General features: G+C 38.2%; 1 protein-coding gene across 1 annotated transcript; it reads left to right on the forward strand.

The window, feature by feature from the left end:
• Nucleotides 1-4772: 4772 nt before the first annotated feature.
• KLF8 (KLF transcription factor 8) lies at nt 4773-100571 on the forward strand. Its single transcript, XM_037031073.1, has 6 exons — nt 4773-5335; nt 71059-71132; nt 79357-79921; nt 83201-83303; nt 84033-84172; nt 97946-100571. The coding sequence occupies exons 2-6, from the start codon at nt 71061-71063 to the stop codon at nt 98125-98127; spliced, it is 1062 nt and encodes a 353-aa protein (XP_036886968.1). The 5' UTR covers nt 4773-5335; nt 71059-71060; the 3' UTR covers nt 98128-100571.
• The last annotated feature ends 43608 nt before the right edge of the window (nt 100572-144179 follow it).

Below are 144179 nucleotides of genomic sequence, written 5' to 3' on the forward strand. Positions count from 1 at the left end.
CCATGGGGTCCTAGAACGTACACAAACCCACCCACCTGTGAATTAGCACCTAAAAGGGCACAATACACTTGTGGGAATCAAGGGAAGGTATGGAAAGTGGGACAAGAGGCGAGCAACCAGTAATGTTCCTTCTCTGACCCCTCCCCCACAGACAGTGCCACAACTCAGGTTGCCCCACTCTAGTGAATACCTAAGGCTCCACTCCTTATCACACAACAGGTGCATGGGGACAAAGAACTATGGCCCAAATGAAAGAATGAACCAACTGTGGTTCAGTTGGTTGGATGTCAAAACTCCAGAAAAAGAACTAAGCAATGAGGAGATAGACAACGCATCTGATGCAGAGTTCAAAGCACTGGTAATCAGGATGCTTATAGAATCAACTGAGCTTGGTAACAAAGTGAAGGAAGAAATGAAGGCTACACAAGGCAAAATAAAGGAAAATATGCAGGGAACCAACAGTGAAAGGAAAGAAACCAGAACTCAAATCAATGATGTGGAGCAAAAGGAAGAAATAAATATCCAAATGGAATAGAATGAAGAAAAAGAATTCAAAATAATGAGGAGAGGCTTAGGAATCTATGGGACAACTTCAAGTGCTACAACATCTCAATCATAAGGGTGCCAAAAGAAGAGGGAAAACCAAAAATTGAAAACTTATTTGAACAAATAACAAAGGAAAACTTCCCCGATCTGGCAAAGAAAATAGTCTTCCAGGAAGTCCAGGAAGCCCAGAGAGTCTCAAAGAAGTTGGACCCAAGGAAGCACATACCAAAGTACACCATAATTACATCACCCAAGATCAAAGATAAGGAAAGAATCTTAAAAGCAGCAAGAGAAATAAATGGTGTGTACAAAATAGACAGGAGGAGGTTAAAAATAGTATAGGGAATAGAAATGCCAACGATCTTATATGTACAGCCCATGAACATGAACTAAGCAGGGAGGGGGGTGAATATGGGTGGGGAGTGCAGTGTAGAGGGGAATAAAGGGGGGAAATCCATTTTCCCCCAACTGTAACAGCATAATCAATAAAATATATTTTTAAAAAAAGATAATGGGATAGCCCTAATCAGTGTGGTTCAGTTGGTTGGATGTCATCCTGCAAAGTGAAAGGTGGCTGGTTCAATTCCTGGTCAGGACACATGCCTGAGTTGTGGGTTCAGTCCCTGGTTGGGCTGCATACAAGAAGCAATCAACCAACGTTTCTCTTCTCACATCGATATTTCTCTCCCAACCTTTCTCCCTCCTTTATCCCCTTTCTGAAAATAAACAAAATAAAAATCTAAAAGAAAAATAAACTAAAAGATAATGGGATATCTGCCCTGGCTGGTGTGGCTCAGTGGATTGAGCACAGGCCTGTGAACCACACGATCATGGTTTGATTCCCAGTCAGGGCACATGCTTGGGTTGCAGGCCAGTTCCCAGCAGGGGACTCATGAGAGGCAACTATACATTGATGTTTCTCTCCTTCTTTCCTTCCCTTCCCCTCTAAAATAAATAAAATCTTTAAAAAAAGATAATGGGATATCTCAGTGTTAAGGGAAATATTGACTCAGAAAGAGTAGGAATAAGGTCAGCTCTGGGTTCAAGAGCAATTTGTGGATCTTCTCTCAAGCCGAAGAGAGAAATTGTCCCAGCTGGGTCAGGGATCTTCCTCTGGAATGTTATTATGGCCAATGGAGAAGGTTCGAATAGCACAGATATCAGACATAGACATTTCAGAATAACCCATGGTTTCAAACCACTTCCAAAGAAGGTAAATCCTTGCTAATTGGACATCTATTACATCCTATGTGAAATCTACTGAAATCTAATTGAGAGGAATGCAATTAAGGGATTGAATCTACTTTTCCCAGAAAATTAATATTCCAAGCCTGTCATAGAAACTTTCTGACTTAGCCCTGACTGGTGTGGCTCAGTGTGTTGGTTGTTGTCTCACAAACTGAAAGGTTACCCGATTTGATTTCTGGTCAGGACACACGCCTGGGTTGTGGGCCAGGTCCCTGGTTGGGGGTGTGCAAGAGACAGCTGATGTTTCCCTCCTCTTTTTCCCAGTTTTACCCTCTCTCCAAAAATAAATAAACAAATTCTTAAAAGTAAAGAACTTTCTGACACCACTAAGCTAAACAAAGGGAAATTACAGAGAATTTCTGAGGTAGAAGGAAACTTTCACAACCATTAGTTCGAATTCATTGTTTGATGAAAAATACGAGGCTCTTGCATATAGTCTTACATATAGTCACACAGCAAATAAGTCGGTTATAGGAAACTTCTGACCTTTACTTCTGTGAGACCTTTCTTTGCCTATGCTCCACAGTGCTTAGCACTGTAGTGAGAACACAACCATGGTATCTTTCAAACCACCTCAGGATATCATGCTTATGTATAGGTAGCAACCTAGCAAGAGGTATCTGTCATCCATGACCAGAAGTCTGGAAAATTTGGCCAAGTGAGCATGTTTTATGATCAGGTCTATAACTGAGTTAGGACACACAATAGATAAACAGTCAAGGATATGTCAATCATAGCTTAAGATAAGCCTAGAAGACAGGATTCTTATCCTAAGTTTTCTCTCTTGAGGATAAATGGCCCCAGGTCTTTCCATTGGAAAGGGGGAGTGACTGCCTCATGTGACTTGTATCAAGGTCATTGCTTACAGAATTGCTCAAACTACCCTTTAGTTTTATGTAATAAATGTCCCTAAGTACAGCTGCATCCCTTCATCTTTAACCAATTAACATCCAGCAAACTGGGGTGCTTGCCCTTCCCAATATTATGACTGACCAGAAGGTTACAAAGTAGTGGGAAAGTATATATATCTGGAGCTATTCTAACCTGTGTTCAAATCTCAGCTTTACCATTTCCTAAGGATGTGATTTTTGGCAAGTCAGTCTATCTTTTTAGGTTTTTGTTTTCTCACCTGTAAAATGAGGATAATTAATAACTATGTCATGGGGAGGTAGTGAGAATAAAATTAGTTAATACATTCTTGGGGGCATGGGAGAGCATATATAGCTATTCTGACTTCAAAGTAAGAAACACATCTAGAGACAAAGAGGCCCTCAAGAACTATGCTCCCTAGTACTGACTCGACAAAACTAAGGACACTTAAGCCAACCACCAGCAATCAACTGCAAACCCTAAAAAACAAAATAAAAGTATACTGCCACTGCTGCAAATACCATTGCTAACTCAGCTCACAGGGAAGGTATCCAGATGGATGTTATAAGGCAGGATAGGGAAAGTGGTTCATAACAGGTGCGTCTCTTTTGTTGTCTTCATTTTTTTATTTGCATGTTGTTTTAAAAAGTGATAACACCGAGCAACATCCCAGAAGATATCACCTTCCATCATTCTTTCAACAAATATTGAGTTCCTACTATATGGCAGCCATTGTTCAGTATGCTGAGTTTAGAGCAGAGAACAAACAGATTAAGTCCCTGCCCTTAGTAAGCTTACAGTCTAGTGGGAGAGATACTTTACCAAAGAAGCAAACACACATATGAGGTTGTTTTAGATTGTACTTAGTGCTATAATAAAAACAAAATGGACCCTGACTGGTGTGGCTCAGTGGATTGAGTGCCAGCCTGCAAACCAAAGGTTCGCCTGTTCGATTCCCAGTCAGGGCATATGCCTGGGTTGTGGGCCAGGTCCTTAGTTGGGGGCATGCAAGGGGCATCTGATCAGTGTGTCTCTCATACACTGATGCTTCTCTTCCTCTCTTTCCCCCTCTCTCTAAAAATAAATAAATAACATATTTAAAAAATCAAAATGAGATAAGGTCACAGACAGTGCCTGGGACATGGGAGTTACTTTAATCTGGCTGGTCAAGGAAAGCTTTCCTGATATCTAAATGATCTTGGAGCCTGCCATGAGTAGAACCAGACAAATAAAAAGAAATGCAAAGTCCTTGAGGTTAGACAGATCTTAGCACATTGAATAAAAAAGAGATCAGTGTGGCTAGTAGAGAGTGAACAAGGTTTCTTTTTTTTCATTCTTGAACAAAATTTTTATAAATCAAGTCAAAGGGGTAGACAGGGGCAGGGTCTAAAGGTGGTGGCTGGGGCCAGGGTGGTGTTAGTGGAAATGGTGAGAATTGGTCAGATTCTGGACATATTTTTCTGATAGAGTCAACAGGATTTCTTGAAGAAATGGATGTGAAGTATGAGAGAAAAAAAGGGAGTCAAGGATTGCTCAATGATTTTTCCCCCTGAGCAACCAGGTGTTGCTATTAACTGGAATGGAGAATGCTATTACATATGATTTCTGATGGATCATTTTGGAGTTCCACTAATTGTGGATGGGACTTCAAGGTCCTTTTCTGCTTACTTAAGGTGTGGGGTGGTGGTGTAGGACTATTATTTTGGGTGAGTTAGAGGCATGAAGCACATTTCTGGGAACCCCCACCTTCTTCCCCCCTATTCTGGTCCGAAACGTGGAGGCTTAAATACAGATGAGAGTTACGTGGAAACTTAAATACAGATGAGAGTTAGAGAAGACTGAGTATACCGGGTCAGGCCAAACTGACAGGCCTCAGAGACAGAAGATCTGCTATAGCCACTTCAGTCCAAAAACTGTAGGGAAGTGGGCGGCGCCAGACAGGACGCTGCAGAAACTTTCTTGGCTATCTGGCAGCCTAGGGAACCACTTTCTCCCAGAAACAAAGTAAAGAAAGGAGATGGAGTTGGGTATGGCGTGGCCTGGCCGGCCCGGAAGGACTTTGGGTGGAGCGGACTGTGAAAGCTTTGGGGCAGAGGGGGAGGGGAAGCTTCCAGGAGCAACTAACCTCAGCTTCCTAAACTCAGCAGAAAGGTCGGAGGCATTGTTGGAAAGGCCAGGAACCCTATGATTCTGTCTGCCCGCCAAAGACGAACGAAAACCCAAGTTGTGCGATGCAGCTTTAAAGGGGCTGGTGATTGACAGAATGTGTAGCAGTGGATGGGGTGGAGCCGCTGGGTGGGGTCTGGGACCGGCAGCTGGGAGAAACCAAAAGGAAGAAAAAAGAAAACCATTGCCCCTGATATCGCTAATGCAGGGCGGAGAAAGCTAGCCAGAAGGGGAGGAAAAGGGCGGGGGGGCGTTTAGACCTCACCTCCACTCCTACCCACGGTCAACTCTATCAAAGCCTTCTGTCTCCTTTGGAGATAATTAAAATCGAGTATACACCGGCCCTCGTCGGTGCCCATTCCCTCTAACTCTCCACTGAAGTAGGTTTGTAGTACGAGGGAGTGAGGACCCCGAGTCCGTCAGCTCAACCCCAGCCCCGCCCCGTCCGTTGGCCCTGGCCCCAGGCTGGGTGGAGAGGATGCCTTCGGAGGCGCAGAATGCGAAAGTAAGTCTCTTTCATTTTGCCTACCCACCTCCTTCCCTCTCCTTTACCCCCCTCACTGGGGTCTCCACTGGGCAGCAAAGGAGCCACCTTATAGAAGGAGACTCTTTCAAGGAAGATCCGGAGGGTGGAGCAGGGTGGGGTAAGAAAGGGAGGGAAGGGGAGGAGGGGTGGCGCTAGGGGAGCTGCCATCCACGGAATATGCGCGCTCAGAGTTTTGATGTTTGTGTGGTTTGAGACTTGATTTCCCCTCAGGTCATTAGAACCTCGACTTACCCGCTCCAGGCATTCTTTCTTTTTGTCACTCTCCAGCATCCTTATCAGGTTGCTTAAAGCCCCTAGCTGTGAGTTGGGAGGGCTCCATCTTGCCTGGCTTCTTAAAGGGACAGTGCTCTAGTTCAATTGAGGGAAATCTGTACTGGAAATTAAATTTCGAGAAGGACAACGGTGACTTGCCTTACTATGACACTATGAGTGTTGGGGGAATTTGTATGGAGAGGACATCTTTTTCTCCCTCATACCAGCCTCCAAATTTGGTTCTAATATCTAGTTGATTCTTAGAATGTGCACCTTAAGTTGCACATTAGTTAACTGCAGTCAGTTAGCAGTTTTAGCTGAATGGAAAAATGTTTGTTTCCTAAGAGGTGCCATAACAGTGCAGATGATTTGAAAAAATTCATTCATTCTACAAATACTTGTTTGTGTGCTAATTTATTTGAAAGCCACTTTGCCTGTGGCTGATCCCACTGCTGAGCAGTGTCTATTAATATGTCAAGGCCGTGCACAGTGGTGTCACTGACTCCTTTCTTAACAGATCGATGACCAAGGTTTCTTCTTAGACTATAGGGATGAATGTTGAATTTGATTAGAGTATTTACCAAGCATCCATCACATCAAAGTTTCGATGGTTTCTGTTCATTGCCTGTCCTTTAGTACCAGGCATCCCTGTGCCCAATTCCAAGTGGCTGGGCGATAGATCCAGCTGAAAGAGGTAAGAGCTCAAGTCAAAATGGAATACAAAAGTAAAAGAGCAGTATGCTTCAATAAGGAAGCCAAGGCCACGTTGGATGATCTGCTATTCCCATGTCCATGTCCAGTCAGGAAGATTGTGTTGGGGAGGAGGGTTTCATCAGTTCCCTTCTGATGTTAAATGAAAGAACTGGTGTGGTGGAGACGTGTTAGAAGGCCTCAGATGGACCAGTGACATCTCTTTCATGTTTGTCTCTTTCATCTCTCTGTTCAGGGAGGGTGGCAGGACTGGGTGGAGTCTAGTGATATCCCACAGGTTAAAGAGATGAAAATGTGTTGTTCGAGGCTTTGGGCTAGTATTTCACTCCGAAAGTTTCTGTTCCATCATTAGAATGCCACAGCTCCCCGTGTTCTGCAATTTACTAGTTCAGCTGTCACAGAACCCCTCCCTTCTTTAATGTGTTGGGTTTCATTGCATCCCCAGTGCCAATTCTCATCAAGAGCATATGTTAGTTCTAGGTTCCTAGGCAACATTTAACTAAAGCACCTTCCTCCATCCCCTCCTCAATTGGTTTTCCAAACCTCAAAGCAACCTTATCTTGAACGGCCATATCATTGAGTCCACTAGATTCAGATAAAGAAGAAAGCTTCAAAAAAAAAGAAAAGAAAAAGAAGAAAGCTTCACTTAGGGTTATTTCTCCCTAAAGTCACTGACCTATGGAGTCCTAAAAAAAGAAACATTAATTCAGCTGGAACTCTTCTGATTACTTTCGTCAGTGGGAATACAATCTTGTTGCAAAGCCAAGTCCAAGAACCACGTGTACATGTCAAACCCACTGAACTCACTATCCATAGCCTTGCATGGAGGGTGGGAAAGAATTGATATGTTGGTACCATAGCCAGCCTCCTGCAGTTAGTATGCATGGAATATGTTAGAAACAGCTATGATTCCATTCCATTTATGATTCCATTTGATTGTCCCTTTGTGTTCATGTTGGTTTGTTTTCCTTTAGGAGAGTTTCTAGTTGTAGGATATGGAAACTAGGCAGTTCTTAGCTGTCATAAAATTCCATCCTGAAATATGGTTATTTTCTTCTTAGGACAATGAAAGGTTTGTGAACCCACTAACAAGTACCACAGACAAGTAGTAGAAATTCTTTTCCAAGGGCTTTGAGTGGCTTCCCTAGAGAAATTTAAATTGTTTGCTGTTATTTGTTCTATTTCCTGGGGTTGTGGAGAATTTTTATCTACTTGTAGGCAAAAAGATTTCATGAGGGTAAGTGTAAAAAAAGATAACATGTGCTCTCTCTCTTTCTGTAATAGAGAGTTGAAGTAGAAGTAGTTTTGACTCCCAGGTTCTCTTCTCAAATGTTTGTATCTGATGGACTAGGCTGTTTTTGCCTAGACCAGAACAGCTTGCCCAAAAATTTACTTTGGTTTCAGTTCCTTCCTAGTTGTTGCTTAGCCTTCAAGGGTAAGGAGTTGTGATAAACAAAGGTATCAAAACAAAAGTACATTGTGTTATGATATTTATTAATTAATTCATTCAACAAATACTTAGAATCTTCTATGTGCCATCACTGCACAGACTGGAATTTTAGCAATGAACAAAAAAAGCCTCCTGCCCTTTTGGAGATTGTGTTCTAATAATGGTGTGTTGGTGGAGCAAAAAGCCAATAAACAATAAAGGTATTTGTTAGGTGGGGATAGGTGGGAGAAAAAATGTAAGGCACTTGAGATTGGGGAGATATATTTAATATAGGGCAGTTGAAGAAAATTTCTCTGACATAGTAGTATTTAAAAATATGTCTGAATGAAGTGAGAGAGCCAGCAGTGAGAATAACTGAGGGGATGGTGTTCTAGACACAGGAAATAGATTGTGCAAAGGCTTGGTATGTGCAAGGAATGGCAAGAAGGCCATTATTATTGGAGCGGAGAGGAAGAGATTGATAGGACATGTGGTCTGAGGGACAGAGAGGGCCTGATCATAAAGGACCTTATAAAGATTTTGGTTTTTATTCTGAGTAAGATAGGAAGCCATTTTTAATGAAAACAATTAACAATTATTTTACTAAAATTTTACTCTAGTAAGGAGGATGAATCTTCAGTTGTTCATTTTAACACAACAATGTAGTTTATATTTTTATGCTTTGGATAGCATGTTCTATTAAAGAAAAAGCTTAGTAAGCTTATTGCTGAAGTTATGTCAACTAATGCAATTTAATTTCATATTCACCATTATTTTATAACATAATTATCTGAAAAAGACTTCAAAAACATTTGAAACTACTTAAATATAAAAGTCTTTTCAGTGCACTTTAATAAAAAATTACAATAAATTTTAAAATATATATTTTATTTATTCCTTTATTTTTAGAGAGAGGGGAAGGGAGGGAGAAAGAGAGGGAGAGAAACATCAATGTGTGGTTGCCTCTCACATGCCCCCACTGGGGACCTGGCCTGCAACCCAGGCATGTGCCCTGACTGGGAATTGAACCTGTGACCCTTTGGTTCACAGCCCATGGTCATTCCACTGAGCTACACCAGCCAGGGCCACAATAAATTTCTTAGCACCAAAAGAATGTTTAACCTCATAAAGAAAACGTCACAACATTTTGTAGCACTGTTTTGTTCTATCATGAAATTGTGGAAAAATTTTCCCTTGGAACTTTGTTTTTTAACTTTGAGTCTTGTTGGCACACATGATTTCTTCTAAGCTACTCACTATCCTACTCCCCGAGTTCTTCCCCATGGGGAACTATGTTTCAGGTATCATTTAATCCTCACAAGAATCATGTAATGTAGGCACTATTACCATCTCTATTTTATAGAAAGGAAACCAAGCCACAGAAAAGTAAACCACCCTACCCAAGGTTACACAGCTAGTTAGTGGAAGAGTATCCATTCTCTCCTATACCTTCTGAGAAGTTGTCCCATCAGATTCCTTCTTTCCTGTCTTCAATTTCTTTTTCTTTGGTTCTCTCGCCCATCCAACTATCCCTACCTAATATAGTTAATATTTACTGAAGACCTACTCTGTACCAAGCCCACTATTGAGCACCTAACATGTATCAATTCATATAATACAACAATCCTATCCAGTAAATACTATTATTTCCTCCATTTTTCATTTAAGGAAATTGGGACACAGAAAAATCAAGTAACTTGCCCAAGTTTGCACAGCTAGTAAGTGGCAGACTGAGTTTTAAGCCCAAGTCTACAAAGCCTATACCTTAACTATTATGCTATATTGACTATTCTTCAGCTTGCAGACAATTTCTTTCCTTGGTCTAAATCATTCTTTCTTTAACAACACTCACTCAAATTACCATCCTGTTGTGGTTTTTTTTTTTTTTTTTTTTTTGCAGTTTCCATTGAAATTGTTACTGAAGCCACTTTTGCAAAGTTACCTAAATAATCTCATAAATGTTACGTCCAGTGCTCACTCTTTAGGTTTTTAACATGCTTGATGTTCTACTACATTTGAGGCTGCTGTACAAGGGGGTCCCCCCAAAATCGTGTATTTATTACATGTTTAAACTTCAGTAAGCTTCAAAGTACTCTCCATTTGATGCCATACACCTATTGAGATGTTTGTTTCCACTGCTCAAAACAGTTGTTGAACTCGTCAATTTTGATGCCTTCTAGTGCTTCTGCCATTTTTTTTTTTTTTGTTTTCCGTGTTCCACATGGGCAAAATGTTGCCCTTTAAGGACTGTCTTCGTGGGAGGGAGAGTCATGTGCGGTGACAAGGGGTGAATAAGGAGGGTGTGGCATGGGAGTTATGCCATTTTTGGTCAAAAAATACCTGAACACTTCGCTCATTGTGGGCAGGTGCGCATATATATCACCCATCATGAAATGAGCAAACGTGTTGAAAGAGTCTTCAAAAAAAAAAAAAGTGCACTGAAACCATCCAACCCAGGGCTTTGTGTTCTGGCAGTTTTTTGATTACTGCTTCTATTTCACCAGCTGTTATCAGTCTGTTCAGGCTTTCTGCTGCTTCTTAGTTCAGTTTTGGAAGATTATATGTTTCTGGAAATTTTTCCATTTCACCTAGGTTATCAAATTTCTTGGCATATAATCATTCATAGTAATTTCTTATAATCCTTTGTATTTCTGTGGTATCAGTTGTAATCTCTTTTTTCATTTCTGATTTTATTTATTTGGGCTCTCTCTCTTTTTATCTTGATGAGTCTGGTTAAAGGCTTGTCAATTTTGTTTATCTTTTCAAAGAGCCAGCTCCTGGATTTATTGATCCTTTGAATTGTTCTTTAGGTCTCTATGTCATTTCATTCTGCTCTGATCTTGATTATTTCCTTCCTTCTGCTCACTGTGGGCTTTGTTTATTGTTCCTCCAGTTCTTGTATTTGTAGGCTTAGGTTGTTTGTTTGAAATATTTCTATCTTTTATAGGTAGGCGTCTATTGCTATTAACTTCCCTCTCAGGATTTCCTTCTGTGTGTCCCATAGGTTTTAAACTGTTGTGTGTTGATTTTTATTTATTTCCAGAAGCTTTTTGATTTCTTCCTTGATCTCATTGTTCACCCATTCATTACTTAATAGCATGTTATTCAATCTCCATGTGTTTGAGTGTTTTTGAGTTTTTTTCTTGTTCCAGGTTGGTTTCTAGTTCCAGGCCTTTGTGGTCTGAGAAGATGCTTGATATGATTTCAATTTTATTGAATTTGTTGAGGCTTGTTTTGTGTCCTATCATGTGGTCTATCTTTGAAAATGTTCCATGTGCTTTTGAAAAGAATGTATATTTTGCTTCTTTGGGATGAAAGGTTCTATATATATCAGTGAAGTGCATTTGATCTAGGGCATTGCTCAATTCCTCAATATACTTGTTGATATTTTGTTTAGAAGATTTATCCATTTTTACAGTGGGGTGTTAAAAATCTCCTAGTGTAAGTGTGTTGCTGTTTATATCTTTCTGGAAGTCCTCTAAGATTTTCCTTATATATTTGGGTGTTCCTATGTTGGGTGCATATATGTTTATAATATTTATGTCTTCTTGATAAATTCTTCCCTTGAGTATTATGAAGTGACCTCCTGTGTCTCTCTTTATGGCCTTTGTTTTGAAGTCTATTTTTGTCAGATATAAGTATTGCTACCCCAGATTTTTTTTCCCTGTCTGTTTGCTCGGAATATTTTTTCTATACCTTCACTCTCAGTGTGTGTAGGTCTTTTGTTCTGAGGTGGGCCTCTTGTAGGCAGCATATATGTGGGTCATGTTTTGTCATCAATTCAGCTACCCTATGTCTTTTGATTAGAGCACTTAATCTGTTTATATTTAAAGTTCTTATTGATAGGTACTTACTCACTGCCCTTTGACTCCCTTTTACCTTTGTTCCTTGCTCTCTGTTTTTCTTCCTCTTCATCAAGCAGTCTCTTTAGCATATCTTGCGGAGCTGGTTTGGTGGAGCTGTATTCATTGAGCCTTCTTTTGTCTGGGAAGCTGCTTATTTCACCTTCCATTGAGAGCCTTGCTAGATAGAGTAGTCTTGGTTGCAGGCCTTTGTTTTTCATTACTTGCAATATTTTTTGCCATTCCCTTCTGGCTTGTAATGTTTCTGTTGGGGAGCCAGCTGCTAGCCTTATTGGGACTCCCTCGTATATTACTTCCTGTTTCTCCCTTGCTGCCTTTAAGATTCTCTCTTTGTCTTTAAATATTTCCATTTTAATTATGATGTGTCTTGCAGTGGGCCTCCTTGGGTTCCTCTTGATTGGGACCCTCTCTGCTTCCTAGACTTGTGTGGCTTTTTCTCTCATGAAATTAGGGAAGTTTTCCATCATTATTTTTTCAAACGGGTTTTCTATTCCTTGATTCTCTTCTTTTCCTTCAGGTATCCCTGTTATACAGATATTATTCCCTTTCATGTTGTCCTTAATTTCCCTTAACTCTTCTCTTTCTGAATCTTTTCTCCTTTTCTTGCTGTTATGGGGATTTTTTTTCTAACTTGTCTTCCAGTTTGCTGATTTGTTCCTCTGCTTCATCGAGCTTGGTTTTGATTCCTTCTACTGTGTTCTTCAATTCAGAAATTGTATTCTTCTTTTCCTCTTGGCCCTTGTTGATTGTTGCTATATCCCTTTTTATGCTGATATAGTTTGTAGTAAGTTCCTTGTAGTTTCCCTGTAGTTTTTGGTAATCTCACTGAGCTCATTGAGCTTCCACTGTTTTGAACTCATTATCTGATAGTTGACCTGCCTATATTTCACTTGGCACTCTATCTGGAGATTTCACCTTTCCTTTTGATTGGGGGTGTTTCTTTGTCTTCCTATTTTGGGGAAAACTCTTCTTGTTTGCTTCTGCTTCTTAATTTGATCTTCTTTGACTCCCTGTCTTTGTGGTGTGAACTTCTGTGGTAGGAAGCCTGTGAGAATCAGTGGTGCAGTCTCCTTGATCTCCTGAACCTGATGCTCCTGGGATGGCCTTTATGGCCTTTATGTTGGTTCTCTGGATGTAACTGGGTTTTGATTGTTGTTGGGTCATTCTTTGGTGGGTCCTTCCCTCCAGCTGGTTGACCGAGGGTCACTCTGCCCACCAGGTCTTGTGTGCTGTTGTGCAGGTGCTGCCAGAACAAAGCCACACAGCCCAGCAGACAAACCCACACCTGCAAATATCACTACCTCCCACGATCCCACTATCAACAGCAAATGAGCCTGTATTAATAAGGGTGTCAAGAGATTAAGACTTATAAAAAAGGAGAGTGGATATGAGATGAGCACCTGAAAGAAAAATGATTTTGATAGAGTAGAGGGAGGAGCACTAGTAAGAGTTGGAACAGTGGTAAGAGAGAAGGTAAAATTTACCTTATGAATAAAAAAGGCGATGAAGAATATGGAATGGAGTATGAGAAGGGAAGCATATAGCATTATGTTTAAACAGGAATTAAAATAATGTAAAATAAAATAAAGTGAGAGAGAGAAAGAAAAAGAAGAAAAAATAGTAAATAATTAATAAAAATATAGGAGCCACAGTGAAGAGAAAGATCCATCAGAGTGCCATCAACAAGTGAGCTAAAATTAGTATAAGTGGTATGGGAATAAGAGGGAAAAAGAAACAAATTCTAAGAGGTGTTTAGAAGATGGTAAGTGATTTTGAAATGATAGAGGTAGATGGAATACTGAGTGAGGAACAAGAACCAGGCTAAGTGAGGAAAAAATTAAAATTTGGGCTGTAAGGAAAAATAAAAAAGAAAAAAAAGGAGAATAAAGGAAAATAAAAGGGCAGGATCAAAGAGAAATAGAAGAAAGACAAAAAAGGAAAAACTGGCTAAGATGGCAAAATTAAAATTTGAGACAAAAAAGAGTAGAAGAGGAGAGCAGGAGAATTTGATATTTGAAATACAGAATTAGTGAAGCTCTAGAGATAAAATGGAAAAAACAATGCAACAACAGCTACTCTACCCACAACCAACTAGCAAAGATTGTTAAAGGTATAGAGAGAATGCAGATATTTTAAGAGCAGGGAAAAAGGATATGAGAAGACCCTTGACAAGAAAATTGGTTTTGTGTGTCTGGATGGGGGAGAAATAGTAAGAATGTGGAATGAAAACAAGTGTTTTCAAGGAGAGAAGGTCAAACAGTGTAAATTAAAATACACTATAGTATAAAATTTAGTGACTTAATATGTACAAACTTGTTGGACAAGAAATGAATGTTAAAAAGCTATGCAGGAAACAAAACACCACAAATCACCAAGAATCCCATAGTGGCTTTGTACTCGGTGGTCTCTGGTAGTTACCATGGTTTTTTTTTTTTTCTTTCTGAATCTGCCTCTGGTGATGTCAGGTGTTGATCCCAACTGACCTTATGCAGCCAGTTCTATACTTCTAAGGATCTGCGGTTCCTGGTTATCTGTTTTAATTGTTATCTGTTCTCTCAGAACTCGGTGGCCCGGTTTAAGCACCCCTAGGGCGAGGCCGAATCCCTCTTGGGGTTGGGCTATTGTTTCCCCTCAGGCTGCTGCTCAGAGGGGAGTGTTCTGCCTGAGCAGGATGGTTGCTGCAATAGGGGTTGGCTCAGCACCAGGATCCTGGTGGCAGCTCTCTTAGTTCTCTCCTCAAGGCTTTAGTCCCCAGTCTCTCAAGTCCACTCTGCCAAACTCTTTGCCAGGGATCTACTGTCCCTGGTTCTCTCCTTAGATTGTTAATCTGGTCCCTAAACCCGCATCAGTCAGGCTTAAATACCACAGGGCCAGGGCAGAGTCCCTCCTGGGGTTGGGACTATTGTTTCCCCTTAGGCTACTGCTGCTCAGAGGGGAGTGGTCTGCTTAAGCAAGACCTGTGCTTCGGTCAGCCCGTCAGTCCGTCAGTCCGGGAGAAGTCTCAGAGAAGTCTCAGCTCCGTGATTCTGGTGTCTACTCTCTCCGCTCTCTCCCGAAAGCTTCCATCCCCTGTCTCTCCTCAAGCATCAGCAGCCCTTCTGCCCTCGCCTTTGCCAAAGCCCACGGTAAGTGGCTAAAAATGATAATTTGTGTGTTGGCTCTTTAAATGACTCTTTGCATCTCCAGCCTTCTGTCTCTGGCAGAGAGAAACCCTGCCGCTTTTCACTGCTGGTTGTTATCCGTGTACTTTTTGGACTCTGGTGCTCTAGGTTGGGGATCCTGGCTTAGGATTTAGACTCCACATTTCTCAGGGGGATCCAACCGGACACTTAATTATACCTCCAGCACTGCTGCCCGTGGGTGCCCAGCCAGTTCTCTCAAGTCTCTACCGCATTCCTTACTAGACAGGTTGTGCCAAAGCGTGTTTTTCTGTCTGTACGAAGTTATCGGCTTTTCTCTGGCTATTCCTCAGTTGTTTGTCCAGGGTAGTTTCTCCATAACTGAGTTGTAATTCCAGATTGGCCCTGGGAGGCGGTCAGTGTGACTTCCATTTAATTCTCTACCATTTTCCTTCTTTCTGAAACACCAGTTCAAAAGAACCTATGCACCCCAATGTCATAGCAGCGTACTTTACAATAGCCAAGTATTGGGGGCAACCTAGGTGCTCATTAATAAATGAGTAGATAAAAAATGGGGTACATTTGCACAATGGAATACTATGCAGAAGAAAGAAAGGAGCTCCTACTCTTCAAGACAGGATGGACAGAACTGTAGAGCATTATACAAAGTGAAATAAGCTGGGTGGTGAGGGACAAATACCATATGGTCTCACTGATAAGTAGAACATAATCAACAAAACAAACAAGCAAGCAAAATAGAACCAGAGACATGGAAATAAAGAACAAACTGACAGTGCCCAGAGGAGGGGAGGGGGATAATAGGGGATAGAAGGTGAGGGTCAAATCAAGGAACATGCATAAAGGACCAATGGACACAGACAATGAGTGGGGGGTAGGACTGAATGTGGGAGGCGAGGGTGAGTAGGGCAGGGGGAAAGTAATGGGGGGGAAATGGGGACAACTGTAATTGAACAATAACTAAAAAAAGGGAAAAAATTCACTGAAGCCAAGTGCAGCTTCTCACAACAATGCCAGCTAGTACATTGATACAGATGGGTTCCTAGAACACTCACTTATCTGGGGAAGCCTGTATTACAAGGGTTAATTCTTGTAATACAGAAGTTAATTCTTGTATTTTTGGGGTCCCGCCTCATACATTCTTTCCTTCTTGTTTTCTTTGACAATTTCTTGGGTTACCACCGATCTGGGGCTGCTCTTTTCATTCTCTTCTCTTGTCACTCTATAATCCTAATTTGGACTATCTCACCTCTTTAAGAGTTTCAACTGGCATTTAAGTGCCTGTATGACAAATATGCATCTCCAAGCTTAATGTTTTTCCTGAGCCTGGGTCCACCCATTCATCTGTTATTTGCACATCTTAACTTTTCCTGTTACACTTAGTATGTCTAAGACTGAATTCATCATTAAGCCCTGCACTCCCATTTTTATCCCTGATCAACAATCACATAACCAACCAAACAATAAAGCCTAGAGTCATCTATGATTCTTCCTTCTTCTACCCTTCTAGATTTTGCTTCTTCAATCATTTTATTGTCTCCATCCCTACTTGCAGTATCTTAGCTTAATTATTCATCATATCTGATGTAGCCTATTAATATAGCTCCTTTCTTTTACTGTTGTTTTATCTGCCTCCAATCTCTATGACCTTTACTATGGGCTGAATTATGTCCTTCAAATATGTTAGTCTTAATTCCTGGTACCACAGAAGGTGATTGTATGTAGGGATAGAGTATTTATGGAGGTATTCAAGTTTATATGGGGTCATTAGACAAGGCCCTAACTCAATATGACTGTTATGTATCCTTATAAAAAGGAGAAATGTGGACACAAAGACAGATTCACATGGAGGGAAGATGACATGAAGAGATAGAGGGAAAAGATAGCCATCTGCAACCTGAGGAGGAAGGCCTAGAGCAGAGCCTTCCCTCATAGCCTTCAGAAGGAACTAACCTTGTGGACACCTTGATTTTAGACTTCTATCCTCCAAAGCTGTGAAACAGTAAATTTCTGTTGTTTTAAGCCATCCAGTTTTTAGTATTTATGGCACCATGAGCAGACTAATATAGAGTCTAAACTAGTCTACATATTAGGATATTTCTAAAATACATTTTTCTTTTTTAAAATTTATTTAATTATTTTTCAAGTACAGTTTTCTGTCTATTACTCTCATCCCATCCCACTCCCTGTGCTCCCCGCTCCCTCCCATTCCCACCCTTTTCAGTTGTTGTCCATGTGTTCTTTATATTTGTTCCCCTAAATCCCTCCCCTTTTTCCCCTGAAATTCCCTCTCCTATTTCCCCTGAAATTCCCTCCCCTCTCCCCTTTGGTCACTGTCCCCCTGTTCTCTATTTCAGTGTCTTTGATTATATTTTGCTTGTTTGTTTTGTTGTTTAGCTTCCTGTTAAAGGTGAGATCTTATGGTATTTGTCCTTCAACACCTGGCTTATTTCACTCAGCATAATGCTCTTGAGTTCCATCCATGCTGTTGGGAAGAGTAGAAGATCCTTCTTTCTTTCTGTTGCGTAGTATTCCATCATGTAAATGTACCACTTATAAATGGAACCTAATCAATAAAACAAACAAGCAAGCAAAATATAACCAGAGACACTGAAATTAAGAACAACTGACAGCCATAGCTGGTGCAGCTTGGTGGATTGAGCACGGGCCTGCAAACCAAAAGGCTGCACTTGTGGTTTGATTCCCAGTCGGGGCACATGCCTGGGTTGCAGTCCAGGTCCCCAGTGGGGGTCTCATGAGAGGCAACCACACGTTGATGTTCCTCTCTTTTTCCTTCCCTTCCCTCCTCTCTCAAAATAAATAAATAAAATCTTGAAAAACAACCTCCAAATTGTTTTTTAAAAAAGAACAAACTGACAGTAACAACAGAAGAGGTGAGAGGGGATATTGGGGGGATTAGGGAGAAGGGTTGTTAAGGTAAATGTATAAAGGACACAAGGTCAAAGCCAAAGTGGGTAGGACTTAGAGGGTGGAAGGAAAATGGAGACAGCTGTACTTGAATAACAATTAAAAAAAGATTAAAAAGTATAGTACTAGGCCCTGGCTAGTGTGGCTCAGTGGATTGAGCTCTGGCCTACAAACCATAGAGTAACCAGTTCGATTCCCAATCAGGGAACATGCCTTGGTTGCAGATCGAATCCCCAGTGGTGGATGCTCAAGAAGCAACCACACATTAATATTTCTCTTTCTTCCTCTCTTCCCCTCTCTAAAAATAAATAAATAAAATCTTTTAAAAATAGTAATAGGTAAAAGATTTAAGAAGTTAAGGAAGCAGCAGGTAAGGCAGAAAGCTTGCTGAGGTCACAATTCAAGGACCCCCACAAACTACATTCAGGCCACAGATATACTTTATATTGAATCATTTCAAACTTTGGTTTCATTATAAGTGTATAAAAGATGGACTATTTTACATAAAATAAAGCTTTGCAACTTTCTTGAAAAACCTGAAATATTTTGTGTCACAGGGCCTGTACTGCTGTATGATAACTGTCACCAGGAACTGAGCAGCAGCTGTCCTTTTAGACATCTTATTTATTTATTTCTCTTTTAGTTGCAAAAGACAAGCCAAGTGGAGATAGTTTAAGCACAAGAGGAATGTTACTGGATCTAGGGAATGAACTAGGTTTTAGAAATGGGAAGTTGTTGGGAACCCAGGCTGGTTTTTTTCCCCCTATGTCCCATATCTGCTTCCCTCTGCTTATCAGCTTGTTTTTTCTCTCTCAGCAGATTAGATCATAGAGTGAGCAAGAGATACCTCCTTTATCTCCTGAGTTCCTAGGTTACAGTTCAGCCACATAGAAAGGTATTTGCTGGCTCTCTTAATACCAATTACCAAGTCACAGGGAATGGGCACTGATCTACTTGGCTTGAGTCAGTTGCCTAGATAAACCAACTTTGGCTAGGAGGCTAGGGTTACGTAATATAAACTAGGGACACACATTTGTAAATCAGATAAATGTTATAAGGGGATCATTATGTGTGCAGCAGACATTACCAAATGTATTCCCTGTACCAAGCATTGTTTTGGTTCTGCTCACTTTGTGGTAACTTCTTGCGTTCTCTTGGAGCTCTTTCAAGCTAATATAGGCTTTTCTAATCTTGCTAGGTTTAGTCTTGTTATTTTGGGAGTGTGTAAGTTTCAGTACACCCCACTGTTCCTATTTCAAAACAATTTGAAGCCCAAATTGCCAGAATACCCTACCCTGGCTTTCTTTTAGCATGTTGAATCTCACAGGGCTTCCTTCCTCCAGCAACTTAAAATCACCTTATTGGTCATTATAATGACCTATAGGCTACTGAATAAGGCCCAGTGAGTGCATTCTTAAAGAGTTAACAACCCTATATGAAAAGAGGGAGAGAGGTCTAAAGGGGAGCAGCTAATGGTGATGTACCCAGGACTGAAGAATTATCAAAAGTTTCATTCATAAGTGTAATGCACAGGCTTTAGAATTGGACAAGATGAAAGGGATTTAATGTGTTTTTGTTCCTTGGATCCCTCTGACTCAAAGGAGATTTCCAGGTTTTGTGGTTCCCAGCTGAGGCTTTGGGCACTTCTTTTTTCAATAATTTTTTTTGGTAACTTCAAAGTTCTCTTCCTGATATGCCTTACAAAAGTAGCAGTCGATATTGAAGGATTCCACTCTCAGCCCAGAGCTTTGGGGTGCAGGGATTGCTAGTCCTAGAGGGTGTTGAGAGGAAAGCTTCTCCCACTCCTCATAGTACTAAAGTAAGCTGTCCTGGCTGAAACTATCCTCTCAAGATCATGGGATGGATTCCTTCCAAAGGAATTCAATCTCTTTCTCAGTTCTGCAACCTCTCCTGGCATTTGCTTTGCCTTTTATAAACAGAATAGAATTATCCTGACTTCCTCAAGCTAAGACTTACTTATTGCCAGGGTAATATTCTACACTCTTGAGTGCGAAGAGGGAAGAACTCAGAGCCAAAGCCAGCAAACTTCCTAGAAAGAGAAATTTCACTTAGGACTTTTGAAATCTGAGCAAACATTGGTTTGCTTTCCCTTTCCTCTTTGTTGATGTTAAAGTTGCAATAAAGTATGAGTCTATTATTGTGAATCATCTCTCTACTTCCTCCAGCTCCTTTACTTGGCTGGTTAAGACAGTATTTACTGCAGATGACAATAAAAGTTAACATGCATTGCACAACTGCTATGCGTAAGACACTGTTCTAAATTATTTTTTCATTCACCTTAGTTTTTATTTATTTTTTCTTTTTAAAAATATTTTATTGTTTATGCTATTACAATTGTTCCACTTTTTCCCCTTTGCTCCCCTCCATCCAGCCTACCCCACTTCCACAGTCAGTCCTCCCACTATTGCCCATTGCCATGGGTCCTTCATATATATTCCTTGACTAATCCCTTCATCTTCTTCCAGTCAATCCCCACCTCTCTGCTCTCCTCATACTGCTGTCAGTCAGTTCAGTGGTTCTATGCCTCTGGTTGTATTTTGCTCATTAGTTTATTTTGTTCATTAGATTCCTCTTATAAGTGAGATCATATGGTATTTGTCTTTTACTGCCTGGCTTATTTCACTTAGCACAATAGTCTCTAATTCAGTCCATGCTGTTGCAAAAGGTCAGAATTCCTTCTTTTTTTCTGCTACGTAGTATTCCATTGTATGAATGTACCACAGTTTTTAATCCACTCATCTACTGATGGAAACTTAGGCTTAGTGTTTCCAAATCTTGGTTATTGTAAATAGCGCTATGAGCATTGAGGAGCATAGATTCTTTTGATTTGGGGTTTCAGGATTCTTAGGGTATATTCCCAGAAGTTCCACTGCTGGGTCCAAAGGCAGTTCCATTTTTAGTTTTTTGAGGAAGTTCTATACTGTTTTACACAGTGGCTGCACCAGTCTGCATTTCTATCAACAATGTACTAGGGTTCCCTTTTCTCCACATCCTTGCCAGCACTTGTTTTTTTACTTAATAGCCATTTTGGCAGGTGTCAGATGATTGATATCTCATTGTGGTTTTAATTTGCATCTCTCTGGTAGCTAGTGATATTAAGCATCCCTTTATATGTCTTGAGCCCTCTGTATGTCTTCCTTTGAAGAAGTGTCTATTTGGGTCCTTTGCCCATTCTTTACATTGGATTGTCTGTCTTCCTGGTGTTGAGTTGTATGAGCTCTTTATATATTTTGGAGATTAAACCCCTGTCCGATGTATCATTAGCCATACCACCCTGAATGTGCCCAATCTCATCTGTTCTAAATTCTTGACAACACCTATCTGGTAAAATTGTTATGATGATTCTATAACACATAAAAGTACCCAGCATATGTTGTTCAGTCAGTAAATGGTAGTATTCATATATTCATTGTCTTCTCTCTTATTCCTTCTCCTTTAAAAGTACTTGGATTGGGCTTACTGTAAACACATGCTTTCCAATCCCTGAGGGAATATACTGGCTGCTTCATCATCTTTTCTTTCGTCCAACCACACAGTAACAGTTCCAAGACTTTTCAAAAATATTTTCAAGCCCCCACTCATACCTACCCCTAACTCTGGCCTCCTTAATTTGCTGATAAAATTACACAAATCCTCTCATTTCCCTCCATTTCACCTAAGTCAGTACAGCTCTATCTTCAATGCCTATAAATTAACTGCCTATCTGCTCACAATACAGATTTTGACCCAGAAGGTCTGGGGCAGGACCTGAGGAGATTCTATATTTCTAACACATTTCTGGGTGATGCACATAATGGCGGGTTGATAACATTTTGTGTAGCATGGATCTAAAGAAGATCAAAGTTCCTTAATCCTCCCCCTTTTTTTAGAGATGAAGAGATTGAGGCTTAAAATGTTAAGTGGTTTTCTCAGGGTCATACAGCTAGTAAGTGGTCAAATATAGACTTGAACGCAACTCCTGATTCTTATGCTGTACCTATACCTTACACTTGTGCAATTGTTTCTTAAAGCAATTCCTTGATGTTGACTTGCTTTTTCCTCTTCACCTCAGCCTGTGAGCATCTCCTGGTAGCTTTATTTTTAATCCGCATATAGCTTTGCTTTGCTGAATTATTACTGTAGTTACTTTAAAGTTTTCTTGAAAATAGTTTTATTTTGGCTGGAAATGTCCCATAACTAGTGCATGCAAGCTTTGTGGAGCTCTGAAGTAACAGATTCCAGTGTTCATAGTTTTTATTAGTCCAAAGGGAGGAATGAGAGTGACTCAGATATTCAAGGGTGGTGTTCACAGTTGTTGGAGAATGAGAAATAAAGCATGTTAAGATATGTTCCTACTTCTGGGCCTGAAGCACACCAGCTATATCTGAAAAGGGGTGAGGTCCTTCTCCAGTGGGAGGAGGGGACAATGTAAACTTACTGGCTAGATAAAGTAGGGAATTCAAGGCTTTTCACAGAGAAATTGTTCAAACCCTGTCTTGCCAGACCGTAGAACTCTGCAGGGTGATGAGATTACTTGATAGCCAGAGACTCTATGATAGTTGAGAACTTTCGGGAGTAGCCTCTTAAGCATCCCTTAACTGGAATCTACCCAGTTCAAAGGTCTTTCTTTGCAGCTGTACAATGGATTTAATGGTAGCCACAAACAGTTAAGGGTTAGTAATGCCTAATGGTACCTTAAACTTTCTTCAAAGCTTCCTCTGGCTATGCTGTTTTTCAAGGTGGATTTGGAAGGGTGTGTTAAATTTGTCCTGATTTGATTCAAAATAAAGTCAGGAAATGTAATCATCATAAACTGAGCAGGCTTGAACACAGAATAATTTGGGGGAACTCAAATTTGTATTTTAAATGCTATTACTTAGGCACCCTTCTGCCAGTCAGAAACAGTACACCCTTATCTTAAAAAAAGTACTCAAGTAAAACAGCCACTTCTTGAATATTCAAGAGGCAGAAGGGAACTGGTTTCTGAGTGCCTGGCACTATGTTAACTTAGTATAAATATCATTTTGCTCAATCTTATTAATATTATGTGCTATGAAATATTTGATTCTCCTCTTTCTTCTTTTCTTTTTGAAAAAAATTTTTTTCCATTACAGTTTATATTCAATATTATTTTGTATTCATTTCAGTTGTACAGAATGGTGGTCAGACAGTCATATACTTTACAAAGTGATCCCTCTGATATTTCAAGTACATACTTGGCACCCTACACAGTTATTACAATAGTATTGACTATATTCCCTATGCTGTACTTTACATCCCTGTGATTTTTTTGAAACCACCAATTTGTATTTCTTAATCCCTTCACATTTTTAAAGTATGTAATCTTTATTATATTTTTTCATTACCATTTAGTCCCTTATACACCTCTACCCCCAGCAGTCACCACCCTATTGTCCATGTCCATGAGTCTTTTTTCTTTTTCACTCAATCCTTCCACCCCCTAACTCTCCCTGCAACTAGCTGTCATCTGTTATCCATCTATGGGTCTGTCTCTGTTTTGCTTGTTAGTTCAGTATGTTCATTAGATTCCACATATGAGTGAAATCATATGGTATTTGCCTTTCTCTGACTGGCTTATTTCACTTAGCATAATGTTTTCCAGGCCCATCCATACTGTTGCAAAGGCTAAAATTTTCTTCTTTATTATGGCTGAATAGAATTCCATTGTGTAAATGTCCCATAGTTGTTTTATCCACTTATGTATTTTTGAACACTTGGGCTGCTTCCATATCTTGGCAATTGTAAATAACGCTGCTATGAACATAGGGGTGTTTATATTCTTTTGAATTAGTGTTTTGGTCCCTTTGGACATATCCCAGAAGTAGGATTGCTGGGTCAAAAAGCAGAACCATTTTTAAAAATTTTTATTTAATTATTTTTCAAGTACAGTTTTCTGTCTACTATTTTTAATTTCTTGAGGTATATCCATACTCCTTTCCACAATGGCTGCACCAGTCTGCCTTTCCACCAACAGTACAAAAAGTTCCCTTTTCCCCACATCCTCACCAGTGCTTGCTTGTTGATTTATTGATGATAGCCATTCTGACAGGTGTGAGATGGTGTCTCATTGTGGTCTCATTTTTTTTGCACTTCTCTGATCATTAGTGACACTGAGCATCTTTTCATGTGTCTATTAACCACCTGAATGTCCTCTTGGGAGAAGTGTCTATTCATTTCTTTGCCCATTTTTTAATTGGGTTGTTTGTTTTTTGTGTGTTGTGTTTTGTAAGAACTTTACAAATTTTGGATATTAACCCCTTATCAGATGTATCAGTGAATGTGTTTTCCCATTCTGTAAATTGTCTTTTATTTTGTTGACAATTTCCTTTGTTGTGCAAAAACTTTTTAGTTTGATGAAATCCCATTTCTTTATTTTTTCTTTTGTTTTCCTTGCCCGGGGAGATACATCCAATGAAAATTTTCTATGAGTAAAGTCTCAGATTTTGCTGCCTATGTTTTCTTCTAGGGTTTTTATGGTTTCTGATCTGGCATTTAAGTCTTTGATCTATTTTGAATTTATTCTTATGTGTAGTGTAAGAAGGTCATCCAGTTTCATTTTTCTGCATGTATCCATCCAATTTTCCCAACACCATTTATTGAATAAACTGTCTTTAGCACATTATATGTGCTTGCTTCCTTGTCGAACATTAGTTGACTGTAAAGGTGTGGGTTTATTTCTGGTTTCTCTATTCTGTTCCATTGATCAATGTGTCTGTTTTTATGCCAGTAACATGCTGTTTTGATTACTGTGGCCTTGTAGTATAGTTTGATATTAGGTAGCACGATTCCTCCAACTTTGTTCTTTTTCAGGATTACTGTTGCTATACGGGCTTTTTTACTAGTTCTCTGACATATATTATCAGAATCTTGATAAGAATTGCACTGAATCTATAGATTGCCTTGAGTAGTATGGACATTTTAATTTGTTAATTTGTCCTATCCATGAACGTGGTATGTGCTTCCACTTACTTGTATGTTCTTCAATTTCTTTCTTCAGTGTTTTATAATTTTCCAAATACAGGTTGCTTACATCCTTGGTTAGGTTTATTCCCAGGTATTTTATTCTTTTCGAAGCCATTGTGAATGAGATTATTTTCTTAATTTACCTTTCTGTTAGATTGTTATTGGCATATAAAAATGCAACTAATTACTGGTATTAATTTTGTATCCTGCTATTTTGCTGAATTCATCTATCTGTTCTAGCAATTTCTTGGTGGAATTTTTAGGGTTCTCTATGTACAGTATCTTGTCATCTGAAAGTAAAGACAGTTTACTTCTGCCTTTCCAATTTGGATGCCTTTTATTTCTTCCTCTTGTCTGTATGGCTAGGACTTCCAGTATTATGTTGAATGAGAGAAGTGAAAGCAGACTTCTCTGCCTTGTACCCGATCTTAAGAGGAAAGTTTGTAGTTTTTACCCATTGAGTATGATGTTGGCAGTGGGTTTGTCATATATGACCTTTATTATGTTTAGGTATGTTCCCTCTATTCCTATTTTGCTGAGGGTTTTTATCATAAATGGGTGCTAGATTTTATCAAAAGCTTTTTCTGCATCTATTGGTATAATCATGTGGTTTTCATACTTCATTTTGTTTATGTGGTGAATCACATTTATTGATTTGTGAATGTTGTACCACTTTTGCATTTCCCAAATAAATCCCACTTGATCACGGAGTATGATCTTTTTGATGCATTGCTGTATGGATTTGCTAATATTTTGTTGATATTTTAGCATTTATGTTCAGGGATATTGGCCTATAATTTTCTTTCTTTGTAGTGTCTTTATCTGGTTTCGTAATTAGGATAGTGCTGGCCTCATAAAATGAGTCTGGAAGCCTTCCTTCCTCTTGAATTATATGAGATGGTTTGAGAAGAAGTGTTACTTCTCAGAATGTTTTGTTAAATTCACCTGTGCAGCCATCTGGTCCAGGGCTTTTTTTGTTGGGAGTTTTTGGATTACTGCTTCAGTTTCATTAGGTGCAATCTGTCCATTCGGATTCTCTGAGTCTTCCTACTTTAGTTTTGGAAGAGTGTATGTTTCTAGGAATTTATCCATTTCATCCATGTTGTCCAGTTTGTTGGCATATAATTGTTGATAATATTTTCTTACCATCTTTTGTATTTCTTTGGTGTCAGTTGTTATTTCTCCTCTTTCATTTCTGATTTTATTTATCTGGTTCCTTTCTCTTTTTCCCTTCATGAGTCTGGCTCAAAGTTTGTCAAACTGGTTTATCTTTTCAAAGAACCAGATTGTGCATTCATTAATCTTTTGTATCATTTTTAGACTCTATTTCATTAATTTTTGCTTCGATATTAATTATTTCCTTCTTTTTACTCATATTGGGCTTTGTTTGTTGTACTTTTCAAGTTCTTTTAAGTGTGAGGTTAGATGGTTCATTTGAGCTTTTTCTTGGTTTTTTTTGAGATAGGCTTGTAATGCTATGAATTTCCCTCTTAGGATTGCTTTCCCAGTGTCTCACAGATTTTGGATTGCTGTGTCCTCATTTTCATTTGTTTCAAGGTATGTTTTGATTTCGTCCTTGATCTTGCTGTTCACCTCGATCATGTTATCATTGCTTAATAACATGTTATGTAGCTTCCATGTCTTTGCCTGTTTTTCATTGTTCTTCTTGTGGTTGATTTCTAGTTTCATAGCATTGTAATCAGAGAAGATGCTTGATGTGATTTCAGTCTTCTTAAATTTATTGAGACTTGTTTTGTGTCCTAACGCATGGTTTATCCTAGAAAACATTCCATGTGCCCTTGAAAAGTATGTATATTCTCTTGCTTTGGGTTGAAATGCTCTGAAGATATCAATTAAATCCATTTGATCTAGTGTGTTGTTTAAGGGAGCTGTCTCCTTGCTGATTTTCTGCCTGGAAGATCTATCCATTGTAGTCAATGGGGTGTTAAAATCCCCAACTATTACTGTATTTCTACCAGTCTCTCCCTTTATGTCCATCAAGATTTGCTTTACATATTTAGGTGCTCCTGTGTTTGGTACGTAAATGTTTACTAGGGTTACCTCCTCTTGTTGGATTGTTCCCTTTATTATTATGTAGTGTCCTTCTTTGCCTCTTCTATAGCCTTGATTTTAAAGTCTATTTTGTCAGATATAAGTACTGTTACCCCAGCTTTTTTCTTTTCCATTTGCATGAAATATCTTTTTCCAACCTCTTACTTTTAGTCTGCGTGTATCTTTCAATCTGATATGGATCTCTTGGAGGCAATACTTATATGGGTCTTGTTTTCTTTTCCATTCAGCTACCTTCTGTCTTTTGGCTGGAGCATTTAAGACATTTACATTTAAGGTGATTATTGGTTGATACATATGTAGTGCCATTTTATTGTTAGACTATTTTCATCTGTTTTTTCCCCCTTTCTCTTGTTTTCCTTCTTTTTAAAGTAAGCCCTTTAACATTTGTTGTAGTATTGGTTTGGTGTTAACAAATTCCTTTATCTTTTTCTTGTCTTAGAAGCTCTTTATTTCTCCTTTGATTTTAAATGATAGCCTTGCTGATTAAAGTAGCCTTGGTTGTAGGTCTTTGCTTTATATCACCTTGAATATTTCACACTACTCTTTTGTGGCCTGAAATATTTCTCTGATGTATAATCAGATGACAGTCTAATTGGTGCTCTCTTGTAGGTAACTACCAGGTTTTTTCTTGTGGCTGTTAGGATTCTCTACTTGTCTGTAAATGTTGTCATTTTAATTATGATGTGTCTCTGTGTAGGCCTCTTTGGGTCCCACTTGTTTTGGACTTTGAGCTTTTTGAACTTGTGTGACTTTTTCCTTCACCAGATTAGGGACGTTTTTGGTTATTATTTCTTCAAATAGATTCTCAATCCCTTGCTCACTTTCTTCTCCTTCTGGTATTCCCATGATGTGGATGTTGTTATGCTTCATGTTGTCCAAAATGTTTCCTAAACTCTCCTCATTTTTAAAAAAGATTTTATTTAGCTTTAGAGAGAGGAAGGGAGGGAGAACGAGAGGGAGAGAAACATCAATGTGTGGTTACCTCTTGTGTGACTCCTACCGGGGACCTGGTCTGCAATCCAGACATGTGCCCTGTCTGGGAATTGAACCTGTGATCCTTTGATTTGCAGGACCATGCTCAATCCACAGCCAGGGCTCTCCTCATTTTTTAAAATTCTTTTTTCTTTTTGCTGCTCAGCCTGATTGTTTTTTTCTACTTTGTCTTCGAAAACACTGATTTGATCTTTTGCTTCATCTAGCCTGCTTCTTCCTTCCAGTGCATTATTTACCTCAGATATTGCATTCTTTATTTCTGACTGATCCTTTTTTATGGTTTTGATGTCTTTTTTATGCTGTTGAGTATTTTTATAATAATTATTCTAAGTTACCTGCTAAATTGCCTGCTTCCATTTCATCTAGTTCTTCTGGTAAATTGTCTTGTTCTCTCATTTGGGGCCTATTTCTTTGTCTTCCCCTTTTGGCTGCTTCTTTGTATTTCTACCTTAGATGTTAAACTAATCAGCTGTTAATCTGATCAGTTGTTAATTTAATCTGTGTTCTGCAGTCAGGTTTGAGCACCACAGGGTAGGGCAGAGTAATTCCTGTGGGCGGGGCTATTGCTTCCCCTCAGGCTGATGCCATTCAGAGAGGAGTGCTCTGCCTGAGAGAGATGTCTCTTGCAGTGTGGGAGATGACTCAGCACTTGGATCCTGCCAGCTTGTTCCCTCAGTTCTCTTCCCAGAGCCACCAACCCCAGATTCCCCTCAATCATCTCTAGTCCACTCTGTCCTCCCTTTGCTGGAGTGCAGGGGAAGTGGCTGCAAACAAAATTCTGTGCTTTGGCCCTTTAAGAGGCTCTCTGTGTCTCCAGTAACCTCTCCTTTGCTGACAAAACCCCTGCTGCTTTTCACAGCTGTATGTTAATCTGGGTTTATTTCCCCGCTCTGGTGCTGTAGGCTGGGGAGCCAAGCTTGGAGTTTAGACCCCACACTTCTCCAGGGGAACCCCTTGGGCTGTCAGCTGCTGCTGTGGGAGCCCAGCCAGCCCTCTTGGGCCTCCTCCACACTCCCTACCAATCACATTGTGCTGAAGTATTTTCTACTCTCTGTGGTTGTAAGGCTAGTGTTCAGTTGGTTATTTAAGATGATTTCTCTAGAATTTAGTTGTAATTCCAGATTGGTCCTAGGAGGAGGTTAGGGTAGCTTTCACTTACTCCTCCATCTTGGATCTCCCCCTCTTAAAAAAAAGATTTTATTCATTTTTAGACAGAGGGGAAGAGAAGAAGAAAAAGAGAGAGAGAGAAACATCAATTTGTGGTTGCTTCTCACATACCCCCTGTTGGGGACCTGGCCTGCAACTCAGGTATGTGCCCTGACTTGAAATGGAATCAGTGAACCTTTGGTTTGCAGGCCAGTGCTCAATCCATTAAGCCACACCAGCCAGGGCTTCCTCTTTTTTTTCTTACCAATAAAATTTAGAATCAGATAATTTAACTAAATAACTTACATTCACACATCTAGCAAATGGCATCTGGAATCTGATCTCAGATCTAAAACCAGATCCCTTTTCCTTAAGTACCACATCATACTGCTTTTTAAAAAATGTATTTGAGAGGGAGAGGGAGAGAGAGAGAAAGAGAAGGAGAGACATTCATGTGTTGTTCCAGTTATTTAATGCATTCATTAGTTGATTCTAGTATGTGCCCTGACCTGAGATTGAACCCACAACTTTGGCATATCAAAGATGTTCTTACCACCTGAGTTACCCAGCCAGAGCCATGCTGCTTTCAAGTACCTAAATTAGGAAAGTGACAGACGGAAATGTCACAGGCCTATTTTATAAATATGTTTCTGTTATTTACTCTTCCACCTTCTCTTTGCCTTACCTCAAATGGGAATAATACCATTGAAGTAACAGAAGTCCTGAAATGAAAGTAGCTAAGTAATGGACATTGTTTATACCACTCAGGACTTTCACAGCACTATATTCAACAGCCTAAGGATGTCTTAACCATGTATTCCCCTTCATGCCTAGCACATAGAAGGAGACCAGAAAATATTTGTTGAAAGAATGAGTGAATAAATTATATTGGAGGGAATTATCTATCTATTTTGAGACTTTCTGACAGATTACACATCCCTTCACATGTTTCTGGTCAATTGTATGGAGATTGTATAAAAGTTCTTTTATTTTAGTTTTGATTTTAAACAATATTTTATTTTTAAATTATATGACATACAGTATTATATTAGTTTCAAGCATATAACCTGGTTATTGGACATTATATATCTTACTAAGTGATCACCCTGATAAATATGGTACCTATTTGACACCATACATAGTTATCACAATATTATTGACTATATTTCCTATGCTATACTTTACATCCCCATGGCTGTTCCGTAACTACCAATTTGTACTTATTAATTCCTTCACCTTTTTCACACATCCCCCCAACCCCTGTCCTATGGTTCATCCAGTTCCCCAAACCTCCTCCCCTCTGGCAACCACCAGTTCTCTTTCTGTGTCTATGAGTCTGTTTCCATTTTTTTTATTGTTCTGGAAAAGTCCTTTTAGAGAGGTTCTATTTTTATGTGTCTAATGTTTAAACTCTCAAATTGTCTTCTGTGGCACTTAGGTGAATGTCTTCTGGCCAGGCTAAAGTAACTCTTGCCTTATAGGACAAGGCAAACAGAACAGGACATTGAGATTAGACTTCGGCAAACATTATGGTTTACTGAGTCAGTTTAACCAATCATATCCTGTATAGTTTATCAATGAAACAACCTAGGCCGCTTTCCCAGAGCACAAGGACAGTTGTTACAAATGCAGACCTCTTCAGGACATTACTAATTTTTGACCTTGGTAAGCCTTTGTTTTTCACTTTGAGTTTGTGGGCAGTGTTCAAATGGAATGGGGAGACACTTTAAAAATAGTTATTCTGGTTATTCAACTTGAGTGGAAAGTGTTCTGTTGATAAGAATTGGGAAAGGGTAGGTTTCTGGTGCATTTATGTAGTTTGGACCTCAGAGTAGAAAGTAAGTTTATCTTTTGATGTTTTCTGTATACTTTCCCACACAAATGCTGCAGGATCTATATGTTTAAGATGTATATGGCAAGCTTAACCTTCTTTCCAGAAAGTAAGTAATGTTTGAACAGTATAATTACATGCCAACTATTATAATAAAATGACTGCCTCTGAACCTTGGGTTATCAATGCTTTATTTATTTAAACAAACAAACAAAATAGAAGCAGACACATAGATACAGAGAACAGACTGAAAACTGTCACAGGGGAGGGAGTTGGGGGCTCATGAAGTAGCTGATAGGATTCAACAAAAAAATAAAAACCTAGAAACACACAACAGTATGTTAATTATGAGAGGGAAACAGGGCTGGGGGCAGGTAGAAGAGTGTAAAGGGGGAATAAGTGCAGATGGAAGGAGACTTGGTTTTGGGTAGCAAACACACAATATAATATACAGATGGTGTATTATAGAATTGTACACTTGAAACCTATATATAAGGTTTGTCCAGAAGGTATCCAGCCATGTAATGTGAAAAAAGAGACATTGGAAGAAGATACAAGATACAAGAAGCATTGTACATAGGACAATAAAAGCCTCAGTCCCCTTCAAGGTAGGCACATTGTATTTTTTCCAGTCACCAGTTCTCCCAATCACCATCAACTGCCTCACTGTATTTTCCTCAGTCTCATCGACGGTCTGAAATCTCTTCCTTTTCAAAGGTGATTTGAGTTTTGGAAAAAGTTGAAGTTACAGGGAACCACATCTGGGCTGTAGGGGGCCTGAGTCATCTGGGTAATTTGATGTTTGGCAAAAAAACTCTGCATGAGACGTGATGTATGAGTGGGTGCATTGTCATGATGAAGCTCCAATCACCATTTTTCCCATAGCTATGTCCTTCTGAATCATCTGAATAATTTTCCTATAGGAATACTGAAGCTTAATGCAAAATCTGATGCAGATTCATTGCTCTACTCGCTCAGTCATTTTTAATGCAATGGCCACACAGTACACATGCTCACTCAACAGTGTCTACTGCCCTCACTGACTAGTACAGTGAAGCTGTCATTGTGCACATGAGGAAATTTTAGGGTAGATAATTGCAGTATGTGCAGTTAGAGGGTAAATTAGAGCATCAGGAGAAGCAATATAATGTAGCAATGAGGAACAAAATCACTGGAGTAAGAGACAAACCTGGGTTCAGGTCCTACTTCTGCTACTTTCTGTGCATGACCGCAAGCAAGTTGTTTAATCTTTCAAAATCTCAGTCTACTCATCTCTAAAGGAAGGATGACAATATTGTCCCTAACTCAGTGAGGATGTTGTGAGGATTGTGTTAATGCATAAAGCTCTTAGCACAGTAACACTAATAGTTATTTTTGATCCTCCAGGTGGCTAAGCCCTCTGGGAAATTTTTACAAATTCTGTAAGGCCTACCCCCAAGTTTTTCCTAATCCCTTTGTAGTACTTTGTACCTCTCTTATGACAATCTATTTTTTTGCCTTACGGTTATAAATATACTTTGCCTCATCCCTCTTACTAGACTGAAAATATTTTGAGGGTAAAGATGATATATAAATCCTCCCACAAAGACTAACGGAGTGCCCTGCTGTGATATGGTAGGCACTCAGTATATGTAAAGCTAATTGAACTGATTTATATTCAAAATATACTTACAAAGAAGTACCTGCACTTGGTGTCATCTTGTAACTCTGCTATTGGCCTTTACCTCATATCTTTCCAAAGATCCTGCATATGTCTAACATTGATTTTTAAGGATTATTTGCCACAGATGTAAGGAAGGACCTTTTCTGTAATACTCACAGCAGGTAATAAGGACCACAATGGCAACATTCACTGTCAGGTTAATTAAAGAAATATTTATTGAGGATGCTATATGTAAGATTGTGCTAGATCTATGGGGGTATGCATAGCTCCAGGGAGAGAAGAGTGGGGGTGGGTGGGTCAAGATACATAAATTCTGACTATTCTATGGTCTGAATGTTTGTGACCTTCCCAAATTCATGTTAAAATACTAACCCTCAAAGATAGTGGCATTAGTCAGTGGGACCTTTGGGAGGTACTTTTGTCATTTAGGTGGAAACTTCAATAATTGGATTAGAGATCCCATCACATAGTAGGTGCTCAAAAAAAAAGCTGTTGAACAGAAAAAAAAAAAAGAATGGGATTAGTGCTTTACAAGAGAGGCTCCAAAGAGATCTTTAGCCCTGTCACCATGTGAGGACACAGGGATAAGGTATCAACTATAACCTGGAAGAGGGCCCTTGCCTGACTATGCTGCCACCTTAATCTTGGACTTCTCAGCTTCTAGAACTGTGAGAAATAAATTTCTGTTGTTTATAAGCTATCCAGTTTCATGATATTTTGTTATAGCAGCCAAACAAAGACACAATAGAAGAAATTATATACAAGATCTGGGGGCAAATAATACCCTCTTTCATTACAAAATCATAAGCATGTAATTCTGTAACAACAATATCAGATATAAGCACATAATATGATGTTTTAGGTGAAATGTTCAAATTAAGACTATAAATGATTACATCCATATTATTAACTTACCAACCACATTCAAGCAAGCCTTACTTGTACTGGACCCTGTATATATAAAATTTTTTGGCTAGCAACCAAGGCTTCAAAAAGTTCCTGGTCCGAGTAGCTAATGAGTGGTGTGTATGATGTGGCTTTGGAGAGGTAAAGATTTCCTAAGGATCTTAATAGATTTTGTAAAAGAAAATTACAACAGTGATTCTCAATCTTGGCTGTATTTTGGGAACTTGGCAGCAGAATTTACAAAATAAGTGATATTTGGGTCTTCTGGTGTGTTTTTTGGGCACTGACATTGTTTTAAGTCTCCCAGGGCGATTCAAATGTGCAGCCAAGGTAGAAAATCATGGCTTCAGGGTCATTTTTCTGAGCAAGCCCAAAATGGTTTAGTTCAGGCCAGTACTTCTGGCTTAGTAAGATAAAAATTAGTCTATTCCAAGGACATTCCACAGTATTATTTGGTAATCTATTTCTTGGAGAGAAAAATACTCTTTAATAACAGAATTGTTATCATGACTGGAAGGGATTAATTCAATCAATTATTTATTTAAGAAACATTGAAAAAACTATTAATTTCCTATTGCTGCTTTAACTAATTACCACAAACTTGGCTTAAAACACAAACCTATTATCTTATAGTTCTGGAAGTCAGAAGTCTAAAATCAGGGTGTTGGCAGGGCGGCATTTTTTCTGGAGTCTCTAGTGGTTAATTCATTTCATTGCCTTTTCCAGCTTCTAGAGGCTGATCATATTCTTGGCTCATAGGCCTATTTTTCTCCTTCTGTTATCACATCTTTTCTGGCTCTTGTCTTTCTCTAATAAGGGCTCTTGATCATGTAGGATGTACCTAGATAATCCAGGATAATCTCCCCATCTCATGATTCTTGATTTAGTTACATTGGAAAAGTTCCTTTGGCCACATAAGGTAACATTCACAGGTTCCAGGGATTAGGATGCGAGCTTCTTTGGAGGATCCTCATTCAGCCTACTATAGGGACTAATGATTACAATGTTACTGTGACTGCAAATATTTACTTATGTTCCCTAAGCCACATGACAAACACTTAATGCTGTTTCTTTTTTAAAGTATATTTTATATTGACTATGTTATTACAATTATCCCAATTTTTCCCTCTTTGCCAGCCTCTGCCCAGTATCTACCTTCCCTCCAGCAGTCCCCCTGCCCCTGTAGTTCATGTCCATGAGTCGTGCATGTAAATTCCTTGGGCTTCTCCATTTCTTACAGTATTCTTAACATCACCCTGTTTATTTTGTACTACCAATTATGCTTTTTAATCCCAGCACTTTTCCCCCTGTCCCCCCCCCCTTCTGCCTCCTAGCTGATAACCCTCTAAGTGATCTCCATATATATGATTCTGTTACTGTTCTGGTTGTTTGCTTAGTTTGTTTTTTTTTAATACTTTTTATTTTATTTTATTTTTTTATTTAATTCTTATTCAAGTACAGTTTTCTGTTTTATATTCCCTGCCCTGCCCCCCAGTGCTCCCCACCTCCCTCCCATTTCTGCCCCCCACCTTAATTATTGTCCATGTGTCCTTTATACTTGTTCATGTGAGTCCCTCCCCTTTTCCCCTATGATTCTCTCCCCTCTCCTCTCTGGACCCTGTCAGCCTGTTCTGTATTTGAGTGTCATTGGTCATATTTTGCTTGCTTGTTTGTTTTGTTGTTTAGATTCCTGTTAAAGGTGAGATCATATGGTATTTGTCTTTCACCGCCTGGCTTATTTCGCTCAACATAATGTTCTCCAGTTCCATCCATGATGTTGCAAAGGGTAGTAGTTCCTTCTTCCTTTCTGCAGCATAGAATTCCATTGTGTAAATGTACCATAGCTTTTTGATCCAGTCATTGACTGATGGGCATCTAGGTTGCTTCCAACTCTTGGCTATCGTAAATTGTGCTGCTATGTTTTTTTTTAGATTCAGTTGTTGATAGTTGTGAATCCATTGCCTTTTTAATGTTTACAGTTTTCATCTTCTTTTTCTTATATGATTCCCTTTAACATTTCATATAATAAGGGCCTGGTGATGATGAACTCCTTTAATTGTACCTTGTGTGTAAAGCACTTTATCTGCCCTTCCATTCTAAATGACACCTTTGCTGGTTAGTATAATCTCAGTTCTAAGTCCTTGCCTTTCATGACTTTGAATGTTTCTTGCCAGCTCCTTCTTGCCTGCAAAGTTTCTTTTGAGAAATCAGCTGTTAGTCTTATAGGTGCTCCTTTGTAGGTAACTTTCTGATTTTCTCTTGATGTTTTTAAGATTCCCTCTTTATCTTTAATCTTAGGTAACTTAATCATGATGTGTCTTGGTGTGTTTCTCCTTGGGTCCAATTTCTTTGGGACTCTGAGTTTCTGGCATCCTTATGATCCAGACGTTGGCATTTTTAGAGATGTCTAAGAGTCTTCTTATACTCTCCTCTTTTTTTTTTGGAATTCTTGTTTCTTCATTCTATTCTGATTGAGTGTTTATTTCTTTTTGTTCCAAATCATTGATTTGAATCCTGTCTTCCTTTCCTTCACCTTTGGTTCCCTGGATTTGTCTTTATTTCACTTAGTATAGCCTTCATTTCTTCCTTTATGCTTTTGCCGTTCAGTGAGTTCTTTGAGCATCCTGATGACCAGTGTTTTGAACTCTGCATCTGATAGGATGGCTATCTCTGTTTCACTTAGTTCTTTTTGGGGGGGTTGTTCTGTTCTTTCATTTGGCCCATATTTCTTTTCTCACCAACTTGGCAGCCTCCCTATGTTTGTTTCCATATATTAGGTAGAGTTTCTTTGACTCTGTGTGTTGGTAGTGTGGCCTAATGTAGTGGGCCATAGCACCATTGCCATTTTTCCTAGTCTTTTCAAAGAAGTAGGTCTTTGTTGGACTAATTTTTTGTGTAGTCTTTTTGTTCTCTATTTCATTCAGTTCTGCTCTAATTTTTATTATTTTCTTCTGCTGACTTTGGGCTACTTTTATTCTTTCTTTCTAGTTATTTAAGATGTAGTATTATCCTGTTTACTTGAGATTTTTCTTGTTTCTTGAAATAGTTCTGTAATGATATAAACTTCCCTCTTATTACTGCTTTCTCCATATCCCAGGAGTTTTGATATGCCATATTGTCATTCTCATTGCTCTCTCTATATCTTTGATCTCACCCTTTATTTCTTCTTTGATCCACCCCTTTTTAGTAGTGTGTTGTGTAATCTGCACATATTTGTGAGTTTAACCTCCTTTTTGTGCTTGATTTTAAGTTTCAAAGCATTGTCATCAGAGAATATGCTTGCTATGATTTCAGTCCTCTTAAATTTATAGGGGCTAGTTTTGTGACCTAACATATGATCTATCCTTGAAAATGTTTTATGTGCACTGAAGAAGAATGTATAATATGTTCTTGGACAAACAGCTCTGTAAATTTCAATTATGTCCATCTGGTCTAATGTGTCATTAAAGTATAAACTGTAGGGTTTTCTATGTACACTATCATGTTGTCTGCAAATAATGAGTTTTCTTTTTCCAATTTATATGCCTTTTTCTTTCTTCTTCTTGTGTGATTGCTGTGGCTAGGACCTCCAGTACTAGGTTCTTCCAGTACTATATTGAAGAAGAGTAGTAAAAGAGGACACACTGCCCTGGCTGGTGTAGCTCAGTGGACTGAGCACAGGCCTGCAAACCACAGGATCACGGTTCGATTCTCAGTCAGGGCACATGCCTGGGTTGCAGGCCAGTTCCCAGCAGGGGACTCACGAGAGGCAACCATACATTGATATTTCTCTCCTTCTCTCCTTCCCTTCCCCTCCAAAGATAAATAAATAAATTTTTTTTAAAAAAGAGGACATCCTTGCTTATCTTCTTTTTTTCTTAAGGAAAACACTTTTAGTTTTTGCCCATTTAGTATGATATTGGCAGTAGGTTTTTTATATATGGTGTTTACTATGTTGCAGTATGCTCCTTTTATTCACACTTTTGAATGTTTTTATCATAAATTAAAAATGGAACTACTTTTTGATCCAGAGATCCCACTTCTGGGAATATATCCTTAGAAATCTAAGATACCAATTTGAAAGAATAAATGTATCTGTATGTTCATTTCAGCATTATTTACAATTGCCAAGATCTGGAAACAGCCCAAATCCCCATCAGTAGATGAGTGGGTAAAAAAGCTGTGATACCTTTATACAGTGGAATACTACTCAGTCATAAAAAAGAAAGCTTTTTTTTTTGTAACAGCATGGATAGTCTTGGAGGGTATTATGCTAAGTGTAATAAGCCATGTGATCTCACTTATATGAGGAATGTCATGAATAAAATATTCTTATGAACAAAATAGAAACAGAGGCATGGATACATGGAACAGGCTGACAGCTGTCAGAGAGGAATGAGATTGGTCGGCTGAATGAAAGAATGTGAAGGGTTTAACCAAAAATATACATACATAACATATAGACACAGACAACAGTATGGTGATAGCCAGAGGGAAAGAGGGGATTAAGTGGAGGTGGACCAAGCGGGGGTAGAATGGGGACAGAAAGAGACTTTGTCTGGGGCAATGGGTACACGAAGTAGTGTACAGATGATGTTTTGTTGAGCTGTACACTTGAAACATGTATGTTTTGCAAACCAATGTCACCCAGATAAATTCAATTATATACTGTAAAGAGTAAAATGGCAATAAATATGTAGCCATAAATAATTACTTTAAATGTAATGGATTAAATGCTCCAATCAAAAGATGTAGGCTGCATCTACAGGGTAGCTGAATGAATAACAAAACAAGAATCATACGTATGCTGTCTACAGGTCATGTTCTTCACAATGAAAGATACACACAGGCTGTAAGTAATGGGATGGAAAAAAGATATTTCATTAAAAAATTTGATCCTTAGCTGTCATTAAAGCTAGAGTCCAGAAATATTTAGATGGGGAGCAATGCTGGAGTTGCCTGCTGACCTCCAGCCTCTCCTTGATATCCTCAGCTTCTCCCATTCACAATGCAGTCTCCCTTATCCACCCAATTTAAACCAGGTGATAGCTTGAGACTGAACACTGAAAAGCATTAGGGGTTAAGCACTCATACACTCTGGCATGCACTTTGTTATAAGAATGGGATATTAACTCTGAGGGTGGTTGCTTGGATTAAATAAGGATAATATTGGGCTTCTTACAGTGCACTATTAATGTTAACCTATTATTATTATTATTATTATTATTTATTCTTTCCAATTGTGTTCTTCGGATCTACCTTTGTCTTCATTCACCTTTTTCATCACTAGACTTTCAGCCCCTACCCAAGGCAAAGTGGGCATCTCAGTATTATAGTGAGGAACAAATAAGGTAATTAATGTCCATAAAGTGCTTAGCAGAGTAGGTACTCAGGATATGGTAGCCATTGTTATTAGCTGCTTCTATAAAAAGGAATTTTAAAAATTAACTATAGAAAGCATTCCTTGTTCTGAAGATTAAGAGAAAGTACTTCCCATGGATCAATCAGTTGTTGGTTTTGAACACCTAGAGTAATAACAGGCTAGCAGTGTCTATGTTCCCCTTATCTTAATGAGAAAAATCCAGACATTTAGTCCCCCAAGTCCTCAAAATAGCAGCATCAGTATCACCTGGGAACTTGCTAGAAATTAAAGTTCTTGGGCCCCACCCGTGATTTATTGAATCACGAACCCAGAGGGTAGGTTAGGGCCCTGTAGTCTGTGTTTTAACAAGACTTGAGAGATTGTAATGGACATTCAAGTGTGAGAACCATGGTATACTGGTGATGTCACAAAATCTTGATTCTATGAGGTAATGTTTCATAAATAATGTGCATTTCTCAAACTATAAAATGGGAACAATAAGACTGGTTGAAATTGTCAGGACTAATTTTAAAGGAAATTCTAAATGCAAAAATAATTCCACAGCAAATGACCTTTTTGGTGGTCGCTGTAGAATAGTGCCTCCTGCTTCATTCCTACTGTGGCATTAAGTGAGGCTTCCCTGTTCTCATTCTAGCACAATGTAGCCAAGGATACATGTGAACATGCAAAAAGTATTGTTATTTGACAGAAGTTGTGGAAGTATAAAATAGTTTTTTTACCTGGATTTCTAGAACCTATTTCTGAGGATCCTGGGGCATGTGCCATGTTCTCTGGATTCAGATACAATCAGAATAACTGAAATGGGCGATGTGCTCTGTGGTTTTGGCAAAGTTACTTCTCCCTGCTTTAATTTCTCCATTGTAAAATGGGAATTATCATACTGGGTTGTTAAAGGAATGAAATGCCTTAATACGTGTAGATGTCTTATATGTAAAGAATATTCATATTACCATTACTACAAAAATGTAGTAGACTAATTTTAGCCTTTACCTCTTTCCCCAATTATTGTTAATGGGAAAAATACTTCTGTTCTACCCTACTCTCACTACATGACCCCTTGCCATCGAGGCACACAAAGGAGCTTTGTAGATCAGACAATTCAAAAATAAATACTTTGCATTTAAAAAATGAGATGAAGGTGTTATTTAGTCAGCTAGTCAGAAAAGTAAACAAATACTTATTGAGCAACTACTCTCTTCCAAAAACTGGATTACATCTGTGAATATAATTGACCTGGATTCTGCTTTCACAGAAAGAGGTCTAGTGGGAGACAGGCAGGTATAGAAAAAATAATCATACAAATGCACAGTATATTAATTACAAATTGTGATTATTGTTACTAAGGAAAATTGTCCTACCAAATGTGTAAGAGAAGAAGGGACACTCAGCCAGATTTCCTGTACTTTGGCTTTCAGAGCATTTGACTTGCAAAGCATCTGAGCAGGTGGCAAGTCCTGGTTAAAGAGATGAGACTACTGAAAAATGTGTGAGCCATTTATGAAGGCATTTCTTGTAGGCCACACTGAGAAGTTTTAGCTTTCATTTTGAGGGTAATATGATACCCTTGAGAAATCTCTGCAACAGGTGAGAGCACAAGTAGAGACAAGGAGACCAGTTAGGAGGTTATTTTGATAGCTTAAGTAAGAAATGATGTGTGTGGTTTGTAGTACCAGCATTACATACAAAGTAGTGAGTAAAAGTAGGTTTACATTAGATTGCATGCAAAATAATAGCCTTGGCTGGTGTGGTTCAGTGGACTGAGCATCAATCTGTGAATCAAAAGGTCGTCAGTTCAATTTCCAGTCAGAGCACATGCCTGAGCGTGGGCCAGGTCTCCAGTTGCGAGAGGAAACTAATAGATGTATCTCTCACACATCAGTGTTTCCCTCACTGTCTTTCTCCCTCACTTCCCTTCTCTCTAAAAATAAATAAATAAATGAATCTTGAAAAGAAAATAATACAATAACTAATAAATAATAATACAAGAATAAATTCTTATTTCATGTACTCAAAACTGTACACATACTTTTGTCCACCCCTGTACATACTACTTGAGTATCTTTTATTTATTTATGCTTTTTTAAACATCATAATTTATTGTTTATGCTATTACAGTTGTGTGATTTTTTTCCTCCTTTGTCCCACTCTATTCAGCTCCCCCACTCCCTCAGGCAATCCTCACACTATTCTCCATGCCTGTGGGTCATGCATGTATGTTCTTTGGCTACACTACTCCCTATGCTGTACTTTACATCCCCATGAATATTCTGTAACTACCAATTTGTACTTCTTAATGCCTTTGCCTTATTCGCCCTACATGCCTCCGATCTGGCAACCATCATAAGCATTCTCTGTATCATTCTGTTTCTGTTCTGCTTATTTGTTTATTTTGTTTTTTAGATTCAATTGTTGATAGATATGTATTTATTTATCTGTTTCTTAAAGAAGACCTATTAATATTTCATCTAATACTGGTTTGGTGATGATGAATTCATTTAACTTTTTCTTGTCTCGGAAGCTCTTTATCTCTCCTTTGATTCTAAATGATAGGTTTGCTGGGTAAAGTAGCATTGGTTGTAGGTCCTTGCTTTTCGAGACATTGATTATTTCTTGCCAGTCCCTTCTAGTTGTAAAGTTTCTTTTGAAAAATCAGCTGACAGTGTTATGGGAGGTCCCTTTTAGGTAACTAACTGCGTTTTTTCTTGCTGCTTTTTAAGATTGTCTATTTGTCTTTAACCCTCAGCATTTTAATTACATTGTACCTTGGTGGGCCTTTTTGGACTTATCTTGTTTGGGACTCTGTGCTTCCTGGACTTGCATGTCTGTTTCCTTCACCAAATTAAGGAAGTTTTCTTTCATTGTTTTTTTTTTCCAAATAGTTTTCCAGTTCCTTGCTCTCTCTCTTCTCCTTCCGGAACCCTTCCGATGCAAATATTTGTATGTTTGAAGTTATCCCAGAGGCTCCTTACACTTTCTTCATTTTTTTGGATTCTTCTTACTATTTCTGTTCTAATGGGTTATTTTTTGCTTTCTTGTATTCCAAATCACTGATTTGATTCTTGGCTTCATCCATTCTACTGTTGATTACCTGTAAATTGTTCTTTATTTCAATTAGTGTATTATTCATTCTGATTGGATCTTTTTATGCTGTTGAAGTCTTCACTAAGTTCCTTGAGAATCCTCATTACCAGTATTTTGAACTCTGCATCTAGTAGATTGCTTATTTTCATTTTTAGTTCTGTTATAGAATTTTGTTCTGTCCTTTCATTTGGGGCATGTTTCTTTGTCACCTCATTTGGCAGCCCTTTGTGTTTGTTTCTATGTATTAAGTAGAGCTGCTCTTTCTCCCAGGTGTGATAGAGTGACCTAATGCAGTAGGTGTGCTATAGGGTCCAGTGGCACATCCTCCCCTTTTACCCTACCTGTGTGCTCAAAGTGCACCCACTCTGTGGTCTGTGTACACCCTCTTATTGTAGTTGAGCTTTGATTGCTGTTGGCAGGTCCAAAGTCAGACACCCCTTGTGTTCTGTCCAGGGTCACATAGCATAAGCTACAAAGTGATCTTCAGGTGGCTGCTACTTGTGCTGGGCTTGGAGGTCCCCGGGTGAGGCTAAGCTATGAGCCAACTCCAGCTGCTGCTAATGCTGGGCCTGGGGTAACTTAGTGAAGGTACAGGGCTTACTGAAGCCAAATGCTGCTTGTTTGAGAGAATTGAAGAAAATCTGAGGCATGGGCCAAAACAAGCCATCTGTGTGGAAATCACTGGAAACAGCTTGGGTGGACCAGAAATTTGGGTGGGGCCAGGCTCCAGGGAATCACCTGGATGGGGCAAACAGTGATAACTACATTGATGGAGTCTCAGGTATGGTACTTACCTGCTGACTCTGTGAGGGGAAGGCTCAGAGAAACTACAATGGCCTCTGCAAGCACTTCTCTCTGGGAGAGAGCTGTCCCCCAGTTCTTGCCCTGATGCCAGACAATTAATTTTCTCCCTATATGTCTCTGGTGTCTTTCAATATTCTGCCCCTGCACTGGAGTTCAGAGGAAGTGAGTCCAAATAAGTCTGTGTATGGACCCTTTTAAGAGGAACTATGTGGGAATTCAGCTGTTTGTATTTTCCACAGCCTCAGTACCTACTGGTTTTTATAGCCAGAAGTTATGTGGACTTATCTTCTTGGCACTGGAACCCTGGGCTGGGGAGCTTGGTATGGGGCTGGGACATCTCATTCCTGAGATATCCCTCCTGATTTTTATTTACCACATGTGGGTGTGGAACCAGTCCATTACTTGTTTCCACCACTCTGACCAGTTTTGATATGGTCTTTAATTCTGTAGTTGTAGGACTTCTATTGAGCTCAATTTCTGATGGTTTGGAATGATGGATGTTCTATAGTTTAATTGTAATTTTGATGTGGTTATGTGAGGAGGTGAGCTGTTTTTTCCTATGCTGCCATCTTGACTAGTAGTCTTAGAATCTTTTATTTAAGCTGATGTGATTCAGACAAATATAGATTATAATACAATTCTGATATATAAACAGTTTGTCCGGTTTGCTTCTTTCGAATTATATAAGCGATACAAATTTGTTATAGAAAATTTGGAAAAATATAATAAAGGAAGTAAAATCTCCATAATCCTTCAACAATCTCCAACTTTAATCCTATATCTAACTTCAATACATGGAACAGAGTAACAGCTGTCAGAGGGGAAGAGGGAGGGGGGACTTCTTAATGAAAGAAGGTGGAGGGATTAGCCAAAGACATATATGCATAACCCACAGACACAGACAACAGTGTGGTGGTGGCCAGAAGGAAGGGGAGGTAGGACTGGTTGGAGGTGGGCAAAGGGGCAGAAATGAGAACATGTGTAATAGTGTCGACAATAAGAATAGAGTAAAAAAAAAACATACTCATATTTAAAAGAAAATTTAAATAAAACATAAATTTCTTAGAATCCCACTGCTATCCCTTTTAAAAAATACTAAAATGTGTTTGTTTCTGTGGTAAAAATGTGTGATGTCTATGTTGAACAAAAATTCAAATGATAGCGTAAGTATATTTCTATGTTCTGTTTTACAATTAATATTATTGCGTAAATATTTTCTATGGTCACTGAAAATATTGAAAAACTTAAGTTTTAATGGCTGTCTAATCAATCATATGGATATACTATAATTTAGCAATCCAATGTCCAACTCTTTATTATTATAGTTAAATCTGGAATGACCTTTCTTCTTTTATGGTAATGAAGATATTTATACTCACCTTTGTACTTGCTTACCTGGTAAACTTTGTGGGAAAGCACCTTGGTATCTGTGAGATAGCATCCCTAGCCTGGGGGTCCTTACCATTTTTCTCTAAACAACCAAGAAAAGAAGTGGTTGAAAGTATGGAAGCCATATTACACAAGGGACAGATTAAGGAATCATGGGTGTTTATGGAGAGAAACAAAGGTGAAACATTTGAAGGAACGTGATATGGAAGGAGTAGCCTTGCTCTATTTTTCTCCAATGGTTAATCCCAGAACTAATAGGTAGAAATCTCAAAGAGGCATATTTCAGTTCAACGTAATGATACAAATTTATGTAGTGCTGTGCCAAGTACCGTTGTAAGCATGTTGCGTGCACATGTATTTTTAATTTTTTGCATTTACATATGTTAAGTTACATAGCCCTCTCAATATCCTATGAGGTAGGTACTGTTATAATTCCTATTTTACAAATGAGGACACTGAGTCCCAGCTACATTAAATAATTTATCCAAGGTCACACAGCTAGGAAGTGGTGACCTGGTATTCACATCCAGACATTTTGGCTCTAAATTATTCTAGTCTACAAACTTTTATTGGGCACTTGTCATATGATAAGCACTGTATTTAGAGCTAACAGTATAAAGATAATAAACTACTGATGATTGAGCTGCTTCTTGACTTCAAGAAACTGACAGACAAATGGGTGAGTCTGACTTAAAAAGACAAGTGCTACAATGCAGTGAGCTGTATGAGAGAAATATGTCACACTACCATAAGGGCTAGAAGGGGGCTTGTTAGCCCAAACTGGAGGTTCAAGGAAAACTTTTTGTAGAGGTGTGTTCAGAAAAAGTACAAGGCTTCATCTAGGCTCCCTGGAAAGCTTCCATGATCTATTAGCAATTCTGCCAGAGGCACTAGTGGAGGAAGCAGCTTGCTATGTATTTACTGATTTTCGAGTTAGACCTTCCTGTAAACCAAGATGTCGAATAGAGAAACTCCTGAATTGGGAGGAGAATTGGATTCAATAATTGATTGCTAAAGTTCAATTATTTATATTTCACCTTTTTTATTTATACCATATCTGAGCACCACTTATAGCATTATTTAACATGCTTTCTTAAACATAACTTACTTATTTTACTAAAAAATTTCATAAAAATAACAAAACCACAAATAGAATTTCAGTTTTACTCTCTATAAATAAATATGCACTATTTGAAACAATTTATCTATATACCACCTAAGGTAATTCTTCGTATTGCTATTAGAATGCATACCGCATGTTGAAAAACACTGGATGAAATAGTCTCTTTCAGTCCCTCCTACATCAACATTCTGTGCTTGAGTGAATAACTCTTCTATCCAATGTGTGTTTTCAATATGTTATTTTCAGTATATTTCTGTATATTCTTTTTTAAGATTTTATTTATTTATTTTTAGAGAAAGGGGAAGGGAGGGAGAAAGAGGGAGAGAAACATCAATATGTGGTTGCCTCTTATGTGCCCACTACTGGGGATCTGGCCCACAACCCAGGCATGTGCCCTGACTGGGAATTGAATCAGTGATCTTTTGGTTTTCAGGCCAGAGCTATATCCACTGAGCCACATCAGCCAGGGATATACTTGTGTATATTCTTTCTACCTGTTGTTCACATAGTCCTGATCATTTCAGCTGCATAACATGTGTAGTTGCCTATATCTCCATGACATGTTAATTAGATTTTCTTCCCAGATCATATAATTTATTTTACCTTAGGAAATGATTTGCTACTGCTAATCTGCTTGCTTTACTCTTTTCTTCTTTTTTTAAATGATAGTTTTATTGAGATATAATTGGTATACCATGATTCCTTTACTTAAAGTGTACAGTTCAATTGTTTGTTCTATATCCATGAGGTTGTGTGACTGTCACCACATTCAAATCCACTGCTAGTCTGACTTGAGAAGGTAATGTCCTGACATTGTGGCTTTATGATAGGCTGTTCCAGTATTTGTGATTTAACTTGAGGGGAAATGACTACTGTAATACAGGGCCATTTGGACAAAGAGCAGAGGAAGGAAATAACAAAGGTGCAGTACTTCAGTAGGTATGTTAGTGGGAGGGTTTAAAGAAAGCACCAAAGACACACTCTCCTCCTACTATTTGTTTTACTTTTTGAGAGAAGTGATAAGACTATAGTGGGCGGAAGGGCAAAGTCTTGAGGGATAGTGGGAGATAGACACAACTTGTCTGTTAGGAATGTGAAAGATGCTTGTCTTAATACAAGGATGACAAGTGTGAGCCTACATTTGGAGGACCTGTGGACCCTGACAGCTCTCTGAATTAGGTTAGTGATAAATAAGTTTCTGTTTTATTTATACATCTCCTTAGACAATTATGTATATTTATTTGTTTAAAATGAAAGCAAGAATGCAAACCTTTTTCTTGTACGCTCCATAGGATCCTTTCCTGATTCAGAATATAGTTTGGGTACCAGGTTAAGTATGTTACTCTTTCCAGCAGATGAGTCTGAGGCTCCCAGTTTTTCTAGTTTGGCTTGGTTGATGATTATAAAGACTCTTCCCTCCTCCAGTTTATGGGTGGGGTAGCATCTAGATTCTAAACTGGTATGAAAAATCCATGATACCCAACCACCTAACTTCAACACACACATACACACACACACACACACACGTACTCTACACCCCTGGTTAAGCTTTTTGTTTGTAAAATTAGAAGTCTGAGATACAACTAAACTTGTGGGAGTCTGTAGGCCTGCCAGAGTTGCCTGGGACAGTGTTGTGTGAGGAGAATTTCAAACACTGGTCACCTGCTCATGTTCCATTGGCCATTCCTAAGCTGAATTTACTCATGCATCTGAATGTCTCAAGCAAGCAGTTTAGTCATAATTTCTATAAGTTGGTTTACTTATATGTTCAAGATGGGAGGTATGGGAAATATAGAGGCATAGTCCCAATATCTGTGGCTAGAAAGAGACTCAATCTAAAGCTAGTAGATTTAAGAGCTGTCATTGCTAAGAATAACAGTTATCCTTTATTGAGTGCTTTCTTTATGCTAAGTATTGTATTTTGTAGGCTATGATCTCATAAAGGGAAGATCCTTATGAGATCATAAGGATTTGGGGGGACCTTAGGCTTATACAGTTTGGGAAAAACATGCTGTTTGATCCCTCCCAGGGTCTTGGTAAGGGCCCATTCAAATGAGGGTCCCTGAAGCTGAAGCTTTATTAACGTCACTGTAAATCCAGCTCTGCATCGTATTTAATCTTTTTAACAAAGGTAGCAACATACCTTTGAAAGAAGTAGGTGATTAAACTGACTTTAAGGAAAGTGAAGTTACTTGCCCAAAGCTTTGTAGTTTGTAAGCTAAGTCATTGTTTTTCTCGCACAGTCTCCTTGTAGGCTTTCTCCTTTCAGCTAAATAGATTTCCTTCTCCAAAATATCCTTATCCTTTGCAGACAGTAGCCTTAGCACCGGTCTCTGGGACATGTGGGGAATTTAACACTGTTTAACATTAGCAGAGGGGCAAAATATCTGCATTCCTCCTAGAAGAAGGAATATGCCCTCTAGGAACCTGCAGAACAAGAAGAAAATGGGTCAGGGATTGGAATTTTTTTCCAACTAGAACTGAGCTATGCACTGGTTTCAGCTACATTTTTGTTGTTCTTTGAACAATGATTTAGGAATGCAGGCTTTTCTGTTTATATACTGTTTGAGTTCCCTCCCCTCCTAGACCAGCTCTACCCCGTTGGGCCCCTAACTCTTTTTGCTCTCCCCACCCTTCCTCATTTCACTCTATTCTTCCCCACCTTCTTCACCCTCAGCTCCCCAAGCTTTCTTTTTGTTGTTATTGTTCTGAGAGCAGGGAGGCTGGTTTTCTTAATGAGGCTTTTCCTTCCCTCCCTACCTCACACTGGGCTCCACCCTAGTAGTTTGTCAGCTGGCTTTCATGAAACAGAGAAGCAGGAGGATGAAGCAGAGGAAGAGGGAATGGGAAGAACAGACATCTTGTTGACCCTGACACATGATGTGTCTTCGTATTTCTTAGCTGTTAATTAGGTTCCATGCTAAATTTAACTCATGCTTCTCATTTGACTCTTTGGATATATAGAGGAAAGGGTAGGTTACTACTCTGACCAGGGAGTCTCTTAAGGCTTAGGGTGAGATGGTAGCAGTTAAAGATATTGCAGGTTGCTATTTGGTTTATTTCTTAAGCCAGTTAATACAAGGAGAACCTGTGGTGCTTCCTAGTGTTAACTGAAAATAATATCAACTAAGTGTTTCACCACAGAAAAGAATTTATTTTGCAATATCATTGTTGGGATTATACCCTAAGGATTCTGAAACACCAATTCAAAAGAACCTGTGCACTCCAATGTTCATAGCAGCACAATCTGTAATAGCCAAGTGCTGGAAGCAATCTAAATGCCCATCAGTAAATGAGTGGGTCAAAAAGTGGTGGTACATTTATGCAATGGAATACTACACAGCAGAAAGAAAGAAAGAAGGAGTTCCTATACTTCACTATAGCATGGATGGAACTGGAGAGCATTATGCTAAGTGAAGTAATAAGACAGGCAGTGAAAGAGAAATACCATATGATCTCACCTATAAATGGATCCTAATCAAAACAAACAAGCAAGCAAAATACAACCAGAGACATTGAAATAAAGAACAAACTGACAGTAACCAGAGAGGAGAGGGGAGAGGGATAATAAGGGAAGGGCCATCAAGCAACATGTATAAAGGACACATGGACAAAGCCACAGGGGGTAGGTTTAAGGGTGGGAGGTGGGAATGTGGGAGCAGGGGGCATGGTGAGATAAAAATGGAGACAACTGTACTTGAACAATAAAAAAAGAAAAAAATTATTCAGAAAAAAGAAATGGTTGCAACTTAGTGTTTGAAGACTTGGCAAGCTATGTGCACTCTCCAACCCACATGCGAAGATGGAGGGGTATTTATATAAGAGAAATGGAAGTTTAGGGAAAGGGAAGTTAGAATCAGAGACCCTTGTTATAAACAGAGTTCTTCATGTAGGGTTTTCATGTGTAGGGTTCTCACAATTACATACAGTGTGAGATCTTCATATGTCCCAGCCCCTCCTATAGACCCTGCCCCCCAATGGGGACATGGACTGCAACCCAGGCATGTGCCCTCACAGGGAACTGACTGGTGACCCCCTGGACTGGTGCACAATCCACTGAACCACACCAGCCAGGGCTGCTGAGGGTTTTTATCATAAATGGGTGCTGTCTGTATCAAAAGCTTTTTCAGTATCTATTGATATGATCATTTGGTTTTCGCCATTCATTTTGTTTATGTTGTGTATTATGTTTATTGATTTGTGAATATTATACCATCCTTGCATCCCTGGGATGAATCCCATGTGATCATGGTGTATGATCTTTGTGATGTATTATGGAAGCAGTTTGACAGTATTTTGTTGAGGATTTTAATATCTATGTTCATCAGTGATATGTGCCTATAGTTTTCTTTCTTTATTGTGTCTTTATCTGGTTTTGGAATTAAGATAATACTGGCTTCATAAAATGAGTTAGGGAGTCTTCTCTCTTCTTGAATTATTTGGAACAGTTTGAGAAGAATAGGAGTTAGCTCTTCCCCAAATGTTTGGTAAAATTCACCTGTGAAGCCATCAGGTGCAGGGCTTTTGTTTGCCGGCAGTTTTTGTTTACTGCTTCAATTTCACTACCTGATATTGGTCTATTCAGGCTTTCTCCTTCTTGTTTCAGTTTTAGAAGATTATATGTTTCTAGAAATTTGTCCATTTTGTCCAAGTTGCCAAATCTCTCATAATATAGTTGTTCCTAGTAATTTTTTTACTAGCCTTTGTATTTCTGTGGTATCTTATAATTTCTCCTCTTTTATTTCTGATTTTACTTATTTTGGGTCTTCTCACTTTTTTTTCTTGATGAGTCTGGTTAAAGGCTTGTCAATTTTGTTTATCTTTTCAAAGAACCAGCTCCTGGATTTATTGATCCTTTGAATTGTTCTTTAGGTCTCTAGGTCATTTAATTTGGCTCTGATATTATTTCCTTCCTTCTATTCACTCTGGAATTTGTTTGTTGTTCCTCTAGTTCTTGTAAATGTAGGGTTAGGTTGTTTATTTGAAGTGTTTCTATCTTTTTTAGGTAGGCCTGTACTGTTATGAACTTCCCTCTCAGGACTGCCTTCACTGTGCTCCATAGGTTTTTGGCTGTTGTGTGTTCCTTTTCATTTGTTTCCAGAAAGTTTTTGATTTCTTCCTTGATCTCATTGTTAACCCATTCATTATTTAACAGCATATTATTCAGTCTCCATGCATTTGAATGTTTTTGAGTTTTTTCCTTGAGGTTGGTTTATAGTTTCAAGCCATTATGATGTGAGAAGATGCTTGATAGGATTTCAATTTTCTGGAATTTGTTAAGGCTTGTTTTGTGACCTACCATGTGTTCTGTCTTTGAAAATGTTCTATGTGCAGTTGAAAAGAATGTACATTTTATTTCTGTGGGTTAAAAGATTCTGTACATATCAGGTAAACCCTTTTGACTAGAGTGTTGTTTAATGACACAATATCCTTGTTGATTCTTTGCTTGGAAGATCTATACATTGGTGACAATGTGGTATTAAAGTCCCCTGCTATGAGTGTTTGTTGTCCGTATCTTTCTTGCAGTCCTCCAAGATTTTCCTTATATACCTGGTTGCTCCTATTTGGGGTGCATATATGTTTACAGAGGTTATATCTTCTTGATGGACATTCCATTATTATAAAGTGTCCTTCTTTGTCTCTTTTTATGGCCTTTGTTTTGTAATTTATTTTGTCTGGTATAAGTATTGCTACCCCAGCATTTTTCATTTCCATTTGCTTGGAATATTTTTTCCCATTCCTTCAATTTCAGTCTGTATAGATCTTTTGTTCTGTGGTGGGTCTCTTGTAGACATCATTTATATGGGTCCTGTTTTCTTATCCATTCAGCTACCCTTTGTTTTGTTGGAGCATGTAAAGCATTTACATTTAAGGTTATATTTGATAGGTACTTATTCATTGCCATTTTTCCCTTTGTATGTGTGTTCCCCCGGCCCTCTCTTTATCTCACTGTCTTTCTTCAACTTCTTAAAGCAGTCCTTTACTATCTCTTGCAATGCTGGTTTGGTATCAAACCAGGAAATGTGTCATTTTAGCCTTTTTTTTTGTCTGGGAAACTTTTTATTTTCCCTTCTATTTTAAACGAGAGCCTTGCTGGGTAGAGTAGTCTTGGTTGCAGGTCCTTGCTCTTCATTACTTGAAATATTTCTTGCCATTCCCTCCTGCCTTGTAGTGCTTCTGTTGAGTAATCAGCTACTAGCTTTACTGGAGCTCCCTTGTATATACTATGTGTTTCTCCTTTGCTGCCTTTAAGATTCTCTCTTTGTTTTAAAATTTAACCATTTTTAATTATGATGTGTCTTGGAGTGGGCCTCTTTGAGTTCATCTTGATTGGGATCCTCTGTGCTTCCTGGACTTGAATGACTTCTTCTCTCACCAAGTTAGGGAAGTTTTCTGTCATAACTTTTTCATACAGCTTTTTCATCACCAGCTCCTCTTCTCCTTTTGTTAACCCCTCTCCTCCAGCTCACTGTTTCAACATTCTACTTCATGCAGCCTGCTTTTAATTCCTTCTACTGTGTTCTTCATTTCAGGTATTACACTCTTCATTTTCTCCTGGCTCTTATTAATGGTTCTGTGTCCTTTTTCATGCTAGTGTAGTTTGTAATGAGTTTCTTGTAGCTTTCCTGGAGTTCTTTGTAGTTCTCACTGAGCTCATTGAGCATCCTTATTTTGAACTCAATGTCTTATAGTTTGCTTGCCTCAATTTCATTTATCACAGTTTCTAGGTATTCTTCCTTTTCTTTCGGTTGGGGTTTCTTTCTTTGCCTCCTCATTTTAGATGAGTTTTCTTGTTTGTCTCTGCTTCTTAGGTTGATCTTCTTTGACTCCCTGTCTTCATGGTATAACCTTTTGTGATAAGACACCTGTGGATACAGTGGTGTAGTCTTCTTGATCTCCTGAATGTGATGCTCTTGGGTTGCCCTTTATGTTGGCTCTCTGATTATAATTGGGTTTTTGTTGTTGTTGTGTCTTTCTTTGGTGGGTCCTTCCCACTGGCTGGCTATTGGATAGTCACAACACCCACCACGTCTTTTATGTTGTACAGGTGCTACCAGAACAAAGCCAAACAACCTCTTGCAATATTAGTCCCCACCCACAATCACACTGTCAACAGCAAATGAGTTGGTATTAATAAAGGTGTAAATGTATTAAAACTATTATAAGAAAGGAAAAATGAGTATGAGATGACTAACTGAAAGAGAAACAATCTTGAGAGGGTAGAGAGAGGAGCAATAGTAAGAGTAGAGAATAGGGACAAGACAAACAGAGGAAGACAGAAAAATTTACATCATAAATAAAAATGGGAGGGAAGAAGGCAGAATGGAGTAAGAGAAGGGAAGCAGATAGTGTTAGGTTTAAACAGAAATTTAAAAACTAAATTTAAAAAAGTAGTGAGATAGAGAAGAAAATATGAACCATATTGGAAAAAAGGATCTACCACAGTATTATCAACAAAATTGAGCAAAGATTAATATAGGTGGGAAGAGAATACAGGGGAAGTAAGAAAGAAAAGCTTAAGAGATGTCTAGAGGAAAGAGAAGTGATTTTGGGATAATAGAGGAAGAAGGAATACGAATGAGGAATGAAAACCAGGCTAACATAGGGAAAAATTAAAATTTAAAATGAAAAAAGGAAAGGGCAGAAGCAAGGCAAAATGGAGTAGGGGAAGAGAATGGTAAAATATGAGATTTGAAATACCACAGTATTGAAGATCCTGAAATAAAATGGGAGGAATACAACAGCCTCCACCATATCCACAACCAACAGACAATGACTGACAAAGGTGGAACGAGAATAAGGGTATTTTAAGAGTGGGAAAAAGGATGTGAGATGACTTATGACAAGAAAAATGGTTTTGAATGGCTGGAGGGGGAGAAATAGTAAGAGTGTGGAATGGAAACAAATCATAGCAAGAGAGAAAATAATATTTAAAACAAAAATAACAGGAAAGAAGAAGGTAAAATGGAGTAAGAGAATAGAGGAGCAAAATATATTTGAAATAAACTATAATATAAAAATTAGTGACTTAATATGCATAGAGTTGAAGTATAAGAAATGAATGTTAAAAAGCTATGCAGGAGAGAAAATAATGCAAATCATGAAGAAGACCATGGTGGAATTCATCTCGGTTTCTTTCTGTATCTGCCTGGGGTGATATCAGATGGTGTCCCACTTTGGCCCTAGGCAGCCTGTTCCAGGCTACCAGCAACAGATTGGGGGTATCTCCTTCCATTGTTAATCTAGTCAATCTATAATCAGCAGCCAGGCACCACAGGATGGGGCAGAGTAATTCCTGTGGGCAGGGCCACTGCTTTTCCTCAGGATGATGCTACCCAGAGGGGTCTACCCTGCCTGAGCAAGATGGCTTCTGCAGTATGGTGGCTGCTCCCTCAGTTCTCTCCCAAAGCCTCCATCCCCAGACTCTCCACCAATGTCTGTAGACCGCTCAGCCACTACTTTGTCAGATCCCAGGGTAAGTGGCTGCAAATGAAATTACATGCGTTGGCCCTTTAAAAGTCTCTCTGTGGCTTCAGCCATCTCTCTCTGGCAGACAGAAACCCTGCTGCTTTTCACAGCTGGGTATTATCTTGGTTTCTTTCCAGCTCTGTTGCTCTAGGCTGGGGAGCCTAGCTTTGGATTTAGACCCCACACTTTCAGGGGGAAGCCCCCAGCCACTGAATTTCCCTCCGGCACCTCTCCTGCCACCTGTAGGAGCCCGGCCAGCCCTCTGGTGTCTCCTCCTCACTCTGTACCAGTTGCACTGTGGTGAAGAGGTTTCTTCTGTCTGTCCCTGGCTATAAGGCTTTTCGCCAGCTATTATCCCATTGGTTATTCTGCATGATTTTTCTACAATTTAGTTGTAATTCCAGATTGGTTCTGGGAGGAGGTCAGCGCAGCTTCTACTTATTCCTGCACCCATGTGGATCTCTCCACTTTTCATCACTTTTAATAATTCTTGCTAGTCCCTTCTAGCCTTCAAAGTTTCTTTTGAGATATTGGCTGACAGTCTGCAATATGCCATGCTACTAAGACAGGGAGTCAAAGCAGCTCTACCTAATACGTAGAAACAAATACAGGGAGGTTGGCAAAATGATGCAACAAAGAAATATGGCCTAAATGAAAGAACAGAACAAAGCTCCAGAAAAAGAACTAAACAAAATGGAGATAAACAATCTATCAGATGCAGATCTCAAATTACTGGTTATCAGGATGCTCGAGGAACTCACGGGGTACCTCAGTAGCACAAAGGAGACTAAAGCAGAAATGAAGGTTACACCAAGTGAAATAAAGAAAAATTTACAGGAAATCAACAGTGGAATGGATGAAGTCAAGGATCAAATCAATGATTTGGAACATAAGGAAGGAAAAGACATTCAATCAGAACAAGAAGAAAAAATACATCCAAAAACCAAGGATAGGCTAATGAGTCTCTGGGACAACTTCAAATGTACCAACATTTGAATCATAGGGGTGCTGGAAGGAGAAGAAAAGAGCAAGAAATTGAAAAAATAATGAAAGAAAACTTCCCTAATTTGGTGAAGGAAAGAGACATACAAGTCCAGGAAGCACAGAGAGTCACAAACAAGGTGGACACCAGGAGGAACACACCAAGACACATCATAATCAAAATGCCAAAGGTTAGAGACAAAGAGAGAATCTTAAAGGCACCAAGAGAAAAGCAGATACTTACCTACAAAGGAGTTCCCATAGGACTGTCAGCTCATTTCTCAAAAGAAACCTTACAGGCGAGAAGAGACTGGCAAGAGGTATTCAAAATGATGAAAAGCAAGGACCTACAACCTAGATTAGTCTATCCAGCAAGGCTATCATTCAGAGTTGAAGGGCAAATAAAATGCTTCCAAGACAAGGTAAAGCTAACGAGTTCATCATCCCTAAGCCATTATTATATGAAATGTTAAATGGATTTATTTAAGAAAAAAAAGACCAAAACTATAAACATTAAAATGGCAATAAATTCATAACTATCAACAATTGAATCTACAAAACAAACTAAACAAACAAACAACAGAAACAGAATCGTAGATGTGGAGATCATTGGAGGGTTATCAGTTGGGAGGGGAAAGGGGGAGAATGACAGAAAAGATCCAGGGACTAAGATGTACAGATTGGTAGGTACAGAATAGACAAGTGATGTTCAGAACAGTATAAGAAATAGAGTAGCCAAAGAACTTTTATGCACATCCCATGGACATGAACTAAGGGGAGAATTGCTGGTGGGAATGGGGAGTACTGTGTAGAGGGGGTAAATGGGGAAAATTGGGACACTGATTATGTAATAGCATAATCAATAAAATATATTTAAAAGGAGGGGAAGCAGCATGATAAAAGTAGATAGTTACCTACAAAGGAGTTTCAATAATTACTTTGAATGTAAATGGATTAAATGTTCCCATCAAAAGATGAATACATAAAGATGTGGTACATATATACAATGTAATATTACTCAGCCATAAAAAGAATGCAGTCTTACCATTTGCAACAACATGGATAGACCTAGAGGGTATTATTGTAGTGGAAATAAGTGTGCCTGAGAAAGACAAATACCATATAATTTCACTTATTTGAGTATGTGGAATCTAAAAAACAAAATAAATGAACAAACTCATAGATACAGAGAATAAACTGATGGACACCAGATGGGAAAGGGGTTAGGGGGCTAGGTGAAATAGATGAAGGGATTAAGAAGTACAAATTGGAAGTTACAAACTAGTTGTGGGTATGTAAAGTACAGTTTAGAGAACATAATCAATAATATTGTAATAACTATACACAGTGTCAGGTTGGCACCAAACTTATCAGGGTTTCACTTTGTAAGTTATATAAATATCTAATCATTATACTGTATAACCAAAAGTAATATAGTATTGTATGTCAACTGTAATTAAAAATTTTTAAATAAACGAAAACAGTTCAGTGTCCTTTCACACACTGGAATCTAAGAGAAAACTTTCTAGTATTGCTGAAAATAGTGTTGGTTGGAGTGGTAAGAATCCTACATTTACTGGAATTTCCCAACTTTTATACATTAAGATACTAAGGCTCTGTGGCAGGGGTGTCAAACTCATTTTCACTCATTATTTCAAGGGCCAAAAAAAATTTTAGGACTGTATAAATATCCTTAACCGTTAAGGAATTGACATTACATTCAACCCTTTGAAGGCAACTGCAAGGCTGATGTGGCCCCCAGTGAAAATAAGTTTGACACCCCTGCTCTACTGCATAAAGTGATTCTTTTCAAAGTATGGGTGTTACTTAGTTTCTGTCCTTTAGTTTCTTTATTTATAAAATGTAGATAGTAATAATCTAAATGTAGATTATTACTATCTACATTTAGATTATTACCATCTACATAGTAGATAGTAGATTATCTATCTACGTGTAGTTTAATAATCTATGTGTCAGATTTTTAATCTGACAACCCTACCCATAAGGTTATCAGAAGTATTCAATGAGTGTGTGTATGTGTGTAGAACAGACCTTGCCTCAGTAACTATTCTTATTGTTAATAGTATCATCTGACATACATGTTACAGAATGATAACTCCTGGCACCTAAACTCAGGGATGTTATAGTCTAGTGGAGGGAGCAATTATATCAACAAGTATGTGCTTTGAGGCAGAGAAAGGCACAGAAGGAGCAATGGTCAGTTTTGCCTGAAGGAGTTAAGTAAGTAGGGAAGATGATCTTGATTAATCCTTTGAAGAAAGATTAACAGAGAGGTTAAACCATGTCAAAAGAGAAGGCAAGGTGAGCCAAAGCATAGACATGGAAACAGGCATTCTCAGGGATTTATAGTATAGATTATGCCTGGGAAAGCACTAAAATTTCTGCTGCTTCAGAGGTAGGCCAAGTCCAGATCACAACAGGTGTGACCTGGATTTTCAACCGGTGTGCCACAAGAACTTTTAAAACATTCGATACCTACCTATTTAGTCAGGGGCACTGACTTCTTTTTTTTCTCAGATTGTCAAATAAAAAATGATGATGGCCAGAAGAAAGGGGGTGGGGGCTGAGTGGACATGGACACTGATGAGGAAAATGGGGACATGTGTAATAGTTCAACAATGAAAGTAAAGTTAAAAAAACAACAGCCAACACAACTCCAGCCATCATTGTGAATGCCCTTTCTTGAACCATAAATACATAGGTCACATAATAGAGTTGCATCTTATTGATCACGTCGTATAGTAAGTTTGCATCTGATTGTTTAATTCTTGATACAGAAATCTTTATGTGGAAGTATAGGCACCTGATATTTTAAAATGTCACCTTGGAGCAAAATGAATAGGTAATTACTATTACTATTCTTTTTTTTTAAATCAGTCAAAATTATACCTGTTATTTGTCAAATCAGGGAAAATATATTCTTTGGTGTGCTGCAGAATTTTAGTATTTAGTTTATGTGTGCCATGAGAAGAAAAAGGTTGAAAATCGCTGGGTTAGAGGATGAGTCCCAAGGTTCTGCTTTGGATGTTGGGGTTTATTATTGGTGAACTATAGGAGGAAGAACAGCGAGTTCGGCGCAAAGTAACAGAGGATGAGATGATTACAAGACATCAAGGCAGAAATATCAAGCAAGTTGGGAACTACTGTGCTTTGGACTTTAGTTTTATTATTTTTTAAAAAATGGGCTTTCCAGGGTTGTTATTGGGAATAAGAAATGGAGAGTGAATGCACCTGACCCAGTGACTTGCCCATATTAGGTGCTGAACACACCAGAGCCATTATTATTTCTTCTCTCTCTATGCTCCCTCTCTCCCTCTGCTTTGTTTATTGTCTCTCTGCTCTTTCCTCCCCTGTGAAATAATTGTGGTAGGAAAGAGGCACTGATAAGGGCCTGTGGTTGCTTGAGACTTACTGACCTATTAAAATGAGCTAAAGAGGGACTTTCAGGTAAAGGTAAAGAAATCCTGAAAATGTAGCTCTTATGCTATGGATTAAGCTCTACATGAATCTTAGTAAAAAATGCTTCGCTGAGTGGTGGTCTCAGGGGTTTGACAACTATTCTTAGAGGTCTAGTATCTGGGAGACCAAGAGAACCTTACTATATTCACAAATCTTTTAACTCCTTCTTCCCCACCCATTCTGTCACTGTTACCTTCTTTCCTTATCTCTTGCTAGAAAATGCCCCCAGCTCCACTTTTCTCTGTTCTTAGTCTCCTCCTTGAAAAGACGCTGTGACCTCGATGTCTTTGCTGGTGTCATACTGTTACCAGGGAGAGGTAGGAGGGTAAACATGATTCAAGTTGCCAGTCTTGCTTTTCCCTTTCCCCATTTCTCTCTTTGTAGACAGCTCCTACTGTCAATCCCTGAATTCTTTTCACTCTTCCCTGGTGAATTAATTTAAACTGGAATGGCTAGGTGACTAAGCAGAGTGCTTGCAAGCCTCTTTTTTGGAAGGAAAGAAAGAATCGAAATTGACTCCAGCTTTATTCTTGCGAAGGATCGAGACGGAGAAGCTGCTGGGGGGGGGGGGAGCGTGCAAGGCCAGTGCTCTCTGCCCAGTGCCCCGCCCCACTCCCCTTTTCCTCGTCCCACTCTGCACTGTCCTTTGGCAAACGTCAGTCACTTTTCAGGAACTCTGCCATCAACGAGAGTCACACCTCTTTTCTGGGTATAACCAGGCTAGAGACGGAGTTACCACCCACTCAAGTTGCCCAGCTAGCACTTTAGGATCTGATCAGCAAGAGTGCGAGATCCCCAGTGCAGCAGCTAGGTGCCTCCAAGAAACCTTTCCCCAGAGGACCCGTGAGAGTTGCTGCCATTTTTCACTGAAGCCCTTGTCCAGGACTGGAGATGCCTGTATATATTGCCACCAATTGTAGGCATTTGACCCCCCCCTTCTTTCGTTTTTGGAAGGCGCTGGGGTGTGTGCCGGCCGGGGCTGCAGTAAAGATTCCTTTCTTGAAGGAGTCCTCAACTTCGTATTCAAGTATTGCTTTAGGATCTGGGTTGGGTTTTCTTAGGTCCAACACCAGGTCCTCTTCTCAAGGGTGTGTAGTGTTCAGAGGATGTATGGAGAGTGGGCTTGGCCGGAACTGAATTAGTGGAGGTGAAAGGGGACCCGAAGATCCTCACTTTTGGCCGCTTCGACTCGGCGAACCCACTTTATTTTTAGCCTAGGAAAAGAGCTGCATTGGCAGCAGGGGGAAGATAATTTTTAGGAAGTCTGCTTTTTCTGGCCCCCTGATTTGAGTCTGGATGCTTGGGAGGTTTGTTTTCCTTGTTTCGAGCGCGGCCCAGCTGAGTGTGAATTAACTCCCTCTGCCTGGCCCTCATCCCCATTTTCCAGCCAGGAGAAAAAGGGGAGGTGGGGGGCCCAGAAGGAGAATGAGAGAGGGAGTCGCTGTCAGGAGGGTGAGGGGAAACAGCTGTCTTGTGATCAGCTGAGAAGTATGAGCCTGCAGGAGGACAGCATGAGTCCTGGACACTTAGGAGTTCCCAGTTAGCGACGCGGGCGGTAAGTGACTCTGGGATTAGAACCCACTCACTGCCATTTTCTCTGTGTATATTCAACCCCACCCCCACTTCCGTTCTTTACATTTTAGCAGATGGGTGGGGACATGGGTGGGTCGGAGAGCAAGGGTACAAAAACTATGTCGAATTCAATGAAACTCAAGGGAAAATAACTTTGCTAAAGGACTGAGCAAAGAAGGGATAGGAAATTTTGGAAGTCTCTTGGGAGAAATGAAGGAGGGTAAGAACGGATGGCTTTGTCTAATTTAGTCCCCCTTGGCTTGGCACTGTCATTTCTCTTTAAGTAGTAAGGTTTGTCTTTGACTTAACCTAACAGCCCTACCAAAGTTGCACCCAGACAGAACAGGATTCAGAAGCCCAATGCTCCTAAAAAGAAGGGAGAAGTGAGTTAAGATTTGAGCCAAGGCTACTAGGGATATGGAGCTGGGCTGTGAGGTTCTAGAAGCGGCCACAGAGAAGTACTGTTTCTTTAAGAAGAGGCTGAACTTGGACTCAGGTGGAAACCAGGTCTCTGTCTGCCCTTTAAGTCCTGACGTAGGTGGTGGTTCCTTTGTATGTGGAAGGTGGGGCCAAATTGCTGGAATTGCTGGAATAAATGTATTTGTAATGGTTACTTGGAAGAGTTGTCTGTGTGTGTGTGTGTGTGTGTGTGTGTGTGTGTGTGTATTTAATCCCAATAATTTTGGGAAAATTTAATCACAAAATAAAATTTATTCTTGGGACTAGTCAAAGAACATGTATGGATGACCCATGGACATGGACAACAGTGTGGGAATTGACTGTGGGTGCAGGGGGTGGGATGGGCAGGAATGGACAAAGGGGGAAAATTGGTACAGCTGTAACAGAATAACAATAAAAAATTATAAAAAGTAATAAATAAATAAATAAATTCTTTGGAAAGATAAACCCAAACAGATGGTCACAGAAACAGTCCTTTATTTCCTTTAGCATTATGTTCATTGTAGAAAAGCATTTATTAAACACCTATCTGATGTCAATTAAGGTGATAATAACTAGACTGAATAATCTTTAAGCTTGGATTTGAAACTAATGGTTTGGAGTAGCTAGCAGACATAACTGCTTTGAAACTCTACTATCAGCACTTACTAGCTGCCTTGCCCTGGACATTGTTTTTCTCCTCTAAAGAATGTGTATTAATAATCTTATCTCAAAGGAAATTTGGGTAGATTAAATTCTATAGTGTATGTGACACAGGCTGCCTGCCACTTAGTTTCACTTTTCTGACTCAGTCTGAGATTCTTCTCTCTGGAACTGATAGAATTAGTGCTTTGCTGTCTTTAAAACACTTTCCAAATGGAGTGAAAGGAGACCTCAGAAGACTGAGTTAGCTTGCCCAAAGGTTGAGGTTAGAACAGGTTTTATTTACTTCTGATTTAACATTGTTCTCACTGGACTTTAGCACTTCTTAAAGAATGGGCCACTAGTCTCCTCATTCTTTGGACAACTTAAAAGAATGCTATCACCAACAGGACATTTAAGCAATGTGAACCAGTGACTCAGAAATGACTTCATCCCATTCCACAGAACTTTGGGGAGAACATTCTTATATATGAGAGTTGTTAATTTTTGGTGACTATTGGGATCACAGAGAATGGGCTGGGAACAGTGTCTTCAGGTTAGCTTGGAAAGTGGACAAACAGAAAACCTAGGAAGAAATACAAACTCAGTAAAAGTGACACATGCATCTAGTCCATCCTCAACACCAAATTAGATAAGAGAGAAAATACAAACTAGATCACCACTAACACTCTTCTACCCCCGCCCCAAATATACAATATATATGTAGATTTCTGAGATGAAGCCTTTGTTGGTACAGCTAATTGAATTCCAATAATCAAGCCACCAAGTATAGTCCAGGCATCTTTCGTCTCTCTAGCTTGTGTGTGCCTAGTGGTAGGGAGAACAACCATTTATTCTTTCTCATTCTGATGGGGGCATTATTATAATTTGACACATTTATATATTTACCCATGCCTTGAGTCAGTTATAGTTTATTACCTCACTTAAATTAAATAATGAGAATATTGCCTTTGGATATATAATCCATTTAGCAAATATGTGCTGGCACACTCTGTGTCAAGTACTGAGAAAATTGTTTAAAACTCATTTTCAATTCTTTCCATTTGAAATATCTTCTTTTTGCCTCCTCATACAAACCCCAATCTTCCTTCAAGTCCTATTTTAGTTCTTGGCCCCCAAATCAAACCTTCCTTATCTCCTCAGCTATTCCTTAGAAACTGTACACATCACTGGTCTTGTCTGCTCAGTTGATACTTATCATAAGTGAACTGCCTTGGAATGTACTTATTTTCATGATTTTTTCTTAAAACAGTATTTATAGTATTCCCTTCATTATTGAACCCAAATTAAATGCCTTTTCTATGAAAACTCCCCTGATTCTCGCATATAGAGATAAAATCTTGAGTTTCCACTTCACTTTACCTGCAGCTTCTGGAATCTACACTATTACCATAATTTGTGTACATATCTAAGCCCCTATCCCCCCTTTTTTAGACATAAAAGGCGCTTGAGGACATGTACTATGATTGTATCTTCAAAGTGCTTACCCAATTTTAAACACTGCGTACATATTTTAAAGAAGATCTTCTAAGATTTAGTTTCAAAATCTCATGTTTTTCTCAATGAGGGAAAACTTGATTGGGATAATTGATGTAGATGATCATCCAGTACAACTGGCATCTCATTACTAAATAGAGTTAGATCGAATTACATTGTCATATTGGGCTTATTAGCTTACCAAAGACAATGTGAGACCTTGTTTGATTTATTTCTTGATTCTTTTGTAATGTTTTCAACTTGGGTTTTATATCTGAAGTTGGGTTTCTGATATATTTATTATCCCCATCCCATCTCAGTTTTATCATCTAGCCTCAGTTTCCTTACCCTTAAAATGGTGTGTTAATTTGTTATTATAAATAATGTAAGGAAAACACATTGGACCCCGGACCTGACTTCTAATACATATTTTGTCAGTGGAAGCTCTCATCATTTTCATTACTTTAACTGATTTTTTTAAAAGATTTTATTTATTTATTTATTTATTTATTTATTTATAAAGATTTTATTTATTTATCTTTAGAGGGGAAGGGAAGGAGAGAGGGCGAGAAACATCAATGTATGGCCACCTCTCATGTGCCCCCCACTGGGAATCCGCCTGCAACCCAGGCATGCGCCCGAACCGCGATCCTTTGGTTTGCAGGCCCGCGCTCAATCCACTGAGCCACACCAGACAGGACATATTTATTTATTTATAGAGAGAGGGGAAGGGAGGGAAGAACAGAGGGAAATGTCAATGTATGACTGCCTCTTGGGCACTTCCTACTGGAGACCTGGCCTGCATCCCAGGCATGTGCCCTGACTGGGAATCAAGCCAGTGACTCTTTGGTTCACAGGCTGGCATTCAGTCCACCTAGCCACACCAGCCAGGGCTGAGTAACTTATTTTATTTAAACATTGCTTGTGTGTTTAGAGAAGAGGAAGGTAGGCTAGTGGGATAGGTAGCTGGATTTAAATGTCTGTAACATGCTAGGTCCTTTGTGTAATAAACTTAAAGACATTAACTATACACTTAGACAAAATACATGTAATATGGGCAAAGCAAACTCTGAGATTATTAAATAATTTAGATTAAAGAGCGATTCCCTAACCCCAGAGCCAATTTCATATATTTGATACCAATCCAGGTATCAAATAACTAGCATTTTGCCATTTTATTGTAACCTCAATCTTACTATCTCTAAAATAGAATATGTCATTACCCCTAGACACTTTCCCCACCCATCATTCAAGACTTTTCTTTTTCACTTCCCTGGTTCTGCAATTTACCATCATCATAACCTTGCTGAAGTTATTTAAACTCTACACTTGACTTTTCTTATCCATGAATTGAGAGAATAGTAGAAATTACCTCATAGGGTTATAGTAAAGAAATAAATTTGTTAAGTTAATAAACACTTAGAAGAATATATGAATGTCTAGTAAGCAGTGTGGAAATATGGCTGTTATGGTTCTCATATTCCATACTCAAAATGTTTCCTTATTACTTAGTAGCCAAGGGCTGTTGTTTTTTTCCATTTGTATCTGGCATTAGTTACTTTCTTTTTATTCTATCTGCCACCACCTTAATTTAGTCCAGAGGTACAATTAGCCTAAAGACCAATAGAACACACAAGTGTTTTGTTTTCCCTAAATTGTTAAATTCAACATTGCTCAAAATTCAAAATATACAAAAGTATATAAAATGAAGAGTCTCTTTCCAATCCCTGTCCACTACCAACTATTTTGCCTCACCAGTGGCAACTAAAGTTATCTGTTCATTAGGAATCTTTCCTTTTTTTCCTTTTTAAAAAATAGTTGTGCAATTACAGTTGTCCCCATTTCCTCTCATCACTCTCTCCTACCCACCCCTAACTCCCCCATTTAATCCTCCCTCCCCTTTATCCTTGTCCATGGGTCCTTTATACATGTTCCTTGATGACCCTTCCCCTTCTTTGGTGCATTATTCCCTTCCTCCCCTCCCCTGTGGTCACTGTTAGATTGTTCTTTATTTCAATGTCTCTGGTTCTATTTTGCTTGCTTGTTTGTTTTGTTGATTAGGTTCCCCTAATAGGTGAGATTATATGGTATGCGTCTTTAACAACCTGGCTTATTTCACTTAGCATAATGCTCTCTAGTGTCATCCATTGGTAGGTGCTCCACCTTTCTTTCTTCTGTATAGTATTCCATTGTGTAAATATAATATAGTTTTTTGATCCATTCATTTACTGATGGGCACTCAGGCTGTTTTCAGCACTTGGCTATTGTAAATTGTGCTGCTATGAACACTGGGGTGCATAGGTTCTTTTGAATTAGTGTTTCAGGATTCTTGGGGTATAATCCTAGCAGTGGAATTGCCAGGTCAAAAGGGAGTTCCATTTTCAGATTTCTGAGGAAATTCCATACTGCTTTCCACAGTGGCTTCACCAGTCTGCATTCCTACTAACAGTGTACTAGGGTTCCCTTTTCTCCACAACCTCACCAGCACTTGTTGTTTGTTGATTTGTTTATGATGGCCATTCTCACTGGTGTGAAGTGTTATCTTATTGTGGTTTTAATTTGCATCTATCTGATGGCTAGTTTTGATGAACATCCTTCATATGTCTCTGGGCCATAATTGAAGAAGTGTCTGTTCAGGTCCTTTGCCCATTTTTTAATTGGATTGTTTGTCTTCCTGGAGTGGGGTCTTGTGTGTTCTTTATGTATTTTGGAGATCAAACCCTTGTCTGAGGTTTCATTTGCAAATATTTTTTCTCGTATAGTTGGCTCTCTTTTCATTTTAGTGATGTTTTGTTTAGCCATGCAGAAGCTTTTTATTTTGATGAAGTCTGATTTGTTTATTCTTTCCTTATATCCCTTGCTCTAAAGGACATATTGGTGAAAATATTGCTGTGTGGAACATCTGAGATTTTCCTGCCTATGTCCTCCTTTAGGACTTTTATGGTATCATGACTTATATAGAAGTCTTTTATCCATCTTAAGTTTATTTTTGTGTATGGTGTAAGTTGGTTATCGTGTTTCATTTTTTTGCATGTTGTGGTCTAGATCTCCCAACACCATTTATTGAAGAGGCTATTTTTATTCCATTTTGTGCTTCTGCCCCTTTTGTCTGTTTTGATCATAAATGGTTGCTATACCTTATCAAATGCTTTTTCTGTTGATATGATCATGTGATTTTGGTCTTTTATTTATGTACTGTATTACATTTATTGATTCATGAATATTGTACCATCCTTGCATCCCTTGGATGAATCCCATTTGATCATGGTGTATGACATTTTAATGAATTACTGTGTACAGTTTGCCAATATTTTGTTGAGGATTTTAGCATATATGTTCATCAGCAATAGTTGCCTGTAGTTTTCTTTCTTTCTGTGTCTTCATGTGGTTTGGGGATTAGGATGATGCTGGCTTCATAAAAAGAGTTTGGGAGTCTTCCCTCTTGGATTTTTTTGAATAGTCTGAGAAGTACAGGAGTTAGGTCTTCCCTAAATGTTTTGTAAAATTCTCCTGTGAAACCATCCAGTCCAGGGCATTTGTGTGCCAGGAGTGGTTTGATTGCTGCTTTGATTTTGCCACCGGTTATTGGTCTGTTCAGGCTTTCTACTTCTTCATTCAGTTTTAGAAGATTATATTTTCTAGGAATTTGTTCATTTCACCCAGGTTTTCAAGTATCTCGGCATATAGCTTTTTGTAGTAATTTCCTACAAGCCTTTGTATTTCTGTGGTATCAGATGTAGTCTCCTCTTTAATTCCTGATTGTGTTTATTTGAGTCCTCTCTCTTTTTTTCTTGATGAGTCTGCTTAATGGCTTGTGATTTTGTTCATCTTTTTGAAGAACCAGCTCCTGGATTTATTGATTCTTAGAATTGTTCTTTTAGCCTCTATATTGTTTAATTCCACTCTGATCTGGGTTATTTCCTTCCTTCTACTCATGCTGGGCTTTGTTTGTTGTTGTTCCTCCAGTTTTTGTAGATGTAGCATTAGGTTTTTTATTTGAATTGTTTTTATCTTTTTTAGTTAGGCCTGTATCACTATGAACTTCCCTGTCAGGACTTCATTTACTGTGTCCCTTAAGTTTTAAACTGTTGTGTGTTTATTTTCATTTGTTCCCAGAAACTTTTTGATTTCTTCCTTGATCTCATTATTAACCCATTTATTGTTTAATAGCATGCTATTCAATCTCCATGAATTTGAGTGGTTTGGGTTTTTTCCTTGAGGTTTGTTCAGGCCCTGTGGTCCAAGAAAATGCTTGATATGATTTCAGTTTTCTTGAATTTGTTGAGGCTGGTTTTGTGTCCTATCATGTTGTCTTTCTTTGAAAATGTTCCATGCTCATTTTTTCTTTAGGATGACAGGAGATATATATCAGTTGAGTCCATTTGATCTAGGGCATTGTTCAATGCCACAATATCCTTGTTGATATTTTGTTCAGAAGATCTATCCATTTTGACAGAGGGGTGTTAAAATTCCCTAGTATAAGTGTGTTGCTCTCTATCTCTTTCCTGAAGTCCTCCAAGATTTTCCTATTATATCTGGGTGCTATATTGTTACCTATATGTTTACAATGTTTATGTCCTCTTGATGGATTCCTCCCTTTATGAAGTATCCTTTTGTGTCTCTTTTTATGGCCTTTGTTTTGAAGTCTATTTTGTGTGATGTAAGTATTGCTACTCAAGCTTTTTTCCTTATTCATTTTTTGGAATATTTTTCCAACCCTTCACTTTCAGTCTGTGTAGGTCTTTTGTTCTGTAGTGTGTCTCTTATAGGCAACATATGTTCAGGTCATCTTTTCTTATCCATTCAACTGTCCCATGTCTTTTGATTTAATACATTTAGTACATTTACATTTAATACATTTACATTTAAGGTTATTATTGATAGGTACTTATTCATTGCCATTCTACCCCCTTTGTACCTGTATCCCTCTGTTTCTCTCTTTTTCATTATTTTTCTTCTTCTTGTTAAAGCAGTCCCCTTAGCATATGTTGCAATGTTGGTTGATGGAGGTGTGTTGCTTCAGCCCTCTTTTGTTTGGGAAACTCCTTATTTCACCTTCCATTGTAATTGAGTAGTCTTGGTTGCAGGCCTTTGCTTTTCATTACTCAGAATATTTGTTTCCATTCCCTTCTGGTGTATAGTGTTTCTGTTGAGAAGTCAGCTGCTAGCCTTATCAGGGCTCCCTTGTATGTTACTTCTTGTTTCTCCCTTGCTACCTTTAAGATTCTCTCTTTGTCTTGGAATTTTGCCATTTTAATTATGATGTGTCTTGGAGTGGGCCTCTTTGTGTTCCTCTTGATTGGGACCCTCACTTCTCCCTGGGTTTGTGTGGCTTTTTCTCTCATAAGTTAGGAAAGTTTTCCATCATTTTTTCAAACAGGTTTTTTTTTTATCCTTGCTGCTCCTCTTCTTCTGGTATCCCTATTATAAGGATATTAATTACATTTCATGTTGTTCTGCAATTCTCTTAACCCCCTCTTCATTTTTTTGAGTCTTTTTTTCCTGTTCTTTCTGTTTGGGTTTTTTTTTTCTTACTTTGTTGTCTAGCTTGCTGATTTGATCCTCTGGTTCTTCTAGCCTGCTTTCAATTCCTTCTACTGTATTCTTCAATTCAGAAATTGTATTCCTCACATACTCTTGGCTCTGATTGATAGTTTCTCTGTCTTTTTTCATGCTCCTGTAATTCACAGTAAGTTCCTTGTAATTTCCCTGTAGTTTTTGGTAATTGTCACTGAGCTCATTGAGCTTCCTTATAACCATTGTTTTGAACTGAGTATCTGATAGTTGACTTGCCTATATCTCTTTTAGTACTCTTTCTGAGGATTTTTCCTTTAATTTCATTTGGAGGTTGTTTCTTTGTCTTGCCGTTATTTGTGAGACTCTTCTTATTTGCTTCTGCTCCTTAAATTAACCTGTTTTGACTCTGTGAGTTTGTGGTATGAACTTCTGTGGGAGGAGACCTGTGAGATTCAGTGGTACAGTTCCTTTGATCTCCTGAACTTGATGCTCTTGGGATGCCCTTTATGCTGTTTATGTTGGGTCTCTAGATGTAATTTGGCTTGGATTGTTGTTGGTTTGTTGTTTGGTGGGTCATTCCCTCCAGCTAGTTGACTGAGGGTCACTCCTCCCAGCCTATCTGGTATGCTCTTGTGCAGGTGTTTCTGAACAAATCCACAAAGCCCAGGGAACAAACCTACCCTTGCAAAAATATCTCCCCCCGGCAATCCCGCTATCAATAGCAAATGAACCAGTGTTAATAAGGGTATATGGAGATTAAGACTATTATAAGAAAGGAGAGAAATAAACTATAATATAAAATATGGTGACAATATGCACAAACTTGCTTGACAAGAAATGAATGTTAAAAAGCTATGCAGGGAAGAAAATATCAGTAATCATGGAGAAGGCCACAGTGGATTTCATCTGGGTAGCCTCTAGTATTTACCACTGTTTTTTCTTTCTGGATCTGCCTCCAGTGGTATGAGATGTTGACCCTGTTTGACCTTAGGCAGCCTGCTCCAAGACTGCATGGGATCTACTGTTTGTGGCTCTCTCATTCAGTTGTTACTCTAACCACTCTGCACTTAGCAATAGGCTCAAGCCACAAAGGGAGGGGCAGAGTATCTCCTGGTGTTGGGGCTATTGCTTCTCCTCAAACTGCTCTGCTTGGAGTGGATTGGTCTGCCTGGGCAGGATGGCTGCTGCCATATGGGTGATGACTCAGCACCGGGATCCTGCTAGCAACCATCTCAGTTTTCTCTCCAAAGCTTTCATTCTCAGTCTCTCCTCAGGTCTATCCCTCTCTGCCCCTGCATTTGTTGGAGCCCTGGTTAAATGGTTGCAAATGAAAATGTTTGTGTTGGGCCTTTAAATGGTCTTTGAGTCTCCAGCCATCCATCTCTGGCAGAGAACAACCCTGCCACTTTTTGCTACTGGTTGTTATCTCTGTACTTTTTGGGCTGTGGGGCTCTAGTCTGGGGATCCCAGGTTAGTGTTTAGACCCAAGACTTCTCAGGGAGATCCAACCAGTTGCTTAATTATCCATCTGGCACTGCCATCTGTGAATACCTAGCCAGCCTTCTCAAGTCCCCACCGTACTCCTTACCAGTTTATGCTGAAGATGATTCTTTTGTTTGCCGGAGGGTATAGACTTCTCTCTCACTATTGTTCAGTTGTTTGTTCTGAGTTATTTCTCCACACTTTAGTTGTTATTATGGATTGGTTCTGGGAGGAAGTTAGTGTGGCTTGTGCTTACTTCTCTGCTGTCTTGCCATTCCAGCAATAAAGATATAGTTAATGATGGATGTGTATGTAAGCAGTTCTACTCAAATGCTTCTAACAAAGAAAAGAAAATATATGCACCTTGAGATAAAATTGGAGCTATTTCAAATTATTAAAATTCTCCAAACTCTTGATAGTGTCCAGAATTTTTCTCATAATCTCAGTGAAAAATTCATTGTGTGTTATTGCCATTTAATTAAGACTGGTCACTTTGGCTGGTGTGGCTCAGTGATTGAGCACTAGCTTGCAAACCAAAAGGTCAGTGGTTTGATTCCCAGTTCAGGGCACATCCTCGGTTGTGGGCCAGGTCCCTGGAAGGGACCACAAGAGATGCAACCACACATTGATATCTCTCTCTGTCTCTTTTTCCCTTCCCACCTCTAAAAATAAATAAATAAATAGACAAAATCTTTTCCTTAAAAAATGGCAGGTTTCCTCCATTTCAGAATTTCAATAAATAAAGGAATTTTTTAGGATTATCTTTTATTTTTTTGTGGCCGTGTTATAATTTTATATTCCTGCTAATTGTGCATTTGTTGTATATTAAATACATTAGGTCTTAAATGGCTATTGTGAAGTGACTTGTAAATGAACGTTTATATAGGTAAATGTATTTGATGTCTAAAGCAGTTAATTGATTTATGGACAATGTTTTGAAATGCATCTAGGTCATAAATGAGGAAACTAATTGTGATTGACTTGGAGACATTTAGCATGATCTGAAATCTGAACAATTAAATCATAAACAAGCTTGGATTTATCTTCCTTGCCTTGTGTTTTCCTCTATAGTGGGTTTAGACTGTAAATAGAGCAAAGGAAATCTGGTTAAAGAGATGCTGGTATGTGCTTCTTGTGGGAATGATTGTGATGGTTCAAGGCAGCTGAATTAGGCCACCAAATGTCTTTTTTCCATAGGAGGTAAAGATGTCTAACAAGAAAATAAAAGACTGCTTATATCAACTCCACCTGGCTTATATGTTTAAGAGAGGGAGACAAATATTTCTTTAGAGAGAATTGATGCTGATGTATAAACAAGTTTGTTAGGGTGAATACACATAAAGTAGCATGGGAATGAAAGCTAGAATGAGAGCTAGGCCAGGAAGGGGAGCTTTCTGGAAACTATGTAGCTATATTGACACATAGGGTGGGTTGGAGAGGTTGGAAAAAACAGATTAACGTGCATATAGAATTTGAGGGGAGAGGGCAGTTTATATTATTGGGGATAAGCCAGGGCTATCTTGATGATCAGAATATATAAATTAGAATGTTGTCAAAATACTGACTTCTCAGTGTCTAGTAAGTCGTGAGAAATAATGTTCACAAAATCCCAAACAGCCCTGACTGCTGTGGCTCAGTGGACTGAATGCTGGCCTGCGAACCAAAGGGTCACGGTTTGATTCCCCCATCAGGGCACATACTTGGGTTGTGGGCCTGGTCCTGAGTAGGGGGTGCATGAGAGGCAACCACACAATGATGATTCTCTCCCTCTCTTTCTCTCTCCCTTCCCTTCTCTCTAAAAATAAATAAATAAAATCTTAAAAAAGAAAAACACAAACAAGTGTAACCAAGGATAAATGGCATATTGTATGTGTGGATAGTGGGTTAGATCTTATTTTAAAATTGTCTTTCTTTTGTCTTTTTTTCAGATATGGATCAACTCATAAACAACTTGGAGGTCCAACTTAATTCAGAAAGTGGCTCCATGCATGTATTCAAACAGGTCAGTTATCAGGAAAAAGAGATACTAATATTGTACCATAATAGTGTTGAGTACCTTATAGTCATTATTGAGCTGAAGATTATTTTTCTAACAACATGTTGAGGACTGAGAAAAGGTGAAGAAAGGGAGGTTTCCAAAAAGTACATGAATGCTTGGGTTTCAGATTCAAATAGTAGATCTGGCCTAAAAGAAGCAACCTCTGGGATCAAGTCATTATGGGCTTGGTATAGAACAGCAACCATTTATCTGGCACTGTTTCATATTTCAGGCACTCTGAAGATTAAATGCATTGCCTTATTTAATCTTCACAATAACTCTGTTGGATAGTGTATTTTTCAGGGTTCTTAAAAAAGCAGAACCAACAGAATGTGTATATCTCAATATTTCCCTCTCTTGGTAGAGAGAGAGAGCTATAGATGTATATCTGTATATTTAAAACAAAATTCTGTCTATCTGTCTATCATCGATCTATCATCTATCATCTATTGCATATTTGCCCGAAGGGAAAAAGACAGATTTTAAGGAATTGGCTCACATGGCTGTAGAATTCTGGTGAATCCAAAATCTAATGGGCAGGACCTGATTGGTGTGGCTCAGCTCACAGAGCATCCTCCTGTGAACCAAAAAAGGTTGCCTGTCTGATTCCTGGTCAGGGCACATGCCTGGGTTGTGGGCCAGGTTCCTGGGTGGTGGCATGTGAGTGGCAACTAATTGATGTTTCTCTTGTGCATCAATGTTTTTCTCCCTCTCTTATCCCTCCCTTTACCTCTCTCTAAAAATAAATAAAATCTTTAAAAAAAATCTAATGGGTAGGCTGGAGAGCCAAAGCAAAGTTGCAGTTTAAATTCAAGAGAAGTCTGCTGGAAGAATTCTTTCTTGCTTAAAGGAGGTCAATATTTATTTATTTATACCTTCAAGTGATTGGATGAAGCCAACCCATATTATGAAGCGTGATCTGCTTTACTCAAAGTCTGCTGCTTTAAATATTAATGTTACCCCAAAATATACCTTCATTGAAACACTCAGAATGACATTTGATCAAATATCTTGGCACTGTTGCCCAGCCAAGTTGACATGTAAAATTAACCATCACAAATAAGTATTCTTTTCCGGGGCTACAGTAAATGGCTACAGTTATGGATGGCGCCTGACAAGGTCGGGCTCCCTAAGCCCCTCCTCTCTTCAAGGGGTCTAGGATGGAAACTGGAGGTCAAAATATTCTTAGTGTGTTTGGAGATTGATGTGGGGTGAGGCTTCCCAGCAGCTGAGGGCCTCTCTTTCCAGTTTTTGGGGCTGATGGTCCAGGGGCTCTTATTCCTTAGAGGCCATGTAGACCACAAGGTCTACCACCCCGTTACTGTAGACAAATTCATTGCCATACCAAAAAATGAGTTTGACAAATTGGTCAGTGAGGGCAATGCCAGCTTTGTCGTTGAAGGTAGAGGAGTGGGTGTCACTGTTAAAGTCACAGGAGACACCCTGGTCCTCAGTACAGCCCAGGATGCCCTTGATAGAGCCCTCTGCTGCCTGCTTCATACCTTCTTGATGTTACTGTATTTGGCAGCTTTCTCCAGGTGACAGGTCATATTCACAACCAACTCATTGGGGGTGGGGACACAGAAGGCCATGCCAGTGAGCTTCCCATTCAGTTCAAGGATAACCTGACCCACAGCTTTGGCAGTGCCAGTAGAAGTAGGGATGGTGTTCTGGGTGGCAGTGATGGCATGGACTGTGGTCACGAGTCCCTCCATGATGCCAAAGTTGTCACGGATGACATTGGCCAGGGGGATCAAGCAGTTGGTGGTGCAGGAGGCATTGCTGACAATCTTCATGGAGTTGTCATACTTGTCATGGTTCACACCCATCATAAACATGGGGCATCCACAGAAGGGCCATAGATGATGATCCTCCTGGCTCCACCCTTCAAGTGAGCCCCAACCTTCTCCGAGGCAGTGAAAACACCACAACAGTCAGCAACAGCATCTCACCATTTGTTCTTGGTGGGATCTCGCTCCTGGAATTTGGAGATGGACTTTCCATTGATGACAAGCTTCCTGTTCTCAGCCTTGACTGTGTCTTTGAGCTTGCCAAGAGTAGAATCATACTGGAACATGTAGACCGTATAGTTGAGGCCAATGAGAGGACCATTGATGGTGACTGAGGCAGTGGCTGGAAGTCCCACATTTGAATGTGGATAAACCAGGATGAACAACTGGGGAACAATACAGACCATGCAACCCGGGGTTCCAGCATGGGGGGAAAAGCCTCAAAACCTCCGACTGTAAAATCCTGTGGGGTTGTGAAGGTGGGAGAAACTACCAGCCTCACAGGGGAGTTTGTGGGAGATGTCCATGGGGTCCTAAAACTTGCACAAGCCTACCTACCTGGGAACCAGCACCAGAAGGGACCATATTGCTTGTAGGTAGCAGGGAAAGTGACTGAATGCCTGAAGAGAGTTGAAAAAGTCACATTGTTCCCTTTCTGACTCCTCCTCCACCTACAGCATCACAACACAGCAATCTGAGTTGCCCCACCCTGGTGAATACATAAGGCTCTGCCCCTTACAATGGAACAGGTGTGCTGAGACAAAGAAATATGGCCCAAATGAGAAAACAGATCACAACTATACAAAAACAACTAAGCAATGAAGAGATCGCTAACCTATCAGATGCAGAGTTCAAAACACTGGTAATCATGATGTTCAAAGAAATGGTTGAGTATGGTTGCAAAATAGAAGAAAAAGTGAAAGCAATGTTAAGTGAAATGAAAAATATACAGGGAACCAACAGTGAAGGGAAGGAAACTGGAACTCAAATCAATGATTTGGAACAGAAGGAAGAAATAAATATTCAATGGGAACAGAATAAAGAAGCAAGAATTCAGAAAAAATGAAGAGAGGCTTACGGGCCTCCAGGACAACTTTATTTGTTCATTATTTTAGAAATTAATTATCAATTTTAGAGGAGAGAGGAAGGAAGAGAGAGACATTCATTGATTGATTCTTATATGTGCCCTGACTGGGGATCAAACCTATAGCCTTGGCATATCAGGACAATGCTCTAAGTAACTGAGCTACCCAGGCAGGGCTTCTCAGGACAACTTTAAACACTCAAACATCCAAATCATAGGGATGCCAGAAGGAGAAGAGGAAGAGCAAGAAATTGAAAACTTATTTGAACAAATAATGAAGGAGAACTTCCCTAATCTGGCAAAGGAAATAGACTTCCAGGAAGTCCAGGAAGCTCAGAGAGTCCCCAAAAAGTTAGACCCAAGGAAGCACACACCAAGGCACATCATAATTTACATTACCCACAAATGAAAGATGAAAGAATCTGAAAAGCAGCAAGAAGAAAGAAGACAGTTACCTACAAAGGAGTTCCCATAAAGCTATCAGCTGATTCCTCAAAAGAAACCTTGCAGGCAAGAAGGGGCTGGAAAGAGGTATTCAAAGTTATGAAAGGCAAAGATCTACATCTAAGATTACTCTATCCAACAAAGCTATCATTTAGAATGAAGGGCAGATAAAGTGCTTCTCAGATGAGGTCAAGTTAAAGGAGCTCATCATCACCAAGTCCTTATTATATGAACTGTTAAAGGGACTTGTCTCAGAAAAAAAGATGATCAAAACCATGAACAGTAAAATGACAACAAGCTCACAACTATCAACAACTTAACCTAAAAAAAATGAAACAACTAGAACAGGAACAGATTCATAGAAATGGAGATCACATGGAGGGTTATGAGCAGGGAGGGGGAGGGGGAAATGGGAGAAAAGCTACAGGGAATAAGAAGCATAAATGGTAGGTACAAAATAGACAGGAAGAGGTTAAGAATAGCATGGGAAATGGAGAAGGCAATGAACTTATATGTCCGACCCATGGATGTGAACTAAAGTGGCGGGAGGATGCAGGAGGGAGGGGTGGTATAGGGCAGAGAGGGAGAAATGGGAAACAAAATGAGACAACTATATTAGCATAATCAATATAATGTACTTAAAAATAAAAATACTCGTGTAATGTTGTCAAGTATGCATAGCTACCTTATTTTAAAATCTCTATATACCTATATACAGTTCCAAAATATTTTTTGATGTGTTGTTTACATTTACTAAGTTTCCAGAATTTGAAACACTTCGAAATTGGTTCAACATGTAGAAATTCTGGATAGTAGATGACATAAGCAATTGTTTTTTGTTCCTTGCCATTTCCAAGATACCTTGGTTTTAGTAAAGCAAAGGTGCTTCTGGTACATGGCCACAGAACACTGACCATGCCCCAGGGGACAAAGACCCATAGCTTGTATTCTATAGCAATACAATGATGATAACATCCTACTGACCAGAAGCTTCCTGGTTTGGTCCATATGATTTGTTTACATCATGGGGTTGGATTGTTGAGTGGCTCTCTAACTCAGTACACGTATGCTGCTCCCTCTTCTTTAAATTCTTACATCACCATACCATACAACGAATGAGCACTTGGTTGTCATCTGCCCTTTGTTCCTAGTTTCTGATTATTTCCTGAAAGTACAGTTTTTTTTGGACCAAGTGTATCAGCAGCTTTAGGGTTTATGTTTTACTACATATGTCTTCCCCATTCCAATGTATTATTCTTAATACATATTTTGATACATATTTTTCAGTCTCATTCTCTCTCTCCCCTTCTCTCTTTCATTCCTTACTTTTAAAAGTAATTTGCATCAAGAAAAAAAAGAAATTCAGTATGCATCACCTACAACTGATGACTTTCTCCTACATAACTATACCAACACCATTACAACCAGGAAAATTAACAGTATCTCTATAATATTAAATACTTGGGTCATTCATTTCTGAAAGGTTCTTAGTGATACCTTTTCCCATGCTGTTCTTTCTGTCTGACATGTGCTTCAATCAGTCTGTCTAATTTACCAAATCCCACACTTTCCTTAGAGTTCAAATTCCAATTTCATTTCTTCCATAAAATTTTCACTTATAGTGCTGACTCTCACTAATCTCTAGTATACTTGAGCTCCTGTAATGCTTAATTATCTGTATCAGTCACTCATGTGGCTGTGCTTATTACATGTTCTCTAATTGTCAACTGTTTCATGTAAATATTTCTTCTTTTCTCACAGTGGTATTCTATGTTTCCCAAACTTTAATTAGTTAAGTATCACTTTCACAATTTTTGCCATATCCTTATCAATATTAGTTATCTACTTTTTAAAAACTAGCTCACATAAAAATAAAAAATACCTATATTGTTTTGTCTTAAGCAATCTGGAGAATTAGGGTTTGATGTGTGGTATTATTTTCCTAGGGCTAGTGCAATAAATTACCACAATCTGAGTAGCTTAAAACAACTGAATTCTATTATCTTACAGTTCTAGAGGAGAAGTCCAAAGTCAAGGTGTTAATGCCATAAACTCTCTGGAGGCTCTGGGGATGAATCTGTTCCTTCCCTCTTCCAACTACTAGTGGATGCAGTTATTCTTTGACTTGTGGCATGAGAACCCCAATATCTGCCTGTGCCTTCACATCACTTTCTTCTCTGTGTCTCCATGTGTTTGTCCTCTTTGTGCCTCTTTATCAGGTAAAGGGATGGAAAAATATATTTCATTCAAAAGAAAATGAAAATAAATTTGGGGAAGCAATGCGTCTATCAGACAAAATAGACTTCAAAGTAAAGGCTATAATAATAGACAAAGAAGGGCATCATTTAATGATAAAGGGATCAATCCAACAAGAGGATATAACCCTTGTAAACATCTATGTATCTGATGTAGAAGCACCTAAATATTTCAGGCATATATTGATAGATATAAAGGGGGAGTGAAAGTATTATAATAATGGTAGAGGGCTTTAACATTCCATTTACATCAATGGATAGATCATCCATATTGAAAACCAACAATGAAACAATGATCTTATATCACATATTGGACAAGATGCATGGAATGGGTAATTTTTGAATGTTTCACTCTGAAACAGTACACATGTTCTTTTTAAGTACACTGGGAATAACATACAGTACAGACCACAAAACATGTCTCAAATTTAAGAAAATTAAAACAATATCAAAATCAATATTCAGAAATCGAAGACATTTTTGTACACCAGCAATGAAATGTCAGAAACAGAAATCAGGGGGAAAAATCCCATTCCCTGTAGCAACAAGAAGAATAAAGTACCTAGGAATAAACCTAACCAAGCAGGTATAAGACCTGTGCTTAGAAAGCTATACAGCACTGAAGAAAGAAATTAAGGAAGATACAAATAAATGGAAGCATATACCTTGTTCATAGTTTGGAAGAATCAACATCACCAAAGTGTCCATACTACCCAGAACAATTTATAGATTCAGTGCAATCCCTTTTAAAATACCAAAGACATATTTCATAGATACAGAAGAAACATTTCAAAAATTTATATGGAATCATAAATGACCCTGAATAGCATCAGGAATTTTGAGAAAGAAGAACAAAGTAGGAGGGGTCACAATACCTGATATCAAACTATATTATGAGGGTACTATAATCAAAACAGTCTGGCACTGGCATAAGAATAGACACAGATCAATGGAACAGAATAGAGAGCCCAGAAATAAACCCACGTCTCTATGGTCAATTAATATTTGACACAGGGGGCAGAAGCGTAAAATGGAGTGAAAGTAGCCTCTTCAACAAATGGTGTTGGAAAATCTGGACATCCTCATGCAAAAAAATGAAACTCAACCACCAACTTACATCATACACAAAAATAAACTCAAGATGGATGAAAGAGTTACATATAAGTCACAATACCATAAAGTCCTAGAGGAGAACATAGGCAAGGAAATCTCAGATATTTCACACAGCAATATTTTCACCAATATGTCTCCTAGAGCAAGGGATATAAAGGAAAGTATAAACAAATGGGGCTGCATCAAAACAAAAAGCTTCTTCACAGCTTCTTTCTTTTTCAAAGAAAACATCAGCAAAATGAAAAGGGAACCAACCATATGGCAAAATATACTTGCCAATGATACCTCGGACAACGGTTTGATCTCCAAATTATATAAAGAACTCATATGACTCCACTCCAGGAAGACAAACAATTCAATTAAACAATGGGCAAAGGACCTGAACAGACACTTCTCCAAGGAGGACATACAGATGGCCAATAGACATGTGAAAGGATAGTCAGCATCACTAGCCATCAGAGAGATGCTAAGTAAAACCACAATGAGATACCACTTCACACAAGTGAGAATGGCCATCATTAACAAATCAACAAACAACAAGTGCTGGAGAGGTTGTGAAGAAAAGGCAACTGTTGGTGGGAATGCAGACTGGTGCAGTTCTTAAGAATTCATCCATTTCTTCCAGATTGTTAATTTGCTGCCATATAATTGTTCATAGTATTTTCTTATAATCCTTATATTTACTGTGGGGACATTGTTGGAAAGAAGGGGAAGGGACTAAACAAAGAATATCTATGAATGACCCATGGACATGGACAACAGTTTTAAAATTGACTGTAGGAGTGGGGAGGTGGGGTGGTTGAAGGAGCGAAAATGGGGAAAAATTGAGAAAACTGTAATAGAATAACAGTAAAAATGATTAAAAATACAGCTGAGTGTACTGCATCAATATTTCCTAAGCATATTGTTTGTTGTTAAGTCTCTGCAGACAGAATGTCTTTCTTACCCATTCTCTGCCTAGAGACCTCCCATCAGTTCTCAAAGACCAATCTAAAATTCATTTTCTTCTTGAAATCTTCCATAATCCTAGACAGAGCAAATCATCCAATTTTATTATTCTAAAACATGTCTCCTATATATCTGCTGCATCACTTATTATGTATATGATTTATGGACTACTCACATACTTATATTATTATAGTTAGTATATTAGTATGCACTTTGTGGCTATACCTTATTCATGTGTTCCCTCACTGGGCTTAGCACAGTATTTATAGTGGGTACATAGGAAGTTTTGACTTGAATTAATGCTGCAGAATTATTGCAAAGATCAAACAAAACAATTTATGCCAGCTGCCTGATACAGTGCTTAGTTCTGATGCTCAGTAAAGTTTTTCTTCCTTTTCCCTCTTTAGTGTACTCCTGCTTCATTTGTTTCAACTCCGTATATATTCTGTCCATGAGAAGAAAGTGGAGATTTCTTCCTTTCATTGCGTATATGTCTCTTTTTCAAGGCACTAGCACTGTTTTGCACCTCTCATTTGTTTATTAATTTATTTTAGGTCACTGGCTCTGTTCAAGTCAGAGATCCCCCAAAGACAGCAGACAGAGGTAACATGACATCTCTACCAATTCTGGCTGCCAACCCCATGGAGAACCCAGCACTGTTTAGTGACATCAAGATTGAGCCCCCAGAAGAACTTCTGGCTAATGATTTCAACATGCCCCAGGTGGAACCAGTAGACCTCTCCTTTCACAAGCCCAAGGCTCCTCTCCAGCCTGCCAGCATGCTGCAAGCTCCAGTACGTCCTCCCAAGCCACAGCCTGCTCCTCAGACTCCTGTAGTGTCCACTTCGACATCTGACACAGGCACTTTAGCAAACATCCCTACCGTTCTGACCCCAGGCTCCATTCTGGCCTCCTCTCAGGGCACCTGTGGCCAGCAGATTTTGCATGTGATTCACACCATCCCCTCAGTCAGTCTGCCAAATAAAATGGGTGGCCTGAAAACCATCCCAGTAGTGGTGCAGTCGCTGCCTATGGTGTATACTACTTTGCCTGCAGATGGGAGCCCTGCAGCCATTACAGTGCCACTCATTGGAGGAGATGGCAAAAATGCTGGATCAGGTGAGCATCATTGTGCCCCTTTCCTGGGCTTCACTTTCATTCATCTATTCCCTTTTTGACTTGTGCTGTCTCTTATCTCTTTTCATCCCCTTCAGTTATTCTTGCATACAACTTCAAGCATACTCTTTCATAAACACTGTTTTTTATCTTTTCTTTCTTTCTGTTTCTGTTTTGCTTGTTCATTTATTTTTGACACTGTTACAGATGTCCCCCATTTTCTCCCCTTTATCCTCCTCCACCCAGCTCCCCCCAGCCTCCACCACAATTATTTGCAAAGGCATGGATGAACCTGGAGACTATTATGCTAAGCGAAATAATCCAGTCAGAGAAAGAAAAATACCATATGATCTCATTTATATGTGGAATCTAATGAACAAATATACTGGTGAACAAAATAGGACCAGAGTCATGGATATATGGAACAGTCTGACAGATCTCAGAGGGGAGAGGGCTAGGGGGGACTGGAAGAGATTTATCATGTCTTTTCAATGTTTAAGAATATATAGTGGCAGGGAATATAAAACAGAAAACTGTACTTGAATAAGAATTAAATAAAAAAAATATATAGTGGCAACCTTTTGTTTAGCCCATGCTTCTCAAACTGTGATATGCATATCCTTGAGTGAAATATTATGTATCTTCCTGGAATCTATATGTTATTTGAGAGTAAGTAATTTAAAATACTTTATATTTTAAAAATATATTTTCATTAAAGAGAAAAATGTAAAATTTGAATTATATTTTAAGATAAAACACAAACTTCAAAAATAGTTTTAAGCTTACTAGGCTTGGGATTTTCAAGGAAAGTGTTTTTATTCTTTTATTCTTCTATGCCATTAGAATGCTTTGGTGGACAAGTCGAGAATGCTTCTAGCCTAACATACTTAGCCAGACTTAGCTCCTGCTTTTCCCAACAATGTACCTTTTTTCTTCCCTGCAGGGAAAAGTCTTTGAAATATTGCCATTTCCCCTGTGTTATTCTTCATTTAGCATCTGTCACTCTCCAGTTTACTTTTTTACTCACCTGTATCACAAATATATGGGCATTCTTCCTAATTGAATTGTAAATTCCTCAAGGACAAGACTGTATCTTATTTCTCTTTGTGCATATCCAGAGAACCTAACGCAATGGTAGATAGTAGTTATATTGCAACAAATAATTTGATGAACAAACTTGAAAATGTGTCCAGGCAAGAGTTCATATGCTCGATCTTCCCTTTTGTTTAATTTTTTAAGTAAGTTCAGAATTCAGAAAGGTATAAAGTAAGTCTCCCTTTTATCACTATCCCCCAACCACTCAGCTCCCAGGTGGAACTATGTCCTCTTTAGTTTGTCATTGGGAATGATCAAAGAAAAATATATGGCTTCTTGAAGTGTTTCAAGATATTTCGCTTGACCATATCTGTAGCATTCCAATCAGTTTTGGATGTTATGCCTTAGGAAGGATGTTGAGAAATTGGAGTATAATTAGAGGAGAGAAATTAGGATGGTTTGAGGACTCAAATTCATGTCAATAAGGAGCTGAAAAAGGTTTAGCATGAACTACAAAGACCAAAGGAGAGAGATGAGGATGGAAATGACTTGGAACCAGATTTCACATTATTTATATATATATATAGATATATATATACCTGAAAGACAAATGCCATGTGATCTTACTTATATATGGAATCTAGCGAACAAATAAACTGATGAATAAAATAAGACCAGAGGCATGGATACATGGAACAGTCCGAGAGATCTCAGAAAGGAGGGCACTGGAGGGACTGGAAGAGATTTATCATGTTTATATATATGAACTTCCTAAGAGTTTTTGACCTTTGAACTTCAGTACCTTGTGATCATTCCATCGCCAAATGTATGGCACTGGAAAGCAACATACTAACTATCAAGTTACTGAGATTCTTCTCTCTTGAATGAAAATGCCATCATTGACTAGTGGTTAATTTTGGTAATGATAAGTATTCATAACAATCTTGTTTTTGAGATCTCTTGAGGGGGTTAAAATATATTTATCAATTCCTGTATAAGGAGAGAGAGCCAAACAGAAAAAGAAATAGGAAAATAAAAATCCCTGTGTGAGGATTTACTGATATCAAGACAGTGGTAGCACCAAGAGAAGATGCTTTGAATTCCCCCATAGTATCTATCAGAGCCAACAGTCTGAGAGATCTCAGAAAGGAGGGCAATGGAGGGACTGGAAGAGATTTATCATGTTTATATATATGAACCACGCTAAATAAATGATAAATTATAAAAGTGTTTTATGTAGTTTCAAGCTAAGCTAAGACCATTAGCCCAGGGGTCTTCAAAATGGTATGCTTATTCCTTGGGTGAGGGAAGTGCACAAAACAACTGGAGTATAAGAAGAAAGTATCAGAATTCATATTTGTAGTTTCTTGCTCCTTATGTGTTTATTTGTATAATGTATAAAAATTTTAATATACTAGTACATCTATATCGTATACACACATGCAGACACACGTATATTGAGATGCATGCTTAAAAATTTTTTTAGTGAATGATGAACAATCAACGTATGGAGGTGACTGCACCAGCTAGGTCCTTCCCATTCAACCTTATTACTACACTCAAGTTTCTTCTATATAGATGTCTTGAAACCTTTACTGGATCTAGGAGACTGCTGACCACAGGATTGAGTTTTGTTAGGTGTCATAAATGTAACCAATTGATAATAAGAGATATTTGAAGGCTTCTCCAACACAGGGAGAAAGTAAGGATATAACATGTATCAAATACCTACTGGGTACCAGATACGTGTTTCATCTCATTGGCTTGTTTTCATTTAGGAGTTCAAAAGCCAAAGGATGTGTTCCTACCTCTGGGGTGAGACTAGTCATTTACGTTAGGATAGCTAGGAAACTGTTCAGAGAGCTTGATTCAATAACACACATTGAACCTGGTCAGGTATACCCCATTCTGGAAGCTAGAGGTACAGAGTTGAATCATAACCAGATCTTATCCTAGAGAAACACACTATCCTATCTCACTCTCTATCTTAGAGAAGCTTATTCTAGTGGTACAAAAAATGCTCTTTGCTATCTCTATCTTTCCCTCAAGGGAATTTGTGTTTTGGGCTATGCTAAACACTTTACCTATTCTTCTCTTCCTTTTATACAAATACACTTCTTTCATCTTTGCCTTTTCTTTATTTCTATTTCTGCTACTTCTCATTGTGAGTCAAAGTGGGAATCCTGAAAATGATAACACAGGCAACATATATCTGTAGCCCACATTTCTCCTTTTCTTTGCTTTTAGTGAAAGTTGACCCCACCTCCATGTCTCCACTGGAAATCCCAAGTGATAGTGAAGAAAGTGCAAATGAGAGTGGATCCTTGGCCCTACAGGGACTACAGCAAGAGTGAGTACTTTCATCTTCAAGTCCCTTTCTATGTATATATGTGAATGTCTGTGGTAGAAGTAGAACTTTTCAGATACAATAGTAAGAATTTAAGGACAACAGAATGCCAGAAAACTGGCTTCCTACCAAAGGTATGAGTTTGTGTGCATACATGTATATAGACAGGAATATTATGGCAGAGTTATATTCTAAATATAGATAATCAATTTTACCCTTGAATATCTTCAAATTTCCTGTAAAGTATAGTTGTGTACTTTTTTTTCTGTAAATTTGAAGCAGGTTTGTCTTCCAGTGTTGAAAATAATAAAGTAGTTGGCTTGTGTTTTATTTTTTTATATTTGTCTCTGCAATTTTATTTTTAAATTTTTAATTGTATTTTTTAGCAACTATGTTGTGTGAAAAATACATTTCTTTAAACACAAGAATGAGACTTATTAGAGTGAAATGCTCATACTATTTGGGAACAAAAACTACCCAAAGAAACATTGCCACCTCCTGGAACCTGGACTAACTGAGCAGAATGGGCTAGTTGAGGGAAATGCCTGTACTCTTTCAATTATTTCTTCTTTTAAGGACATAGTGTTAAATTTGCATAAATTAAGTGCATGTATGAGGTGGCCCCACTGTATGTATGTCTATTTATTTAGCCTTTACTTTAAAATAAATCTTCGGCCCTATTTCTCTCTCTCTCTCTCCCTCCTTCCCTCCCTCCCTTTCTCATTTTCTCAGATCAGCAGCAATGGCTCAAATGCAGGGAGAAGAGTCCCTTGACTTGAAGAGAAGACGGATTCACCAGTGTGACTTTGCAGGATGCAGCAAAGTATACACCAAAAGCTCTCACCTGAAAGCCCACCGCAGAATCCATACAGGTCTGTACAACTTCACCCCACTCCCAACATACACACACACACACACACACACACACACACACATGCATGCATGCACAGAGACACAGTCTCTGAGAGATAGGAAGAGAAGAAAGTCTTCGAAGACTAATCCATTTATATTCATGGGCACAGGTTCCATTCATGGCTTTTATTCCTATGTCTTGTTTATACTCTAAAGTAGCCTTTCTAAAACAAACCTATAAATACACTAAGCCTGGTGTCTTCTGATGGTCATCAGAACTCCACAGGTTTTATGAGTATTGAAAAACTCAAAGGCAGATTAGACTAAGTGAAATTAAACCAAGCATTTAGAGCTCAGCACTATCCACCAACCTATAACGTACATTTGTTCACATTTGAAAAAAGTCGCACATTTTAAAAATATGTGAAGCAGAACTGGTGGGGATTATGTCAAACTGTGGTTGGGGAGCACCTGCCCCATTTGGAAGAGGAGTATACTCAACTCCAAATGAAAATGACCAAATTTCCCACAATTTCTTTACCAAATTGTAAAGAAAAGCAGAATGTCAAGATTTTATGTGAAATACCCTAGAATTTGAATGTTGGCATTTAACTAAAAATTTTGTATAACACCATGAACTCAAAGAACCTGTTTGTGTGCCAGATAATAGCTTGCCAGTCATAAGTTAACACCCTCTGCCTGAGAGACTCCTCTTTACAAATCATCTCCAGCTCAGAATTGAGACTTGGATACCCTGTACAAGAAAAAAGACCCTCTTTTCTTGGAAACATAATGCTATGTTACATTTGTCATGTTAGGGTTTATATAGAAGGATCCAGAGTCCTAGTTGCTGTGCCCTGAAGCTATGAACAGGTGACTGATTTCCAGGCTGCATCGTCTGAACATTCCTATGACCCTCTTCTTATTTATTTATGTCTGTTTGATTCTCCTTGGTTGTTGGATTGTTGGGTGGAGTCTTATTCTACTGAATATATATGTATAATTGAAGTTGTGAAATGGAAATAAGCTTGCCTTGTTCTAGTAACTGACAGAAGTCTAAAATACCTACTGCATGTTGCATGCAGTGATTGGTGGTAGAAACACAGAGGTGCAAGAGTGGAAAGGGGAAGAACACTTAAGAAGCTACTACTGTAGTGATCCAGACCGTGATAGATAGATAGATAGATTAATAGATAATAGAGAGATAATGTTCAGGTTTAAATATATGTGTGTATATATATATATATATATATATATATATATATATATATTTAAATCTGAATTTCCAATAGGCAAAAGTAGAATAGTTTACTGAACTTTAATGTATCCCTCACCCAACTTCAACAATTATTTTACTATATGTGTATGGCCAATTTGTTTCTTCTACACTGTTACCTACTCCCCCACTCCACACTATTAATTTGAAGCAAATTTCAGGCATCATATTATCTTTGTCATAGATAAATAAAAACATATCTTTAAAAGGCAAAGACATTTAAAAATAAGCATGAAGGGAGTGGCAGGAGATATTTAAAGTATTCAAGGAAAGGAGTCTAAAAATTCTATAATATCAAATTTCCCTACTTGTCTAAAAGTGTTTTTTAAAAATTACTCAAGTCAGTATCTTAAAAAGGCTCTTATATTGAATAAGATAGTCAATATGAGAAGGAGCCAACTATGACAAAAGCTTGAGGAAATTGTTATTCTTATCTAGGCAGAGTACAAAAAACATGAGAGGGAATAAGCTTGCTTTGTTCTAATAACTGACAGAAGTCCAGCATTGCTAGGGCATGTTAAGTACAGTGGTTGGTAGTGAAAGCATTTAACTGCAAGAATGGAAGGGGGAAGACCATGTAAGAGTCCACACCAAAAATGGTGAGAGCCTAGCTAAGATGTGGAGAGTGGTTGTGGAGAGAAGGAAGTGTATTAATGATTGAAGGAACACTGATTACTCTCATACTTTTGTTTTGGGTGACTGGGTGTATGGAGGTTCTATTTACAGAGATAGAACCTCCGTGTTTGCTAATGATCACATGATTAAGTGGGAAAAGTCCCTTGGAATCACACCTCGGTATGCAACCTAAATATATTTTTCTCTATTGCTGGTACTCCTCAGGTTCTTTGGAACTAAGGTAACTACAGTGCTTCAGTAAGCTATCCCTCAAAAGATAGGGATTTATTTCAAGGGGTCCCAAAGAGTGGTATCCTTGTCTCTTGTAGAAATTCTCTCAGCAGAAAGCCATGAGACTGTTGCTTATCTGGATCGTTCTTCCAGCATGCAATAAAGCTGTGCAGCCCCTCTGAGCTGACAATCATACAAAGCAGAAAATACAGATACAACAATTGCCATTAAATACACTGTCAAGTGCCCTTCACTGTTGGTTCCTTGTATATATATATTTTTTATTTCACTTTGCATTGTATTATATATTTCACTTTTTCCTGTATTTTGCAACCATACTCAACCAATTCTGTGAGCATCCTGATTACAGTGTTTTGAACTGTGCATCTGATAGGTTGGCTATCTCTTCATCAGTCAGTTGTATTTTTTCTAGAGCTTTGATCTGTTCTTTCATTTGGGCCATGTTTTTTGTCTCAGCACACCTGTTACGTAGTAAGGGGTGGAGCCTTAGGTATTCATGGGGCAGGGAAACCCAGGTGCTGCGTTGTGGTGCTGTATGTGGGGGAGGATTCAGAGAGGGAACAATGTCACTTGCTCTGCTCTCTGCCAGCTTTCAGTGAGTTCCTCGGCTACCCACAAGCAAACTGGGCCCTTCTGGTGCTGATTCCCAGGTTTGTGGGTTTGTGTATGTTCTAGGTCCCTGTGGGTCTCTCTGACAAACTCTCCTGTGAGGCTGGGAGCTTCTCCTGGTGCCTCAACCCCCACAGGTTTTTTTTCAGTCAGGTTTTGAGGCTTTATTTACCTGCACTGGAACCCTGGGTTTGGTGGTCTGTCTCGCTCCCAAGTTGTTCCTCTTGTTTTATCTGCACATGGATGTGGCACTGCTGGATCTGCCAGCCACCACTTTGCCTCAGGTCCTCTTTGCTGGCTGCCCATCTCTGCCCCTCCTATCAGTGTGGATGAATGTTTCTTCTTTAACTCCTTGGTTGTCGGGCTTCCATACAGTTCGATTTTCTGTCAGTTCTGCTTGCTTCTTGTTCTTAAATATGTTGTTGTCCTTCTTTTGGTTGTGTAAGGAGGCATAGTGTATCTACCTACCCCTGCATCTTGGCCAGAATTTTATTGTCTTATGCTTGGAAAAAAACCCTGCTGACTTTAAACCTGCCCAGAGGGTTTTGCTGGGTTTCCTGGGTGCTGCAGGCAGAGAGGAGCTGGGCTCCATCTTTTTTTCCTTTCTTGTGGTTCAGCAAGGATGGGGCTCAGTCTGGGCTATAATTTTCACAGGTGGCCAGTTTCCATTCCATGCCCTCATAGCATTGCAGAGCCTACACTCTCCACTGCACATATTTGCCATGCTGGTGTCTGCAGTCCACCTTGTTGTGCAACCCTTGATTATTCCGTGAGGTTCACTTAGTGGGAGCAAATCATGTCCCTTCTCACTCTTCACTGGCCTGGCTGCTGCATAGGGGTGGTCCTTGCAGTGTCTGAGAGCCTTTTTTGAGTGAATTCCTCTTGTTTTTCAGCAGGCCATTCTTAACAAGTGCCCAGCTTTCCACAGATACCAACTCTCTGACCAGTCCAGAGACTATCTGGGTCACAGCCCATCTCTTATCCCATCTTCAGGTGTCACCCAGTGCCCCAATTTCTCTGGTAATTTCCCAGTTGGTGACCACTATCCCAGGTGGGGTATGCTGCTGGCTGTGTCTCTTATTGCATCTTTATACTCCCAGCAACTTTAAGCGTCCAGGTCTCTCCTGGCATGGGTCTATAAACTCACCACTGTAAGAAGAGAGGGAGTCACCAAGACACAATCACTGACCCAGCTCTCATTCAGAAGTGCCACGGCAGCAGCAGTCTCTCATGCACAGCTCAGAGACCCTTCCGTCAACCTGGAAAATCTCCTTACTTCCCATTTTTAAATGTCCTCTTGAGCTTCCAAACTTTGTATCAGCTGGAATTCTGTTGCCTGTTCACTCTGTTCCTTTGTAGATCAGCTAAGTGTCCCAGTTGGGTGAAAGAGGAAGTGGGCTCAATTCCCACCCACCTTACCACCATCTTCCTCTCAATATGTTTAATTTTTTAATGAAACTTTATACTATTTTTTATGCTGGCTATACCACTTTATATTCCCAGTAATAGTGTACAGAGAATCTCTTTTCTTCACATTTTCTCCAATACATCTCATCCTTTGATTTTCTAATAATAGCCACCATAATAGGTGTGAGGTGATAACTCACTGTTGTTTGCATTTCCCAGATGATTAATGAAGTTGAGCATATATCTATTGGGTTTTTATATGCCTATCGACCATTTACATGTTTTCATTTGAGAAATGACTCTTTAGATCCTTTGTTCATTTTTAACGGGGCTATTTCAGTTTACTGCTATTGAATGCTATGAGTTCATTTATTTTGGATATTAACTTTTTATGAGATATGTGCTTTGCAAATATATTCTCCCATTCCATAGGTTCCCTTTGACTCTATAGATTGTTTCTTTTCTTTGAAGAAGCTTGTTAGTTTGATGGAATCCCATTTGTCAATTTCTATTTTTGTTTCTGTGCTTTCAGTGTCTTATCCAAAAAAAGAAAAGACATTGCCTAGACCAATGTCAGGAAGCTTTCCCCCTATGCTTTCTTTTATTAGTTTTATGGTTTAGGTTTTAGTTTTAAGTCTGTAATTCATTTCGAGTTAACTTTTATATATGGTGTGTGATAAGGGTCCAACTTCATTCTTCTGCATGTGAATATCCAGTTTTCCCAGCACCATTTATTGAATACTGTCCTTGTCCCATTGTTTTTTATTGGCATGTTATTGAAGATCAATTGACTGTAGACACATGTATTTATTTATAGCTGAGCTCTCTTTTCTATTTCATTGGTTTGTACATCTGTTTTTATGTCAGTATTATACAGGTTTGACTACTGTAGCTTTGTAATATATTTTGAAATCAGAATGTTTGATGCCTCAAGTTTTATTCTTCTTGCTCAGAATTGCTTTGGCTATTCAGGGTCTTTTGTGCTTCCACATGAATTTTAAGATTACTTTTCTATTTCCATAAAGAACACCAATGGGATTTTGATGAAAATTACATTAAATCTGTAGGTCACCCTGGGTATTATGTATATTTTAACATTCTTCTTCTTTTTTTTTAATTTTAATTTTTTTTATTCAATTATTTTTCGAGTACAGTTTTCTTTCTACTACTCCCATCCCACCCCCCGTGCTCTTCTAATTCATAAACATGGGATGTCTTTCTATTTATCAATGCCTTCTATAATTTTTTATCTTTTTAATTATTATTCTATCACAGTTGTCCCAATTTCTACTCCTTTGCCCTCTTACACCCATCCCACCTCCTGCTACCACAGTTAATTCCCACACTGTTGTCCATGCCTATAGGTCATTCATACATGTCCTTTGACTAGTCCCTTCCCCTTCTTTTCACCATCAGCACCCCTCCCCCCACTCTCTCCTCTGGTCATTTTCAGTCTGTTCCATCTTTTCATGTCTGTGATTCTATTTTGTTCCTTAGTTAATTTTGTTCATTAGATTCCTCTTATAGATGAGATCACATGGGATTTGTTTTCTACTGCTTTACTAATTTCACTTAGCATAATGCTCTCTGGTTCTATCCGTGCTGTCCCAAAGGGTAGGAGCTCATTCTTCCTTTCTGCTTCATAGTATTCCACTGTGCAAATGTACCATGTTTTTTTTTTATACACTTTTTTACTGATGGATACTTAGGCTCTCTCCAGCACTTGGCTATTGTAAGTAACACTGCTATTTGAGGTTTTTCTATCTTCTTTAGGTAGGCTTGTATTGCTATCAACTTCCCTCTCAGAACTGCCTTCACTGTGTCTCATAAGTTTGGGGTTGTGTGTTCATTTTCATTTATTTCTAGGCACTTTTTGATTTCTTCCTTGATTCCATTGTTGACCCATTCATTATTTGATAGCATGTTATTGAATCTCCATGTATTTGAATGTTTTTGAGTTGTTTCCTTGAGGTTGGTTTCTAGTTTCAATCCATTGTGATCTGAGCACATGCTTGATATGATTTCAATTTTCTTGGATTTGTTGAGGCTTTTTTTCTGTCCTGCCATATGGTCCATCTTTGAAAAGGTTCCATGTGCATTTGAAAACAATGTATATTTTTCTTCTTTGGGGCAAAAGGTTCTATATATATATCAGTTAAGCCCACTTGATCTAGAGTGTTGTTCAATGCCACAATGTCCTTGTTGATTCTTTGTTTGGAAGATCTGTCCATTGTTGACAGTGGAGTGTGAAAATTTCCTACAATGAGTGGGTCATTGTCAATATCTTTTTTAAAGACATCCAAAATTTTCTTCATATATTTAGGTGCTCCTATTTGTGTGCATATATGTTTACAAGGGTTATATAGTCCTATTGGACTACTCCCTTAATTCTTATGTAGTGACTTTCTTTGTCCCTTTTTATGGCTTTTCTTTTGAAGACTATTTTGACTTATAGAAGTATTGCTACCTAAGCTTTATTTTTGTGTCCATTTGCTTGGAATATTTTTTCCCCATCATTTCACTTTCAACCCATGTAAACCTTTTGTTCTGAGGTGGGTCTCCTATAGACAGCATATGTGCAGTTCATGTTCTCTTATCCATTCAGCTACCCTGTGTCTTTTGATTGAAACATTTAATTCATTTACATTTAGGGGTATTATTTATAGGTACTTTTTTGTTGCCTTTTTTTTTTTACCACACCTGTGTTTCTCTTTTGATTTCTCTCACTCTCTCATTCATATATATATAGGGGGAGAGAAATATACATATTTCTTCTTCTTTATAGCATTCCCGTTAGCATCTCTTGCAGTCCTGACTTAGTGGAGATGTACTCTTTTAGCCTTCGTTAGTCTGGGTAGCTCCTTATTTCACCTTACATTTTAAATAAGGTGAAATAGGAGCTATGCCTTGCTGGATAGCATAGTCTTAGTTGTAGGCCTTTGCTTTTCATTACTTGGCATATTTCATGCCAGTCCCTGCTAGCTTGTAGTATTTCTGTTGAGAAATCACCCAATAGCCTTATGAGATCTCCCTTGTACGTTACTAGCTGTTTCTCTCTTGTCACCTTTAAGATTCTCTCTTTGTCTTTTACATTTGGCATTTTAATTATGATGTGTCTTGCAGTAGACTTCTTTGGGTTCATCTTGTTTGGGACCTTATATGCTTCCTGAACTTGCATGACTTTTTCCTTCACCAAGTTCTGGAATTTTCCTGTCATTATTTTTTCAAACAGGTTTTCTATCCCTTGCTTTTTTTCTTCTCCTTTTGGTATTCCTATGGTGTAAATGTTGTTACTTTCATGTTGCCCTTGAAGTTCCCTTAAACTATCCTCATTCTTTTTGAGTCTTTTTTTTTTTCATTTTGTTGATCTTACTGGGTATTTCTTTCTACTTTGTCTTCCAGCTTGCTGAGTTGGTTCTGTACTTCCTCTAGGCTGCTTTTAATTCCTTCTAGTGTATTTTTCATTCCAGATATTGTCTTCTTCATTTTTCCTGGTTCTTATTCATAGTTCCTATGTCCTTCTTCATGCTGCAGTAGTTTGTGCTAAGTTCCTTATAGCCTCCAGAAAGTTCCTTATGGTTCTCACTGAGTTCCTTGAGCATCATTTTAATCATTATTTTGAATTCTGTGTCTGATAGATTGGTTACATCATTTTTATTTTTGTATTTTCTTGGGATTCCTCCTTTCTTTTCGATTAGGGGTTCTTTCTTTGTCTCTCAATTATAGGTGACTTTTCAGAGTGGTCTACTTTGTCTTCCTGTTCTTCATGGGGTGGACTTCTGTGGTAGGAGTTCTGTGGGACCCAGTGGTACAGTCTCTTTGATCTCCAGTGTGGATTCTGTAGGGTTGCCCTTTACTCAGTTTATTCAGCTCTTTTGTTATACTGGTGTTGATTGTTGATGGCTCATTCATTGTTGGGTTTTTCCCTCTGGCTGGCTAACTGGGAGTCACAATCCCTGCTACATCTTATATGTACCCATTGTGAAGTATCTTCTGTATTTCTTTACTTCCAAACTTCATATTAGCTAAGATTCTGTTTAATGATCAGCTTAGTTTTCAGAAGATCAGCCAAGTATCTGAGTTGGGGAGAGGAGCAAGTGGACTCAGCTTCCACCTTATTGTTCTTTTTCATCATTGGCTTTCTGGGTAAAGCAGCTGCTCCCAGTGTTGGCTGGGTGGGCAACATGTCCCTTTTTATCTGTGTCTCTAAAAAATTTCTTCATCAGTGTTTTATAAGTTTCTGTATGCAAGTCTCCCACCTCATTAGTTAAGTTTATTTCTTACTATTTTTTTGTGTGTTGATATTGTGAATGGTTTTTTCCTTGATTTCCTTTTCAGATACTTTTTTATTTGTGTATAAAAGTGTTACTGAATTTTGTACATAGCAAGTTTAGTGATTTTTAAAAATAAGTTCTAACAGGGTTTTTGTTGTTGTTGTTTGGTATTTAGGGGGTTTTATATATCTGATTATGTCATCTGCCAATGGAGATAATTTTACTTCTTTCTTTTCAGTTTGGATAACTTTTATTTCTTTTTCCTATCTAATGCTCAGGCTATGACTTCTAGGACTATGTTGAAAGGAAATGGAAAGAGTGGGAATCCTTGCCTTGTACTGAATCTCAGGGCATGAGCTTTCTGTTTTTCCTCATTAATTATTATGTTAGCTGTGGGTTTGTCATATATGGCTTTCATTGTGTTGAAGTAAATTCCTTATATACCTATTTTGTTGACAGTTTTAATTGTGAATGGGTTTTGGACCTTGTTCAGTTCTTTTCCTGCATCTATTAAGATAATCATGTGGCTTTTTTGAATTTTGTTAATGTATTATATTACATTGATTTATTTGATTACACTGAACTGTCCTGTCATTGCCCCAAGGATAAATTCAACTTGATCATGGTGTATGATCCTCTTAATATACTGTTGAATTCCATTTTGTAGTATTATATTGAGGATTCTTACATCTATGTTCATTAGGTATATTGATCTATAGTTTTCTTGTAGCGTGCTTTGTCTGGTTTTGGTATCAAGGTCATATTGTTCTCATAGAATAAATTTGGAAGTATTCCTTCCTTTTCTAATTTTTGAAAGGGTTTTAAAAGAATTGGTATGAATAATTCTTTGAATGTCTGGTAGAATTCACCCATGAAAACTTCTGGTTCTGGGCTTTTTTTCTTGTGAAATTTTTGATTACTGATTCAATCTCCTTATTTGCTGCTGGTTTGTTCAGGCTTCCTATTTCTTTTTGATTCAGTTTTGGTAGGTTGTAGCTTTTCAGGAATTTATCCATTTTTTCTAAGTTATCTAGTTTGTGGTTATATAATTGTTGGTAATTGTCCCTTATTATATTTTTTATATCTGAGACACCCATTGTAATGTTTCTTTTCTCATTTATGATTTTATTAAGTTGAATCTTCTGTTACATTTATTCTTGTTTCCTTCATCAATTCAGTAAATAATTATTTTTTAATTTTTTAAATTTAAGTATAGTTGGTATACAATATTATATTGGTGGATTAGTTTCAGGTGTGCAATCTAGTGATTTGACATTTTATACTTTACAATATAATCATCCCACTTTTTCTGTAATCACCTATCACTGTGCAAATAATTCACAATATTATGGGCTATATTGTCCTTTCCTCTTTTTAATCTTATTTTTCAATTACAGTTGATATTCAATATTATATTAGGTTCGAGTATACAACATAGTGGTTAGACATTTATATAATTTATGAATAGTCCCCAGATTTATTACCCACCTGCTTCCGTGCACTTTATTACAATATTATTGACAATATTCCCTATGTTCTACTTTAGATCATTGTGACTATTTTGTAACTGACAATTTATATTTCTTTCATCCCTTCACTTTTTCGTTTGTAGGCCCATGCTCAACCCACTTAGTTACACCAGCCAGGGCATCCGTTCAGTTTTTGCACCTAGCCCACTACCCCCTCCCTTTGGGTAACCATCCCTTTGGTCTCTGTTTTCTGTGAGTCTGTTTTTGTTTTGTTTTGCTTTGTTTGTTCATTTGTTTTTAGATTATACATCTAAGTGAAACCATACAGTATTTGTCTTTCTCTACTTGACTTATTTCACTTTTGCATAATACCTTCTAGATCCATCCAGGAATGGATAAAAAGATGTAGTACATACATGCATACATGTATGAAAATACGTATGTATGAATATATGTATCATACATATATACATGAAAATATTTTATTCTTTTTATTGCTGTATAATATAGTCTATACATGCATATACATACATGCATACATACATATATGTGTAGATAGATAGACTATAATATTATACAGCAATAAAAAAGAATAAAATATTTTCATTTGTGAGAACAAGAATAAATAATTTGAGCACCTTCTTTATATGCCAGATAAGCAGGTTGGTGTAGTAGCTTCCTATTCATTGTAATACATCTTGCATACCATGGCTATATCATTCCAATATACAACTTTTACCAAGTCACTCTTGAGTTAAAAAATTGTCATTGTTACCCACTACCTCCCTCATTGCCTTCAGGCAGTGGTGTACCAAGAGGGAGGGGGCTATGGGAGCTATTTGTCATGGCAGGAAAGAGGATTTTATTATTGACATTATTTATAATTGGAACATGATAAAAAAGAGCAAGCTAACTTATACTGATTTTATTATTATTTTAAAATTATATTCAGTGCATCCCCCTTTTGTTTATACCTGAGGCAGACTATCTCAATGCGCTCCCCCATTGGGTATGTTACTACCTTTCATACAAAAATCCAAATTCTTTAGTCTTGCCTTTATAATAGGGGTCATCTCACATCACTTCTTTAAAGATACTCCATGCTTCAGAATATGCATTTTTCACTCTTGTGCTTTATCAGCCCATGCCCCTAATTGATTGGGTTGCTTTTTACCTTCTGTTCCACCTTAACCTACCCATGCCTCCAGTTTAGTGCTTTCGTACTAGCTCACAGATTATCTAGCCTTGAAACTTATATCACATTTATATGTACAGCTTATATTATGAATTAATTTCTGGTGTATGTTTTGTTCTTCAGTTTAGATAATATGTTGAGGGAGTCATGAGTTGTGTCTGATGAGGTGCAATGGCACAAACAGGAGTTTGTTCAATGATAATAAAATGTAACTGGTTTGAAATAGAAAAATCAATCTCCTTTGCTCAATTCCTGAACAGTAATTGAGTATTCTAGCAATGAGTTTATATCACCACAGGGTGTCACTGCTTTGCAAGTCAAATTTTCTTCTTTTGGGTGTATAGAATATAGGAATGCTCAGAAGAAGTTTTTGAGAGATTGTAACAAAATTTATAATACTGCAGCAGTTGGGAGGTGTGGAGATGGGATGGAATTATATAGACCAAAAGTTAAATTCCCCTTTACATACCTCTGAACATCACCTGCAGTCTCACTCTTCTCCCCACTGTTAATAATTTGCTATGTAGTCTTCCAGACCACTTTTCCTTTGTGTGTGTGTGTGTGTGTGTGTGTGTGTGTGAGAGAGAGAGAGAGAGAGAGAGAGAGAGAGAGAGATCTAAACAGAAGTTTAGAAAACATAAATGAAATCCCACTGTGTTGGTGTGTGTGTTTGTGTGTAGACCTTCAGTAGTATTCTCTTTGTATTTGGTAAAATTTTATTAGTTATCTTTTGCTCTTAATATATCCAACTCTATTTCATTCTTTTTAGCAGCTACAGCAGCAATTTCTGAATATTGAAGTGATCAGTAACTGTTGTCTTTAGTCCTCAAAATGGTTGCCTGAGGAAGGTCCAAACCTGAGTCAGAGTGAATTCCATTCTCTCACCTGTTTTTTTGAAAGTTGTATCATTAATTAATAAACACTTGAGAGGATTGGTAGATAGTGAGCAGTAAGTTAAAAAGCGGTATGTGCAAACCAGATTGCCACCCGAACTTAGAACAGCATAAAATTAAATGTCATGGAGAATTTGTAAAAAGAAAAGGGGAGAAAGAGCCAGAGGAAAAGAGACCATTAGAATACCAGTGCAGCCCTGGCTAGTGTGGCTCAGTGGATTGAGTGCCAGTCTGCAAACCAAACAGTCACCGGTTCGATTCCTAGTCAGGGCACATGCCTGGGTTGAAGACCAGGTCCGTGATGGGAGGCTCATGAGAGGCAATCACACATTGATGTTTCTCTCCTTCTCTTTCTTCCTCCCTTCCCCTTTCTCTAAAAATACATAAAATCTTTTAAAAAAAGAATACCAATGCATTTTGTTTGCATTATTGTTTGTGATTACAAAATAATACATGCTCATTGTCGAAGATGGGAAATAGAGAAGCACATTAAGAAGAAATCAAAGAGATAGTTACTAGACTTAATGTGGTGATCATATTTAGGGTATATAAATATTGAGTCACTATGTTGTACACCTGAAACTAATATAATATTGTGTGCCAACAATACTTAAATAATAAAGAAAACAAACATTACCCTTATTCTATGACCTAGGCTTCACCATAATTGATATTCATTTCTGCTTCTTATCTTTTATTTTAAAATTTTGATGGGATTGTAAACTAGCATAACTACTATGGAAAAGGTATGGAAGTTCTTTAAAAAATTCTAAATAGAATTACCATATGTCCCAACAATCCCACTGCTGGGTATTTTTCCAAAGAAACTGAAAACACTAATTCTAAGAAGGATGCACCTGTGTGTTCATTGCAGCATTATTTACAATAGCCAAGATACAGTGTCATAATGTTTAAAACATTCAAATGATACAGAAAAGTAAAAAGAGGAAATCCTCTTTCCACAGTTTTCATCCTCACTTTCCAGATATTCATTCACTGTAAATATTTTCTCTCACAATTTACATTGAAAAATATTGATATCGATTTTATTCTGAGTGTATAAGCATGTGGTGTGTGATTTAATGGGATCATCTTGTGTTAATTTATTTTATATATTACTTTTTTCTTTTAGTTTTTTATCCAGAGCATACATATACCATATGTAACCCAGATGTAATGTGGGAGTACTGAGCATGAACTATTTCAAAAAGTTTGACTTGATGCTTCTCACCCCATTCCATGCCCTTTAATTTTTGCCCTTACACAGAAAAAAGCCTAAGCTAATGGCTCATTCTAATGAATCACATGTTCTTTCTGTGTGTATGGCTCCCTGATAGACTAATTGTTGGGAGGTATTAGAGGAGAGAATATTGTTGCTACAGTGTAGTACAGTGTAAAGTGTCAAAGACCTTTATTTGGACCCCAGGTTTATCATTTACTAACTGTGTTCAGAAAAGAAAATGTGTCAAACAACCCTGTGAGATATTTTATCTGCCTTTAGAGATGATTAAACAGAGACCCAGCCAGGGAGAAGTTGCTTATTTAAGGTCACACAGGTAGTGTGTAGTAGAGCCAGGATTCAAGCAAAGCCTTGTTTGAGTTAGTGCCTATGTGTTTTTCACTCTGTCAGCTCAGCCTCTGTTTAGCAATTCTGTAAAGGTGAAAGAGCATGTCTTCAAAGTGATTTGTCTCACCATTTGACCAAAGCCTTGATTAAAAGTTATATGCTCTGTTATTTTTTCAGTATCAAAACATCTCTTCTCTGACTCCCCTTGTTTTTTTCCCCCCATATTTCCTTTTTAGGAGAGAAGCCTTATAAGTGCACCTGGGATGGCTGCTCCTGGAAATTTGCTCGCTCGGATGAGCTTACCCGCCACTTCCGCAAGCACACAGGCATCAAGCCCTTCCGGTGCACAGACTGCAACCGTAGCTTCTCTCGCTCTGACCACCTGTCCCTGCATCGCCGGCGCCATGACACCATGTGAGCTCCACAGTCCACACTTAGAAGAGCTGTGCTGGTCTCATTCCTGTGTGTGTACTGAGGTCATAACCATCTTTTCTGCTTTGACTTCAGCATGCCTCTGGGATGGGGTTGGAGCAGCTCACTGAGCCAGGTTGATGAGACTGCTTTTCCATGGGGGCTCCTCATATTCCATCTTCACCTCTCCACCATCCACTCCCCAGTTTTATCAACCACCACATAGGTTGAATAAAAGTACGGCACCCATGGTTGGAGATGGGACATTTTTTCCTACAATAACAAAATGGGAATCCAACTCAAGGCTGTGAAAAAAACATATGCTGCTTTTTTTCCCCTGTTTTTTTTCCTCTTCTTTTTCTGAGAATTCTTATCCATGGTATTTTTTTTGAATCAGTACTTAAGAGTGATTGGTAACTTTTAAAATAAAAATTTTTTAAAGACAGAAGAGAGCATAACAGTATACTTCATTAGTAGAATGGATTTGGTTCCTGAGCGTAGGACACATTCTCAGTGAATAAACTGAGTCCCATACAAAACTGAAAGGCTTTGTAAATCCAATCCTGTTTGTTCTTACAGTTTGGTTTTCAGACAGTGCAGGTGCTTTTGCTTCCTAAGTCCATCAAAGGAAACGAAGGGATTTTTTTTTGTCCATCTCCTTCTTATTCTCCCTTCTCTTTAAGATTAAAGATTTTACAGCACAATCACATTGTTAGGTTAAATATGTGTTAGGACAAATATTCAAAGCACACATCAACATGCCAGTAGGGTGAAAGGTGTTTCAGGAGAGTATGTTGGATCATGATAGAAAGAAGCAGAACTAGGATAATCCTGAAAACAAATAGAGGAAGACTTTCATTTGGATATGATACTAAAAGTGATCACAAACCTCATTTGAAGGGCAGCCTATTGAGACAGTGTCTTAAGAGGCTGTACTGTACTGTTTATTCTTTTGTTTACATAAAGCAACTATTATGAGTATAATGCATGATGAGAAATCATACACTGGGGCCATGTTATAGAAAGGTAAGGGACTGTAGAAAATATTTGTTCATTCCATGGCATTATTAGCATGCATTCCTCTGTTTCAATTGGAATATAAGAGGCTTTTAGTGAAAACTGAAATACAAAAAGTATCTCAATGTTCTGCAACTGCTATGAACACCTAAGCCATTTCTTTTACCCATACAGCATGTTGCATAATGTACACATTTGGTTACCAAATCTTACTATTTCATAATAGTCTCTGAGACAAAAAATCCTGTGTTCTAGGCCCTAGACTTCAGATCTACCTCCACATGGCATATTTCCTCTCTCTGGGGGTAATGGGAGTTTGCATCACTTAACTTTGGACTTAGCTTCTCTCCTAAAGGTTGTCTTCATATGGACCCCCTTTTCCTTGGCAGATATTCAACCAGTCCCTGCTTAAATACTTTAGGTTACTACCTCCCAAGGTTTATCCATTCTGAATAAATAATAGAATTCTAGCACCAATAAGGGATACTATTAACCATCTAGTCTTACCCATCATACATATTTTACAGATGAGACAAATACGGGTCAGATTCTTTCTCCAGATTTTTCCTTGAAGCCTTATAAACCTGTACACCCTTTCTTCCAGGGGTCACATTATTAAACCAAATTAGAGAAGACTTTACATGATTGGTTGCAGTATTTGTCCAATTTTATGTTATGTTTCAGAAAACTTTAGATCATTCACAAAATAATTTACAGTTGATTAAATAGTAAGTAAAGTGTGCCTGTGGTCATTGACATACGACATTAGGCACACAATTTTTCTCTTTTAACACTTTCTATAATATCTCAGAATTGATTTACCTCACTTAAACATACCATGTCCAGCTCATAATCCTTTATAAATTTAAGGCCTGCCTGTATTTTTCAAAGTGATGTGTGGATTTTTATTATTCTCATTGTTATTTTGATATAGATTTTCCTTTGACTTTTGGTATGTAAGTTTCACACTGTAGAAAGAAAGGGAACTTTTATATGGCTCTAAGACACATTGTTAAAGGTAAATTACCATCATACGTATTGTCTTAAGCTTATAATTGAGTAGTTGATATGGTATTTCACAGTAGAGTCTAAAGACTTACCCATTTTCTTCAGAGTTTGTATCCTGAGACAACCTTTTCCAGAGTTCATAACTGTCTTGTGCCCCCCAGACATCAGGATTTTTTGCATTGGAGCATATAATTTATTAATACATAAAGGATATTAAGCATACTATTATACTAACTAGAATGATCAAATTAAAGTTCAAAATATTGACATCCCTGATGCCTCTAAGCTTCTATTCAATTTTTTTCTGCTAAGTAATGAGGGACTTTTTTGCTGCTTTATTAATTGTCTATAGTCAGGCAACAATTTTAATCCTATTCTCATTGTCCTCTCCCTCCCAATCACAATAAAATTATTCCAATCATTATACATTCTTTAAGTAATGTGTTAAAATTTATTAAGAGTATTTCATACCATACTGTGATTCAAATACAGTACAATACAGTAGTGCACCAAAAGCATATAGAATTTTGTTAGATGAAAAGGAACTGTATCTCTTAAGTGGCATTTAGGATTCATTGAACATGCTGTGCTCACGTCAGCAAAGCACCGTTGTGTGGATAATTGCCTAGGGTATGGAAAATGGCCTTATTTGATGTGGTTGGATAATATCCTGGGATTTGTTGCGGTGGAGTTCCTCCATCTGTAGATGCTTGTCAGTTGAACATAACTTGATAATTATGATTGGAAAATTCAGGAAAAGCTGAAGAATATGAATTGGCTGGGTAGATTAGGGGGAATGAATTGTGGGTAAGATAGAAAGGTTTATGAGGGTAACTTCTTTTTAAATAAAATGTTTATTTTGGAACAGTTGTAGATATATAGAAAAATTGTAAAGATTCTACAGAGAGTTTCCCTATACCCCACGTCCAGGTTTTTGCTGTTATTCACATCTTCAATTAATATGGTACACTTGCTATAATTAATGAAGTGATATTGATACATTATTAACTCAAGTCCAAATATTCAAATTTCCTTAATTTTAACCTAATATCTTTGGGGGGTGGGGGTGGTTCTACCATCCGGTTCAAGATACCATGTCACATTTACTGGTCCTATCTCCTTACACTTTTCTTAATTGTCATGGTTTCTCAGATTTTCCTTTTTTCCTATAACTTATGGTTTTGAGGAGTTTGTTCCTCAACTGAGATTTGTCTAATTGCTTTTCTCATGATTAAGCTGAAGTTATGGGTTTTGGGGAGGAAGACCATAGAGGTAAGCTGCTATTTTCATCACATCATATTAACGTGACTTATACCCTTGATGTTAACCTTGATTACCTGGCTGAGATAGTGTTTTGTCAGCTTTCTCCTCTGTATTGTCTACCCCACATCCCATACTGTACTCTTTGGAAAGAAGTCACTATGTGCAGCCCACACTAAAGGAGTGCTGAGTTGTGCACCATATTCTTGAGTGTATCTACAAAAAATTACTTGGAATTCTACATGGGAGATTTGACTTTTCTCCCTCATTTATTTATTTATGCAATCATTTACTTGTATCAGTATGGACTCACATTTACTTTGTACTTTGCTTTATAATCCAATAAAAATTTATGTTGTATACTCAAACTGTTCCAGCTTTGGCTGTTGGGTGCTTTTTGGGGGGTTGACTCCTAAGTCCTTTTGACAGACCCTCATCATTTTTTTAGCTTATACTTATTTGCTGGCACTACAAGATGCTCCAGGCTCATCTTGTATATATTTTTGACCCACTCCTATGCTCAGCCATTTCTTTAAGGAGTCTTGGTTCCTTTTAATGGAAGATTGTATTAGAAACCAAGATCTGGGTATTAGTTATGCTTGTTGCTCCTGGGCTATGTTGCTTCTAAGCCATCTTAGCTAACAGAGCAACAAACTATATGTGAATATACTAACCCCTGTATAAATACACATATCTACAAATATTTCTATATGTAATCTTCTGTATCTTTATTAAGAGAAATGTGAGTTCATACTGATGTGTCCAATGCCAATCCATTACCAAATGGATCATCTGGCCTTTTCCCTTTGCTTATCTTACATTCAAACAGTGCGAAACTTGGCACCTGCATTCTGACATCTATTTCCTTAATTGTGTAATTATAGTATAAATGTATAGCACTGTTTGAATTTGTAATCTATGCACTGTGGATACAACTAGAACACAGTGCTTATGTGTATGGTAGTAACATTTAAAAACTCCCAACACCTTTTTGAAACAAAGTGATTTGGAAAATTTAGGAATTAGGGAATTCTTTGTCCCAGGAAGTTGTAGGTCTATCCTGCCTGCAAAAAGTTTCCTCAAGAAACAAACCATTGGGAATTGACCTAACCTTGAATAAGCCTAGGGAATTTATTGATCCCCCAAATAGTGTGCTAATACTTACATAGAGAGATGGACACAGAAGAAAGTAAGTGTGTCCAGTTTAGAGAAAAAATGTAGCATTATCCTTTCTCACTGGCAAAAACGGCTTTCTGACAATAAGGGTGCTACCCTAAGTTACCTCTCTTCCATATTTTTCCATCTTTCATATGGTTGACCTTAGGCAAGTCACATCACCTCTCTGTGCCTCAGTTAACCCATCTGTAAAAGAGGGATCTAAATATCTACCTCACAGGAAGGTTGTGAGGATTCTTATTAATGGATGTTGGCAAAAATGATGGGAGATCCTTAAATGAATAAAAAGTATTATGATCATCACTATGATGACAATTATAGTACCCTATATTTACTCTAGAAAAAAGGGAGGATTAGGTTTTCTGGGTGATATAGAGCTAAATTTGAGTCAGTAATAAGGGTAATTAAAGAGTGGTTACTGGAAGCAATATTATTTTCTCTCCTACTTTCACTTTTCCTACATTCTCCTTTTTACTAACTATAGGATTCTCATCTGTTTCCCTGACTTGAAGCATATTAAGGCCTAAAGAGATAAGTAGGCAAAATCCATTGCTTCAAAAGCTATATTCTTCTCATTTCCTCACTCTGCCTGGACCACATTACATGTCACCCTGTCAGAAGCACAAAGGCAATTTCAGAGCCCTTCAGATATTGGCCACTTCAACTTCACCAGTTACATTTTCTCTTTCCTCACTTTACTGTACTCTGAGCAGTATGGGTAGGAGGGAAGTGCGGTGGGGTGGTTGGGGTGGGAGTGGGAGGGAAGAGGGTGCAGTTTATACCAGTGGCAGGATATTTCTTTGATTCTCAAACTCTGATTTCACCTTCCATTTCTTGTTCTGGTGGTGAGTCTAAGGCAGGGGGAGAGATACTATTTTGTTAAGTGTTACAAAACTCTCCTTCCCTCCCAGTAGATGTTTCCCAGGGTCAGTAATTGTGTTGGACATTACTTTTTAACTATGTTGTATGCAGTGCTGTATTCATTGTATTTATGAATAAAAAGAGAAAAAATAATCCCTAGTATTGTCCATTCCTGTTTTTTGGCAGGAGGTCACATTAGGAGAGCAGTCCCAGAAACTTTCTTTTTTCGTGTTAGGGTAAGGAGCCCACGGTGAAGGGATTGATTGAATTGTTGTCATTGTTAGTTTGTTTAAAGAAATTACAGAACAGTATATAAGCTTTAGTCTCTATAACTCTTATGTTTGTGTCTTGTTATTTCAGTGCTTTAGAGCAGCACCCCATTTTTCCTCTATTTTTATACTAGTTCTTGCTCCAGAGATATGGCTTTGAAGCTAGGATCTTGAACAATCTCTTATACACAAGCCTGTTGTGCACCTGGCAATACTCAAGAATTTGCTCAGTTAGCATGGCCACTTTAGAGGTTACTCTGTTCTAACCTAATGAGAGTCTCCCTCTGTGGCATCTAGGCAGGGTGTGTGCTTGGGTATTAAGCAATCTTGTTATGTTTGATTATTGTACTTTTTTATTAATAAAATATTTTAAACTTCAGATATCATGAATATTATTTTGACTTTGTCTCTATCTTATGTTTCCTCTACATGGCATGGCATGAACAGAGAGCTTTCCCCCCCCACTTAGCTAACTAAAGTTGGGATGAAATTATTGTATATTAGCATGGGGCAAGAAAATAAGCTGGTTTGTCTTAAACACAGTAATCTCTCTGTTTAAGCAGGAGCCCCCCCATTCTTGTAATCTAGTCAGAAATGTCCCCAAATGGGACTTCATGAAGACTGTATGCTCTTTTTGTATATTTTCTACAAGAACACCTGTAAGAGTTTGTGGGATTCTGATTTAGGTGGCTAGATTTTCCTGCCCATCTCTAGTCTCCCCACCATTTTGTTTGTTTTTTTCTAAGAAGCAATGTGGAAGAGGAAGGTATAGGGACAGCTTTACACTCCAAAGCAACTTTAGTGTAAATACCAACCTCGGCTGACGATGTGGGAAGTGGTCTTGTTCAAATATTCTGCTTTGGGAAGCTTGGTCTTTTGGAGAGATGTGGGAAAAGTAGAAAGGAGGAAATCCTGTGAGAGAGATTGAGAACAAGATCTAGAAAAACACATTGAATGGTTACTGGTCCTGAGGCTGCCAGAAAGAGATTTTTAATCACAAATAATATAAAACAAAAATTCTCAGAATTTATAGGTTTCTCAGTAATATTTAATTCCTCATTTACCTATTTTAAGAATCATTGTCATGCCATTGGGATAAAAGCATCATCTACTTGATGCTACAAATATTGAATGAAAAGATACCAATAATCCAGACTCTTTGCTAGTTGCTGTGGAAATGAATAAAACACAGCTACTCAGTAAATTTACTTCTTGGAGATCCAAGTTGGTGGAGGAGTAGGAAGAAGCTGCACAAACCTCCTCCCAGGACCAAACTGGAATTACAACTAAATTGTAAAGAAATAATATTGAATAACCAACTGAACAATAGATGGAAAGAAGCTTTATAACCAAGGACAGACAGAAGAAACTTCACCATAATGTGAATGATAGGGAGCGCAGAGAAGGTATGAGAGGGCTGCATGGGCTCCCATGGTGGCAGCTGAAGTTCTGGATTGATATCTCAGTATTCATGGGGGTCCCCCCTGAGACGTATGTGGCTTAATCCCCTACCTAGGCTCCTCAGCCTGTACCACTAGAGCCAGGAAAGGTGCCCAGATAGCCTCCAGCAGTGAAAAGTAGCAGGTTCCTGTCAGGGAGAGATGGCTAGAGATGCAGAGGGCCTTTTAAAAGGTCAACACACAAAATTTCATTTGCAGCCACTTGCCTTGGGCTCTGGCAGAGGGAGGGCAGAGTGGCCTAGAAATGTGTGAGAAGAATCTGGGTGTCATGACTCTGGGGAGAGAAATGAAGGAACAGCTACCAAGATGCCTGTGCTGAGCCATTCCCCACACTGTATAAGCCATCTTTCTCAGGCAAAGCACTCTTTTCCAAGTGGCATCAGATTAAAGGGAAATAATAGCCCCACCCACAGGAATTACCCCACCCACAAGAATTACTCACCCTGTGGAGTTTAAACTGGGCTGCTGAGGATTACAGGTAGAGGTTATCTCAGTGATTAAATGTAACAAAAACAGATCTCTGGGAGCTCTGAGATTTTAGTAGACACTCCCCCAGGCTGAGTGCTGGTAAAAGATGGCTTTGGTGTACAGCCTTGTTCTTTCTGCACACAGAAAGGACCAGCAGATGGAATCACAGGCTGCAGATCAGAGATAGCTCCAAACATGTTTCTCAGGGACAGCCACCAGCAGTGTCACAGTGTCTGACATAGCTCTGCACCAGAGTCTTTGCGAATCTACCTAATATGTAGGAACAAACACAAAGAAGCAGCCAAAATGGGAAGGCAATGAAACAGGCCTTAAATGAAATAAAAAGAGAACCTTCCAGAAGAAGAACTAAATGAAATGGAGGCAAGCAATTTATCAGATGTAGAGTTTAGAGTAATGATTATAAGGATATGCAACAGCATGAAAAAAGATATAGAAACCATAAAAAGGGCCAGTCAGAAATAAAGAATGCAATATATGAAATAAATAATACACTGGAGTGAATAAAAGTAGGTTAGATGAAGCAGAGCACTGAATCAGTGTTTAGGAAAACAAGGTAGAAAAAACACCCAAGCATAGCAGCAAAAAGAAAAAATTAAAAAGAATGAGGAGAACTCAAGACACCTTCGGGACAACATGAAGCTAATATTGAAGGACATAAGAATAGAGATTGATAGAAATACAGTCATAGTTGGGGATTTTAACACCCCATTAACTTCATTGGATAGATCATTGAGACTGAAAATCTACAAGGGAACAATAGCCTTAATTGACACACTAGATCAAATGGATTTAATTGGTATTTTCAGATCATTTTACCCTAGAACAGCAGACTATACATACTTCTCAAGTGCACAAGAAACGTTTTCTAGGATAGAGCACATGTTAGGACACAAAACAAGTCTCAATAAATTTAATGAGATTAAAATATCAAGCATTTTTTCTGACCAAAATGGTATGAAATTAGAAATCAATCACAAGAAGAGTGTGGAAACATACATGAGGACCTGGAAGCTAAATGACATGTTTTAAAGCAATGAATGGGTCAACAATAAGATCAAGGAAGAGATTAAGATACCTTGAAACAAATGAAAGTGAGAATACTACAATCCAAAATCTGTGGGACACAGGGAAAGCAACCCTAGAGGAAAATTCATAGCATTAGAGGCCTATCTCAAAAAATAAGTTTTTTTCTCAAAAAAACTCAAACAACTTTGCACTAAGCTTTACACTAAAAGGAACTTGAAAAAGAACAAAAACAAAGCTTAGAGTAAAAGGAAGGAAATAAAGATCAGAGCAGAAATAAATGAAATATAGTTTAAAAAAAGATACAAAAGATTAATAAATCCAAGGCTGGTTCTTTGATAAGATAAACAAGATTGACAAACATTTAACCAGACTAATACAGAAGAAGAGAGAGGACCCAAATAAATAAAATCAGAAATGAAAGAGAAAAAACAACCAACACCAAAGAAATAAAAAAGGATTGTAAAAAAAATATTATGAAAAAACCATATGCCAACAAATTGGACAACCTGGATGATACAGATAAATTCCTAAAAACATACAGTCTTCCAAAACTAAAACAGGAAGTATCAGAGAACTTGAACAGACAGATTACACCTAGTGAAATTGAAGCAGTAATAAAAAATGCCAAACAAAAGTCCTAGACCAGATGGTTTCACAGGTGAATTTTACCAAACATTCCAGGAAGAACTAATCTCTGTTTCTCAAACTATTCATAAAATTCAAGAGGAGAGAACATTTCCAAGTTCATTTTAAGAGGGGGACATTATCTGAATTCCAAAGCCAGATAAATACACTACAAAGAAAGAAAATTACAGTCCAATACCCCTGATGAAGATAGATGCTAAAATCTTCAATAAAATATTATCAAACCGAATACAACAATACACAAAAAAGATCATACATCATGATCAAGTGGGATTTATTCAAAGAATGCAAGATTGGCACAACATTGACAAATAAATAAATGTGATTCACCACATAAACAAAATGAAGGATAAAAACCACATGATCATATCAATAGATGCAGACAAAGCATTTGATAAAATCCAGCACCCATTTATGGTAAAACCTGTCAGCAAAGTGGGAACAAAGGGAAGGTACCTAAACATAATAAAGGTCATATATGACAAACCCACTGCCAACATCATACTCAACTGGCAAAAACTACAAGTATTCCCCTTAAGACTGGGAATAACACAGGGATATCAGCTTTTACCTCTCCTACTCAACATAGTACTGGAAGTCCTAGCCACAGAAACAGACAAAAAGAAATAAAAGCTATCCAAATTGGAAAGGAAGAAGTAAAACTGTTTTTATTTGCAGATGACATGATACTGTATATAGAGAACCCCAAAGATTCCACCAAGAAACTACTAGAACTGATACATAAATTCAGCAAAGAAGCAGGATACAAAGTTAATATCCAGAAATCAGTTTTGTTTTTATGTGCCAACAATAAACTAACAGAGAAGGAAATTAAGAAAACCATCCCATTCACAATTGGTTCAAAAGGATAAAATACCCAGGAATAAACCTAACCAAAGATGTAAAAAACCTATACTTGGAAAATAAAGACACTGAAGAAGAAATTGAAGAAAATACAAATAAGTGGAAGCATATACCATGTTCATGGATAGGAAAAATTAACACCACTAAAATGTCATACTACCCAAAGCAATCTATGGATTCAACACAATTCCTAAAAATGTTCCAATGATGTAATTCACAGAACTAAGACAAATATTTCAAAAATTTATATTAATTTTATGGAACCACAAAAGACCCAATAGAGCAACAGTGATCCTGAGAAAGAAGAACAACGTTGGAGGAATTATACCACCCAATATGAAACTGTATCATAAGGCTATAGTAATCAAAACAGCATGGTTCTGCATAAAAACCAACAAATAGAGCAATGAATCCAGAAATAAACCAGTATCTTTATAGTCAATTTATATTTCACAGAGGAACCAAGCACATACAATAGACTAAAGATAATTTATTCAATAAATGGTGGTAGGCAATTTACAATAGCCAAGTGCTGGAAGCAGCCTAAGTGCCTATTAATAAATAAGTGGATCAAAAAACATGGTATATTTACACAATGAAATACTATGCAACAGAGAGAAAGAAGGAGCTCCTATCTTTTGTGGCAGCATGGACAGAACTGGAGAGCATTATGCTAAGTGATAAAAGCCAGGTGGTGAGAGACAAATACCATATAACCTCACCTTTAACTGGAACATAATAAACAAAAGAAAAAATCAAACAAAATACAACCAGAGACATTGAAATTAAGAACAATCTATCAATAACCAGAGGGGAAAGGGGAGGGGACAATGAGGGGAAGGGTTTTCAGGAACTACTACAAAGGACACACGGACAAAACCAAGGGGGGGGGTGGAAGCAAGAGAAGGAGGTGGGTTTGGCTGGGGTGGGAGGAGTGATGGAGAGAAAATGCAAAGAACATAATTGAACAATAATAAAATAATTTCAATAAATAGTGCTAGGAAAATTGGACAGAAATGTGCAGAAAACTGAAACTAGATCACTTTCTTACACTACAGACAGGAATAAATTCAAAATGTATCAAAGACTAAAATATTAAGACTGACAAACTAAAAGTCACAGAAGAAAAGACAGGCAGCAAAATCTCAGGCATTGCTCAGGTTTGCAGGCCCACGCTCAATCCACTGAGCTACACCAGCCAGGGCCCTCAGGCACTGCTTATAGCAATATTTCATCAAATATATCTTCCTAGGCAAGGGAAACAAAAGAAAAAATAAACAAATGAGACAACATCAAACTAAAAAGTTTTTGCACAGAAAAGGCAATCATCACCAAAATAAAAAGTCAACCCACAGAAAGGGAGAACATATTCACTTACACATCTGATAAGGGGTTAATATCCAAAATTTGTTTAAAAATTATGAAACTCAATATGAAATAAACAGACAATCTAATTAAAATATGGCCAAAGGACCTGAATAGACACTTCTTCAATGAGGACATACAGATGGCCAACAGACATATGAAAAGATGCTCAATGTCACTAATCATCAGAGAAACACAAATTAAAACCACAATGAGATATCATCTCAAACCTTTCAGAATGGCTATTATTAATAAATCAATAAACAACAAGTGCTGGCAAGGATATGGAGAAAGGGGAACCCTCTTGCACTGTTGGTGGGAATGCAGACTGGTGCAGTCACTGTGGAAAGCAATATGGAGATACCTCAAAAAATTAAAAATGTATCTGTTTTTGTCTCAGCAACCCCACTTCTGGGAATATATTTGAAGGAAACCTAAACATTAATTTGAAAGAACATAAGCACCCTTATGTCCATTGTGGCATTATTTATAACTGCCAAGATATGGAAGTAGCCCAAGTGTCCATTGGTAGATGAATGGATGAAACAATTATGGGACAGTTACACAATGGAATACTACTCAGCCATAAACAAGAAGAAAAGTTTACCCTTTACAACCCTATGGATGGATCTGGAGAACATTATGCTAAGTGAAATAAGCCAGTCAGAAAAAGACAAATACCATATGAGTTCATTCATATTTGAAATCTGATGAACAAACTGAACAAGGAAATAGGAACAGACTCATAGATGGAGGGCAGGATGACAGCTAGTGGGGTGGGGAAGTAAGAAGGTAGAGGAATTGAGCAAAAAAAGAAAAAAGACTCATGGACATGGACAACAATGTGGTGATTTCTGGGGGGAAGTGAGTATAACGTGGCTATATGGTAATGGGGAAATTAGTAAAAACAAATTGTGGATGATACATTATTTAAGTTTCTAGATAAAAATTGACAGAAGAAGCAAGTACATATGAGGTTTGTCCAGAAAAATTCCAGTCATTGTAAATATAATGAGAATGGTTTGCATGACATTGATGTAACCTGGCAGCTGAGAAAGTAGACTGAAATGCACATGTGTGAAATATGATAACTTCACTGTACTAGTCAGTGGGTGCTGTAGATGCCATTGAGTGAGCATGTGTATTGTGTGGCTGTCAAATTCAAAATAATTGAGCAAGTAGAGCAATGAATCTGAATCAAATTTTGTGTTAATCTTGAATATTCCTCTGAGAAAACTATTCAGATGACTCAGAACGCATTTGGGGATGATGTAATGAATGCAGCACAAATAAAGTGTGGCACGCATGCTTCAAAGATGGTCAAGAATCTGTTTAAAATGATCCATGTTTTTTTTTAATTTTTAAAATTTAATTATTCTTCAAGTACAGTTTTCCATCCCCCACTCCCATCCCAGCCCACCCCCACCCTGTGTTCCCCACCTCCCTCCCATTTCCACCCCCCTTAATTGTTCTCCATGTGTCCTTTATACTAGTTTCTGTGAATCCATGTTTTAGAAGGCCTTAAACAAGCAGGACACCACAGAATGTTGAACATGCACAGGCTGTAATCATCAAAGATCAGCAACTGACTGCAAGAACTAAAAGCTGATCTGGGGATTCCAAAAACTGCTGTGTCTAGAAGGGGAAAAGAAACAGCCACGAGTGGAAAACTTATTTGAACAAATAATAAAGGAGAACTTTCCCAGTCTGGCAAAGGAAATAGACTTCCAGGAAATCCAGGAAGCTCAGAGAGTCCCAAAGAAGTTGGACCCAAGAAGGAACACACCAAGGCACATCATCATTACATTAGCCAAGAGTAAAATGAAGGAGAGAATTCTAGAAGCAGCAAGAGATAAGGGGACAGTCCCCTGCAAAGGAGTTCCCATCAGACTGTCAGAGGATTTCTCAAAAGAGACCTTACAGTCAAAGGAGGGGCTAGAAAGAGTATTCCAAGTCATGAAATCCAAAGACCTACAGCCAAGATTGCTCTATCCAGCAAGTCTTTCATTTAGAATGGAAGGACAGATAAAGTGCTTCTTAGATAAGATCAAATCCAAGGAGTTCATCATCACCAAGCCCTTATTATATGAAATGTTAAAGGGAATTTATAAGAAAAAGAAGATGAAAAATAAAATATGAACAGTGAAAGGACAGCAAACACACAGTTATTAACAACCACACCTAAAACAAAAGCAAACCTAGAGGACAGGTAGATCAGGAGTGGAACCATAGAAATGAAGAACACATGGAGGGTTAGCAACAGGGGAGTGGGAGGAGGAGAAGTGGGGAGAAGGTACAGACAATAGCATAGACAGTAGGTAGAAAATAGATAGGGAGGAGGGCAAGAATAGTAGGGGAAATATAGAATCTAAAGAACTTGAGACACGTGGTCATAAACTAAAGGGGGGAATGGTGGGGAAGGGGGTGTGCAGGGTGGAGGGGAATGAAGGGGGGAAATAGAACAACTGTAATGGTATAATCAATAAAATAATTTAAAATAAATAAATTAATTAAATTTTGATGCAGAATCTTGGCATGAAACGTGTCACGGCAAAATCATTGCACAGCTTCTGCTACCAGAGGAAAAGGAATATCATGCTACATCAAACTTAAAAGTTATTGCACATCATTGGAAACCATCAACAAAATAAAAAGATAACAATGGAATGGGAGAACATATATGCCAATATATGTGGTAAGGGGTTAATATCCAAAATGTATAAAGAACTTACAAAATTCAACACTAAAAATTCCCAAATAATCCAATTAAAAAATGGGCAAAGGACCTGAATAGATACTATTTCAAAGAGCACACAGAGGTGGCCAATAGACATATGAAACAATGCCTAATGTCAGTAAGCAGAGAAATGCAAATTAAACCATAATGACATATCAGCTTATACCTGTAAGAATGACTAGTATCAATAAATCAATAAACAAGTGCTGGCAAGGGTGTGGAGAAAGGGAAACTTCTGCCCTGTTGGTGGGAATACAGACTGGTGCAACCACTGTGGAAAGCAGTTTTGAGATAACTCAAAAAATTAAAAATGGATCTGTGTTTTGATCCAGTGACCCCACTTCTGGTAATATATACAAAGAAAACCAAAACACTTATTCAAAAGAACATAAACACCCATATGTTCATTGCAACACTATTTTCAGTTGCCAAGATACAGAAGCAGCCCGTGTCCATCAGTAGATGACTTAATAAAACAACTATGAGACATTTACAAACATTAGCTGCAGAAAAGAAAAAAATTTTATCATTTGCCACAGCATGGATGGACCTGGAGAACATTATGCTAAGTGAAATAACCCAGTCAGAGAAAGATAAGTGCCATATGATTTCACTCATATGTGGAATCTAATGAATTGAACTAACAAACAAAATAGAGACAGACTCAGAGAGAGGATGATTGCTATTGGTAGAGAGGGGAGGTTAGGAGATGGAGACATCAAGCAAAAAGGAAGAAGTACTCATGTATATGGACACTGGTGTGGCAATTGCTGGGATAGAAAAGTGTTAAATGGTAATGGAAAAAGACAATAAGAATTAAAATTTAAAAAATAAACATGCTTCCAAAAGGGGAAAAGCAGAATAAAAACATAGTAGTGTCTTAAATATTATAATACATACATATTTAATATTTCTGAAAATTAAAACTATGTTAACAATAAAAGATACCATGATATTTAAAACACAGTAACAGCTTTCTTTCCAAATGCACGTAGAACATTTTCAGAGATAGATCACACCAACAAAAAACTAGCCTTAACAATTTCAAGAAAATTGAAATCATGTCAAGCATTTTATCAGACCACAAGGCACTGAAACTGGAAACCATCCTCAAGGAAAAACTCAAAAACATTGAAATTCAAGGAGATTGAATAGCATTCTATCAAACAGTGAAAAGGTAAGTAGTGAGATCAAGGAAGAAATCAAAAAGTATCTGAAAATAAAGAAAAATGAACACGCAACAATCCAAAACTTATAGGACACAGCAAAGGCAGTTCTGAGAGGTAAGATCATAGCAATACAGGCCTACCTAAAAAAAGATAGAAACAAAATGGAAATGCCTTTTCACCCAGCAACTCCCCTGCTGGGATTATACCTTATGAACCCTGAAACACCAATCCAAAAGAACCTATGCCCCCAATGTTCATAGCAGCACATTTTACAATAGCCCACTGTTGGAAGCAACCTAAGTGCTCATCAGTAAATGAGTGGATCAAACAACTGTGGCACATTTACACAATGGAATATTACACAGCAGAAAGAAAGGAGCTCCTACCCCTCCCGACAGCGTGGATGGAACTGGACAGCATTATGCTAAGACTCAGGGGGGTCAAACTCATTTTCATGGGGGCCATATCAGCCTCGCAGTTGCCTTCAAAGGGCCAAATATAATTTTAGGACTGTATAACTGTAACTACTCCTTAACTAGGGGCAATGAGGTGGGTGCTGATCCTGGGTAGAAACAAGCTGCCAGGCTGGATAAAACAACGTGGAGAGCCCGTTTCAGCCTGAGGGCCTTGTGTTTGCCACCTTTGTCTAAGTGAAGTAAGCTGGGCAGAGAAAGACAAATACCATATTATCTCACCTGTAAGTGAAACCTAATTTTAAAAAAACAAACAAGCAAGCAAAATATAACCAGAGACATTAAAATTAAGAACAGAGAGTAACAAGAGGGAAGGGGGAGGGAAATACCGGGGCAAAGAAGAGAAGGGTTCATCAAAGAACATGTATAAAGGACCCATGGACAAAGCCATATGGGGGTAGGATTAAGGATAGGAAGTGAGGGTGGGTGGGGTGGAGGAAAGTGGCTGTGGGAAAAGGAAGACAATTGTATTAGAACATTAATAAGAAAATGATATAAAATATCCCACCCCCAAACAGATAGAAACATTTCAAATGAATGACCTAACCCTACATCTATAAGAACTGGAGGAACAACAATAAACAAAGACCAGAGGGAGTAGAAGGAAGGAAAAAAACAAGAACAGAAGCATAATTGAATAACACAGAGACTAAAACAACAATTCTAAGGATTAATAAATCCAGGCACTGTTTTTTTTGAAAAGATAAACAAAATAGACAAGCCTTTAAGCAGACTCATCAAGAAAAAAAGAGAGAGGACTCAAATGAATGCAATCAGAAATGAAAGAGGAGAGATTACAAGTGATACCACAGAAATACAAAGGATTGTAAGAAATTACTATGAAGAACTATATGCCAAGAAATTTGAAAACCTGGGTGAAATGAACGAATTCTTAGAAACATATAATCTTCCAAAACTGAATGAAGAAGAAGGAGAAAGCCTGAACAGACCAATAACAGCTGATGAAATTGAAGTAGTAATCAAAAAACTCCCATCACACAAAAGCCCTGGACCAGTTTCACAGGAGGATTTTACAAAATATTTAAGGAAGAGCTAACCCCTATCCTTCTCAGAGTATTCAAAAAAATCTATGAAAATGGAAAACTCCCAACCTTTTTACGAAGATTGCAGCACCTTAATTCCAAAAACAGATAAAGACACAACAAAGAAAGAAAACTACAGGCCACTATTGCTGATGAACATAGATGCTAAAATCCTCAACAAAATATTGGCAAACTGCATCCAGCAACACATTAAAAAGATCATACACCATGATCAAGTGGGATTTATCCCAGGGATGCAAGGATGGTACAATATTCACGAATAAATAAACATAATATACCACATAAAAAAGACAAAAATCATATGATCATATCAATAGATGCAGACAAAGCATTTGATAAGGTACAGCACCCATTTATGATAAAAACACTCATCAAAGTGGTAGTAGAGGACCACACCTCAGCATGACAAAGGCCATATATGAGAAACCTACAGCCAACATCATACTGAATGGTCAAAATCTAAAAGCATTCTCACTAGGATCAGAAACAAGACAAGGATGTCCACTTTCACCACTTCTATTCAATATAGTATTGGAAACTCTAGCCACAGTGATCAGACAAGACAGAGAAATAAAACTGTCACTATTTTTAGATGATATGATAGTGTACATAGAAAACCCTACAGACTCCACCAAAAAACTACTTGACCTAATAAGCAAATTTGGGAAAACAGCAGGGGTCAAAGTCAATATTCAGAAATGAAAGGAAAAAAAAAAGAAATGAAAGGCATTTTTATATACCAGCAATGAAAGATCAGAATCATAACTCAGGAAAAAAATTCCATTTGCTATAGCAACAAGAAAAATAAGTAACTAGGAATGAACCTTACCAAGGAGCTGAAGGAACTGTACTCAGAAAACTACATAACACAGAAGAAAGAAATTAAAGAAGACACAAATAAATGGAAGCACATACTGTGTTCATGGATTAGAAGAATTAACATAATCAAAATGTCCATATTGCCCAAAGCAATTTATATATTCAATGCAATTTCTATTAAAATATCAATGACATATTTCACTGATATAGACCAAGCATTTCAAAAATTCATATGGAACCATAAATGACCCTGAATAGCTACAGCAATTTTGAGAAAGAGGTACAAAGTAGGAGGGATCATAATACCTGATACCAAACTGTATTACAAGACTGCTGAAATCAAAACAGTTTAACATTGGCATAAGAACAGACACATAGGTCAATGGAACAGAATAGAGAGCCCAGAAATAAACTCAAGTGTTCATGGTCAATTAACATTTGACACAGGGAGCAGAAGCATAAAATAGAGTAAAAATAGCTTCTTCAACAAATGGTGTTGAGAGAGCTGGACATCCTCATGCAAAAAAAAGAAAAAGAAAAAGGAAAAGAAAGAAACTTGATCACCAACTTACACCACACAGAAAAATAAACTCAAGATGGATAAAAGACTTAAATATAAGTCGTGACTCCATAAAAATCCTAGAGGAGAACATAGGTAGGGAAATTTCAGATATTCCACACACCAATATATTCATTGATATGTCCACTAAGGCAAGGGATATAATGGAAAGAACAAACAAGTGGGATCTCATCAAATTAAAAAGCTTCTGCATGGCTAGAGAAAACATCAACAAAATGAAAAGGGAACCAACCATATGGGGAAATATATTTGCCAATGATACCTCGGACAAGGGTTTGATCTTTAAAATATATAAAGAACTCACACAACTCCACACCAGGAAGACAAACAAGCCAATTAAAAAAGTGACCAGAGGGGAGAGAGGAGGGAATTTCAGGGGAAAAAGTGGAAGGATTTACAGGAACTAGTATAAAGGACACATGGACAACAACTAAGGGGGGTGGAAATGGGGGGTTGGGAAATGGGCTGGGATGGGAGTAAAAGACAGAAAACTGTACTTGAACAATAATTAAATTTAAAAAAATTTTAATGGCCAAAGACAGTTCCCTGAGGGGGATGTACAGAGGGCCCAGAGACATATGAAAAGATGCTCAGCATCACTAGCCATCAGAGAGATGCTAATTAAAACCACAATGAGCTACCACTTCACACTGGTCAGAATGGCCATCATTAACAAATCAACAAACAAGTGTTGGAGAGTTGTGGAGAAAAGGGAACCCTTGTGCACTGTTGGTGGGAATGCAGACTGGCAGATGTACTGTAGAAAACAGTATGGAATTTCCTCAGAAAACTGAAAATGGAACTGCCTTTTTGACTTGGCAACTGCACTCCTGAGATTATACCCTAAGAACCCTGAAACACCAATCCAAAAGAACCTATGCACCCCAATGTTCATAGCAGCACAATTTATAATAGCCAAGTGCTGGAAACAGCCTAAGTGCTCATCAGTAAATGAGTGGATCAAAAAATTGTAGTACATTTACACAATGGAATACTACACAGTGGAAAGAAAGAAGGAGCTCCCACCCTTCATGGGAGCATGGATGAAACTGGAGAGTACTATGCTAAGTGAAATAAGCCAGGCAGTGAAAAACCGATATAATGTGATCTTACACGTAAGTGGAATGTAATGAAAAAAGCAAGAAAAACAGGACCAGAGACACAGAAATAAAGAACAAACTGACAGTAACCTGAGAGGAGGGGAGAGAGGGATAATGGGGGAAAGAAGGGGAAGGGTCAAGTCAAGAACATGTATAATGAACCCCTGGAGAAAAACAATGGGGTGGGGGAGGACTGAATGTGAGAGGTGGGGCAGGTAGAGCAGTGGAGAGTAATGGGGGAAAAATTTGGACAACTATAATTGAACAACAATAAAATATTTTTTAAAAAGAAGCAGTCATCTCTTTCATTCTTTGCAGACTGGCTTTATCTGGGAAAGTTCTTCCTCAGTCATCTGGCTAGAGATTCTCTGTGGGCTTTAGCTGTGTGTGAAAGCACATGCCAACTATCTCTCAGGGTCTACAGGCAGGCAGTTGAAGGGATCCATGTTGGGAATCCATGGTGGATACCTGGTTGGATCTGTGAGTGGGCTTGGTGCTAGATCCCTTCTTGGTGTCTTAATTTTGCTTTATGTATTCTAATCCCATTCCTATTTGCAATACATTCATATTACATCTTCTATTAAATCTTTCAGGCAATTATTTTACTACTTACCTGTGTCCATTTTAGTCTGCAAGATTTTAAATTATTTATGACAGCCTGTTCTTATTTCATATATGTTATATCCTCTTTTATATCTGTGTGGATATTAATTATATTTTTAAATTAGCTCTTTGTTTTCTTGCTTTCACCTTTATGTCTTCTGTGTTGAGTTTGGTTCATTTTTTTTTTTGGTCTATGTTGTTGTTTTTCCTCAAATATTTGCTGACAGTTCTTTTCGGTTTTACCTTTAAATTTGAAATTTATTGTTTGCTTCTCTGTGGAATGTATTTCTGGCTATCAAAGCCTACCTCCAGTGCTTTTGAGGGGAGAATGTAATATCACACCAAGAAAGGTGTATAAGCAGATTTTCTGAAGGTCATAGGAATTGCACAGTTCTGTTCTCACTACTATTAAAATCGTTCAGTTTTCTCTCAGGTCTAATCATTCACACATATGGCTACAGCTTAATAGCAAAATCCTCTGCTACGTGATACTTGACAGGGGTTGGAGAGGTAACATATATGGCTACTTCAAACATAATGCCTCAGTGAATCATACTGAGAATTACTCCCATAACTCCTATTACATTCCACGTTTGTCTACCTCAACTTTATATTGCCTCTGAGTCACCAATATCTTTTATGAGTGCTCTTCTTCATATGTTTATGACTATGGTTTCCTTAGTCAATCCAATCTTATTTGTGTTCATCTTTTAGGGAATCCTCATAATTCTTGGTACAGCAGAGGGCCATTTTGTTTTCCAGAATTGTTATGAATTCTCTTTTCTATCATTTCTAGGGAATTGGAGCAGGAAAAGAAGGCAGGTGCATGTGTTCAGGACACCATCTTCAGCCAGTCCAAGACGATAACTACTACTGTTGATTATCCTCTTCCTACTTTGTTTTTTCTTCTTCTCCTTCATTATTATTGTTATCAACATCATCACTACTACCACTATTACCTAAGAGTACCACATCTTCTGAGCAAAACAGACCTGGGACTTACTTTAATTGTTTCAAGGATTTTGTGTACAGAAACTATATTCAAGATACCACATAGAAGTAGATGATGAAACTGAAATACTGGTGTAACTGTCATATATATCATGAAACACATGATATATAAAGGAGATATCCAAAGGAGATAATACATGATATATTAAAAGGAGAATATCCAAAAAGACTTTCTGGCTTTTTATCTTTAATACACCATATTATGTTTGACATTAAAAGTTTATCTTGCTAAATCTGTTATATGGTGATATCTTAATACTTTCCTCAGCCTTACCCACCCAGATTTCTTTGAGAACTTATAAAATGCATAAAGCTTCATTGATGCTTTATATTCTTAAATTTTATGTTGCCTTTATGGATTTATTGTTATAAAAACAATACATATTTATTGTTAAAATATTAAAATAATGTGTAAAATGAAAGGAAGAAAGGGAAAGTGAAATTTATCCCAAATTCTGTTATTCAGTGATAAGCATTGCTGTTTACGTAAACATTGTTTCTTTCTCTCTCTTTTGGCAAGAGATAGAAATATGAAAATTTGAAAATAGGACCTCTGTGACTGGTGTAGCTCAGTGAGTTGGGTGTTGTCCCGCAAACCAATTCTCTGTGTGGCACATGCCTGGGTTGTGGGCCAAGTCCCCAGGTAGGGGCATATGAGTGGCAACTTATTGATCTTTCTCTTGTACATTGATGTTTCTCTCTCCCCCTTTTTCCCTTCCTCTCTCTCCAAGAATAACTAAATAAAATCTTAAAAAAAGAAAATAGAATATGCTTTTCCTGATATTCTGAAGCTAATTTTTACATAATAACATAGTCTGAATGTTTTTCCAAGTCAACAAACATCATTATTGTCATTTTTATTAACATTATTAAATGTGTACATTATTAAATCCATTACATAGATTGAACTACAGCTTACTTCACTTATCCTTAATGATAGATGATTATAGTGTTTAAATTAGTTTTTTGTATATTGTTAAAGTCAGTTTTAGATTTAAATATTTTTTGTATATTTTCTTTTATTCATGTCGTTACCTATCTACAATGAATGCCTAGAAATGGAAAAGTTAGAGAAACAGTGGATCTATTTTACATTTGATACGTACTACACAATGGCCCTCTAGGAGACACTTATTTACAGTCTTAGAAGTTTATAAACATTTCTGTTTCTCACTGTTAGCATCAGTTAGTCAAGTTGTGACTCTCCTGCACTTGTTATTAGGGGTGATGTTTTTATTATATAATATGAACTTTGGCTAGTATATTGGGGTAATCTTGATTTTAATAATTAAAAAAATTTTAATAGGGCCCTGGCTGGTATAGCTCAGTGGATTGAGCACAGGCCTGCGAGACAGAGGATCGTGGTTCGATTCCCAGTCAGGGCACATGCCTGGGTTTCAGGCTGGTTCCCTGCAGGCGAGCCTCCAGCAGGGGACCCATGAAAGGCAACCATACATTGATGTTTCTCTCCCTCTCTCCTTACCCTCTAAAGATAAATAAATAAATAAATCTTAAAAAAAATTTTTTAATAGGCATCCACCCTGTTGAGAGATAATGTGTAGGTCCTGGCCTAATTTTGTGTGGTGTTATCCCAATAACAGTCTAACTTGAAGAGCCTATGCAGTGGTATTTGGTCTGTTTTACTTAACCTCATTCAACTGAAATGTTCCCTGGTTCCTACTGGTGCTGTTTGAGAGGACAGAAGTAGTTTTCCCAGGCTGAGCCTGTTGTTTCTCTCTGTAGGGCAAAGTTTTCCCAGGCTTGGGATGAAATTTGATGGGTGGGAGGACAAAAAGAACTTTCTGGAGGTGGAACTTGTTATGGTAGTGTCCCTTCTGCCTATCGGACATGGAGACCATTTCCAGGGCTTAGTGGTTATGTAGCATGATTCCATTTATACTCATTCTCTAGCCATGTGGTTACCACTAAATGTGGGGAGGTCTTTGCTCATATTTTAATACAAATTTTAATTTTACAAAATTTTCTTGAGTCTTTCTGTATCAGTAAATTAAACCTTTTTCTGTCATATGCATAACAAGTATTCTTCTCAGTTCATTTTCTTTGTTCAAAAAAGATTTCATTTATTTGTTTTTAGAGAGAAGGGAAGGGAGGGAGAAAGAGAGAGAGAGAAACACAAATGTGTGGTTGCCTCTCTCATGCCTCCTACTGGGTACCTGGCCCAGGCATGTGCCCTGACTAGGAATTGAACCAGCAACCCTTTGGTTAGCAGGCCAGTGCTCACTCCACTGAGTTGCACCAGCCAGGGCAATGTCTCTCATATTTTTTTTTTTGCACAGATGTAACCTTGACTCTCTTTTCTGTGTTTAAGGCATGAAAAAAAAGATAGTGATTGTAATTGTCATCATACTCTGCTATCTAACATCTCCCAATGAACTATAAGTTAAACAAGTTTAAGCAGTTCTAGATCTCCTCAACCCTTAATACTAGGGCTTAGTGTTAGGCTTTTTTAGATTAGGAGTATCACTAGGAAAGGAAGGAATATGTTCCATTCAAAACACTACAGCAATAAGAAACAAAAGCAGTCCAGGAAAGTGTTGAACAAACTCAGGAACAGTTTTGATTTGTCAGAACAAACAATTTACTGTATGCTGCACATAGTGTTTGTTAGACCAGAAGGGCCAATGCCAGTTTGAAGCATTAATGACTCTGATATTTTCATATAACTTAAAAAAAATCAAGGTTTTTTTTCTTGGGCCAGATGATACTTTCTCTTGAATCACCCTTATTGTTCAAATCAGGAAGAAGATGATTAAATGGTTAAATTGCTGCTGCTAGCCAACCTGCTCGCATGCTTCCTGCCAGGAGCTGAGACCCTGCTGAGCATTCTTTCTGACATCCCTTTCTCGACCTCTTTTCAAGGCATGAGCTACTAAGGATTAAAGCTAATTATGATGTAGAGAGGTACTAGAGTTTTTGAAATAGATTTAAAATTATTTTACCCTTGTCAATATTCCATCAGAGTAACATTCTTAGTTTTTATGAAAACGATGGGATCTTACTGAAGTACACCCATGAGAACTGTTGTATGGGTGCAAGTGAGCAGCTTTAAAGCTAGTTTCTCTTACTAACAAACAGTTGAACCAGTTGAACCTTCTGAATTTTAACAGAGGAAGAAAAGCACTTTGAACTAGTGATCAGCTTGATATTTAAAGAGATACAAGAATGAATTTTTCAAGGAAATACATACAATAACCAAACTGGATAACAAAAAGTTGGCTTACAAAGACATCAGGACCTGATAAATAAGCATTTATACCAAGTGCATCAATTTCATTTCTACATGGGTGCTTAGTGAACATTTTATCATATGTACCATAGCAGTTAAATTCATCCTGACCTGGTTCTGGATTATACAAATTCTTAATCAGACTGTCCAAATTCATGAGGTTTAACTGTAACATTATTTCCTCAGATGGTTTCCACATGTTTGAATTTGCCCTGAGGGCCTTGACAGGAACAGATGCAATCAGGTTGAAGACTCCATAGGTGGGAAGATACAAACCAAAGCTCATATGAGAGCCAATTCTCCTGAATCACACTGTTAGGCAGGTGTTACATTTACTAATTTGGCAGCCAGAATGTGATGGTGCTTAGAACAGCTGCAACCATAGGAAGGAAGGGGCAGGTGTGACTTTATAATCAGATTTTGTCACTCTAGTCTTAGGGCTGTATTTCCAGGAGAGAGAAAAGTGAGATATTCTGAGACTTGAAGAATCTCTAATTTCTAAGCTATTTAAATTCCCTCCCTGTTTTTTACAGAGCCCCCCACCTTGAAATATCTCAAAGACATACATAGATTTACAATTGTCCCAAAAAGGCCTGTGTGCCAGATTTGGAAATTACATGCATTTGTTCCAAGCTCTACAATCTAAGAACACTTTCATCCCTATTTCCTTCCTATCCTCCCACTGCCTCACCTAATTCCAAAAGGAATGTATCTAGCTGCTAGGCCTGTACATCACAATAGAAGAATGCAATGGTTTGCACGTTCTCAGCATAGGAGCACCAAAGACTTAACCAAGGGCCAATTTTGCCCATGTGTATTTCATTAGATGATTATAAAAACGTTTCATTCTTCTCATCCTTGTTCCTTCCCAAATACCAACTTTAGAGAAATTAAAATAAAACAATTTAGAAATCATGTATAAGTATAGAAAAAGAACATTTTAAGACAGAAATCAGCTGCCTATGAATGGACCCTTATGCCATCTTCAAATTACCTGTAGTGATAGTTGTGTTTTGGGAAGTCTTTGTCCCTGTACTGAAAGCTTACACACTGGCTAAAGGGTCAACACTTATGTACATAAAGGCACTTCTAAATTTCTCCATGCTTCTCCTAAAAATATTCATTATTTGCCTATAAATGTATTTATTTTTTAAATATTGTATTCATTTAGTTTTATACAGAGGGGAAGGGAGACAGAAAGAGAGGAACAGAAACATTAATGTGTGGTTGCCTCTCACATGCCCACTACTAGGGACCTGACTGGGAATCGAATCAGTGACCCTTTGGACCATAGGCTCAATCCACTGAGACACACCAGCCAGGGTATTTTACCTGAAATTTAAATTCAACTGTGTTTCCTATATTTTTATTTGCTAAATATGGCACCCCTAATTTGAGAACAAGCATTACTGTTGGGTATGGAAAATATGGTCAATAGTAGCTTAACATAAAGTGAAAGATTGAGCTCCACAGAAGAAATAAAACTTTGGTGTCCTGCAATTTAAGTTGTAAAATTAATAAGATCCGACTGAGTAAATAAATTCTTTGCTAGTAAATATTCTTGATTGATCACTGTTTCTTTTACAAATACACACATAGTAGGACAAAGAGGACCCCAGCATTACCGAACAAAATTCATTTGAATTCACATGCATCCATCCAGCCTTTCCAGAAGAAGTGGGGCTCAAATGCATGGGAACATGGGTTAGGTCTGTGTGGATTCCATTTAGCACTGAATATGTATACAAGGTTTGTCCAGAAGGTATCCAGCCATGTAATATGAAAAATAGAGGCATTTACTGAAGAAGATACAAGATGAAAGAAACATTGTACATAGGACAGTGATGTTTTAGTCTCCTTCAAGGTAGGCACCTTGAGACCTCACACAGTTCTTCCTATTCCCATCAGCTGCTCTATCACGTTTTCCTGAATCTCATCAAAGATCTGAAATCTCTTCTCTTTCAAAGGTGATTTTAGTTTTGGGAAAAGCCAGAAGTTGCAAGGTTCCAAATCTGGGCTGTAGGGGGGCTGAGTCACCTGGCTGATTTGATGTTTGGCCAAAAAACTCTGTAAGAGACTTGATTCATGAGCGGGTGCATTATGATGAAGCTTCCAATCACCAGTTGCCCATAGTTGCAGCCTTCTGAATAATCCAAATAGTTTCCAAGAGGGAATGTTCAAGCTTAATGCAAAACTTGATGCAGATTCATTGCTCTACTTGCTAAGTAATTTAGAATTCAGTGGCCACACAGTACACATGTTCATTCAGTGGCATCTGCTGCTCCCGATGACTAGCATAGTGAAGTCGTCATTGTTCACACATGCACATTCCAGTCCAGTCTCCTTGACTGCCAGGTTACACTGGCAGTAACCTGATGTCACTCAAACTGTTCTTGTTATATTAACAGTAGCTGGACTTTTCCTGGATATACCTCATAACCTAGCAATATTGCTGCATGGGATCTCTGAAATTTTCCTGCCTTTGTTCTCCTCTAGGACTTTTATTATGCCATGACTTATATTTAAGTTTTTATCCATCTTGAGTTTATGTTTGTGCATGGTGTAAGTTGGTGCTCAGGTTTCATTTTTTTTGCATGTAGCTGTCCAGATCTCCCAACACCATTTGTTGAAGAGGCTATTTTTACTCCATTTTATGCTTCTGCCCCCTTTGTTGAATATTAATTGACTATAGAGACATGGGTTTATTCCTGGGCTCTCTATTCTGTTTCATTGATCTCTGTGTCTTTTCTTATGCCAGTACCAGACTGTTTTGATTACAATAGCTTTGTAATATAGTTTGATATCAGGTATTGTGATCCCTCCTACTTTGTTCTTCTTTCTCAAAATTGTTGTGTGTATTCAGGGTCATTTATGGTTCCATATAAATTTTTAAAATATTTCTTCTATGTCTGTGCAATATGTCATTGGTATTTTAATAAGGATTGTGTTGAATCTATAGATTGCTTTGGGTAGTATAGACATTTTGATGATGTTAATTCTTCCAATCCATAACATGATATATGCTTCTATTTATTTGTGTCTTCCACAATTGCCTTCTTCAATTTCTGTAATTTTCTGAGTACAGGTCTTTTAACTCCTTGGTTAAGTTTATTCCTAGATAGTTTATCTTTTTTGTTGCTATGGTAAATGTGTTTTCCCCCTTAGTTTCTGTTTCTGATATTTCATTGTTGGTGTACAAAAATGCCTTCAATTTCTGAGTGTTTACTTTGTATCCACTGTTTTGCCAAAATCATTTATTAGGTCCAGTAGTTTTTTTGGTGGAGACTAGAGGGTTTTCTATGTAAACTATGATGTCATTTGCAAACAGTGACAGTTTTACTTCCCCCTTTTCAATATGGATGCCATTTATTTCTTTTTCTTCTCTGATTGCTGTGGCTAGAACTTCCAACACTATGTTGAACAGAGGTGGTGAAAGTGGACACTCTTCTCTTGTGCCTAATCTTAGGGGGAAAGCTTTTAGTTTTTGTCCATTGAGTATGATGTTGGCTGCAGATTTCTCATATATGGCCTTTATTATATTGAGGTATGTTCCATCTACTCCCTGTTTGCTGAGTGTTTTTATCATAAATGGGGGCTGTACTTTATCAAATGCTTTTTCAGCATCTATTGATATGATCATGTGATTTTTGTCTTTCATTTTGTTTATGTGCTATATCGCATTTATTGATTTGTGTATATCGTACCATCCTTGCATCTCTGGAGTGAATCCCATTTGATCATAGGTATGATGTTTTTAATGTATTACTGGATGGGGTTTGCTAACATTTTATTGAAGATTTTATCGCCTATATTCATTCGTGGTATTGGCCTGTAGTTTTCTTTCTTTTTTGTGTCTTTATTTCATTTTGGAAATAAGATAATACTAGCCTCAAAAAAGATTTTGAGAGTCTTCCCTCTTCTTTTATTTTTTTTGGAATAGTTTGAGAAGGATCATGGTTAGCTTTTCCCTGAATGTTTGGAAAAATCCTCCTGTGAAGCCATCCAGCACAGGGCTTTTGTATGCTGAGAGTTTTTTGATTACTGCTTTAATTTCAATACTTGTTACCAGTCTATTCAGGCTTTCAGGTTCTTCTTGACTCACTTTTGGAGAATAGTATGTTTCTAGAAATTTGTTCATTTGGCCCAGGTTTTCAAATTGCTTGGCATATAGTTGCTGGTAGTAATTTCTTATAATCCTTTTATTTCTGTGGTATCAGTTGTAATTTCTCCTCTTTTGTTTGTGGTTTTTATTTTTGGGGGTCTTCTTTCTTTTTTCCTTGATGGCTCTGGTTAAAGGTTTGTCAATTTTGTTTATCTTTTCAAATTACCAGCTCCTGGATTTATTGATTCTTTGAATTATTCTCTTAGTCTCTATGTCATTTAAATCTGCTCCAGTCTTGGCTATTTCATTCCTTCTACTTGCTCTGGGCTTTGTTTGTTGTTATTCTTCCAGTTCTTGTAGTTGTAGGGTTAGGTTGTTTATTTGACATTTTTCTATCTTTTTTAGGTAGGCTTGTATTGCTATAAACTTCCTTCTCAAGACTGCCTTCGCTGTGTTCCATAGGTTTTGGGTTGTTGTGTGTTAATTTTCAATTTGTTTCCAGAAACTTTTTGATTTCTTCCTTTATTTCACTATTAACCCATTCAATGTTATTCAATTTCCACAAATCTCAGTCTTTTTATGTTTTTTCCTTGAGGTTGGATTCCAGTCCGGTCCATGAAGTGTGAGAAAATACTTGATATAATTTCAATTTTCTTGAATTTGTTGAGGCATTTTTATGTCCTATCATATGGTCTGTCTTTGAAAATGTTCCATGTGCATTGAGAGAATGTGCATTTTCTTTCTTTGGGATGAAAGTTTATATATATATCAGTTAAGTTCATTTGATCTAGGGCATTGCTCAATGCCACAGTCTTCTTTAAGGTACAGGCATGTTCTCTTGCCAAGGCAAGAGAATTGGGGCAAGGAAAAGAGAGAAAGAAAGTAAAATTTACATTGTAAATAAAAAAAGGGAATGAAGAAGGTTGAATGGTGCAAGAGAAGGGAAGCACATGGTATTAAGTTTTAAACAGAAATTTAAAAAATATATAGTGAGAGAGAGAAAGAAAAAGGGAGTAAATAAACTCAAACGACGGGACCCAAATTGGAGGAAAAGATCCACCACATCTCTATTAAAACAAATGAGCTAAGATTAATAGGATTTCAGGATGGAAATAAGAGGGAAACAACAGGGGGTGCCTCACTAGGCATACAGCACCAATTTCCCAAGACACGGCTGAATCACTAACTAAGATGGGGGAAACCCTAGCTGCACACCAGGAACAGCTGGGCTCCCTAGCAGGGGTAGTTTTACAAAACTGGAGGACCCTTGACCTCCTCAGTGCCTTGGCAAGAGAACATGCCTGTACCTTAAAGAAGACTGTTGCTTTTATATAAACAAATCAGGGCAAGTCCAGCAGAACATTCAAAGTATTCTTGAGTCTGCATCTAAGATCAGGACCCCCACCTCCTCTTGGGAGCCCACCTCATAGCTTCACAATATGACCTGATTATTGCCCTTCTTAGGCCCCCTATTCATGATACTCCTTCTACTCATATTTGCCCCATGCTTATTACACCTGCTAATGAAGTTTATATCTTCCAGATTGGACCAGCTCATAAAACAAGTCAGAACCATCCCCTACTTGCAGGATCAGAATCCTGTACAGGCCCAGGCTCAACTTCCAGATATTATCTAAAGATAACTCTTCAACCCTTGTCAGCATTGAAGTAGTTACAGAATAAATTTGGCAACCCCTTTCCCAAATAAGACAGAAATAAGCCTGGGGTGTTAGAATGTACAAGGACATGGACCTAAGCACCACCTATGTTGTAACAAAGAAGGTATACATCGAGAGCTAAATACCTTACCACGAGATCCCCCATATCAGAAGCAACTGAGGCATAGCCCGCTGGCATCCTGCTGGAAACTGGTTGAATCCTCACTGCACCCTCCCCTCTCTCTCAAGCTTTCTACAGAATCAGCCCTCCCTGATCAGATACCCAGGACACCTGGAGCAGATCAGTAGGTGACTCACCCTCCTCCAGGGGTCTGCTACACACCTTAAAAGCCCTTGTACTCTTTCCCTTGGGGTTGCCATCTGTTCGGACCCAGCCCACCCAATCAGTGTCCTGACTCAAGAAAAAGCCCTTACTTGGACTTTTCTGGCTCTCAGTCTTTTCTCAGCTACCTCAGCTACTCAACAGGAAAAAAGGAAAGAAAGAAAAGTTTAAGAGATGTCTATAGGAAAGGGAAGTGATTTCGGACCAATAGAAGGAGAAGAAATATCAAGAGGAATGAAAACCAGGCTAAGATAGGGAAAAATTAAAGTTTAAAATGAAAAAAGAAAGGGCAGGAGGAAGGCAGAATGGAGTAAGGCACGGGAATGGTAAAATTTGAGATTTGAAATACAAAAATTGTGAAGATCTAGAGAAAAAATTATAGAATCACAACAATAACCACCCTATCCACAACCATTGGGCAAAAATCAATAAAGGTGGAGAGAAAACCAGGGATATTTTACAAGTGGGAAAAAGAATGTGAAATGGCCAATAGTAAAAAAATGGTTTTGAGAGGCTGGAGGGGACAGAAATAGTAAGAGTGCAGAATGGAAACAAGTTTAGCAAAAGAGAAAACAAAATTTTAAATGAAAGCAAGAAGAAGAAAGGAAAAGGTAAAATGGGGTAGAAGGAAGGAGTAAAATATGAGATTTTTAATAAACTGTAATATCAAATCTAGCGACTTAATACGCACAAACTTGAAGGATAAGAAATGAATGATAAAAAACTGTGCAGGAGAGAAAATATCACAAATCATGAAGAAACTGCTTTGGAGATCATCTCAGTAGCATCTAGTGTTTACCACTGGTTTTTTTTTTTTCTGGATTCACCTTTGGTGATGTCAGATGGTGGCCCAGTCTGGCCTTAGGCAGCCTGTTCAAGACTACCAGGGATCTACAGTGTATGGCTGACTTCTTCAACTGTTAATCTAGTCACCCTGTAAAAGCAATCAAGCTTAAGCACCACAGTATGGGACAGAGTACTTCCTGATGGTGGGGCTATTGCTTCCCTTCAGGCTGCTGCCACTTGGAGGGGAGTGCTCTGCATGAGCAAGATGGCTCCTGCAGTATGGGGGTTGACTCAGCACGGGATCCTGGCAGCTGCTCTCTCAATTCTCTCCTGAAAGCCACTGTCCCCCTCTCCCCTCAAGACCCCATCTCTAGTCCACCCTGTCCCCCGCTTGCTAGAGCCCAGGGTAAGTGGTTGCAAGAGAAATTTTATGTATTGGCCTTTTGAAAGGCTGTGATTCCAGATGTCTGTCTCTAGCAGAGGGAGATGTTGCCACTTTTCACAACTGGATGTTATTTGGCTTCTTTTTGGTCTCTGGTGCTATAGGCTGGGGAGTACAGCTTAGGGTTTAGACCCCATTGTACTCAGAGTGAACCCCCTGGCTACTAAAATAATCCTCTGGCACTTCAGCTGCTTCCTTTGGGTGCCCAGCCAGCCCATGAAGTCCAATTTATCAAGTGTTTTATATAGACTATACTTTTAGAGTCATCTCTAAGAAGTCTTTATTATATCCTAGGCCCTGAATATTTTCTCCTATGTTTTCTTCTAAAAGTTTTACAACTTTACATTTTACATTTAAGTCTATTATCCATTTTGTGTTGACTTTTGCATGTGTTAGGTTAATGTGTGTGATAGTTAATTTTATGTAAACTTAGCTGCATTACAAAGTACACAGATTCAACACTATTTCTGGGAGTGTCTGTGAGCATTTTTTTTGGATGAGGTTAGCATTTTAATTGATGGACTCAGTAAAATAGACTGATATCTCCAATTGGGTGAGTAGCCATTGAGGGCCTGAATAGAACAAAAGGTGGGGGAAGGATAAATTTACCCCTTTTTCTTCCTGCCAACCTACTTGAACTGGGACATTGGCCTTCTCGTCTCTTCGGATTGGGATTTATACCATAAGTTCCCTTGTTCTCTTGCATTCAGACCCTGAGTGGAGTTACACTACTGATTTTCCTGAGTCTCAGCTTACAGACTGCAAATCATGGGACTTCTCACCCTGCATAGTCATTGATTCAATTTCTTAAACAAATAAATATACATTAAATGCATATATGTATAGTCATGTGTCACTTTACAACAGGACTGAATTCTGAGAAATGGATCATACAGTGACAGAATTCTGTCATTGTATGAATGTTATTGTATGAATATGACAGACTGCACTTCCACAATCCTACATGGTATAATCTAGGATAGACCTATGGTATAAGGTATGGTCTATTGTTTCTAGGCTACAAACCATTGCAGCATATGGTGAATACTATACTGAACACTGTAAACAACTGTAACATAAAAGTAAATATTTATGTAAGTAAACATAGAAAAGGTACTGTAGTAAAAATAAGGTATATAAAACATAAAAAAATAATACACTTGTACGGACCATTTACCATGGATTGGAAGTTGTCCTGGGTGAGTCAATGAGTAAGTATTGAGTAAATGGGAAGGACTAAGGCATTTTAGTACAGTAATATAGATTATAAACACTGTCCCACAAGCCTTCATCCCGCTTTCATCCAAAAGGGTCAGAAATAGAACATTGAAGCTGTTGATGCTGCTTCATGAACAGGGATCTGGGATACTTCCAACTGATTGAAGATATCAAGAAGAAACTGTCTGGAAAGGTGTAGGTTACTATAATAGTGAATGTCAGGAGGGAGTGAAAGGTGACATGAGGATGAGCAGGAATTTAAAAAAAGCCAAGATGGAGGAAAAAAAGGAATATAGGATATTGTTATGGCAATGTGTTTTAGCTATTGCATATTGGAGCAGTGGTCAGATTAAGTAACTTTTTGGTGTTTATTTTTTTAAAGAGCATGTTTATTTAACATGGAGAGGGTATAGGATTTTGGACTCAAAATTTTGACATTGGAAATTTGTATTTTGTTTCATTGACCCTATATGGCACAGAGGTCTCTCTGGCATTGATCTGATGAAAGAAATAAAACTTACCTATGCTTTATCATTACAACCTGAAAATATTTCCAAAGTAAAGGGGCAAACTGGATCCATAATACCACAGAAAGCTTTTACTAAAGTTGCAGTGGCACTTAATACTTGTTAAGGTAGCTCCTATAGACTTGTGAACTTGTTCAGGATCTTGGGTTCTCAACAAAGAGTTTACAACAATGTCCTCTGAAGACCATCAGGTTAGATCTAGTAGGGCTGTAGCGACCTCTCAATACATAGTGCTGTGGTGACAGGCTCCTCTGTTTTGAAACAAGTCAGTGCTTGATTGATTGAAATATAATCTGTACACTAAAAATTGAAGTGTTGTGAGAGGGATTCTATTGCCAAGCCCCATGGGTATTGCTTCCATCAGAGAAAAAAGTTCTTCTGAACAGCATGTTCTTCCATTTTATAGGAAATTCAATGTCATTATAATTTTATGGAACTACTGTCATATATGAAATCCATTGAGTTGACCAAAATGTTCTTATGCAGTGCATGACAGCTTGTCTCCCATTCGTTCTCTTTCTTGGAGAACTCTGACTAATGCATATTTTTTATACCAAGAATGTTTCTAGAGAAATAGACTGTTAAGAATGTTAAAGGTGAGTTTTGGTTCCAGGATTTCTGGAATTGACTCACTAATTTTGTGAGATTTAAAGATACTAATGATGTTATTTCTAGAGATAAGGAGAGTGCTGGTAATCTGTGGTGTAATCGGGCAGTAGAGATAAGCAAAATAGATGCATTGGATACCCCTAATGAGCCACTTATAATAAGCATGGTGATGGATGATTGTTGATACTTTTAAACATCTTTTAGAAAACTAATGAATATAATAACCTTGACTGGTTCCTTCTAATGTCACTGCACAATGTGGTACAAAAGAATGAGGTAAGGTACTCAAATTCCAAGCTAAAGTGATGCATAAGTGACCTAAGAGCTTCTATGTACTTTCTGAAGGAGATCTTTATCTCCTGTTGCCACAGGGCTAAAACTGTTGAAAATTAAATACAGAATCTTACTATACAACTGGCTGAATTACAGTGCCAAATAGACTCCCAGATTCATGTGGTATCAACTGCTAAAGTGAGGGCATTGATTGAAAAAGAATGTGATCCTGTAATTTGAGATGGAGACATTTGTTAAGACTTTAATGAAGGCGAAAACACCGAGGCTCTAAATTGTGATGAGTCTTCTTTGCAAGTGGAGTAGGTCTCCACCCTCAGTGGAAGTAGCCTACCACCTCCAGTGAAATTGAATTCCTCACCTGGAGCAAAAGTGACCTACCTAATCCCAGTGGCAGTTACATTTTCATTTCCCAGTGGTATTGGCCTCTCCACTCACATTAACATTTCCCTTCCATCTTACAGGATTGAAGAAACTACACTGCCTCATGAAATTGTAATGGCCTCCCTGAAGCAGTTGCCATGAAATACAATGTTGATTCTAATTAGGACTTACCCTTATCACACCTTTTTGCATTTAGACCTATAACTAGACTCAAGTCCAGCAATTTTCTAAAAGTGAGTTACAATGTGTGACCCAGGAGATTTGTTACACTCCAAAAGAACTATTTGAGTCTTCTAATTTCTATAGACTGAAATCCAGGAAACATTTGTGGGAATGGATACAAAGGCCGTGGGATAATATAAAGAAAATATAGAGATAGATCAGGCTGAATTTATTGATATAGGTTCACTAAGCTGAGATTCTGCATTTAATGTTGAAGTTGGGATTTGTTTGTTTGTTTGTTTTTAGTAAAGATGGGAATTTTATTCTTTATATGGATTATAACATCTTTCTTATTTTTTCCATTTTGTATTTCTATTTTATTGTTGTTCAAGTACAGTTGTCTGCATTTTCTGCACCCCTACCACTGAAATTGGGGATTAGAAAGGGTTCTAATTATTTGGTTCGTTGGTTGAAATATGGCCTTGGTTTAATGTAGGAAAAGAGATTCAAAAGCTAACAGAGATTGAATGTTAGAGGGGATTTGTCATTGAAGACCTACTTATCCACACTGGGAGAATCCAGAATGCATACCTTTCAGAAATATGGTGAGACATAAATTTGTAATGGGAACCCCAGCATCCTTGAGAGCTCTGTGATTACTCTTTTCTGTAGACCAGACCTCACAGTGAAAACTGCAGTTACTGAATTGGGAAGCCTAAATGCAATGGGAGTAATTGGATCCTGGGTGACAGGGGCAAAGTGAAAGCACTAAACTTCCAACGACAAAGCAAGCATGGTTATCATAATAAACATCAGAGTCAAAACAGCAATCAGAGTCATCTGACTTGTGCAAATCTACAGTGTTAATTTTTTAATTTTATTTATTTATTTTTAGAAAGAGGAGAAGGGAGGGAAAAGAGAGGGGGAGAAACATCAATGTGTGGTTGACTCTCATGCATCCCTACTAGGGACCTGGCCCACAATCCAGGTATGTGCCCTGACTGGGATTCAAACCAGCGACCGTTTGGTTTGTAGACAAGTGCTCAATCCACTGAGCCACACCAGCCAGGGTTACTGTTGGCTAATTGATCATGGTGTTCTAAGTAGATAGAAAGCCTCCTCAATTCTTAATTGATCTGTAGAAGCAGAAAATTTCTAGGTCAAATGAGCAAATGATAAACCAGAATTATAAAAACAGTATGATGGCCTCTCAATCAATTCCCAGACTTGAGTGAGTTAATACAATCAGAGCCCCTTGAATGAACCTGAAGACAAGCCCCCTTGAGGAAATAACCCAGTACACTACTGAAAATTTATACCATTAATCTTTCTCCTAGCCTTCCCCTAGAGAAACTATAATCTTTACGAAGATAACTGTACTTTAGGGAAAAGGAAATAATCAGACCACGTGGGGACTACTAGATACTGGCTTTGAACTGACACTAATTTTCTTTATTGTTGTTCAAGTACAGTTGTCTCCATTTTCCCCCCACCACTCCCTCCACCTCAGCCACCCCCACTTCTCACCCTTGATCCTACCCTGCTTTGGTTTTAAATTTTAATATATTTTATTGATTATGCTATTATAGTTGTCCACACTAATTATAGGAGAACCAAAATGTCATTGTATCCCATTAGTCAGAGCAGGGACTTACAAAGGTCAGGTGATCAATGGGGTTTTAGTTCAGGTCCATCTCACTGTAGATTCAGTGAGACCCCAAACTCATCGTGTGGTTATTTTCCAAATTCCAAAAATTCATAATTGGAATAAGCACACTCAGCAGCTGGCAGAATCCCTACATTGGTTCCCAAAGTATTGGAGTGAGGGCTATTATGGTGAAAAAAGCTAAGTGGAAGCCATTAGAAATGCCTCTACCTGGGCAAATAATAAGCCAAAAGCAATATTGCATTTTTGAAAGAATTATACAGATTAGTGATACTTTAAGGACTCACAAGACACAGGGGTGGTGATTTTCACTATATCTCTATTCAGCTCACTTATTTGGACTGTGAAGAAGGCAGATGGATCTTGGAGAGTGACAGTGTGTTCTTGTAAGCTTAACCAGGTGGTAACTCCAATTGTAGATACTATACCAGATGTGGTTACATTGCTTGAGCAAATTAGTACATCTATTGTTATCTGGTATGCAGCTATTGATCTGGCTTTGTCTCCTCCATACTTTTTAGTAGCAACCACCAGAAACCATCTACTTTAAGGTAGCAAGGTCAGTACCACATCACTTCACTCTCTTACTTCAGGGATGTATCAACTCTCCATCTAACCCTATTTCACAATTTAGCTCACAGGAATCTTTGTCACATCTCCTTTGTACAAGATATCATATTGATCTATTATATTGCTGATATGCTGATTGGATCTAGTGAGCAAGGAGTAGCAATTAATCTAGGCTTATTGGCAAGACATTTGCATTTTAGATGGTGGGAAATAAGTGTGACTAAAATTTAATGGCCTTCTTTCTACCTCAGTGAAGTTTCTACAGGTCCAGTGGTATAGGGCGTACTGAGATATTCTTTCTAAAGTGAAGAAGTTTCACTTGCTGCACCTACAACCAAAAGAAAATGCCTAGTGAATCTGTATGGATTTTGGAGGCAACATATTCCACATTTGGGTGTATTTCTCTGCCCCATTAACAGAGTAACCCAAAAAGCTGTTACTCCTTACTAAGACCAATAACATAACAGAACATGGCTCTGTAATTGGGCCAGGCTACCCACAAGCTGTTCTGCCACTTGGGATATCTGATACAATAAATCCATGGTGCTTGAAGTTTCACTGGCAGATAGAGATGCTGTTTGGAGCCTTAGGTAGCCTCCTACAATGCAGTGCAGGTTCTTAGGAATTTGGAGCAAAGACCTGCCATACTCTGTAGGTAACTACTCTTTTTTTGAGAAATGGCTCTTGGCCTGCTACTTTACCTTGGTAAAGATTGAGCATTAATCATGGACTACCAAGTAACCATGAAAACTGAACTGCTTATTAAGAACTGGATGTTATCTGGCCCACCACGCCATGAATTATGTTGTGCACAGCAGCACTCCATCATCAAATGTAAGTGGTCTGTAGGTGGTCAGGCCTAAGTAGACCATTAATGCACAAGAATGTTACATGAAGAAGTGGCCCAACTGACCATGATACTCACTCCTGCTACACTGTCTTATCTCTCTGAGCCTGTACATACAGTTGTGGGAGGAGTTTTCTGAGACCAGTTGGTGAAGGAAGAGAATAATCGGACCTAGTTTACAAAGGTTTCTGCAGGATACACAGATACCAACATATATAGCCAACAGCTGCAGCACCATGGCCCCTTTTCTTGACAACTGAAGTAAAGGGGTGAAGGAAAATCAACCCAGTAAGCAGAACTGCAAGCAGTGAATTTGGTTGTTCACAGTGCTTGGAAGGAGAAATGGTCATATATGTGATTATATACTGATTTATGGGCTGTAACCAATACATTTCCTAGAAGATCAGGTACTTGGAAGGAATATGATTGGACAATGGTGACAAGAAAATTTACAGAAGAGGTATGTGGATAGAGCTTTCTAAATGGGCAAAAATATGTGGATAGATGAGTGCCATGTAAATGCTAACTGACCACAGTTGACCTCAGGAGGGGAAGGTTTTAACAATTAGGTGGATTAGTTTACTTATTCTGTGGATACTAGCCTGCTTCTTTCCCTAGTCACCCCTGTCATCACCCAGTGGACTCATGGACAAAGTAGCTAAGGTGGCAAGGATAAAGTAATGTATGGGCCCAGCAACACAGACTTTCATTTGCCAAGGCTGACCAGGCAGTGCTCACTCTTGACTGTCTAATCTGTCAGCAGCAGAAACCAGCACTGAACCCCTTCAACATGGCAGCCTCCTCAGTGGGGATCAGCAAGATATCTAGTGATAAGTTGATTACAATGAACAGCTTCCATCATGGGAATATTTTGTTCCTACTGGAATAAACACTTTACATATGGATTTGCATTCTCTGTATACAAATTTTCTGAGAAAACAACCATCTGTGGACTTACAGAACACCTTCTCCATCATCATGGTATTCCATGCAACATTGCTTCTTGTCAAGGAATTCACTTTGTAGGAAAACGGAATTGACTAGTCTTACCATTTTCACCACCATTCTGAAGCAGCTGGCTTAATAGAATAGTGAAATGGTCTTTTAAAGATTCAGTTACAGTGATAGCTAGGTGGCAATTCTTTGAAGTGCTGGGCAAGATTATGCAGAAGGTTGTATGTGTTCTTAATCAGCATCCAATACTTAAGTGCCATTTCTCCCACAGCAAGGATTCATGGCTGTAGGAGCCAAGGGGTAAAAATGGGAGTTGCACCACTTGCTATCACTCCTAGTTACACACTAGCTAAATTTTGTTTCTTGTCCCCATGATCTTATAGTTCTTTGACCTAGAGGTGTTTTTTCAAAAGAGATAGCTGCTTTCACCAAGAGACACGACAATGATTTCATAAACTGGAAGTTAAGACCACTCTCCAGCCACTTTGGTCTCCTCGAGCTTCTGAATCAACGAACAAAGGAGAGTTATGGTGTTGACTGATCTTGACTAACAAGGGAAATTGAACTGCTACTTCATAATGGAGATAAGAAAGAGTATGTTTGGAATTTGAGAGATCCCTTAGGGAGTCTCTCAATATGATCAGGCCCTGTAATAAATGTCAGTGGAAAACTATAACGAACCAACCCAGGCAGGACTAATGGCCTAGACCTTTCAGGAATGAAGCTTTGGGTCACCCCGCCAGATAAAAAAAAGTGCTTGCTAAAGGCAAAGAGAATACCAAGAGGGTAATGGAAGAAGGTAGTTATAAATACCAGTATGATGATGTGACCAGTTATAAAAACAAGGACTGTAATGGTCATGAGTATTTTCTCCTATATGTTTATGCATCTGTATATGTATATATATACACATATTAAATTTCTTTTCTCCCTTATGATGTAACATAAGATGCATTAACTTTATATTATACTATTTAAGTGTTAATTTATTTTATTTTAAGTATATTTTATTGATTATGTTATTACAGCTGTCCCATTTTTTCTCCCCTTTCTCCCCTTCCACCCTGCAACTCCTCTCCTTCCACCATTCTCCACCTTAGTTCATGTTCATGGGTTGTACGTATGTATTCTTTAGCTTCTCTATTTCTTATGCTATTCTTGACCTCCCCCTGTCTATTTTATGTCTATCAATTATGCTTCTTATTCTCTGTACCTTTTCCCCCATTCTCTCCCATCTTCTCTCCACTGGTAACCCTCAATGTGATCTCCATTTCTGTGATTCTGTTCCTGTTCTAGTTGTTTGCTTAGTTCGTTTCTGTTTTTCAGGTTCAGTTGTTAATAGTTGTGAGTTTGTTGTTATCTTACTGTTCATATTTCTTATCTTATTCCATTTCTTAGATAGGTTCCTTTAAAATTTCATATAATAAGGGCTGGGTGATGATGAACTCCTTTAACTTGATCTTATGATAACTTTGTTGGATAGAATATTCTTGGATGTAGGTCCTTGCCTTTCGTGAATTCAAATACTTCTTTCTAGCCCCTTTTTGCCTGTAAGGTTTCCTTTGAGGAATCAGCTGATAGCCCTATGGGAACTCCTCTGTGGTCACTCTCTCCTTTCCTTTTACCGCTTTTAAGATTCTCTCCTACTCTTCAATCTTGGGTAACTTGATTATGATGAACCTTGGTATATTCCTCCTTGGGTCCAATTTCTTTGGGACTCTCTGGACTTCCTGTGCATCCTGGAAGTCTATTTCCTTCACCAGATTGGGGAAGTTTTACTTCATTATTTGTTCAAATAAGTTTTCAATATCTTGTTCTTCCTCTTCCTCTTCTGGAACCCCCATGATTTGGATATTGGAACACTTAAAGTTGTCCCATAGGTTCCTAAGCCTGTCCTCATTTTTTTTTTTTTGCATTCTTGTTTCTTCATTCTGTTTTGGTTAAATGTTTCTTTCTTTCTTTTGTTCTAAATCATTGATTTGAGTTCCAGTTTCCTTCTCTTCACAGGTGGTTCCCTTTTTATTTGTCTTTATTTCACTTTCTATAGCCTTCATTTCTTCCTTCATTTTGCAACTGAGCTCAATCAGTTCTGTGAGCATCTTGATAATCAGTGTTTTGAGCTCTGCATCAGATAGGTTATATATGTCCTTGTTGCTTAGTTCTTTTTTCAGGAGGTTTGACCTGTTCTTTCATTTGGGCCATATATCTTTGTCTTGGTACACTTGTTATGTGTTAAGGCGTAGAGCCTTAGATATTTGCCAGGGCAGGGCAACCCTTTCTGCTGTGCTGTGGCTCTGTCTGTGGGGGAGGGGGTCAGAGAGGGAACAATGATGCTTGCTTCACTCTCATCCCACTTTTTGTCACCTCCCTTACTTCCCACAAGTGGATTGTGAACTCTCCCGTGAGGCTGGGAGTTTCTCCCACTGCTGCAACCCCCACATATTTCTTGCATCCATGGGTTTTGAGTCTTTAGTTTCCTGTGCTTACTAGGTTTTGCAGACTGTGTTGTTCCCCTGTTGTTCCTCCTGGCTTGTCTATGCAAGGATGTCGGATCACCAGTCCAGTTCTATAGCCGCTGCCTGGCCTTGCGTACTCTTCACCCCAGCTGCCCTACTCTGCCCCTCCTACCAGTCTGGATGAATGTTTCTTTAACTCTTTGGTCATTGGACTTCCATGCAGTTTGATTTTCTGGCAGTTCTTTGTTTTTAAATTGGTCATTATCCTTGCGGTTGTACAAGGAAGTGAAGCATTTCTGCCTATGCCTCCAACTTGGTCAGAACTCCCAGTTTGACTTTTAAAAAATTCTTTTGTCTTGTAATTTCACTGAATTTACTTATTAGCTATAGTTTTTAAAAATGTCTTGGGTTTTCTACATATGTGATCATGTTATCTTCAAATAGGAACATGTTTTCTCTTTACTTTCCAGTCTGTAGACATGGCTTTTTTCTTGCCTTATTGCAGTGCTTTGGATTTCCAGCACTATGTAGAATAAGAGTGATGAGAGTGGATATCTTTGCCTTCTTTTTGACCTTAGAGTAAAACCATTTAGTCTTCAAGCATTTTGTATGAATCAGATGTAGAGGTTTTGTAGATACTTTTAATCAAGTTGAGGTAGTTTCCTCTATTCATAACTGTCTGAGAGTGTTAATCATGAAATGGGTGTTGAATTTTGTCAAACATTTTTTTCTGCATCTATTGATATAATCATGTGTTTTTCTTTCTTAACCTGTTAATTTGGAAGATTGCATTGATATTCAAATATTGAACTAATCATGCATTCATGGATTAAACTTACTTGATCATCATGTATATATATATATATTCAATTCTATTTGACAATATTCAACACACTTTTAAGAATTTTTACAGTTATATTCCTGAAAAATATTGATTTGTCATATTTCTTCTATATGCTTGTATAATTTTGGCATCAAGATAATACTAACTTCTGCCCTGGCTGGTGTAGCTCAGTGGATTGAGCATGGGCCTGTGAGGCAGGGGGTCGCCAGTTCGGTTCCCAGTCAGGGCACATGCCTGGGTTGCAGGCCAGGTCCCCAGTAGGGGAAACATGAGAGGCAACTACACATTGATGTTTCTCTCTCACTCTTTCTCCTTCCCTTCCCCTCTCTCTAAAAATAAACAAATAAAATATTTAAAAAGATAGTACTAACTTATACCCAAAGCAATTGTTAGATTCAATGCAATCAGTATTAAAATACCAATGACATATTTCACAGATATAGAACAAACATTTCAGAAATTTATACGGAACCATAAATAACCCCAAATAGCTGCAACAATTTTGAGAAAGAAGAACAAAGCAGGAACGATCACAATACCTGATATCAAAACTGTATTACAAGGTCACTGTAATCAAAATAGCCTGATACTGGCATAAAAACAGGCACATAGACCAATGCAACAGAATGGAGAGCCCAGAAATAAACCCACATCTCTATGGTCAATTAATACTTGACAAAGGGGGAAGAAGCATAAAACGGAGTGAAAATAGCCTCTTCAATAAATGGTGTTGGGAGATCTAGACAGCTACATGAAAAAAAATGAAACTCGATCACCAACTTACACCATACACAAAAATAAATCCAAGGTGGATAAAAGACTTAAATAAAAGTCATAACACCATAAAAGTCCTAGAGGAAAACATTGCCAGGCATTGCCAGGCAAAATCTCAGACATTCCATGCAGCAACATCTTCACAGATATGTACCTTAAAGCAAGGGACATAAAGGAAAGAATAAACAAATGTGATCCCATCAAATTAAAAAGCTTCTACATGGCTAAAGAAAACAGCATTAAAATGAAAAGAGAACTTTCCCTGGCTAGGATAGCTCAGTGGATTGAGCATGGGCCTGTGAAGCAAAGGGTCACTGGTTCAATTCACAGTCAGGGCACATGCCTGGGTTGTGGGCCAGGTCCCCAGTGGGGGACACATAAGAGGCAACCACACATGATGTTTCTCTCTCTTTCTCCTTTCCTTCCCTTTTCTCTAAAACTAACTAAATAAAATATGTAAGAAAATGAAAAGAGAACCAACTATTTGGGAAAACATATTTGCCAATGATACATTGGTCAAGGGTGTGATCTCCAAAATATATAAAGAACTCACATGACTCCACTCCAGGAAGACAAAAAACCCAGTTAAAAAATGGGCACAACACTTGAACAGACACTTCAGTCCAATGAGGATATACAGAGGGCCCAGAGACATATGAAAAGATGCTCATTGTCAATAGCCATCACAGAGATGCAAATTAAAACCATAATGAGATACCACCTCACACCAGTCAGAATGGCTATCATAAACAAAGAAACAAACAACAAGTGCTGGAGAGGTTGTGGGGAAACGGGGACCCTAGTTCACTGTTGGTGGGATTGCAGAACGGTACAACCACTATGGAAAACAGTATGGAATTTTCTCAGAAAACTAAAAATGGATGTGCCTTTTGACCCAGCAATCCCACTCTTAGGAGTATATCCTAAGAATACTGAAACACCAATCCAAAAGAACCTATGCNTAAAACCATAATGAGATACCACCTCACACTAGTCAGAATGGCCAACAAAAATGAATCAACAAACAAGTGTTGGAGAGGATGCGGAGAAAAGGGAACCCTAGTGCACTGTTGGTGGGAATGAAGACTGGTACAGCCATTGTGGAAAACAGTATGGAATTTCCTCAGAAAACTAAAAATAAAACTGCCTTTTGACCTGACAATTCCACTCCTGGGATTACACCCTAGAAAACCTAAGTACCCATCAGTAAGTGTGTAGATTAAAAAACTATGGTATATTTACACAATGGAATTCTATGCAGCAGAGATAAAGAAGGAGCTCCTATCTTTTGTGACAACATGGATGGAACTGGAAAGCATTTTGCTAAGTGAAATAAGCCAGGCAGTGAGGGACAAATACCATATGATCTCACCTTTAACTGGAACATAATCAACAAAAGAAAAAAGCAAACAAAATATAACCAGAGACATTGAAATTAAGAACAATCTAACAATAGCCAGAAGGATAAGGCGAGGGGACAATGGCAAGAAGGGTTTTCAGGAACTACTATAAAGGACACAGGGACAAAACCAAGGGGGAGGGTGGAATAAAGAGAGGGAGGTGGGTTTGGCTCGGGTATTTAAATCAAAACAATACATGTATGGACCACTTACTACCTTACCTCATACACAAAAGTTAACTCAAAATGATTTAAAGACAAGTTCAAGATGCCAGAATAGAAAGATGCTGAACTCACTTCTTTTTGTGGACACAACAAATCTAAAACTACACATGAAATAATTTCCTCTGAAAAAGAATTGAAAACTGGATGAACAAATCCTCTTCAACAGAGAGTAAAAGGGTAACATCAAGATGAGTAAAAGAGGCAGAAAAGTGGTTTCTCCAAGAAAGAACCCATCCCAGGTGTAGAGATCCACACTCAGAAGAATCATCAAAATATGGGAAATTTCCCTGAAGAGTTAGGAGTTTGTGCTTCATGTTAAGCGCCCTAACCCTTAGATTCTGCACAAGAGAGACAACATGTGAAGGAGACTCACTAATTTTAAATTGTCTGCCAGAGAGGCAGGACACTGTTGGCACTTTATCTGGGGATGGAGACAACAGTGGGTGCATTGTTCCGATCTCATTCTACCTTGTTAATACAGGCACTCTCTTTCTAACCTCCTAGAGCCATTGGGAGAGCCCAACAGAGAGTCTCACCAACTTCCCACGCCACAGCAGCTGCTTGCGACAGTCAGGCTGGGAAAAAACCCCCGTCCGTCGATTCTAATCACAGAAGGCAGGTGTGTGTGGCCTAGCTTTAGTTGCCAGGAGAGATTGTGCTTCTGGGTCTCATGAGGCATCTTTCATACAGTGCAACTCCTTCAAGAATGAGGGAGGTAGTAGAATTGTACAATACATAGAAACAAACACAGAGAGTCAGGAAAATGAGAAGATAGAGAAATATGTTCCTAAAAAGTTCAAAGTAATGGTCATAAAGATACTAAACTTAAGAGTAGAATGGATGTAAACACTCAGATCTTCAAAATACAGACAGAAAGTATAAGAAAGTTCCAAGCAGAAGATACAGGGCTCAATAATGCAACTACTGAATTGAAAACTACACTAGAAGGATTTAACAGCAGACAGATGAAGCAGGAGAACAGTGAGCTGACAAAGTAATGAAAATTACACAGAGCACCAACAATAAAAAAGGAAGTTTAAAAAGTGAAGACATATAAAGGGACTTTTGGGACAACATCGGGTGGAATAACATTTGAATTATAGGGGTATCAGATAGAGAAAAGAGAGAGAGAGAGAGAAGGCCAAAAATACTGTCTGAAGAAATAATTGCTGAAAATGCCTTAATGTATAAAGAAACAAACATCGAGGTCCAAAAAATACAGAGAATTCTAAGTAATATAAACCCAAAGAGATATACAGCAAGACACAATACAATTAAAATGGCAAAAGTTAAAGAGAGAATCTTAAAAATAGTAAAAGTAAAACAACTTGTCATGTCCAAGGAAAAAATCTATAAGGCCATTAGAAGATTTTTTTTAGTGTAAACTGCTAGCCAAAAGAAAATGTCATGACATGTTGAAAGTACTGGAAAGGAAAACCTTAAAACAAAGAAATATCTACAGTGCAAGGCTGCCACTAAGAATTGAAGAAGAGATAAAGACAAATACCGTATGATCTCACCTATAAGTAGAACCTAATCAACAAAACAAACAAGCAAGC

The sequence above is a fragment of the Sturnira hondurensis genome, unplaced genomic scaffold (genome assembly GCF_014824575.4).
Source record: "Sturnira hondurensis isolate 20B ecotype Veracruz unplaced genomic scaffold, ASM1482457v3 Scaffold0020958, whole genome shotgun sequence".
In the NCBI taxonomy this organism is placed as follows: Eukaryota; Metazoa; Chordata; class Mammalia; order Chiroptera; family Phyllostomidae; genus Sturnira; species Sturnira hondurensis.

Coding starts and splice junctions, on each gene's coding strand:
- KLF8 (XM_037031073.1), top strand. CDS start 71,061: ATGGATCAACTCATAAACAACTTGGAGGTCCAACTTAATTCAGAAAGT. Junction 71,133..79,356: donor CCATGCATGTATTCAAACAG/GTCAGTTATCAG, acceptor AATTTATTTTAG/GTCACTGGCTCTGTTCAAGT. Junction 83,304..84,032: donor CTACAGGGACTACAGCAAGA/GTGAGTACTTTC, acceptor TCATTTTCTCAG/ATCAGCAGCAATGGCTCAAA.